At 34.1% G+C, this 144,179-nt stretch overlaps 1 long non-coding RNA gene across 1 annotated transcript; it reads right to left on the reverse strand.

Annotated features, from left to right (window-relative positions):
* Nucleotides 1-8,241: 8,241 nt before the first annotated feature.
* LOC129526122 (uncharacterized) lies at nt 8,242-112,969 on the reverse strand. The gene is made up of 3 exons (XR_008670729.2): nt 112,824-112,969; nt 84,639-84,731; nt 8,242-8,323 (listed from the first exon to the last, which is right to left on the reverse strand). It is a non-coding gene; the product is annotated as an uncharacterized lncRNA (long non-coding RNA).
* Between the last annotated feature and the right edge of the window lie 31,210 nt (nt 112,970-144,179).

Consider the following 144,179-nt stretch of genomic DNA (forward strand, 5'->3'; position numbering starts at 1 on the left):
GACTAATAAAGAAAAAAAGAGAGAAGAATCAAATAGACACAATAAAAAATGATAAAGGGGATATCACCACCGATCCCACAGAAATACAAACAGAAATTCCCACAGAAATTCCCATCAGAGAATACTACAAACACCTCTACGCAAATAAACTAGAAAATCTAGAAGAAATGGATAAATTCCTCGACACATACACTCTCCCAAGACTAAACCAGGAAGAAGTTGAATCTCTGAATAGACCAATAACAGGCTCTGAACTTGTGGCAAGAATCAATAGTTTATCAACCAAAAAGAGTCCAGGACCAGATGGATTCACAGCCGAATTCTACCAGAGGTACAAGGAGGAACTGGTACCATTCCTTCTGAAACTATTCCAGTCAATAGAAAAAGAGGGAATCCTCCCTAACTCATTTTATGAGGCCAGCATCATTCTGATACCAAAGCCGGGCAGAGACACAACCAAAAAAGAGAATTTTAGACCAATATCCTTGATGAACATTGATGCAAAAATCCTCAATAAAATACTGGCAAACCGAATCCAGCAGCACATCAAAAAGCTTATCCACCATGATCAAGTGGGCTTCATCCCTGGGATGCAAGGCTGGTTCAATATACGCAAATCAATAAATGTAATCCAGCATATAAACAGAGCCAAAGACAAAAACCACATGATTATCTCAATAGATGCAGAAAAAGCCTTTGACAAAATTCAACAACGCTTCATGCTAAAAACTCTCAATAAATTAGGTATTGATGGGACGTATTTCAAAATAATAAGAGCTATCTGTGACAAACCCACAGCCAATATCATACTGAATGGGCAAAAACTGGAAGCATTCCCTTTGAAAACTGGCACAAGACAGGGATGCCGTCTCTCACCACTCCTATTCAACATAGTGTTGGAAGTTCTTTTTCTTTTTTTCTATATTTCTTTATATTAGTTTTTAACTCTCCTCTATTGAAAATAAGACAATTTTAAAGAACAACAATCTGGCTCATTCAATTCTGCTATTTTTTTAAAGCTTCAACTCAGCGGTGTTTCTTTTAGTGACTCTATGGAAACCCATTTCCCAAAATATAGATATTTATTTTACATGACAAATATTCATATTTTTCTCCTTTTCAAGAATGACATGCTAATTGTTAGGAGTTTAACTTAACTCAAGTTTTCTCAATATACTTTCTCATGCCTGGTCCATTTTATAGTCTGTCCCTTTAAAATTTGGTGTAAATACAATATGTCATTTATTATGGAGTTTCTTATTTATTTTTATTTAATAGATCTAAGAATTACCAAGATTTCTGGGTCCCTTCTTAATAAACAAAATTGAAAATTATGCACTTAAATAATCATATGCGTATATGTAGGCAGCATGAATTAAAAATAAAGTTATCAATAATTTATAAAAATTAAGAAATTAAATTGATAAATATAAATTAGATCATTTTATAGCATTTATTAATTTCTATAATGTATTTCCTAAATGGCATGACATCCTGGTAATGACTACTCTTCTTGATTATGCAGAAAGTGTTTGTTGTAACAGAATTCTTCTACATAATGCAAACATTTTATGAATACTGTGGTTTGGAACTATTATTTTGTTATTTTTATAGAATGTAAAAGAAAGTTTAGATATTCCCTTATGTGATGGCCTGAATAAGATGGGTTAAAGACCTATATTTTAATGGAAATATTCCAAAAATGATAATGGGGACTAATTGAAAAATATCACACGATGTGGCATGTCCAAAACTGAGTGTTGTCACAGTGTCAAGATTTATAAGGTTTTACTAGGTTAACTTACTAAATAAGTAGGAGTTTTTGTTTTTTATGATATAACCATATTTCATATTATGTATATGTGTGTATGTGTGAATATGTGTGTGTATATATGTGAATATATGTTTAGTGTGTGTGTATATGTACATATATTCTCCGCTGAATGCCTTATTTTTTATGAAAAACATTCAACAGAGACATTTCACAATGAACACAAAATTGTTATTTAATATTTCATTAAGCTTACTTTGAACTTTGTAAGAAACCCAACATTCTATGATTCTAACTGACATCAGTCAGGAATGAGAGACTCATATAACACAATTTTTGATTTAGGTTTGCCGATGTTGATTATTAACTATGCCATCTTAATTGAAACTAATCAAAAATCCATTTTTATGATGCATTTATTAGCAGCAACATTTCTGAAATGCGATACTCTAAATCTTAAAATGAATTTACAACAGATAGGCTTACAACAAATAATATTCATAATTATCTGATGATTGCATACCTTGTAATAATTTGGTCTGTTATTTTAAACTCAGTGTTTACTATACTGCACTTTAGTGTTGAACAATAATGTGAAATTGTCAGAAACGCTAAAGGATCCAGAATATACTCTGGGAATTTGCATTGCTTATGTTCTTTAAAATTATAATTGTGAATGTATTTCATTCTAGTATCTTTCATAAAATTTTATCAATACTGGAAACCTAAAAAGTAATTAGTACTTGCTGGCAAAACTTTATGTATGAAAATGGTGAACAATAAAATTTATTTACTACTTAATGCTAGTGAGAGCTAAGTATAATCCTCTATCAGTATGCCAAATTCATTTTAAAGTAAAACTGAAGTAACGTTTCTCCGTTTGCACAGATGATAGCATATCAGAAAGATTCTACCAACTCTTGGACCTTTTTTGTTGCATCTGTCTGCCATTGTTATCTGGAAGGCCTAAGCTGTGAGCCATAAGTTTTAGTAAACTAATACATTTATAAAATATAAAGCATCCCATCATTCACTTTGAATATATACAATATTTATTAATTAAATATACTTGTAACATTATGTCATATAAAACGTGTATACTCTTCAGATATCATGATTTGCTACTTTTTATTTAGACAAGATCTTTCAAAAATCTTGCATAACAATATTCTTGGAAGATATCTATTATTATACCTGCAAAATTGCAAATATCCAAAATCATGAGTGGTCCCTAATACACCTGTGTTTCTATATATAAGAATATAGTATTAGATTATATAAGCTATATTATAATATATAATATATATTCTAACATCTTTTCAAATTCACTAATCTTTACTAGCATGATATCAAAATTATCAGTTCCATACTGTGTATTTTTATCTCTGTCCTTGTATTTTGGTTTTTAGAATACTTATGTCTTATATCTTTCATGACTCTGCCTAACATGGTCAAGCTTTCCTTAAGCCTCTTGACTATAAAGAATGTAGTTCTAATTGGTTTAATGCAGTTGTTCACTTATTCTATCATGTGTTTCATTCCTGGTTCAGTTTCCACTGATTGATACTTTTCCTGCCTCAATCCAAGTCCAGTAATTTTTGATAGTATTCCATACATTGCAAATTTTGCCTTGTTGGCGATTAGCTATCTTAATGTTCCTATAAATATACATATGCTTTGTTCTGGGATGCAGTTGAGTTCTTTGGAGATGGTTTAATCTTTTGGGGTTTTGCATTTAAGATTATATTTTAGCAAAATCCTAGAGGCACTGACTAAGGCAAATGTTGAATCACTGTTGTGGCAAAATCCTGATTTCTCTACCTGATGGCCCATAAATTATGAGATTTTTCTAGACTGGCTAATGAAAATACCAATAATTCCATCCCTGGTGGGATCTGGGAAGTATTCCCCCTAGTCCTTTTAGATCGTTCTTTCCCTATCCTTGGTAGAATCCTTATATTCACATACTGACTGAAACCCAGTTTAAAAGTCCAGAAACCAGACACAGGAATGTAGAGGTCTCTGCAGCTACGTTCTGCCTGTACTCTGTTCTGTGAACTCTAGTGCCTTTGCCTCACCTGTTTCTTCTTATTTTCAAGAAGCTAGAAATTATTCAATGTGACTCTCAATTTTTTCGTTTTTTTAAAAAAAACTGCAAATATAATACTACCCATAATAATTTCAATATATTTATTTAATATTTATTTATCTACTGTTCAGTTCTTACAACAGCTTTTCCTGAGGATTAAGGCTTTGTCATCTCTGACTGATGAAAACATCCTAAAATTATCAGGATTTGCCTTTTGGAATATGCAAAGAGAAATTAAATTGTATAAATTATTTCATGAAAAATCAAATAATTGTCTACAAATGCTCTTAGTGTTTAATATAATCAATCCTGAGAAAATAAAGGCAAAAATAACAACTAATATAAATGAGAATTTAAAAAAAATGTGTGCATACTCATCCTGCTATGAGCAAAAAGTCATTTTACTGAAGAGCCTAGAGGTAAAATTTTTAAACATCATAATCCCCAAATAACCCTTGATATCTTGACTCCTCATTTAGACAATAGTGTCATTTCCAAAATTTATGAAACAGCTTTCATGTTTCATGTAATCACAATTGTTTTATGATTATGATTATTGTTATTTAATTCTTCCCCATAGGTATGTATGCATATCATACATGGTAAGCAAATTGTGAAGACTTTGGTGATAAAATATACATCTCACATTTTTTTTAATTAGAGAAGAAAATGAGAAAGCTAATGAGTTACCCTGAAATTTGCAAATCTAAAATATTTATTTGGCAGATATATTTTAAATACATACATTATTTTATATTTTGCATACACATTTTCTTTGAACTCTAAGTTAAGAAACACAATTTAGGAGTTCTGATCATGCCAGAGATGCTTGTATTGAATATGTATTGAGCTGATAACAATAACCAACTCTAGATACAACATAAAAAGTAACTATTTAAGGAGACCCTAGAGGAAGGAACTATAGGGATACCAACACTGAAAAAAGATAAGCAAACTCTGATGTGTCATACATAACTAGTCTCTCCTGAGAATACTTTCCAGGTTATAGGGCTTTATATTGCGGTATAAAGAAAAATAGAAAATAATACTTTTATTAAGATGTAGGAATAATATTAGGCCAATTTTTAAGGTTGTCAGAAGTGATGTAAATTGAGAGAAGATTCCCAATTCTCCATCTCTTTCTTCTCTCAAGACAGAAGAGAGTCACAAAGGATACATAAAAGTTTCTCGACTCTATTTTGTACTGTTTTACTATTCATGCAAGTGTCAAAAATCCAAGGAATCCAGGAATAGCAGCTGAGATATAACTTTTTAGACATAACCTGTGCAGAGAAAAAATAATTTGAGAAGTTCAAATCCCAGCCAAAGGAAGGGTTTGTTACAAAATCTCTGGCTTCCCAGTTAAAAGCAAGGATTACATATTCTAGGAGTGATCTCTGAACCAAAGGTTTTTCTGTAGGACAAAAGACCAGTCTCCACAAGCTTTCTTTATAAAACCAAAAGCCAAGCCTCCACCAGATCAAGGTAATCCTCTAGTAATTTATCTGTCAGGACAAAATTCAACATTCTTTCATGTAAGAACAGGCAAAATTAATTAATGTGTGGTAGAATTAAAATAAGAACAGCACTTGCTATTGGTTGGGAAAGGATCATGTTTGACTGTAAAAAACAGAAGATAAATTTCTGTGGTAGTAGAATTTTTTATATCTTACTCTACACTGTATATGTTTGTCAAAATTCATCAAGCTGAATTTAAGATCTCAGCATACACAAGTTAAACCTCAAAAAATATTTTATTAAATGTGAAACAAATTCAAGAGCAAATTTAAGACTTCATATTTATGTAGACTGGATATAGAATTCAAAACTATATAAATGTGTTTGCTTGTGTTTATGTATGTTGAGTTAAAACCAGTTAAAAGACTAGTTTGCCAAATCAAATCCACACAAAGGAACAATTTTACCAAAGTAAAATTTGATTATTAATTTCAAGGTTTCAAAAAACAAATAGACACATGTAAAGATGAGAGGTCTGGCACGTCTCAGATGTCTCCTTCCTTCTGTACTGGACATGTGTTCTCTGGGAAGGAATAGTAAGCAAAGTTTTTAATGAGATCCTGAATCAACTCAGACAGCAGGAAAATTTATGTAATAAGACCTCTCCATTTCAATCCAGAAAATTGACTAGTTACATAACATTTGCTCTAGAAATGTGCATAGATCACAGGTCTATTTGTGAGAAACAGGAAAACTGGCCCAAGACAAGAATGCCCTCTCTCACCACTCGTATTCAACATAGTATTGGAGTCCTGGCCTGCACAATAAGGCAAGAGAAAGAAACAAAGAGCATCCAGATAAGAAGAGAAGAAGTTAAACTATCCCAGTTTCTGGAAGACATGATTCTATATCTAGAAAATCCCATAGTCTCAGCTCAAAATCTCCTTAGGCTGATGAACAACTACAGCAAAGTCTTGGGATACAAAATCAATGTGCAAAAGCCACTAACATTTTTATACACCAACAAAAGTCAAGCCAAGAGCCAAATCAGAAGCATACTACCATGTACAATGGCCACAAAAAGAATAAAGTACCTAGGAATACAGCTAACTTGAGAGGTAAAAGACCTCTGCAAGGAGTACTACAAACTACTGCTCAACAAAATCAGGGATGACACAAACAAATGGAAAAACATTCCATGCTCATGGATAGGAAGAATCAATGTTATTAAAATGGCCATACTGCCCAAATATTATTAACGTTTGTAGATTTAATGCTATTCCTATTAAACCACCATTGGTGTTCTTCACTGAACTAGAGAAAACTATTTTAAAATTTTTATGGAACCAAAAATGAGCCCAAATAGCCAAGCCAATCCTAAGCTAAAAGAACAAAGCTGGAGGCATCGTGCTACCTGACTTTAAACTATACTACAGGGCTACAGTAACCTAAACAGCATGGTACTGCTGTTTAAAGAATAGACACATATACTAATGGAACAGAATAGAAAACCCAGAAATACAACTGCATACCTACAACTATCTGATCTTTAACAAACCTGACAAAATCAAGCAATGAGGAAGGGTTTCTCTATTCAATAAATGGTGCTGGGATAACTGGCTAGCCATATGCAGAGGTTTGAAACTGGACACCTTTGTTACACCATATACAAAAATTAACTCAAGATGGATTAAAGATTTAAATGTAAAACCCAAAACTAAAAAAACACTCTGGAAAACAACCTAGGCAATACCATACCACTCTGGAAATAGAAATGGGAAAGAAATCATGACAAGGATGCCAGAAGCAATTGCAACAAAAGCAAAAACTGACAAATGAGATCTAATTAAACTAAAGAGCTTCTGCACAGCAAAGCAAACTATCAACAGAATGAGCAGACATCCTACAGAATGGTAGAAAATATTTCTACATTTGCATACAATGCACTTGACAAAGGTCTAATATACAGCATCTATAAGGAACTTAAATTTGAAGCCCAAAACAGAAACCCCCATTTAAAAGTGGGCAAAGGACATAAATAGACATTTCTTAAAAGAAGACAACATGTGGCCAACAATCATATAAATAAAAGCTCAACATCACTGATCATTTGAGAAATGCAAATCAAAACAACAATGAGATATCTCACACCAGTGAGAATAACTATTATTAAAAAGTCAAAATAACAGATGTAGGCTGTGGGGAAAAAGGAATGCTTATCCACTATTGGTCAGAGAGTAAATTAGTTCAACCATTGTGGAAGACAGTGTGGTGGTTCTTCTGAAACTTAAAGACAGAAATACCATTCATCTCAGCAATCCCATTACTAGGTATATACACAAAGGAATATAAATCATTCTGTTATAAAGATACATGCACACATATGTTCATTGCAGCACTATTCACTACAGCAAAGATATGGAATCAGCCTAAATGCTGGTCAATGATAGACTGGATAAAGAAAATGTATCACAATACATCTACACCATGGAATACTATGCAGCCATAAAAAAGAATGAGATCATGTCCTTTGCAGGGACATGGATGGAGCTGGAGGCCATTATCCTTAGCAAAGTAATACAGGAACAGAAAACCATGTACTGCATGGTTTCACTTATAAGTGGAACTAAGTGATGAGAACACATGGACACATAGAGGGGAAAAACACACAATGAGGCCCATCAGAGGGTGGACAGTGGGAGCAGGGAGAGGATCAGGAAAAATAACTAATGAGTACTAGGCTTAATACCCGAGTGATGAAATAATCTGTATTAACAAACCCCCATGACACGAGTTTACTTATATAACAAACCTGCACATGTACCTCTTAACTTAAATTAAAAAGATAAACAATCATAAACCATGAACATATTAGTTGGAATATTTCATAGATATAGACTATCTCCTAGAAAATATTGTTTACCTTGAAGTCCAGTTATCAGGCTACAGCGGCATTGGACTAGACCACTGTATTTTCTTTCCCCTGAGAGTGCCTCTTCACCTAACTGGGAATAAATGAACCACAGGTCAGCTGCTTAATCCCCTTCCTTCCCAGTTTTTATACTAAAATAAATCGCTTAATAATAAATACCCCCATTTTATTGCCTTTTTTTATTTAGCTAGGATCAACTTGTAAATCATTTTTTATTTTTACCCAATTTTAATGCCAAACTAAACCTGAATAATACATATAAAGAAATCCATTATTTAAGAGCTCACATGCAGCATAAGTAGTCCTGAAATATGTATGCAATAAAGTTTTTAAAAATTTTTATGACTTGGCCGAGCTTAGTGGCTTATGCCTGTAATCCCAGCCCTTTGGGAGGCTGAGGCGGGCGGATCATCTGAGGTCGGGAATTCGAGACCAGCCTGACCGACATGGAGAAACTCCGTCTCTACTAAAAATACAAAACTAGCCGGGCATGGTGGCTCATGCCTGTAATCTCAGCTACTCAGGAAGGCTGAGGCAGGAGAATTGCCTTGAACCGGGAGGCGGAGGTTGCGGTGAGTCGGCATCGCTCCACTGCACTCCAGCCTGGGCAATAAGAGCGAAGCTCCGTCTCAAAAAAAAAAAAAAAAAAAAGACTTATTTTTAAAGCAGTTTTTAAATTCTCACCAAAATTAAGAAGAAGATACAGAAATTTCCCATATACCCACTCTGCTTCCGCAAATACATAACTTTTCCATCATCAACATCTGTCATCAAACTGGTACATTTTTTATAGTTGACGAAGCTACATTGACATATCATAATCAACCAAAGCCCATAGTTTACATTATGGTTCACTCTTGGTGTTGTACATTTTAGGGTTTGGACAAATGTATAATGACAAGCATCCTTTTTAGTAGTATCATATAGAGTATAATCATGGCCCTAAAAATTCTCCGTGCTCCACCGATTCATCCCTCCCCACACCCAACCCTTTACAACTGTAATCTTTTAAATGTCTGCATAGTTTTGACTATTCCAGAACATCATGTAGTTGGCATCATACAGTATGCAGCCTTTGCAGATTGGCTTCTTTCACTTAGTAATGCAGTTAAGATTCCTCCATGTCTTTTCATGGTTTGATAGCTCATTTACTTTTAGTACTTAATAATATTTCATTGTCTGAATGCACCGCAGTTTACTAATGAATTTACCTAGAAAATGACATTGTAGTTGCTTGCATGTTTTGGCAGTTATGAATAAAGCTACTATAAACATCCATGTTCTGGTTTTTGTGTGGACATGTTTTCAACCCCTTTAGGTAAATATCAAGAAATGCAATTGCTGGATCATGTATGAGTATGAGTATGTTTACTTTTATAAGAAACTGCCAGATTTCCAAAGTGAACATATTTCTATCAGCAATGAATAAGAGTTCCTCTCTTCTATATCCTTTCAAGCATGTGTTGTCATTGTTTTGGATTTTGGCCATTCTAATGGGTGTATAGAGGTAGCTCACTGTTTTTGTAATTTGCATTTTCCTGTTGACACGTGAGGTGGACCATCTTTTTATATGCTTATTTGCCATCTATATATCTTCTTTGGTGAGGTGTCTGTTAAGGTCTTTGGCCAATGTTTAATCATGTTGTTTTCTATTGTTGGGTTTTAAAAGTTCTTTGTAAATTATGGATAACAGTCCTTTATATGTGTTTTACAAAAATATTCTCCCAGTCTCTGGATTGTCCTTTCATTCTATTGACATTGTCTTTCAAAAAGCAGAATTTTAAAATTTTTATAAGATCCAGTTTATCGATTATTTACCTTATGGATTGTGACTTTGTTTTACCTAAAGTTTTGCCATATCCACGGTCATCTAAGTTTTCCCCTATGCTATCTTTCAGGAGTTTTAGGGTTTTTAGTTTACATTTGGGTCCATGACCCATTTTGAGTTAATTTTTTGTAAAAAATGTAAGGTCTTTGTCCAGATTTATTTATTTATTTTTTGCATGTGTATGTCCAGTTGCCTCACCAACAGCTTTTTTTCAGCAATAATCTTTTGCTGAAAAGATTATTTTTGCTCTATTGTATTGTCTTTTTTCCCTTGTGAAAGAGCAGTTGACTACATTTATGGGCCTTGTATTCAATTATATTATCCCTTTATCTATTATTTCTTCATTACCTCACTGTCCTGATTACTGCCATTTTACAGTAAGTCTTAAAGTCAGGTAGTTAGTCCTATAACCTTGTTCTCCTTTAACATTCTGTTGGCTATTCTCGGTATTTTGTTTTTCCCTATTAACTTTAGGATAAGTTTGCTGATATCCACAAAATAACTTGATGAGATTTTGAGATTGTATTGAATCTATACATCAAATTGGGGAAAACTGACATCTTAACAATATTGAGTGATCCAATCCATAAATATGGACTAGCTCTTTGATTATAAATCTTGTATACACATTGTTAAATACATACTGAAATATTTCTTTTTTAGGGTGTTAATAAAAATATTTTCTGTTTTCAAGTAAAAATTGTATTTTCTCACCACTGGTACTTTTCACCTCTGGTATATAGGAAAGTAATCAGCTTTGGTATATTAACCTTGTATCCAGCAACTTTGTTATATGCTTTTTAGTTGCAGAAGGGTTTTGTTTGTGGTTGTTCTTTCAAGCTTTTTCTTTCAAGTTTTCTACATAGATTATTAGACATCTTCAAACAAAGGAAGTTGTTTCTCCATAGATTATTAGACATATTGAAACAAAGGCGGTTTTATTAATTTCCCTCCAATTTGTACACCTTTTCATTTTATTTTTTGGTCTTATTGCATTAGTTGATGCTACCAGTATGATGTTAGAAAGGAGTAGGGAGAAGTGGTATCTTTTCCTTGTTTTTGATATTAGAAAATATCTCACCATTATAAATAATGCTAGCTGTAGGTATTTTGTGGATGTTCTTTATCAAGTTGAGGAGGTTTCCCTCTATTTCTCAATACAGAGAGTTTTTATTATGAACATGTGTTGAGTTTTGTCAAATAAACTACATCTATTGATGTGATCATGTGATTTTCATTTTTTAGTCTGTTGATGTGCTGTATTACATTAATTGATTTTGGAAAGTTCAATGAATTCTGCATACCTGGGATAAATCCCACTTGGCTATATTGTATAATTATTTTTACTCATTGTTGGATTCTATTTTCTAATATCTTCCTGAGGATAGTTGTATCTATGTTCATGAGAGATATTAGTTTGTAGTTTTTTTCTTGTAATGTTTTTGGTTAATTATGACATTTGGGATGCTAGCCTCCTAGAGTAAGTTAGGAAGTATTTCCTATGCTTCTGTTCTCTGAAGAGATTTTAGATAATTGGTATAATATTTTTCTTGAGTTTTTGTTAGAATTCACCAGTGAAACTATTTGTTTCTGAAGCTTTCTATTTTGGAGTTTTAAATTATTGATTCAATTTCTGTAACATGTATAATCCCATTCGATTGTTTATTTTTTATTGCATGAGTTTTAGCAAATAGTACCTTTCAAGCAATTGTTTCATTTCATACTGAGTATCAAATTTGTGAGCGTAGTTATTCCTAGTATTTCTTTATTATCCCTTTAATGTCCATAGGCTCCATGGTGATGCTCCCTCCTTTATTTCTAATATAAATAAGTTGAGTCCTCATTCTGTTTTACTTAGTCTGGCTAGAGCCTTACTAATTTATTGATCTTTATTTAAAAAAACAGTTTTGGTTTCATTGATTATCTTTTTGGTTTTCTTTGCTCAACTTAATTGATTTCTGGTCTAATTATGATGAATCTTCTCCTTACTTTTGTTAAACTGAATAAACTGGAGGTCATTAGCCTGAGGCTGTCTTTATACTCTGAGTTTCTGTAAAATAAACCTCAATATAACTTAGTACATACACAAACCAAAACCTAAAGTTAGAAAATATAACAGCTGAATTTCAGTCAATCACAAAGGGTCAATTCATCACACTATGTCCAAGTAAGGCAAATGGCTTATCTCACCATGCCCAAATAAGGCAGATAGCTTGCTGTAGTGAGATAATATTTCTACTTTGCTTCGTGCTCCAGTTATAAAAAAAACTCTCTGGTCTAAGGCCTGTGTGGAGCTCTTTAAATCTCTTCTGGCTTTGAATTCTGCCTAATTTCTAATTGTTCTTTGCTTAAATAAATCCTGCTAAATTTAATTTGTCTAAAATTTTTCTTTTAGGACTTTGGATTTAATTTGCTCCTCTTTTTCAAATATCCTAAGGTGAAAACAAATTATTGATTTTAGATCTTTCTTCTTTTCTGATATATGCATTTGATGTTATAAATTTCCCCCTAAGCATTATTTTGGCTGTGATAGAGTTTGGATATATTTGTCTCCTCCAAGTCTCATGTTAATATTTTATCCCAGTGTTGGAGGTGGAACTAGTGGGAGCTGTTTTGGTCATGGAAGTGGATCTCTTATGGATGACTTAGTTCCATTCTTGTGGTCATGAGTGAGTTCTTGATCTAATAGTTCCCATGCTAAATTATTAAAAGGAGCCTGGCACTTTGTCACCACTCTCTCTTGCTTCCTTCCTCTCACCATGTGGTGCTTACTCCCCTTTCCCTTCTGCCATGAGTGGAAGCTTCCTGCATTCCTTACCAGAAGCAGATGCTGGTGCCATGAATTTTGTACAGCATGCAGAATAGTGAATTGAATAAACCTCTTTTCTTTATAAATTACCCAATCTCAGGTATTTCTTCATAGTAACACAGAATGGACTAAAACTGGCTGCATCCTACAAAATTGATGTTTCATTTCCACTTTCATTCAGTTAAAAATATTTTTAAATTTATTTTGAGATTTCATCTTTGACCCATAGGCTATTTAGAAGCATGTTGTTTAATCTCTATGTATTTTGATTTCTAGTTTAATCTCATTGTGGTTTTATAACAGATGTTGTATTTCTGTTCCTTTAATTTTGTTGGGGTGTGTTTTATAGCCTATCTTGGTAAATGTTGTTTGTGAATTCCAAAAAAAATGTGTACCTTCTTGTTATTGGACAGAGTAGTCTATATAGATTTAAATTATATCCAGCTAATTAATGGTGTTAGTGAGTTCAACTATGTCCTTACTGATTTTTCTGCCTAATGGATATTTCCATTTCTGAGAGAAGGCTATTAAAGTCTCCAACTATGTAAGTGGATTCATCTACTTTTGCTTGCACTTCTATTAGTTTTTGACTCACAAAGTTTGACACTCTGTTGTTAGCTGTATGTATTTTAAAGATTGTTATGTCTTCTTGTAGAATTGACCCCATTATCTTTATATAATTTTGCTCTATGTTCCTGGTGACTCTCCTTGCTTGAAAATCTGTTCTGCTTGAAATTGAATTAACTACCTGTGCTTTGCCTTTACTGGTGTTAGCATGGTATATTTTCTCCATCTACTTGCTTTTACTCTGTATGTCTTTATATTTAGCTGTTTCTTTGTAGACAACATTTAGGAGGTTTGTTTTTTGAATCACCCTGACAATCTCTGTCTTTTAACTTGTGCGTTTAGACCACTAATATTCAATGTGATTATTGATATAGTTGGATTAATATTAAATATATTTGTTACTGTTTTCTATTTTTTGCCCTAATTTTTTCCTATTTTGTCTCCCACTCTTTTTCTGTACTTTGTGATTTCAACTGAGTATTTTAAGTGATTCTATTTTTTTCTCCTTTCTTAGCATATCAGCGATGTAATTTTTCTACTTATTTTATTGGTTGCCCTGCAATAAATCTTTTAAGTTCTTGAAATTGCATATAATACCTGCTTGAACCACAATATGATACTTGATTCATCCATTATTAGATTTAAATGGGTATTAGAGACAATATACATCAATACTGTCAATTTTGGTACTGAGAAATTAGACAGTACATATATATAAATAATATCAGAAAAATGGCTAAATGTAATTTCATGTGCTGTTTTCTAAATATGCTCAGTATAAATGTTACTTGCTTACTTCTACAATGCTTTCTATATTACACTCTATGTTTAGAAACTTTTGCTTTCACTCTTTTGGCTAAAAATTTCAATTTAATATCTGCCTGAGACCAAAGATAGTTAATGCACCAGTATAAAATCATTTTGATTACAATGATATTGATAAAATATCCTATTCCATAAAGTAAAAAATGCTAATATGGTGCTTTCTAATTGATTTTCAGATTATTTATTAAATCATGGAATTATTAACTCAAATCCCGCTACTCTTTTTTTTTTTTTTTTTTTTTTTTTTTGAGACGTAATCTCACTCTGTTGCCCAGGCTGGAGTGCAATGGCGCGATCTTGGCTCACGGCAACCTCCTGGGTTCAAGTGATTCTCCTGCCTCAGCCTCCTGAGTAGCTCGGATTACAAGCACGTACCACCACACCTGGCTAAATTTTGTATTTTTAGTAGAGACCGGGTTTCACCATGTTGATCAGGTTGGTTTCGAACTCCTGACCTCATGATCCTTCCGCCTCAGGCTCCCAAAGTGCTGGGATTACAGGCGTGAGCCACTGCACCCGGCCAATCCCACTATTCTTAGCTGTAGCTGTTCTTTATTCAGTTCCTTAGCCCTTCTAGGTTATACATTTTGAAAATGGCATTTATTCATATTTATCCTTCAGATTACAATTTTAATGTTATTTCTCTAGGAAAAATTGCCTTAGTACCTAAACTGGTCAGAGTTTATACTTAGGCATTTTACCTTCATTTTTCTCATTAGCATTTGCCACTGTTTTAATATTAATAATATGTTTTATTTTTGTAATTGTAAAATACATGTCATGGCATGCACATCATGAAGTGTAAGCACACTGCAGGCTGTGGATGTATATAATTTGCTCACAGTTTTATCTCTAGAATCTAAAACAGTCTTGGTTCACTGAAGTTTTTTTTTTTTGTCCGTATTTACAGAGATAGAAAGAAAAAAATTGGGAAGGTAAATGTGTCAATGTTGTCATCACATAAGGAGTTAAGCGAGCCAGTGCACCCTGTGGGCTTAGGTATTCAATAGAAGTAAATTTTTAAATAAGAGAAAAAAAAATTTCTTCAGTATTCTTTGCTTTACAAATTATTTCATACAATTGATTATTTTCTGTTGTATCACTATAGGTCAAATTGCATTCTCCCCAAATTCACATATTTAGATTCTAACCCTCAGTAACTTGAAATGTGACTGTATTTGGACACAAGTTACTTAAAGAGGTAATTAAGTTAAAATGAAGGATTTAAGGTGGACTCTAATCCAATATGACAGGTGTCCATCTAAGAGAAGGAAATTTGGATGCATGGAGAGGCTACACCAACATGAGCTTGTATAAAGGAAAAAGCTATGAGAGGATAACCTAAGAAGATGGCCATCTATCCGCAAGCCAAGAAGAAAAGTCTTAGAAGTAACCAAACCTGGAAGCACCTTGATTCTGGACTTCTAACTTCTAAAACTGTAAAAAAATAAATTTTTGTTGTTTAGGCCACACAGTCTATGGTACTTTGTTGTGGCAGCCCAAGCAGAAAAAGACACTGACCCAATGCACTTTATTTCTCAGTACAATAGCTGTTCTAATTATAATTTTTTTATGGGCCACATAAACAGAATCTAATGCAGAAAAAAAAATCAGATTTGAATGGGACCTCAAAGAATAATTACCGAAAAAAATCTATCTTTTATACTTAAAATATTTTACTTTATTTTCTGTTTTATTTTGTGTTTTAGAGTAACTGTGTGTGTATATATCCGTTATTTGAGGAAGGAGATAAATCGTTTTGGAAAAGGAGTATTTTAATGCCAAATAAAATATATTATCATGTGTGTTTGTAGCTAAAATACTTAAATTTTAATACACCTTGGGTCAGGCGTAGTGGCCCACACCTGTAATTGCAGCAATGTGGGAGGCCAAGGCAGGTAGATTGCTTGAACCCAGGAGTTCCAGATATGTCATGGCAACATGGCAAAATCTCATCTCTACAAAAAATACAAAAATTAGCCGAGTGTATTGGCACATGCTTGTAGTACCAGCTACTCTGGAGGCTGGGGTGGCAGGATCACTTGGGAAGTTGAGGCCGCAGTGAGCAGTGATTGAGTTGCTGCACTCCAGCCTGGGCAACAGAACAAGACCTTACATGTAAATAAATAAATAAATCATTTCATTCTCAGTGGGCACCATTGGTTAACTGTCAAAATCAATCTAAATTTCATAAGCAAAGAAAAAATACAAATGAAATAAGTAATTAATATTTTGTATGTCTTCCACCTCTAATTCTATAATTGATCAGATTATTATTTTATTAGATTTCATATTAGTGGAACTTTCAGAACTTTGTTTTGAAATATACATATGTTTACCAATAAAAAATAAAAAGTCAATTTTGACATCCCAGTTTTCTTGCAAAACCAATTAATATTAGCATGACTCTTACTAATGGCTTAAAATAATGTAGAAATCCTATGATGCTAATAATTCATTTTTAAATAACTCTTTTTATAAAATAAATGTTAAGGTAACAATCTCAATTCTTTAACTTTGATTTATAAGGCCTGTATTAACTTTTAAAATAACATTACATATCTCTATCACGCAAAGTTGTCAGAGGAATATAGTAAAAAAAATCAAATAGCAGTTCAGAAGACTTATTAGACTTTTCTGGGACACAGAAATGTTAAAGAAATCAGATATGCCAAAGGGACACATCACACTTTAAAACAAATTCTATTTATGGAAAGTAACCTATATACCATTTGTTTTTTGCTAATTTCTAACAAAACTCTAGCATGTCAGTGTACTCTCAGAAAATGTATATTAACACAGGATTTTAGTTACATATTTAAATCTCAAAATTCTATTTCATAGTATACTAGCAGCTAGTCATTAACATAATGTGAAGTATCTTATATATAATTTAAACCGTAGTTGTCTAAATAAGTAAAAAAAAATTTGTCTCATTTTCCTTAATTTTTTATTATGTGTGTATTTGCTTGCTTACTAATCTACATAATCCAGTATATCAGAGTCCCTGTCACTTTAGTGAATTAATCTGCATTATTTCAACTTGACTGATTAAACTAAAAGAATATCATCAAGAATTTTAGGCTGTCATTTAAATATCATTTAAAAATGCACGTAGAAAATACTCAAAACATATACATTCAAAAACCTCAGGAAGTACTAAAGAAAAAAATAGAGACAATATTAAAATTGATTTTCTATCACTAAGATAATTCTACAGCAATGAATTTAGGTTAACAGCTGGAAAAGAGAACATCAAATTTGACTAAAAATATATTAATGGGAAAAACAGTAAATTCACCTATTCTTTCTGTAGAATAACTGCAAAATGCAGAAGTAGTCTAGATTCAAAAATACAAATAGGTTTTTTTATAAAAAGATTTTAGCCTCTTACTTAAAATAGAGAACCAAAAAAGAGGTCTGGAATTTATTTCCAGTTCTGCAACTTACTCAATGTGTGACCTTAAGTTGATACTTTTAGCCTATTCTTTTTTTCTTCATTATTATACTTTAAGTTCTGGGATACAGGTGCAAAACTTTCAGGTTTGTTACACAGGTATACACGTGCCATGGTGGTTTGCTGCACCCATCAACCCGTCATCTACATTAGCTATTACTCCTAATGCTATCCCTCCCCTAGACCCCACCCCCCAACAGGCCCCAGTGTGTGATGTTCCCCTCCCTGTGTCCATGTGTTCTCATTGTTCAACTCCCACTTATGAGTGAGAACATGCGCTGTTTGGTTTTCTGTTCCTGTGTTAGTTTGCTGAGAATGATGGTTTCCAGCTTCATCCATGTCCTTGCAAAGGACATGAACTAATTCTTTTTTATGACTGCACAGTATTCCATGGTGTATATGTGCCAAATTTTCTTTATCCAGTCTGTCATTGATGGGCATTTGGGTTAGTTTCAAGTCTTTGCTATTGTGAATAGTGCTGAATAGTGAATAGTGCTGCAATAAATACACATGTGCATGTGTCTTTATAGTACAGTGACTTATAATCATTTGGGCTAATGGGATTGCTGGGTCAAATGGTATTTCTGGTTCTAGAGCCTTGAGGAATTGCCACACTGACTTCCACAATGGTTGAACTGGTTTACACTCCCACCAACAGTGTAAAAGCATTCCTATTCTCCACATCCTCTCCAGCATCTGTTGTTTCCTGACTTTTTAATGATCACCATTCTAACTGGTGTGAGATGGTATCTCATTGTGGTTTTGATTTGCTTTTCTCTAATGACCGTTGACGATGAGCTTTTTATCATATGTTTGTTGGCTGCATAAATGTTTTATTTGAGAAGTGTCTGTTCATATCCTTTGCCCACTTTTTGATGTTTTTTTTTCTTGTAAATTTTTTTAAGTTCCTCATAGATTCTGGGTATCAGAACTTTGTCAGATGGATAGATTGCAAAATTTTTCTCCCATTCTGTAGGTTGCCTGTTCACTCTGATGATAGTTTCTTTTGCTGTACAGAAGCTCTTTCATTTAATTAGATCCCATTTGTCAATTTTGACTTTTGATGCCATTGCTTTTGGTGTTTTAGTCATGAAGTCTTTGGCCATGCCTATGTCCTGAATGGTATTGCCTAGGTTTTCTTCTAGAGTTTTTATGCTTTTAGGTCTCACATTTAAGTCTGTAATCCATCTTGACTTAATTTTTGTATAAGGTGTAAGGAAGGGGTCCAGTTTCAGTTTTCTGGTTATGGCTAACCAGTTTTCCCAACAGCATTTATTAAATAGGGAATCCTTTCCCCATTGCTTGTTTTCATCAAGTTTGTCAAAGATCAAATTGTTGTAGATGTGTGGCATTATTTCTGAGGCCTCGGTTCTGTTCCATTCGTCTGTATATTTGTTTTGGTACCAGTACCATGCTGTTTTGGTTACTGTAGCCTTGTATTATAGTTTGAAGTCAGGTAGTGTGATGCCTCCAGCTTTGTTCTTTTTGCTTAGGATTGTCTTGGCTCTACGGGCTCTTTTTTTGGTTCAATATAAAATTTAAAGTAGTTTTTTTTCTAATTCTGTGAAGAAAGTCAATGGTAGCTTGATGGGCATAGCATAGAATCTATAAATTACTTTGGGCAGTATGGCCATTTTCACAATATTGATTCTTCCTATCCATGAACACGGAATGTTTTTCCATTTGTTTGTGTCCTTTCTTATTTCCTTGAGCAGTGGTTTGTAGTTCTCTTTGTAGATGTCCTTCACATCTCTGGTAAGTTGTATTCCTAGGTATTTTATTCTTTTTGTAGCAATTATGAATGGCAGTTCACTCATGATTTAGCTCTCTGCTTGTCTATTATTGGTGTATAGGAATGCTTGTGATTTTTGCACATTGATTTTGTATCCTGAGACTTTCCTGAAGTTGCTTATCAGCTTAAGGAGATTTTAGGCTGAGATAATGGGGTTTTCTAAATATACAATCATGTAATCTGCAAACAGAAATAATTTGACTTCCTCTCTTCCTACTTGAATACCCTTTATTTCTTTCTCTTGCCTGATTGCCCTGGCCAGAATTTCCAATACTGTGTTGAATAGGAGTGGTGAGAAAGGGCATCCTTGTCTTGTGCTGGTTTTCAGAGGGAATGGTTCCAGCTTTTGCCCATTCAGTATAATATTGGCTCTGGGTTTGTCATAAATAGCTCTTATTATTTTGAGATAAATTTCATCAATACCTAGTTTATTTTTAGCAAGAAAGGCTGTTGAATTTTTTTGAAGGCTTTTCCTGCATCTATTGAGATAATCATGTGGTTTTTGTCATTGGTTCTGTTTATGTGATGGATTACATTTATTGATTTGCATTATGTGGAACCAGCCTTCCATCCCAGGGATGAAGCCCACTTGATCGTGGTAGGTAAGCTTTTTGATGTGCTGCTGGATTTGGTTTGCCAGTATTTTATTGAGGATTTTTGCATCAATGTTCTTCAGGGATATTGGCCTGAAATTTTCTTTTTTTGTTGTGTCTCTGCCAGGTTTTGGTATCAGGATGATGCTGGACTCATAAAATGAATTAGGGAGGAGTCCCTCTTTTTCTATTGTTTGGAATAGTTTCAGAAGGAATGGTACCAGCTCCTGTTTGTACCACTGGTAGAATTTGGCTGTGAATCTGTCTGGTCTCGGGTTTTTTTGGTTGGTAGGGTATTACTACCTCAATTTCACAACTTGTTATTGGTCTATTCAGGGATTCGACTTTTTACTGGTTTAGTGTTGGGAGGGTGTTATGTGTCCAGTAATTTTTCCTTTTCTTCCGGATTTTCTAGTTTATTTGCGTAGAGGTGTTTATAGTATTCTCTGATGGTAGTTTGTTAATCTTTTCAAAAAACCAGCTCCTGGATTCATTGATTTTTTGAAGTTTTTTTTTCATGTCTCTATCTCCTTCAGTTCTGCTCTGATCTTAGTTATTTCTTGCCTTCTGCTTGCTTTTGAATTTGTTTGCTCTTGCTTCTCTAGTTATTTTAATTGCGATGTTAGGATGTTGATTTTAGATCTTTCCCACTTTCTCTTGTGGGCATTTAGTGCTGTAAATTTCCCTCTAAACACTGCTTTAGCTGTGTCCAAGTGATTCTGGTACACTGTGTCTTTGTTCTCATTGGTTTCAAGGAACTTATTTATTTCTGCCTTAATTTTGTTATTTACCCAGTAGTCATTCAGAGCAGGTTGTTCAGTTTCTACTTAATTGTGTAGTTTTCAATGAGTTTCTTAATCCTGAGTTCTAATTTGATTGCACTGGGGTCTGGGAGTGTTTGCTATGATTTCCATTCTTTTTCATTTGCTGAGGAGTGTTTTACTTCCAATTATGTGGTCAATTTCAGAATAAGTGCAATGTGATGCTGAGAAAAACATATATTCTGTTGATTCGGGGTGGAGAGTTCTTTAGATGTCTATTAGGTCCACCTGGTCCAGAGCTGAGTTCAAGTCTTGGATATGCTTATTAATTTTCTGTCTTGTTAATCTGTCTAATATTGACAGTGGGGTATTAAAATTTCCTACTATTCTTATGTGGGGTTCTAAGTCTATTTGTATGTCTCTAAGAACTTGCTTTATGAATCTGGGTGCTCCTGTATTGGGTGCATGTATATTTAGGATAGTTAGCTCTTCTTGTTGCATTGATCACTTTACCATTATGTAACGCCGTTCTTTGTCTTTTTTGATCTCTGTTGTTTTAAAGTCTGTTTTATCAGAGACTAGGATTGCAACCACTGCTTTTTTTTTTTTTTTTTTTTTTTTTTTTTGCTTTCCATTTGCTTGGTAAATCCTCCTCCATCCCTTTATTTTTAGCCTATGTGTGTCTTTGCACATGAGATGGATCTCCAGAATACAGCACACCAATGGGTCTTGACTCTTTATCCAATTTGCCAGTCTGTATCTTTTAATTGGGGCATTTAGCCTATTTACATTTAAGGTTAGTATTGTTTTGTGTGAATTTGATCCTGTCATTATGATGCTAGCTGGTTATTTTGTCCATTAGTTGATTCAGTTTCTTCATAGTGTCGATGGTGTTTACAATTTGGTATGTTTTTGCAGTGGCTGGTACTAGTTTTTCCTTTCCATATTTAGTGCTTCCTTTATGAGCTCTTGTAAAGCAGGCCTGGTGGTGACAAAATCTCTCAGAATTTGCTTATCTGTAAAGGATTTTATTTCTCATTCACTTATGAAGCTTAGTTTGACTGGATAAGAAATTCTGGGTTGGAAATTATTTTGTTTAAGAATGCTGAATATTGGCCCCCACTCTCTTCTGGCTTGTAGGATTTCTGTAGAACGATCCACTGTTAGTCTGATGGTCTTCCCTTTATGGGAACCTTTCTCTGTGGCTGCCCTTAACATTTTTGCCTTAATTTCAACATTGGTGAACCTGACTATTATGTGTCTTGGGGTTGCTCTTCTTGAGGAGTATCTTTGTGGTGTTCTCTGTATTTCCTGAATTTGAATGTTGGCCTGTCTTGCTAGGTTGGGTAAGTTCCCCTGGATAATATCCTGAAGAGTGTTTTCCAAATTGGTTCCATTCTCCCCGTCACTTTCAGGTACATCAATCAAATGTAGTGTTTGGTCTTTTCACATAGTCCCATATTTCTTGGAGGCTTTGTTTGTTCCTTTTCATTCTTTTTTTCTCTAATATTATTTTCATTCTTTATTTCATTAAGTTGATCTTCAATCTCTGATATCCTTTCTTCTGCTTGATTGATTCAGCTATTGATACTTGTGTATTCTTCAAGAAGTTCTCATACTAGGTTTTTCAGCTCCATGAGGTCATTTATGTTCGTCTCTAAACTGGTTATTCTAGTTAGCCTTTCCTCTAACTTTTTTCAAGCTCCTTAGCTTCCTTGCATTGGGTTAGAACATCCTCCTTTAGCTTGGAGGAGTTTCTTATTACCCAGCTTCTGAAGCATACTTCTGTCAATTCATCAAACTCATTCTCCATCCAATTTTGTTCCCTTCCTGGAGAGGAGTTGTGATCCTTTGGAGGAGAAGAGGCTTTCTGGTTTTTGGAATTTTCAGCCTTTTTGTGCTGGATTTTCCTCATCTTCATGGATTTATCTACCTTTGATCTTTGATGTTGGTGACTTTTGGATGGGGTTTTTCTGTGGATGACCTATTTGTTGATGCTATTCCTTTCTGTTTATTAGTTTGCCATCTAACAGTCAGGACCCTCTGCTGCAGGTCTGCTGGAGTTTGCTGGGGGTCCACTCCAGACCCTCTTTGCCCGTGTATCACCAGCAGAGGCTGCAAAACAGCAAAGATTGCTGCCTGGTCCTTCATCTGGAAGCTTTGTCCCAGAGGGGCACCTGCCAGATGCCAGCCAGAGCTCTCCTGTATGAGGTGTCTATTGATCCCTGCTTGTAGGTGTCTTCCAGTCAGGAGACATGGGCACCAGTGACCCACTTGAGGAGGCAGTCTGTCCCTTAGCAGAGGTCCAGTGCTGTGCTGGGAGATCCACTGTTCTCTTCAGAGCTGACAGGCTGGAATGTTTAAGTCTGCTGAAGCTGCGCCCACAGCTGCCCCTTCCCTCAGGTGCTCTTTCCTAGGGAGATGGGAGTGTTATTTATAATGCCCTGACTGGGGCTGCTGCCTTTCTTTCAGAGATGCCATGCCCAGAGAGGATGAATCTACAGAGGCAGTCTGGCTACATCAGCTTTACTGAGCTGCAGTGTGCTCTGCCCAGTTTGAACTTCCCAGAGGCTTTGTTTACACTGTGAGGGGAAAACCACCTACTCAAGCCTCAATAATGGTGGACACCCCTCACCACACAAAGCTTGAGCATCCCAAGTCGACTTCAGACTGCTGTGCTGGCAGCAAGAATTTCAAGCCAGTAGATCTTAGCTTGCTGGGTTCTGTGGGGGTGGGATCCACTGAGCCAGACCACTTGGCTCCCTGGCTTTGGCCTCCTTTCCAGGGGAGTGTATGGTTCTCTCTCGCTGGCATTCCAGGCACCACTGATGTATGAAAAAAAACTCCTGCAGCTAGCTCAGTGTCTGCCCAAACAGGAGCCCAGTTTTGTGCTTGAAACCCAGGGCCCTGGTGGCGTAGGCACCCAAGGGAATCTCCTGTTCTGCGGGTTCTGAAGACCATGGGAAAAGCATAGTATCTGGGCCGGAATGCACTGTTCCTCATGGCACAGTCCCTCACGGCTTCCTTTGGCTAGGGGAAGGAGTTCCCCGACCCCTTTCACTTCCTGGGTGAGGTGCCACAGCACCCTGCTTCAGCTTGGCCTCTGTGAGCTGCACCCACTGTCTAACCAGTCCCAGTGAGATGAACCGGGTACCTCAGTTGGAAATGCAGAAATTAGATGCCTTCTGGGTTGATTTTGCTGGGAGCTACAGACTGTGCAGTTCCTATTCAGACAGCTTGCCAGCCACCCAACTTATTCTTTAAAGAAAAGCATGCCTTATCTTTTACTTCTCAACATGATCTTTTGTCACATGAGATTCTTTGATGTTATATTTAACTTTAGCATCTATTGTAGGATCAGTCTCAATGCTTTCAGTCAACTTGAATCTTATCTGCATATAACTTATTGAATAAAAGACTTAGTTTAAGCATTCTCTACCATGAAGTTTGTTCCTAGAAGTTGTGAATGAGTCATTTTTATGATGGCTTTAAGGCAAGCAGTCTATGACTGAACACATTTCAGCCTATTATATTCTATATGAAAGATATTAATCTCATGAGTAAGAGATTGTTTAGACTGTATAGGTCTCCATATGAATTTAACACTCTTATTCAGTATGGTAATCGTCCATTTCCTTTTTTGTTTAAATATAGATTAATAAAGTAAAATTTTCAGACTATGACATTTATCTCAGGGCTAGAAATGGTTTGAACCACTGAAAAATGACAATTTTCTATTTCATAAATACCCTACCTTGGCATAATCTAAAATTCAAGTCAATAACTCTAATACATTTAAGTTGTTAATACACTGTGCTGAGGAAGGGATTCTAGTAGAAAGCATATTAAAGATTTAAAAAATTAACTGGAATATAAGTGATGAATATGATAAACGAGGAAAGTAATTATAAAAATATTTTCAAGATTTGGGCCCTTAAACTTCCCCAAACCTGGACAACCAGAGTATAATACAAGGTATAAGGTTTCTTTCTTTATATTACAGAAGTTATAAAAATATGATAATAAATTTAAATATTGTTTGGTGTTCAGATCAAAATCAAAACTGAGTTTACTAATGGAATTTCAAACCCCTGCATATTTGGAACTTAATCTAAAATTGATAGAATACTTTTTGTAGGGATGATTTACAATATCTGTGTTTTAAGTCACTATTTTTTTAAGTAGACATGAACATTTGGGGTTTCTAGAAAACTAAGTCAAAAGTCTGTTCTGATTTTAGAAATATCATTAAGAGACTTAGCTTACACAAGAACAACTGGATGAGAAAACCATTTTTTTTCATAATCAAGTGAATACAATTATTGCAAGAATGGCCTTTCCTCTGCTTCTTATAGAGGCCTTTTCTCTACTTCCCCTTTTTAAAGGGAAGAGTCTTAATTTGTCTTCTGAATTCCACCACCTTTCACTTACGTCAGTTTGTAGTATCTACAAGATTCCTCCTTTTTCCCTTGCAACTTTATCTTCAGTCTATTATATTATTTTCATGACCTTATGAATATGCTCTTGGCCATTTTATCAAATCAAGTGAAACACAGCCCAAACCAACGAAATCAAACCAACACAAATCCAAAGCACAAATACACAAATAAAATCTTTCTCATCCCATAAACTATGTTCCTGTAAAATTCTGATAAAAGTTATAGGTATCTAGTGTCTTTACTTAGTTATCATTGATTATTACTTTGCAAACTCAAACTAGATTTATGTCTTCAGTCCTTCACTGAAAGTGTTTTTAATCATGTCCTTCCTGATTCCTCTTCTACCAAGTCCTACTCGTTGAAATTACCTATAAATCGTAGATTCAAATGGTCAATTTTTACCTTAAAAACAATGTTACTAGGATTACTATGGGATGGCACTGCATCTACAGGTCAATTTGGAAATAATTTAAAAATCTTTAAATATTTTGGATTTTCCAATAGATAAACATGACAGAACTTTTCATTTATTTATTTCAAATTAGCTTATGTTTAGTATCACTATTATATTTAGTATCACTATAAAAGGTAAATATTTTTACCTTTTACTTTCCAATTGTTTGCTGGTTTTATATAAAATTAACAACTTTTTAATAATAAATTTGATTCCTCTGATCGTTTACACATTACTTTTAGTAGTTTTTGTGTGGTACCTATGGTTTCTATATAAACAACTATGCCATATGTGACTATATATGTAATACATTCTTTCCTTCACCAGCTTTATGCTTTCATTCATTTTTCTAAGATATTCAGGCATTGATGTACCCTTGCTTTCTTATTACTATTAAGGTAAATATATTTCAAAGTTTATTATTAAGTTTCATGCTTAATGGGTTCTCTGTCAGTTGTGGTTTCTTTTGAATCTTAGTTTGCTACAAATTTTAATCATGAAGGGTTATTTGAACTTGTAAACTATTTCTGGATCTATTTAAATGATCCTAATGATTCGCTGCTTTATTCCATTATACTGAATAATTTTGGATGTAAAATCAACTTTGCATTTGTAAAATAAATAACAATTGCTTATATTTATATATTCCTGAATTAGATTTGCCAACAAATTATTGTATGTTCTTGAGAGATTGTCAAAACTTGTGCTGGTTCTGAGATTTTACACCACAGGTACTTGCAGGCTAACAAGTAGCTGATCTTAGCTTCATCAATACTAGCAGAAGGCAAAGACTCCTAGGCCCATCATAATGTACTTTTAATCATAGCCAGAGTTTTATGTTCATTGGTATCAGCTCTCCATGCCCTCTGCATAGAGGTCAGCATCAATGTTTGCACATACAGTGGGTTGTGTTCATTATAGGTAAATGGAGTTTGGAGTATTCACTGTTTTATATCAAATGAAAGCTAGTCTGCTATCTGATCTGGGTGTTGTATAACTCATCTCTCAGGTTATTCCCTGCAAACAACAAGAGATGGTCTTGGTAAAGAGTGTTCAGAGCTTTACATTTTGGGCATGAGCAGTAAAAACATGTATGAATGCTCAGGGCCAATAGAAGATTGCCTGTTGCAACAGGGACATTGTCTATAATAGTATGTATCATTATTATTATTGTAATGTTATTGCTTGGTTTTGATATCAAGATCACTGTGGCCTCATAAAATAAGTTGGGTAGCATTTTCTACTTCTGTATTTTTAAAATAGTCAGTGAAATATTGCATTTTCACTTCTTTAAATGTCTGATAAATGTAATCAAGTAATTATGGGAGTATCAGATTATGTAATTCATATTGTTAGTGTTTGTATATTTTACCTTTAAGAAATAAGATTTAAACTTCTTACTTTGGTTTCTACATTGTTTATTAATTTCCAAACATATTGAATTTCCAAGGTGTCATTGTACTTTAATTCCAATTGTTGTAAAAAATGTACTTTATTATTCAATATTTTAAAAAACTTGAGAGTATTTTATGGCCTAAAATTGTGTCCACCTTATTGACTCTATCTCATATCTTCAAAATACTGTAGGTTTTTTTCCTATATTTGCTAGATATTATGTCTACAAATATGAATTACACAAACTGGTTTATAATATTTTTCATTTGTTAATGCAATTAGAATCATCTATGTCATTTTTTTAAATTGCCAGTCAATTGCTAAGATAGAGATGTTATTTCTACAATATGATTGAAAATGTGTTTATATCCTTTGGTTATAATAGTTTTACTTTAGATATTTTGAAGGTCTGTTACATTTATACACATTTATGATTCTCATTTCATACTGATGAATTTTCACTTCTATCTTTCTGCCATATTTCTCATTATCTCTGAAATAGTCTTCTAACTGCTGTACACTATACCAACTAGAGCCTACACTTATTCTTTTTTATGTAATATTAATATAGCAACTTTAGCCTTCCTATATTCATGAATGGCTAAGTATGTCATATTACAGGAATTTGCTTTCAAACTACTTTCTGTAATATTTAAAATATGTCTCTTGAAGATTGCCTATATTTATTTTACCTTTCAGACTATTGTAATAATTTCTATTTTTTAGTTATATTTTGTCTGCTAACAGTTAATCATCAATGTAGTTGGGTTTATTATTTTATTTTTCATTTTCTATTTGTGCCTCATTTTTATTTCTGTGCTACTCATTTCCTATGTTTTTAGAGACATACTAGTTGCATTTCTTTTGTAAATATAGTTATATATAATTATATATAAATATAAACATATATTTATATATAATTTATATATTTTATATATACATATATATTTATTTATTTTTCTTTTTTTGAGACAGAGTCTTGCTCTGTCATCCAGCCTGGAGAGCAGTGGTGCCATCTTGGCTCACTGCAACCTCTGCCTCCCAGGTTCAAGCAATTCTTCTGCCTCAGCCTCTCCAGTAGCTGGGATTACAGGCGTACACCACCACACCTGGCTAATTTTTGTATTTTTAGTAGAGGTGGGGTTTTGCCATGTTGGCCAGGCTGGTCTCAAACTCCTGACATCAGGTGATCCACCCGCCTCAGCCTCCCAAAGTGCTGGGATTACAGGTGTGAGCCACTGCACCTGGCCTATAAGTTTTCTGCTAACTCTTTGAATTATTTTCATTGTATATATTTAAGGATATATATATAGACCTACTTATACATCGTGAAATAATAACTATAGTCAAGAAAATTAACGTATTCAATTGTTATCTTATTTGTTATAAATCTGCACCTAAAATCTACTCTTTTAGCAAAAGTCCCAAATACAGTACAATATTATTAGGCATAGTCTTCAGGTGGTATATAAGATTTCTAGACTTATTCATCCTGCTTATCTGCAACCTTGTATTATTTGACATATATCTCTCCCTGCCCCACCACACCACCAGTAACCACCATTTTATCCTCAATCTCTTTTTAGATAAACTGTTTTGAATGTTACTAGAGTTTGCCTTAGCGATTATTATACACATAATTCATTTTTCACAGTCTACAATAGACAGTATTTTACTACTTTCTGTAAAAATATAGAAACTTTGTATAGGTCTTATTACTCTCCACCTTTTGTGTTGTAGATATGTATTACGTATATATGCATAATAATCCACGTGAGACAATGTTATAAATTTTTATTTTTAAATTAAGTATTTTGGGAATTCAAAGTGTCTCAAAATAATAATTTTTATCTAAAAATATATTTTGAATTTTTCCATTCTGCATTCTTCCCTGATGATCTGAATTTCCTTGTAGAGTCCTTTTTTTTAGATTTTTTTGTAGCGTAGGCTAACACAACACAATATTGTTAGACTTTGATTATTTTTTTATTTGCTTAATTTTATTTTTTCTTCTGTTTTAATCGCTATCCACTTACAAGATTTCCCTCAGCATCTACTCACATGCGATCAGTCTCCAGGCCCTTCACGTAGTAGCCTTTTTTTTTTTTGTCTGTATTTTATAGTTTTATGTTTGTTTTATCTGCGTAGTTCAGTTGAAGAGGAGACTACCCAGACACTCATAACTACTGTCTCAACTTTATTTCTAAGGATATATATTTTTTTTTACTGAAGATAAAGTTGATATTTGAAGTGTTTCATTTGTTTTATTTTGCCTTACACATTAAATATATTGTTCCATTTTCTTCTGGATTTATATATTTCTCAAGAAAAGTTATCATTTACTTAATGCGTTGTTCTGTTCCACTGTGCATAATACGTATTTTTATGTTGAATATTTCAAGATTTTCTCTAAGCTTTGGTTTTAAGATTTTTTTTATTATAGTGTGCATAGGTGTGATTTTCTTCACATTTTAAAAATCATGATATTTAAACAATTTGTTGTGTAAACTAATCCTTACTCTTGAAGCCTCAATTGTAGATCTAAATAATTGAAGAAGGTGATCTCTATGAACTCACATAAGATAAAATCAACTAAGAAAGAGAAAAATGAACAGAGATTGTACATTATTCTCTGACTTGGCTGAATATCTAAAATTTGGAAAACAAATAGGAGTCTCAGTGACACAGTTTGGATGTTTGTCCCTTCCCAAATCTCATATTGAATTATAATCCCCAATGCTGGAGGTGGGTCCTGGTAGGAGGTGTTTGAGGCATGGGGGCAGATCCTTCATGGCTTGGTGCTGTCTTCAAAACAGTAAGTTCTCATGAGATGTTAGTTATTCAAATGTGTGCGGCACCCTCCCACTCTCTCTCTCCCTCGCCCCCGTTTTCAGCATGTGAAGTGCCTGCTCCTGCTTTGATTTCTGCCATGACTGAAAGCTCCCCAAGACTTCACTAGAAGCTGAGCATATGCCAGCAGCATGCTTCCTGTAAAGCCTGCAGAACTCTGAGCCAACTAAACCTCTTCTTAAAAAATAAAATTCCCAGTCTCAGGTATTTCTTTATAGCAAGGCAAGAACAGCCTAATACAAGAGAAAGACATTTTTTAACCTGGTTGTAAAATATAATAATTCCTCTGGAGCTATTAATTCTGTGTATTTCTCAACTAACATTTCAGCTTTCATAGCTGAAACTTATTTTGCTTCCTGGACCACAATGTCTAAATGTTAAGACTTATACTCATCAACTAGCATTATCTTCTACATTTACTGTTTCTAATGATTATATATACTTTGTCACACATGTAATTTTACCACCCCTTCCCACTAAACATGTTCTTGGTTGATTACCAGATACGTGAATATCCTAAAATAATAAAAAGCTAGACCAGTGATTTGACATCAATGATGTGACAGAAAAAAATTCCAAAATATTTTAATATTGGTTATTAAAGTTTTTATTTAAAATGTTTTATTGTATTTTTGAATAGATTTCTCTAGGCTACAATTAATAAATTATGTATAGAGGGTAAATATTAAATATTTATATTCATGAATCTTATTAGTATATATTTAGCTTAGCTCTAAATTTCCTTTACCAAATAATTGGAAGATTATCAAAAGATATAAAATGTAAGTGTGCAAAAGAAGAATTTAAGAGAGGCCAATATATATAAAAGCAAATCCAAGCTCACTGATAGCAGAGAAGTACACATAGAGCGAAAAAAAAACAATATGCTTGTTTCGACCTTAAGTATTCTCACCGCAAAAAATGGTAAGTATGAGAGGTAAGTTAAATACCTCAATTTTGCTATTCCACAATGTATACATATTTCAAAACATCATGTTGTGCAGGATAAATATATAGATTATTTCAATTAAAAATAAATGAATAAAAATGTAAGTAAATTAAGAAGATTTTCATTATAATGAAAAGAACGTGGCTGGGCGCAGTGGCTCATGCCTGTAATCCCAGCACTTTGGGAGGCTGAGGCGGGTGGAGCACCTGAGGTCAGGAGTTCAAGACCAGCCTGACCAACAGGCAGAAAATTAGCCAAGCATGGTGGCGCATTCCTGTAATCCCAGCTACTCGGGAGGCTGAGCCAGGAGAATCGCTTGAACCTGGGAGGCAGAGGCTGTGGTGAGCCGAGATTGTGCCATTGCAATCCAGCCTGGACAACAAGAGTGAAACTCCATCCCCCCCACAAAAAAATATATATATTTAATATATTTTGATGAATTATGGTACAATTAAATGATATGTTACAATTAAGAAGATAGCTATATTTGATTGTAGAAAATAAAACATTATCAGGCAGACCAGGCAACTGTATACAGAAAAGTAATTTGTGGCCAATCAATTAAGCAATAATATGTTATAATATATATGATATGAATGTTTTTGACACATCATTGCGTTATAAATGGATATATGTAAAAATTATATACATATGCAATAAATATATACATATTAAATACATATATATCTTTTTGAAGGTATACAAAAACTTTGAATAAATGCATATGTAATATATATACATAGTTTTTCAGAATATATCCCCATATAACTGTATAGTCAAATTAGTGTTAAAACCAAAACTATAATGAAAAGAGCATATATTTTGATTAATTACTGTACAATTAAATGATAGATTATACTGAGCTTTCAAAAATAACAGTTTTAAAGAATCCATTCTATCACAAATCTGTATTCATAATATATAGATAAGTAACTTAAAAACTGGTTGTAATATGTAATAAAATAGTAGTAGTTATGGATGTGTAGTGAATATTTAAAATTTATTTCTGAGTTTTGGATAATTAACATGCTTTATTTATTATCAAAGTAAATAAGGAAATATTTAAAATTAGACATTGGGCAGGTGCAATTACATAGGTAATTTAATCTCAGCTAATAATAAAATAAGTAATTAGAAAGACTAGCCTAGATATAAAAAGTGAAATATTGTAAAACATATATATCAACGTATTATTTCCCCAAGTTATCTTATACCATCTGTATTTATTTTTGCATTATGAATGTATTAGGGGAAAATGCAAGCATTAAATTATTTTATGTATAATTTAATGTTAATTCAAAAATATTTATTGACCATCATAATTAGTAACTTCTGAATTAGCCCCAGAAAACAATAAAACTTATAGAACTCACTTTATTTAATGCCCAGAAAATCATCTCCCAGGTGCATGTGGAAAAGATGCAGAATTTGTATAACAATATCTACAATTCATTTAATTAATCGGTACTTACTATATCTCATATGCTAGTTATTGATTATACAGTAGTAGAAAAAGATCTAGAGTCTCAGCTTTTTAGAAGCTTAATTTGTAAATGGAGATTCAGATCAGAAAACCCCAGTAAATATACTTAAAATATTTCATATTTTAAAAGATGCTATAAAATAATTAATTAATACAAGGACATAAAAATAATATACATAGATGGAATGAAGTGAGGACATGGTATATGACAGGATAGCGAAGAATAGCTCCTTTGAGGATTTGATAGTTGTTGAAAATAAGATGCAAATACTTGTTTTACTTTTCTAACTAAAAACAACAAAAAACTATATCACAGAGACAGTAAAACAAAGTAAAGTTGTCTGGCAGAGTTGTATACCACATTAATAAATAATTTATAAGTATTATGAGAATGTGTCACCTTAAGTACTGCCAATTGGTAAGAAAAGTCAAATTCAACAATTTTTTTAAAATAAGGTTTTAAGATTGTTAGATTAGAACAGCTCATAGATGATTTGTCTCAAGCAGTTGATATATTATTTTACATATGTAGAGGTAAGATTATAAAGTCCAACTGGAAATGAGTGTTTTAGATGACTTAACAATTAATTTAAATTTTTCATCCAAAAAGTGTCAGATCCACCCAATCTCAGATCTCAATGTGAAGATGTATTCTGATTCTGAACAGAAAAAATTAATCGTCAGGTTTGGTGTTGAATTTTCCTCACTTTCTCGGTAATTGTTATGTGAATTTGGAGGATATATTTATCATACTTTCTCATAAAATGTGATTACATAGGAAAGACAGTGTGTTGACAATTTAAACCAAGAATAATAAGAAATATTAATAAAAATAATAAAATTTGAAACAGTGGAAATGAGCAGCACTAGATTTGATGGGAATATTAAAGGATCAGACATTTTGAAGCTGAGGGTAATTACTTTATTTGAGTATAGGTTAACCCCCATATGCCAATTGCTTTTGCCCAACATACCTGTAACATTAGTTACTAAAGAGAAGACAGGGAGATACTGTAGATATGTGATGAATTAAGTAAATGATAACTGCTTTAATAGATACTTGAAATCTCAATAGTTTAACATAAAAATATTTCAGGTGTAGGTCAGATTTCAGTGGGGTGTTCCTGGTCATCCTGTTTCTCAGTGTGATTACTCAAGGGCCCAGGCTCTTCATACTTCTGGTTCCACCTTGTACAAGTTATCTCTGTTCAGCCCACTGTAGGAAGACTCGGAGAGTGTTTGTACCTAGTATACATGATTTCCACATACATTTCATTGGCTCAAATGCTTAATTACTCCAGCTGCAAAGGGGGTCATGACATATGTACTGTAGATGTGTGCTAAATAGGAAAAATATATTGAAACACTTGACATGTTCTGCCATATTTCTGTTTATATATCATTTAGTACTCAAAAGAATGTATTACAAGGAATAATATTGACTATGCCATTTATTATAAGGATTTGACTTAAATTATTATTATAACTATTAAAAAACAGGTCATTTCTTCTGTGTCTTTTGCTGTCCTGAAGTCAACCAATCAGTAAATTGAGAAGTAAAGATGAATATTAAGTCGGGGAGAGGAATGGGAAACTGAAACAAGTCAGAACAAGGTAGAATGCACGTTGTTTTCAAGCCATCACCAAGACTACAACTTTCAAGATGCTAGTTACTTGAAAGAGAAACTGGCCTCCAGCTGATACCTGGCTCTGAAAGGACTGAATCAGAAAGATCTAGAGGGGCTGTGGGCCCAGCTGCTCCCTCACATCAAAAACCAGAGTTGATAAATTAACTGATTTTTAAAATAAATAAAATTAGTCACACAGATAATTGAAGAAATATCCCTTATGTCTTTGGAGTTAAGATTCCATTAGATTTTGCATCCAACTTAAAACTCAGAATCTCCAGTAGGTGCACAGTCTTACTCTAGTTTCTTGTTCAAGGCCTGTAAACAAAATTTTATGTTATTTACTCACAATGGACTCTGTTAAATTACCAGGAAGACAATGACAAGGATGGCTAATCAAAGACAAAATAACACACAATAAACACTTTTGTTTGGACATGGAGAGAAAAGCCATCATACCACTGTCCCCAGTCCAAAGCAATTTTAAATTTGAGAAGTCATATGTTTAAGGAAGTTGATGCAAATTTCTTCAATCTTGTCTCTGAGAGAAATCTTGGATCCTTTCCTCGGTGTTCCTTACCCCCATACTGAAGTCTGTTCTTCCCTATATATTATTCTCCGTGGCTTCACCTGAAGTGGAAGTTGGGGGATATGCTTTCTTTTGAGCCATATTTAGACTTTATGCTCTATTTTCTGTTAGAGAATTACTGTTATGAAGGTTTTATCAATTCTCAACTTTCTGAGCAAAGAGCTAGGATTTTAAATTGCTTAGCTATATAATTCCTTGGTGCACAAGTTCTGTGCACCAAGTAACCGCACATAGATGTTGTATCTGACCATAAAGCCAGGTATCTTATATATCTTTGTTTCTTCTCTCTCATGTCATTTTCATCAATTTAATGACATTTTTTGAAACCATCTGAAAGGGAGCTTTGTTAATCTGAAGTTGGATACAAAGTTGATTTACTTTATCTAACTCTAAGAAGTTTCACAAAGTTTTTGTTTCCCAAAGCCTTTTTAAAGTGTTGTTATAGTCATTTGATTATTTCACTTTTTGGATTTAAGGCCAGTCAGACTTTTCAAGCTAAAATGCCTTTGACTTTAAAATATCTCTATTCCTTGCTCTCCACTTAAAAAACATAATTATCTTTCCTAAGTTGGTTTAATTATTATGATAGATTAAATAGTAGCTAAAACATTTCAGATTACTTTCAACAATTTCTGCTAGTGATACAGCCTCAGTGAACACATTGTTTGCCTTGAAAATCATTATGGGAGAGAGTTTTGCCAATCTTTGATAAGGTATAAGACAAATCTCTATCTGTGCATCCAGAAATATTTGCTCTGTTGCCTGCTCCCTCCAGAATACTAAACCAATGGTTCTAACCTGCCAAGAAGGCACCTCAATATTAGCATCAATTTCTGTGTTAATTACACAAATTTTTTACCAATAAATTTTAAAATCTTAGTGAATTAACCCTTCAAAAGTCATATTTGCATCTCATAACAGTGCAATGGAAGAGTTATTGGTAGGGTGGCTTTTTCTTTTCCCCCCCCTTTTTTTATTATACTTTAAGTTTTAGGGTACATGTGCACAATGTGCAGGTTTGTTACATATGTATACATGTGCCATGTTGGTGTGCTGCACCCATTAGCGTAGCACTAAGACCTTCTGCTCAACAGCGTTTAAGAAAGGTATCAACAGTTTCTTTGGCTAGGCATCTGCTCAATGGATGTGATTATTTTTGTTGTTCTGCCATTTGCTAACACCCTATGGTCTTCTGATAGATCCTCTCCATTTTATTGGTAGATATAGAGAAAAAGACTCTGAAAGGCACAAACTGTAAATTTTAATGGGCCAGGTGTGAAGGAGGGAACAGCTTCTGCTCCAATTCAATTGATGTAAACTCATTTACATGGCCACACCGAACTACAAGGGAACCCTAGAAATCGATTGGAATAAAATGCCCAGGTTGAAAATAAACAGGTTTTAGCAAGCACATGGTAGTCTCTAACACAGAATACAGAATGAATTGTTTGATGACCATCTAGGTCTTAATAAAAGAAGAGAGTCATACAGTATAAATGTTATTATAGTATGTTGATAGTTATGTTAGACTCACAGATGAAAACCCTTTTCTTGGAGACAATTAGTTCAATAAGCGTGTTAAGAAGGTGCTTTGAATCATTAATTCAGCGTTTAAGGCAGGGAGATCTGTGTGCAGTAACCGAGTCAAGTGTTGCCCACAACTGCAAGCTATTACCCTTATGGCAACCATGAAACAGATGGTCTCACAGGGCTGATTGGATCCTTCCAAAAATGCTTCAGAGGGATAGTTTTATGTGTCACTAATCAACCTCAAAAATGACTGGTAAGATTTTCCTACAGGGTTATTCCCTCTTGTGTGATATCATTACAGGAGCCTTACTCTTAGAATTGCTTGATGATGTGTCATTCTGTAATTTCTTTTCTTCTTATATATGATATGGTTGCACTTGGGCCAGAGAAAGGCATTGCTTTGTGGTTTTGGGTGCTAATCAATTCCAAAACAGATGTTAGGCAAAAGACAAACTCAGTGAGAAAAAGTTGATAATACTTCATTGCCCAGATTTTATATCCTCCCCCAATTCTATTTACAGGTAATACGTAAGCTATGATCAGATATCTATAAATGGAATTATAAGATAATAAAACAGACTAGCTTTGTTCATGCATCACTCTTGAAATAAAATATGAATAGAATTCTCTAAGCTGATCAGATGAATAGATTTGTGTTCTAATAAGAGTACAACTCTGTGGGTTGGGCACGGTGGCTCACGCCTGTAATCCCAGCACTCTGGGAGGCCGAGGCGGGCGGATCACGAGGTCAGGAGATCGAGACCATCCTGGCTAACACAGTGAAACCCCGTCTCTACTAAAAAATACAAAAAATTAGCCGGGCGTAGTGGCAGGCGCCTGTAGTCCCAGCTACTCTGGAGGCTGAGGTAGGAGAATGGCGTGAACCTGGGAGGCGGAGCTTGCAGTGAGCCGAGATCGCGCCACTGCACTCCAGCCTGGGCGACAAAGCGAGACTCCGTCTCAAAAAAAAAAAAAAAAGAGTATAACTGTGAATATCTTACAACTCTTATGTTGATCAGATCAATTTCGTTATCACTTGAATAAATATTGTGTCCAGATAGACTCTGCACTATTAACAAGTTATCTATGAATATTTCATTAATTCCAGCATGACTCATAGTATATAAACAATATCATTTGATATCAGTCAAAGTAGCCACCTTTAATCCCCAGAACACTAGTGGATAAGACTGGCATACATAAACAGATCCTCCTCTCCAATTTTAGAGATAAGTTAATTGAATTGTAATGTATTCTATGTATTTTTCATAAAGGGATAGACCAAGTATAAGTAACCAGATAAATCTGTAAATTGTTCTGTCTTCTATCTTAAGCTTATGCCATAGTTCAACATAGAAACACCATGCTGTATTTAACAAGCACCTTATTAAAATGAATTATAGTTGTTTCCTTGTTACCTATGTAAAGACTGCAATATTAATACTACAAATTTTAGTTTATAATAACACCACTGAAGTTTTCGTATCACCTTATGCATTAGTTAATGTAACACTAATTATTAGGAATTTACCATGGTTCTTATTAACTTCAACATTTTTTGCCTTTGAAAATCTAAGTATAATTAATTTGTATAATTAATATTTTAAAACTACAGGTAGTTGGTATACTGCATTGATTATAGTAATAGTGTATTAATATTGGGTACTTTAAGAGTCAGAATGTCAAAAGGCACAAAGTAAGGTTTTCAGTTAATTGCCATACAATGTCTCTCATGGAATTCAATAAACTTGGAGGTTTTGCCAACCAATTATATAAGAACTTCAGCTCCAATATTTATAAGTTAGAATTATTTAGAAGCTAAATATTGTGTAAAGGTAAAGTAATGCTGACAAATAATGACAACTAGTTGATTATGAATCTTTTTGGTGGGTTCATGGTAAAGATACAGTATGATGGTTTAATGAATAGTGTATGATGGATTTTTTTAAATCCATAATGACCATCTTGCCAATTATAATCACTTTGGGAACTGGGATCCAAAAGAGAAAGTTGATCAAAATATGAAAGTGTGTGCCATTTTATTGCAAAAATAAATAAAAATATATTATTTTCAATTTTCAGTGGTGGGATACAGGACAAGAGGAAACATACATGAAGTCTGCAACCCACTTCTGGGTGGTCACAGTAAAACCGTCACCTGCCCACTTATCTCTCTTTTACACATTTCTAGTAGATGCTAATGATGCAACATATAGATATGCAAATTTAACTTACCTTACAAAAACAATTTTGTGCTTGTCTGTTTTAAAAAAGCAATAAACAATAATACATAAATGCTATAATAAATTCTGATTCTCAGTCCCAATATCTTGTCAGAATAGTTCCTTCCTTGATTGAAGGGGCTGAGGTACTCAGTTGAATAAATGAGCTAACTAGTATAGGAAGGGCTATGCTTTCTGGGACCTCCAGAGGTCAGTCTGTTTCTTTGTCTTTTCCAGCTTCTAACTGCTGCCTGTATTCCTGGGTTCTTTATTCTTTCTTTCATCTTTAAAGCAAACAATGGTGAGATGAATCCTTTTATATCACACCATTCCAACTTCTTCCATTTGTAGGAGTTTGGGATTACACTGCGCACACCTAAATATTTCAGAGTGATCTTTCTAATTTGAAGTCCGTTGCTTAGCAAACTTAATTACATATGCGATCTAAATTTTTTTGTAACCTAACGTATTTACAGGTTCTGAGAATTAGGATATAGGCATCTTTGAGAAGCCCTTATCTCATTCCCTGCCTACCATAGGTACCTTTTGCTATACATTTTCCAACATGAATAGACTTTGAAACTTTCAAATAAAATCACCTTTTACATTTATGATTCATTTTATGGGTTATGAAAACTGTGCCTGACTAACCTGTGACATGGACTGCAATTACAAGCCACTGTGAAGTCAGTGAAACCAAAGTTTAGCAATAAAATATTTTAACTTTTAACTGAATGTATAGTTAATTTAACTCACATACATACATGTATATACACATACACACACACTCACACACATGTAATCTGAAAACAGGAGAGACCTGTCTTACTTGTATGTTTTATTTGAATATAGAAGTAACAAAACAAAAAAAAATGTGTGCTGGCTACTAAAATAGTCTTGCAAAATTTGTTCTAGTTTTAAATTGCTTTATTTTACAAGGTTATGATTCTCCTGCACTCTGAACAACTCAATATAGTGTTTAGGTCTATTATCTATTTGCAGTCATAATACTGCAGGTGCAACTGCCAACCTTCCAGATCAGAGTCACCTTGGTTATAAGGGCGAACCAATTAAACTTAGGAAAAGTAAGCCAGCAAAGTGGTATTATTAGCTTTGAGATAATGATGAAAAGTTATAAAAATTAGTTGAGACTTTTGAAAATAATGATACTTGAGTTTAAAATTTGGTCAAAGTAAAAATAAACTATTCCTTTACAAATAATAGACTATAGTATTGTTGTCAGATGATTTTCAACCAAAAATGTATCTCACCATAAAAAAGAACCTTCTTTTAAATAATTTTTTTCTGTCTAAGAGCACATCCATAACCTGATAAACCACAAAACCTGGGAGAGCTATACATTAATTTAATAAGTATTTAGCAACTTTAAATTAGAAACTAAGATAATTCCTGAGGTAGAAATAGTCTTTTTTTTTTTAACTGAAACTAAGCATGCAAGGTATTCATGCATATTACTAGAAACTATTTAGACTTATTTTGTAGTTCGTATTATTGTTTTATAGAGAAAAATGTTGTATTAATCCTATTGATTAAGACATATGGGAAATTATATTGTGCGGTACCCACAAATTTGTTACGTCTCTGATTTCTATTCTGTCTTATTTAAATTGAAAAATAAATAGAAATGAGAGTTTTTATCACAAATAAGACTTAGTTTCTGTGCCTGTAGTATGTACATGTGTCTCCTGAAGAAACACTGTTTTCCAGAAATTTACCTAAAATAATTATTTGGCTGGGTTGTTTACTGTTATTTGCTTTTCATTGACAGATATCATTTCTTCTAATATCTGTTGTATGGCATTGACATATTTTACTACTAACACTATCCAATCTCTTATTTTTAGATCTAACTATAATGACTGCATTAGATACATTTACATTAATTTCCTCTTGTATAAAAATAATATGGCAAGATAATTACAGTGTTTTAAATAAACAATAAAATGCATTTAAATACATAAAATACAATGTGGGAAATATTTAAAAATCAATTTAATTAAACTTTAAAGAGTATATATCTCTCTTTCTATTTTTGAACTAGAATTTTTTTTCGTAATTCCAAATTATACCTTTAAAAATCTCTAAATTTCTGGGAAACTAAAACTGAAAGAATGACAGAGAGACAAAGCACAAAATAGAAAAAAGAGAAAATTACTTGCAATGACTATAATTTCGAACTTCTTGAAAATTAGCACTTCAATATTAGTTCAGTAAAATCTGTATTATATTTTGCAAGTGCTAGGTACTTTCAATTTTAATTTTATGTGTGGTCAACTAACATGTGAAAAAACATGGCTGTGCTTTGGTCAAGGATAGGCTGAGGTAGGATGTTTACATCCTGCGTGACTCAATGAGTCTAGAGCGCAAGAATATAACTCCACTTGTTAACATAACCATGTAGACATAACATAGAGAAGTTCACCACCATAGCCACAACATGGGGAACACCATCACTTGTCTCTAAGCCACTATTGTCTGTAAAAGGTATAATTGTCTTGTTGACACTGTACAGGGGTACTGGCCCCCAGAGAAAGAGACAGTCAGAGTTGTCTGTCTTTGCATACGGACAGAGGGGAGCCAGGACACAGCTCAGCTTGATCGTGCCCAGAGAGAGAAAGAGTTAAGCTTCTGACCCTGAAGGCAAGGGAGAGCCGGCCATGCAGCTGTGTGTGGGGGCCACCTGACTAAGCAGCTGAGACAGGGCAGATAGTGTGAGAGAAAGCTGTTGATGACAGCTGCTGCTGAATGAAATCATTTTTCACCTGCCTACGCCCCGCCCCGAGTGTTCTTTCTGCTCATCTACCCGCTCCCTCAGGACCTCAACATGACCTTTGGTGTAGTTGTGAACCCGACAACATGATAGAAAAATTCACAGGACAAAACTGATGAATTTGCATTATTTCATAAAGAGTTCTGTGTAGATAACTCTTAAAATTTATCAACAACCAACAATACACACATACAACTTGCTAATAAGTATGATCAAAGATCGAAGTGTGTTCTTTTTATGAATCTAAAAGTAAACAAAAATGTGAAACTAAAGGTTTTAGAGTTAAAGTAACTCAGATATGCTCATCACCTGTGAACAGGATATAAAACTTCAGAAAGTCTCATAACTTTTCACTTTCAGGATTATGTTCCAGATGGCTCTTCTGTCCTCCCATTAATCAGGGAGATTGCAGAATGCAGGCTGTCAACTACACAAAGTATTTGTTGTTGTTGTTATTTGTCCACTGATATATGTTTGGATAGAGTGCGCTTGTTTTATGTACAATTGGGGAGCAGATGTAGGTTATAGTAGCTCCTTGACCCAAACCCCTAGTAACTTGCTAATGCATGTTTGGTTATTTGGGTATGGTATGGGCATCAGCATCATATATTTGTGCAGAGTATATAAGGACATGATTTCTATTCTGGGTATAGTGTATAACAAATATATACTTTCTAGTCTTCTGAGTCATTCATCTTCTAATCAAGATCCATTCACCAAAGTATTTTCAGGCATTCCTACACAGTCTTGCCTGGGGAATGCTGCTGGGTCTGGGGTTTGAGTTCTATTTATAAAGCACGTGGTGAAACCACCTAAAACGACAACAAGTGGGGTTTCACTAAGTTTACAGATTATATCTTATAAAATGTTTTGTGACTGCTTGTCAATTTGTATATAATAAATATCTCTATGAGGTGCAGAATTTGGCGTCAGACTTAGTTTCATGTAATCTGCTATTGAGGTTGTGGAATAGAGTAGCTAATATTTTCCACATCATGTTTTTGACAGCTAATGCAACCAATCACTACAAAATATAGCCTCATTTTTGCATAATTAAGTTGATTTAAATCAATTCACAAGAAAAATTGAATAGTTTATTCGTGGGAATAAATTATTGAAAGGAACCCAAACACCCTAACAATAAATACAAAAGTCAGTGAACCCATGAAAGCATGACAGACAAAATAATGAATAATCATCTTTTTCTGAGCAAGGATCTAAGAACTTTAAAAATATAAAAATTCAAGCAAAGTCAGTCAAATGTTCTCTTTACCCCCAAATATTCTACATTGCACTCTCCAATTTTGTGTAATACTAGGAAAGAAGTATTTCTTCAATACAATTCATTTACATGGTTTTCTTTTTTTAAAAAAGAGGGAGTCTCACTTTGCTGCCCAGGCTGGAGGGCAGTAGCAGGATCACAGTTCACTGCAGGTATGAACTCCTGGGCTTGAGGAATCCCCCAGCTTCAACCTCCCGAGTAGCTGGAAGTAAAGGTGTGAGTCACTGTGCTACACAGATTATTTTTTTAAAATTCTTCCTTGCTCACTTATATCTTCATGGTATTTTAGCTAATGTTAAGAATAATAATAACATGATAGTGCATACTGATTTATATGTATACAAATATGTTGTATACAAACATAAGCATTTTTTTATTTCAAAGCATTTTTATTTGTTGTGTTTTATTTTTGTTTCTCTTAAGGTCCTGTACCTCTTTTGATTTGGGGGCCAGTTTTACTTCTAGCTTTCCTTGAGGTATTTATCTGGGAAAGAGTTTTAGGTTGGTCTTACTACATCTAATATGACATTGAGAGATACAGAAAGTCCTCTCTAAACTCAAAATTGTTCTTAAACTTCCCCTTTTCTGATTCTTAAATTTATCACATTTCCTATCCCTAACATCACATGTCCTTATTTACATAGAAATTGGTTTTACAAATTTAAAATATAATCTTATAACTTAATTCATTTTCATACATTTCCTAATGTATCTAATCATCCTCTGCATAATTAAGTAAAACAGTCAGCTTACAACATTCAAGTAGACCAAAGAATACTCAAAAATAAATAAATAAAAGAAACAAAGGTAGTTTTGGATTAGTTACTTTACCTCAACTTTTTCATCTCCTTACAACTTTGAAATAGAGTCAGAATAAACAAGGGCCAAGGTAACGACTTTCACTTGCTTAATTTTGTCAAAATTGTCTCTAAATAAAAGAAATTTCCCCTCTGTTTTTCAGCTTTCCACTACTTTAAATAAGAGCAAAACTGAAAGCCATTCTTCTCTAAAGGTATGTGCCATGTGTTTGAATTCAAAAGCTTTAATTCGAACCTATTACTTCAAATTAAATATACATGAAGATCATCTGAAGTAAAAAATAAATCATTATAAACCATATTAATGTAAAAAAGTTCATATTTTAAATTTTACAGAAAATATTTGATTTGTCCCACTTTCTTTAAATACGTAAAAACTCTATTCTTTCTGACTTTGGTTAAACTTTTAAATTGGTATAAACATATAAACACATACAATTCTCATGTGAATAAATGTTATCTCACATAGAACATGAAACCACTGCTTCCCAATTTCTGCAAAATGGTTGGAAATAAGCAGAATAATAACATATAAAGACGAGGATATTAGCCAAGTCTATTCATTATATGCAAATATTTACACACACATACACTATATATATACATGTATATGTTATATATAGAGAGGTATATTTACTGTTCTAAAATAAAACATTAAAATTGCATCATTGGGCTTTTCAACAAGAATGGTTTTGCTGTCTGTGGAATTATATTTCACTCTAATTTGGGATTATTAAAGTGAATGCATTAGCTTTCTATTTGCTGCTGTAACAGATTTCCACACACGTAGCCCATTAAGGCAACACAAATTTACTATCTCATGGTTCTAAAGGTGAGAAGTTCATGTGGGCTGGACCGGCTCATTTGCTCTTGGTTTCTGAAGACCAAAATCAATATAGCTTGTGTTCCTGTGCTATTACCTTCAAGCTTTCAGGGAGAATCTGTTTCTAGGCTCATTCAGGCTCTCGGTAGAATTCAGTTGCTTCCAGCAGTCCCCGACCTTTTTGGCACCAAAGACTGGTTTTGTGGAAGACAATTTTTCCATGGACTGGGGGCAAGGAGATGGTTTCAGGGTGATTCAAATGCACTACATTTATTGTGCACTTCATTTCTATTATTATTACATTGTAAAATACAATGAAATAATTATACAACTCATCATAATGTGGAATCAGTGGGTGCCCTGAGCTTGTGGTCCTGCAACCACATGGTCCCATCTTGGGGTGATGGGAGACAGTGACAATGATCAGGCATTAGATTCTCATAAGGAGTGCGCAACCTAGATCCCTTGTATGTGCAGATCACAATAGGGTTCTCGCTGCTATGAGAATCTAATGCTTCTGCTGATCTGACGGGAGGTGGAGCTCGGGCGGTGACATTTGCTTGCCCTCCGCTCACTTCCTTCTCAGCCAGTTGGTTCCTAACTGGTCATGGACTGGTACTGGTCCGTGAACTGGGGGTTGGGGAACCCTGAGTTATAGGGTTGAAAACCCAGTTTTTGTTTGTTTTCTGGCTATCACGTAAGTATCTCCACGTTGCCCCCTTTGTCTTCAAATCAGCAGTATTGCTTTAAATCATCATGACTTGATTCTATCTGACTTTCCTCACTGCTGAATCTCTTCTGCTACAGGTAAGAGAAAGTTCTCTGTTTTAAGGGTTGATGTACTTAGATTGGGCTCACCTGGAGTATCCAGGCTAATCTCCCTATTATAAGGTTCCTGTTATCTGGGAAACTTTTTTTTCCTGTAATGCAATGTATTCACAGGTTTAGGTGAATAAGGCATGAAAAACTCTGGGGAGGAAGTGGCATAATTCTGTCTATCATAGTGTACTTTGCTCCAATCCTTTAAAAAAATGCTTAAAAAAATACAAGTGTTAACCCTTTTCCCATTTGCCTCAAGAATACTCGCCGGTGGCAGTTGCAGCTGTAGCAATTATCCTGAGATAACTTTGCCACGAAATATCTGGATTTTATTTATTTATTTTTTCGCATCACTCTAGTATATTGACTTTGGAAACAAAAGACATCATTCTATTTGTAGCATTCTGTTTTTAGGAGTAGTATTTCCATTTCCAAAATATAGTAATTTTTGATCGCTGAAAATGTCAAATCCTGGAAAACGTGGCATTCTTACGCATGATGTTAACATCCTTCTGGAGCAGTCATTGGCCAAAGATTTATTTGATGAATGCAATTTTTTCAAAATAGATGATTCTGATGATTTAGACAATTCTGATGTTCTGCTTAGAAATAACTCCAATAATAGCTTATTTATATATATATATATATAATGTATATATATTTACATTGAAAATCAGTCAGTTTTGCTTCAGCCTCTAAGAGCATGTTGATGTAAAATTAAATGAGTGCTGGCAGCAAGCTGCACTTTTCTTCTAAATGGGAAAGTTAAATAGCATTCTTTGGGTTAGATTTTTATTTTAAAGATCCAACAATCTTGTGTGTGTGCGTGTGTGTGTGTGTGTGTGTGTGTGCTTTTTGATCCTATGTTGATTTGGTGTAACCTGAGATTTCATCTGGAATGAATTCACTATGAAAAGGTTATGTTTACTGTGTTTTTGCCATAATTAGTATTCTGAGCATTCCTTTGGAAAAAAAAAAAAGCCTACTTTTAAAAATCTGCCCTTAGGTAAATAATTAATTTTAAAATGATTGTAGAAACTCTTTCAAAATCAGATTTTGAAGAAATCCTTGGACTACATTAAAGGTAAAATTATTTTACAATGAGTATCCCATTTATGTTTTCCCCCATATCATTTTAGAACAGCATTTACATTGGTTTTGTATAAGGACTCTCAGTTTTGGCTTCATAGAAGTAGAAATGCAACTCCCCATCACTCTATCCCATTGTATTAGAATATCTATTCCGGCTTCATTTTTTCTGTAGGATTTATGAGTTAGATTTAACTCCTAGCCAAAGCTCAAGATTACCTACTCTTCCTCTACCCTGAAAATAAAACGTATTTGGGCCATGACCATGAAGAAAAGGGGGACATGTAAACATTTACAGTATTATCTCCTGATTAAATGCTGTTCTTTATGTTATTTTTATCTTTTTCAACAAATGCCTGGAGCATGAGGACTGGAGCACTGTCCTGATGGAAAACCAGCAGAAGTCCAATGTGCTAATTCTCATTAAGGAACTCAAAGAACTCAACAACAACAACAAATAGCCTCATTAAAAGATGGGCAAAACACATGAATAGATATTTTTCAAAAGACAGCATAGAAATGGCCAACAAGAATATGAAAAAAAATGTTCAGCATCATGAATGTCATCTTACGCTAGTCAGAATGGCTATTATTAAAAAGTCAAAAACAACTAATGTTGGCAAGGATGCAGAGAAAAGAGAACATTTACACACTGTTGGTGGGAGTGTAAATTAGTACAGCCTCTGTGGAAAATAGTATGGAGCTTTCTCCAAAAATGAAAAATAGAACTACCATTTGATCCAGCAGTACAATTACTGGGTGTCTAACCAAAGCAAAATAAATAATTATATCAACAAGATATCTACACTTATACGTTTATCACAGCACTACTCACAACAGCAAAACTATGAAATCAGCCTTAAGTGTCCATCAATGGATAATTGGATAAAGAAAATATGGTATATATTGAAATACTATTCAGCCACATAAAAGGATGAATTCATGTCTTTTGCACCAACATGAACTGGAGGTCATTATCTTAAGTGAAACAGCTCAGAAAGTCAAATGCTGAATGTTCTCATTTACAAGTGGAAGGTAAAGCTAAGGTATGCACATGGACATACAGCATAGAATGACAGATCCTGGAGACTCCAAAAGGAAGGGGGCAGAAGAGTGATGGGTGGTGGTAAATTACTTAGTGGGTACAACGTACATCATTCTGGTGACAGATGTACAAAAAGCCAAGATTTCACCACTACACAATATATTCATGTAAAAAAAAATTGCTCTTATACACTTTAAATATATACCCCCCAAAACATCAGAAAGTCTCAGAGGAATGGAACATAATCCCAGGAAAAGGCAATGTAAAGTTGGAAATGGTTTAGATCATCCTGTCCTGGGCCATGTGGGGTATTTCTGGTTTCTGAGTATACTGTTTTCCTGAACTTTCTCTTCCAGGTGCATATGTAGGATTAAAAATCTGTCTTCAGCACAGAAGTTGAAGAAAGCGGTTGTACTGACATGAAGTCTAACAGGTTATATGTATTTGAGGCTAAATTATGAAAACAAAATAAAACATTACCCATTCCCACGGGATGGTTTATGTACATTCACATTTAGGGAAAGTGTGCCATATTTTTTGGAAAAAAAGGAACTAATTATATAATACATTTTCCAAAACTGTCATAAGACCATAAGCATTCCACTTTTTCAAGCCACAGTTTATTCCCTTTAAGATATATAGATGTAAAATATTTTTTAAAGTATGCTTTATTCAATGATTCCTATATTTTCTAGTCTGAGATTATTAACAATATTAAAATTTTCCAAAGTACAATGTTGTGTTATTACCAAAATGATAATTTGTTTTGAGTTAGCAAGAATTATAAAGTTTAATATAGGGTTGGTAAGCTAGACTTCAATTTAAAGATTCATTAAAACATTACTAGGAAAGATAAACTAAAAGCAGAACGTTAATTAGAAAGATATCTCTTAGAATTTGGTGAATAATTTCATTTTATATAGATATATGAATAAAATGAATATTACCAAGGGATATCAAACTGGTATCTAAGAAGGAAAAGGCCTGCTTAACTCCAGAACCTTTCTTTTGCTAAGTGACATTCATAACTCTTTTTCATAAATCATAACTTTTCTTGAATCTATCGGAGAGCTCAGGTTGCTACACAAACAAGCAGCTTGATATCTAAAATAGTATATGTTAACTCAAGAGGAGAGAGGATATAAGCACTGGCACACCTGTGGCAGTGCAGAGAAGGAAGAGACATGGACACCACGCAAGTAGGTAATAAACTCTGAGAATCTGGCTAAATTTTATATAACAAATTGCTAAAAGGTGAGTATATCTAGCATGTATATATAGAAACCCTGAGAGTTGCAGACACAAATGGAATTTGCACTCATTCACAGCTTTTCATGAGAATGTTCAGCATCAGGGAGATGATAAACAAAAACTAAGCTACTGGAGGAGAAACAGAAAAACTTTCCATCCATGAGACAGGTCAAAATCTGTCCGGGAGTAAAGGAAACAATAATAAAATTTCTGCCATACAGGGAAAGGGAGAACAATATTCTAAATCCAAGATTCTAAACTGCAATTACTTTTGCACCAACCTAATTTTCTAGATACTATCAGAAAAGATCTACCACTAAGTAAGACTAAAAGAACTCTATCCCCTAACTAAGATGCTGAGATTCTTAGCTATAACTGGGGATAATGGAAAAGGTACTTAAAAGGGCACACCTTAGAGAACCAAGCAAACAAGACCCACTTAAGCCTAATATTGAAGCAGAAGAATACAAAACAATTATTGATCCTCAAACATCTTGGATAAAATTAAGCAAAAGCAATAACAGAAGAGCACTGGGGATGGGCTGAGTGTAGAGAGAGAATATGTCTTTGTCAAGATCAGAGGGTTAATGCCAGTAATGAAGAATGAATCTAGAACATTGAGAAAAAAACCCCTCTGGTGCCTCAGCCACTACCTGATATACACCATAGGAAAATGCAAGCTGTTATGCACTGGAGGTAAACATAGCAACAAGACCCAAACCCAGCTCAGCTCCTGATGAAAAAGAATCAAACATTCATGTTAACAGCAAAATAAGCAAACAAAAAACAGCAACAAATTGAGCAGGTGCATTTCTAGGGGTAAATATAATTTACTTCAGTCTCTGGTATTCTAAATATGATGTGTTATGTTAAGTGAAAGTACAAGACAAATTTAAAAAGCAGGAAAGAACCATTAAAAACAGAGTTGATAAAAACAGAGTCAGTAATGACCCAGATGTTGAAAAAGACAAAAAATTCAAAGCAACTACACATAAGTAAAGATCTAGTGTAAAAAGGTGAACAATAGTCACGAACATATGAGAAATACAAAGAAAGAAAAACCTATGGAACTAGAATATAGGTAAAAAAATTCAATTGGATAGATATTAATTAAAATAATTGATCATTTCAAAGAACATATTTAGTCTCTTGGTTTTAATTTAATTTCTGCTCTAATTTTTATGTATTTTCTTCTTTTTAGGCTTAAATAGCTTTTTTCTCTAGTTTCCTAAGGTAGAAACTTAGGTTATTTTTGTAAATTTCTCTCTAATCACTTCTTTCACTGCATCCCAGACACTTAAATAAGTTGTATTTTTATTTTCACTTAGTTCAAAACATTTCAGTTTCTCTTGAGAATTCTCTTACCCATGTACTATTCAGAAGTATGCCATTTTAATTTCCACATATTTAAGAATATTTCTGATATATTTATGCATTTTGTTTCTAGTTTGATTTTACTGTAGCCTAAAAACGTATTTTGTATTATTTATATACTATTAAGTTTAAGATGTGTTTTATGGTACAAAATGTGTTCTTTCTTGATGAATTCTCCATGTAAGTTTGACTCTTGTTGGATGAGTATTCTACAAATATCAATAAAATCAGTTAGACTGAGAGTGTTGTTCAGGTCAACATTACTTTTTTCACCACTCCATTGCTTTTTTCTCTCTCTCTCTCTGTCTCTTTTTGAGAGAGAGCGATAGAGGTAGCTTTTTATCATACAGTTTCTCTTATTTTGGTTATTTTGATGCTGAATATTGTATTAAACATGTTAGAGTCAGGAGGTGATGTTAATTTATCAAGACACGGATTAATTTCCTTTTCCATAGTTTCCTTTTCAAATGAAGTTTGATAAATTATTTCACAGGTCTAAATAAGAATCAAGATGATTTGAAGCACATTTCAGGTATTTTAAAGGTCATTTTACTCCGTCTCCTTATCATGTGTCTTGTATGTAGACTTTTAGAAATCTCAAAGAAAAGAAGCCTGGGAGATTTTTAATTTTTTTAAAATTAAGTTTCTTTCTTCTTTGTGGAAATTTAACTATAATTATTCGTTTATTTGTTTCCCTAGCTCCATGTCACTGATATAATATTTTGTTAACTTTGTCTTTGGCCTATTAGTAGCTGTTTTCTTTTTGGTTTTTGGTTTCTATGTCTCCTAAACAGGTTAAAATTTTTAGAATCTTCAACAGCAAAAATCTAAGGCAACTTTTCACTGTTTCTTTTATTTAATACAGGATGTTGTCACCTTAAGTACTGTCTGTCCTACTGAAGTGCACTTTTTTATCTTCCTGACAGCACCACACTGAGAGAAGCTCTAGTTCAATGCTTTCTGCTTGGCCTTCATACTGTGAGTCATTTTATGGAAAATGACACTAAATTAAAAGTGGAGGAATCAGACATACCGTATCACAAAATGTTTTGTTTCCTCCTAGGTCCTTGGTTCCTCATGCTTCCAAATAGATATTTTAAAATCTTGTCTTTTGATTGTTGTTTTGGTTTTATTGTAGTAAATGATACATAACATAATATTTATCATTGGAATCATTCATAAATATACAATACAGTGGCATTAAGCACAATCACAAAGTGGTGTAACAATCACCACTATCTATACATAAAAATGTAATCAACCCCAAAAAAAACTCTGTGCCCATTAAACAACAACTTTCCCTTTTGCATCTCCTGCAGCCACTGGTAACCTCTGGTCTACTTTCTGTCTCTAGGAATTTGGATGTTCAAGATAAGTTATATGAGTGAAATTACACAATATTGGTTCATCTGTCACTGGATTATTTCACTAAGGATAACGTTTAAAAGATTCATGGTGTTGCATATATCAGAATTTTATTCCTTCTCATGGATAGTCTTACATTTTATGTGTATCATACCTTTTGATTATCAATTCATCTGTTCATGGACACTTGAATTGTTTCCACCTTTCCATGATTGCAAATAATGCTGCTATAAACATTCATGTACGAATATCTGTTCAAGTCCCTGCTCTCAAGTCTTCTGGAAATACACTTAAGAGTAGAATTACTGAGTTACAAGATAGTTATGTGTTTAACTTTTTGAGAAACCACCAATTTGTTTCCCTTACGGAATGCTCCATTTAACATTCCCACAAACAAAGTACAAAAATTCCAATTTCTTCACATCCTTGGAAGCACTTGTTATTTTGTTTTTCCTTTTTTTTTTTGCTTTTTTTTGTTTTAATTATAGACGTCCTAGAAGGTGTGAAGTTGTATCTTGCAGTTTTGATTTGCATTTCTCTAAAGACTAATAACTTCAAGCATCCTTTTGTGTTCTTATTGGCCGTTTGTATATCTTCTTTGGAGAAATGTCTATGTTAGTCCCTTGCTCATATTTTAATTGAATTGTTTGGTTTTTTGTTGTTGAGATTTAGATGTGGTTTATATAGCTTGAATGTTAATCCATTATCAAATGTATAATTTATATGTGTTACTTTTATAGGTCATTTTATGTTTTCTTAGTAGAATCCTTTGATGCACAAATATTTTTAATTTTAACAAAGTATAATTTTTCTATTTTTTCTTTTGCTATCTGTGATTTTGATGTCATATTCTCCCAAAAAATCATTGCCACATATAATGTCCTGAAGATTTTCCCTTATATTTCTTCTAATATTTTTATACTTTTTACTTTTAAGTTTAGGATTTGAATCCATTTTGAATTAAGTTTTATATAACCTGTAAAACAAGACTTTAATTCCATTACATTGCATATGGATATTACGTTTTCCCAGCATCATTTGTTAAAAAGACTTTTTTCTCCATTTAGTATTCTTGGCACCTTTGTCGATAATCAGTTGACCGTATACATGAGAGCTTATTTCTGAGTTATCTCTTCCATTTTATTGGTCCATATATCTGTCTTTATATCAGTACCATTATGTGTTGATTACTGTAGCTTTGTAGTAAGTTTTGAATTCAGGAAATGCGAGTCCTCCATTGTTGTTATTCTTTTTCAATATTCTTTGACTGTTCAGTCTCTTGTAATTTCATAAAAATTTGAGAGTCAACATTTCTATTTCTGTGAAAATGCTGTTAGAATTTTGCTAAGAATTGTGTTAAATTGGTAGATTGCTTTGGGTAATACTGACATCTTAAAAATGTATTTTTAATCTATAAACACCAATGTCTTTCCATTTATTCAGAACTTTTATTTCTTGAAGCAAAATTTTGTAGTTTTCAACATACATGACTTTCACCCCATTTTTCTTAAGTAGATTATTTTAGTTGCTATTGTAGATGGAATTGCTTTCCTAATTTTCTTCTCCAATGTTTCACTACTGATATATAGAAGCACAAATAATTTCTTGTTAGTCTTGTATGCTGTAAATTTTTTGAATGTGTTTTTTTATAGATACTTTGGGATTTCAATATATATGATCATAGCATTTGTGAATAGACATAGTTTTACCTCTTCCTTCACAATTTGAATGTATTTTCTTTTCTTGTCTAATATCTCTGGCTAGAATTTATGGTTCAATGTTGAATAACAATTGTGAAAGTAGGAATCATTTTCTTATTCCTCATCTTTGGAAAGCTCTCAGTTTTTCCCCCGAGAGTATGATATTAGTGATTATGTAAAGACTTCTCATTATAATGTTTCCTCTGAAAAATTTATAGGTGTTGTCAATGTCTCAATGACTTGGCAGAAACAGAGTAAAATACAGTTGCCTTCAGGATTATTGCTGTCACTTTATTTGTAACAAGTGAAAATACTTTCTTTTTTATATTGAATAAGATTTTAAAACTACCTAACTTTTAAATTATTTTAATCAGCAAGGTCATTCCTAGAATCCATTTTGACATAGATCTAGAAACAGAATCAAATTTATTTATTTTTCCATAGTAAAAAAGTAATATATTTCTACTTTTTAAATACATTGTCCAATTACTATATCCAATGGCAAAAAATTAGGCTTTTTCTAACCTTCCAGGTTCTCAAGAAGCCCGTTAGGATTTGTTTTTTGTAAAATTAAATAAAATCTTTGTTTTCGTAAAATTAAATAAAATCTTGGATAAAAACTTTGATGACATCTTATGTTAGTTGTACTCATAATATTTTATTTGAGAAACTATACTACACTTCACAACATAAAAGTTAGCGACATTAATTGTATATTCATTGAGAAATTTAGATATGCATGTTAAAATGAAAAACATATATCAGCAGATTTCACAAATGACCCAACGTATGCTTTTGGTGTTTTAGGAAACATTTCCAATTCAAATGGGTTAGATTAGCTATTTCAGAATGGCGGCTTTGTAAATACTATTGCAAATCCACAAGGCTTGTAAGTAGCTATTTATATAAAGTCTAAACACAAAAAAATGAAATACTTTAGTGTCATTTAATGGTATAGTACTGAATGGGCAAAAGCTGAAATCATTCCCTTTAAAACCAACACAAGACAAGGATGCCCACTCTCACCACTCATATTCAACATAGTATTGGAAGTTCTGGCCAGAGAAATCAGGGAAAAGAAAGAAATAAAGTGTATTCACATAAGTAGAGAAGAAGTCAAACTATCTTTGCTTGCTTATGCCATAATCCTATACCTAGAAAACCCCATAGTCTCAGCCCAAAAGCTTCCTAAGCTGATAAACAGCTGCATCAAAGCATCAAGATATAAAATCAATGTGCAAAAATCATTAGCATTCCTATACACCAATAACAGTCAAGCCGAGAGCCAAATCAGGAACATACTTCCATTCACAATAGCCACAAAAAGAATAAAGTGCCTAGGAATACAACTTACTGGGTAGGTAAAAGATCTCTACAAGAAGAGCTACAAAGCACTGCTCAAAGAAATCAGAGATGACACAAACAAATGGAAAAACATTCCATGCTCATGGGTAAGAAGAATCAATATCATTAAAACGGCCATACTGCGCAAATCAATTTATAGATTCAATGCTATTCTAATTAAACTACCTTTGACATTCTTCACTAAACTACAGAAAACTATTTTAAAATTCGCATGAAATAAAAAAAAAGAGCCTGAATAGCCAAGGGAATCCTAAGCAAAAGAACAAAGCTGGATGCATCAGTCTACCCAACTTCAAACTATGCTACAGGGCTACAGTAACCAAAATAGCACAGTACCAGGACAAAAACAGACACATAGACCAGTGGAACAGAATAGAGAACCCAGAAATAAAACCGCACATCTGCAACTATCTGATCTTCGACAAACCTGACAAAATCAAACAATAGGAAAAGGATTCCCTATTCAATAAATGGTGCTGAGATAACTGACTAGATATATGCAGAAGGTTAAAACTGGACCCCTTTCTTAAATCATATGCAAAAATTAACTCAAGATGGATTATAATCTTAAATGTAAAGCCCAAAACTGTATAAACTCTGGAAGACAACCTAGGCAATACCATTCAGAACATCGGTACAGGAAAAGAATTCAGGGCGAAGACACCAAAGGCAATTGCAACAAAAGCAAAATTGTCAAATAGGATCTAAGTAAGGTAAAGAGATTCTGCACAGCAAAAGAAACTATGAATGAAATAAACAGACAACTTAAAGAATAGGAGAAAAGTTTTGCCAACTACGCATCTGATAAAGGTCTAATATCCAACATCTATAAGAAATTTAAACAAATTTACTAAAAAAAATGACAACCCCATAAGAAACTGGGCAAAGAACATAAACACAGACTTTTTTTCTCATTTATTTATTTATTCATTTATTTATATTTTAATTATTTAGAAATAATTCAGTGGTCGTCTGAAAGGCTTATTGTTTTTTTTTTTTTATTTTTGTTTTTCTTTATTTCTTCTAAAAAATACAGGATACATGTGCAGAACGTGCAGGTTTGCTACGTAGGTATACATGTGCCATGTGGTTTCCTGCACCTATTGACCTGTCCTCTAAGTTCCCTCCCCTTGTCCCCTACCCCTCAACAGGCCCTAGTGTGTGTTGTTCCCCTCTCTGTGTCCATGTGATCTCAATATTCAGCTGACACTTATGAGTGAGAACATTTGATGTTTGATTTTCTGTTCCTGTGTTTGTTTGCTGAGTATGATGGATTCCAGCTTCATCATACTCAGCAAACTAAAACATCATCACACTCAGATGATGCAAAAGACATCATCTCATTCCTTTTTATGGCTGCGTAGTATTCCATGGTGTATATGTACCACATTTTCTTTATCCAGTCTATCATTGACGGGCATTTGGGTTTGGTTACATGTAAACAGATACTTTTCAAAAGAAGACATACATGTGGTCAACAATCATATGAAAAAAAGCTCAATATCATTGATCATTAGAGAAATGCAAATCAAGGCCACAGTGAGATACCATCTCACATCAGTCAAAATGGCTTGTATTAAAAAGTCAAAAAGTAATAGATGCTGGCAACTTGTGGAGAAAAAGGAATTCTTATGTATTATTGGTGGGAATGTAAATTAGTTCAGCTACTTTGGAAGACAGTGTGGTGTTTCCTCAAAGATCTAAAGACAGAACCACACTCAACCCAGCAATCCCATTACTGGGTATATGCCCAAAGGAATAAAAATCATTCTATTATAGTGATATATGCACACGTGTGTTATTGCAGCATTATCTACAGTAGCAAAGACATGGGATCCACATAAATCACCATCAAAGATAGACTGCATGAAGAAAACGTGGTACATATACGCCATGGAGTACTGTGTACCCATAATAAAAGAATGAGATCATGTCCTTTGTAGGGACATGGATGGAGCTGTAGGCCATTATTCTTAGCAAACTAATGCAGGGACAGAAAACCAAATACTGCATGTTCTCACTTATAAGTGGGAGTTAAATAATGAGAACAAGTGAACACATATAGAAAACAACCCACACTGGGGCCTTTGAAACAGTGGAGGGTGGGAGGACCGAGAGCATCGGGAAAAGTAACTAATGAGTATTAGGCTTAATATTTGGGTAATGAAATAAACTGTACAACAAACTCCCATGACACAAGTTTACCTATGTAACAAACCTGCACTTACAGTGCTGAAGTTAAAATAAAAGTTTTAAAAAATGGAAAACAAGAGTTCCCTGAAAATTTTTACATCTTTCTTTTTCTTCATTTTCTCTGTTCTTTTTCTTTTCTTTTTTTTTGCAATGTAGTATTTCTCTGTGTTATCTCATTTTTTAATTTATGCAATGGTTGATGATACATGTTTAACAGCCAGTTCTCTGGAAAAATAATGTAAGTATATGTGTATATACATAAGTTGATTATAAATTTTACTGATGTAAAGGAAGTATAGCACACATTTACAGATAACAATAAATCATATAAACCTCTTTATGATAAATCTCTAATGTTGAATCGATTATCACATAAAAAATTGGCAAAACCTCAATGAATGAGGCAATACTAGATACAGCAAAGCATTCAATTAATTCCCTCCACACCTGCCATATCAATCTAGATTCAATAAAATCTCAATCAAAATCCCAGCAGGAGCTGGGCACGGTGGCTCGCGATTGTACTGCCAGCATGTTGGGAGGCTGAGGAGGGTGGATAGCAGGAGGCCAGAAGTTCCAGACCAGCCTGGGCAACATGGGGAAACCCCATCTCTAAAAAACATACACAAATTAGCCAGTCTTATAACCTGGTCTCAAAAACATAAAGAAATCAAACTAAAATAAAAAACCCCAGCAGGCTTTTTATATACATTGATAAGGTGATTATAACACATATATGAAATTCAGAAAGGACCTAAAATAGCCAAAACAATCTTCAAAACAACAATCTTCAAAACAAAGAACAATATTGGAAGACTCATATAACCCAATTTCAAAACATTTTTTTGCATTTTATTATATTATTTTTGTGTTTGTTTTGTAGGAAAACTTATATCATGGGGATTTGTTGTTGAGATTATTTCATCATGCATGAACTAAGCTTAGTACCCAATAGTTATTTTTTCTGACCCTCTCCCTCTTCCACCCCTCAACCCTCAAGTAGGCTCCAGTGTCTATTGTTCGGCTCTTTATGTCCATGTGTTCTCATTATCTAGCTCCTACTTACAAGTGAGAACATGTGGCATCTGGTTTTCTATTCTCATGTAGTTTGCTAAAGACAATGACCTCCAGCTATATACATGTTCTTGCAAAAGACATGATACCTTTTGATACTGTTTGGCTGTCTCCTCATCAAAATCTCATCTGGAATTGTAACTCGCATAATCTCCATGTGTTGTAGGAGGGAGCTGGTCAGAGGTAATTGAATAATGGGGGTGGATTTTCCTGTGCTGTTCTCATGATAGTGCATAAGTCTCATGAGATCTGATGGTTTTATAAAGGACAGTTCTCCTGCACATGCTCTCTTGCCTGCTGCTAAGTAAGATATGCCTTTGCTCCTCCTTTGCCTTCTGCCGTGCTTGTAAGGCCTCCCCGGCCATGTGGAACTGTGAGTTCATTAAAGCTCTTTTTCTTTATAAATTACCCATTCTCATATTTCTTCATAGCAGTATGAAAATGAACTAATACAGTAAATTAGTATAGGTAGAGTTGGGCAGTGCTATTATGATCCCCCAAAATGTGGAAGTGACTTTGGAACTGGGTAAGAGGCAGAGGTTGGAACAGTTTGGAAGGCTCAGAAGAAGACAGGAAGGTGTGGGAAAGTTTGGAGCTTTCTAGAGACTTGTTGAATGGTTTTGACCAAAAAGTTCTGGCTAAGATGGTCTCAGATGAAGATAAGGCCTATTGCTCATCTATTGCTAAAGCATAGAGACTAGTAGCATTTTGCCCCTGTTCTAGAGATCTGTGGAACTTTGAACTTGAGAGAGATGATTGAGGGTATCTGTTGGAGGAAATTTCCAAGCAACAAAGCGTTCAACAGGTGACTTGAGTGCTCTTAAAATAATTCCTTTTTATTCATTAACAAAGATACAGTTTGGAATTGGAACTTATGTTTAAAAGGTAAGCAGAGCAAAATAGTTTGGAAAATTTGCAGCCCGATGATGCCATAAAAAAGAAAAACCCATTTTCTGAGGAGAAATTCAAGCTGGCTGCAGAAATTTGCGTAAGTAATGAGGAGCCAAATATTAATCACCAAGACGATGGGGAAAATGTCTCCAGGGCATGTCAGAAGTCTTCATGGCAGCCCCTCCCATCATAAGCTGGGAGGCCTAGGAGGAAAAAATTGTTTCCTAGGCTGGGCCCCGGACCTTGCTGTTTTGTGCAGTCTTGGTACCTGGTTCCCTGCAAGCCAGCCATGGCAAAAATGGGCTAATGTACGGATCAGGCCATTGCTTCAGAGGCTGCAAGCCCCAAGCCTTGGTGGCTTGCATGTGGTTTTGGGCCTGCAGGTGCACAGAAGTCAGTAATTGAAGTTTGGGAACTTCCACCTACATTTCAGAGGATGTATTGAAATGCCTGGATGTTCAGGCAGAGGTGTGCTGCAGGGACAGAGACCTCATAGAGAGAACCTCTGCTATGAAAATGTGGGATGGGAGCCCCCAGACAGAGGCCCTACTGGGGCACTGGTTACTGAAGCTGTGAGAAGAGGGTCATCATCCTCCAGACCCCAGAATGGTAGATGCACTGACAGCTTGCACCGTGCACCTGGGAAAGCCACAGACACTCAACACCAGCCTGTGAAAGCAGCCAGGAGTGGGGCTGTACTCTAAAAAGCCACAGGGGCAAAGCTGCCCAAGGCCATGGGAACCCATCTCTTGCATCAGTGTTACCTGGATGAGAGACATGGAGTTAAAGGAGATCATTCTGGAGCATTAGTTTGACTGCCCCACTGGATTTTGGATTTACATGCGGCCTGTAGCCCCATTGTTTTGGCCAATTTCTCCCATTCGGAACGGGCATATTTACATAGTGCCTGTACCCCCATTGTATCTAGGAACTAACTAACTTGGCTTCTGATTTTACAGGCTCAGGTGGAAGGCACTTCCTTGTCTCAGATGAGACTTTGGATTGTGGACTTCTGAATTAAAGCTGACATGAGTTAAGACTTTGTGGGACTATTGGGAAGGCATGATTGGTTTTAAAATGTGAGAACATGAGATTTGGGAGGGGCCAGGGGCAAAATGATATGGTTTGGCTGTGTCCTCACCCTATTCCCATCTTGAATTGTAGCTTCCATAATTCCCAAGTCATGGGAGGGACCTAGAGGTAGGTAACAGAATCATGAAGGCAGGTCTTTCCTGTGCTGTTCTCATGATTGTGAACAAGTCTTAAGAGAGCTGATGGTTTTATAAAGCAGTTCCCCTGAACATGCTGTCCTGCCTACCGCCATGTAAGATGTGCCTTTGCTCCTACCTCACCTTCTGCCAAGATTGTCAGGCCTCCCCAGCCATGTGGAACTGTGAGTCCATTAAATCTCTTTTTATTTATAAATTATTCAGTCTTGGATATTTCTTCATAGAAGTGTTTTTAAATGGACCAATACATCATTCTGTGTAGTATTCCTTAGGGTATATGTATCACATTGTCTTAATTCAATCAGTCATTGATGGATATTTAAGTTGATTTAATTTTTTTTTTGCTATTGTGAATAGTGCTGGAAAGAACATATATGTGTCTTTATAGTAGAATGATTTCTCTTCTTATGGTAGAATAATTTATATCCATTTGTGTATATACCCAGAAATTGAATTGCTGGGTTAAATGGTAGTTTTGCTTTTAGCTCTTTGAGGTATTGCACCATTGCTTTCCACAATGATTGAACTAATTTACATTCCCATCAACAGGGGATAAACATTCCCTTTTCTCCACAACCTTGACAGGACCAGTGATTTTTTGACTTTTTAATAATAGCCATTTTGACTGATGTGAGATGGTATCTGATTGTAGTTTTGATTTGCATTTCTCTAATAATCAATGATATTGAACTTTTTTATTTATATATTTCTTGGCCACATGTATATCTTCTTTTGAAAAGTATCTGTTCATGTCCTTTGCCCATTTTTTAGTAGGGTTGTTTGTTTCTTGTAAATTTATTTAAGTTCCTTATAGGTGCTGAATATTACATCTTTGTCAGATACATAGTTGGAAAATTTTCTCCCATTCTTTACATTGTCTGTTTACTCCGTTAATAGTTTATTTCACTGTGCAGAGCTCTTAAGTTTAATTAGATCCCATTTGTCAGCTTTTGCTTTTGATGCTTTTGCTTTTGGCATCTTCATCATGAAATCTTTGCCTAGTTCTACATCCAGAATGCATACATTGTTTTTCAGGGCTTTGTAGTTTTTCATTTTACATTTAAGTCTTTAATTCATTTTTGTATATTGTGTAAAAAAAGAAGTATCCAGTTTTAATCTTCTGCATATGGCTAGCCCCTTATCCCAGCACCATTTATTGAATACGGAGTCCTTACCCCATGGCTTGTTTTTGTCAGGTTTGTTAAAAATCTGATGGTTGCAGGTGTGTGGCCTTATTTCTAGGTTTTCTATGTTTCTATGGTCTATGTGTCTGTTTTTGTAGTACAGCTAACATCACACTTCATGAGAAACTCAAAGCTTTTCTGCTAAGATCAGGACTGAGGCAAAGACATCCTCTCTCACCACTCCTTTTCAACATCACACTGGAAGTTCTAACTGATGCAATAAGGCAGGATAAAAATAAAAGATGCACTAATGGGCAAGAAACAAAAATAAAACTGTCCTTTTCAATTGAAAAAAAAGGAAAATTAACAAAATCATACATTTTACCCTGATTTGTACAACTTGTCCATTTTCATAGTGCAAATACTTTTATATGAACCTATTTCAAGCTACTAACTTCACATTGCTTGGAGTTAGAAGAGATGTGTGGTACCACTAAGTAAGTGGTATTTTCACTGCAAAGCTAGAACAGACATAAATAACCTTGAAACCAGAGATAATATTAAAATTTAGCAGAAGAACTAGGAAGTAATGAATATAAAGTAGTATTATCTTTGTTTTTAACCTAAACAATATAGAATAAATTTATTCATAGCTGTGTTAAACAACTGGCTTTAGCCAGCTGATATGAGCTGGTTTCTTCATAGCACAATTTGCTAATATGTAATATCACTGCCTGCCTGATCTCTATTATCAAACAGATGACTTTATGACATAGAATCAAAGATATATCTGGGTTCACAAATTTTTTTTTTGTTTTCATTCTGTTTTATTGCTGTTTTTTTTTTTGGAGCTAGATTTTCCTAAAATCTAGTACATATAAGAAAATTCATAGTCTTTCTTCCATTCTTCTTGGTCAATGAGGAAAGAACTTTGGAAATTTAAGTAATTTTTCTGGAACCATTTATTTTGAAAACAAAATATTGGTTAATTTAAATAATGTTGATTATATTAGTTATATATTCACATGTTAAGAAAAGAAAAGATAATATATTAGGAAAATATAGATGATACCCATACACAGAAGAAATCTTGGCAGTACTATCAAGTAACTATTCTTGAAAAAAATACATTAATATATTTAGTCACAGATATTATTCTGGAATTTAGGTATGAAAAAGAAAACACCTAATTTAGACTGTCAATATGAACTGTAGGTATGAAATAAAGAAAATAAATGATACTAAGAAACCATAAGACATCTGGTAAGTTGAAGGAAAAAAAGTCTTTTTATATTTTATACCATTCTCTATCAAGTTTTATTATAAATCACTACTTTTCACAGTTAAAAATATCTTTAGAAGCTTTCCACATCACCTTTTTGTGTTGTTTTATTCCCAGGAAATATTTGCATATAAAAACATAGAATTATTTTTTTCATAAGAATTATGATAATAGCAGAGATGGTACATTATATTTTATAATAATGTGTCATCTCAATGCTGCAGGGAGTCCTTGAACACATGCTGCCCATATGCCCAATGGATTTATTCTGTGCACTTCTTCTCAATGACTAACTGACTAAATAAATTCTCTCAGGACACATCTCATCATAATGCTGATCAGCTATGGTTCATTTATTGTTATATAATTGCAAAGGATGTTTATCCTTTTTTGCCCTTTTATGCTGCACAAGCTGTTGTAATGTTCTGGGTGACAGATAGGATGAAACTGTGACTAAGCTCTTTTGTGAGTGCTCTATAATTTGGTAGTTTGCAAGAATACAAGCAGATAAAATAATGTGTTTCCTAACTTGTAAATCTTAATGCTGAAATATAAGTATAATATATTAACTTTATAAAGAGTAATTTGAGCTTGTCAAAATGTCTTACAAATGATTTGCTCCTTTTTCTTCTTTATAAAATTATACATACAATTTTAATGAATTAAAGAGATGAAAGTAATTTAGAATTTTCCAATATATTATTCTTGTTTTAAAATTGTACAAGCTGAGGATTTGGAGAATAAGAATAGATTGTATAATGCTGCACAGATTATAAACACATTGCAACTGAATGCTAAATCCTCAATTGAAAAATCTGGAGATGCTTTATCTCCAGATACAGGAGAAAAAAAAAAAGGCATTCTAGTAAAATTTGAAGTGAAGCACGTATTTCTGACTGATTAAAATTTTAGAGACAAAGACTTTGCAAATCATGGTTGTTAAAGTTTTAGCCATTTGTTTTCCATATTTATTGATACAGCTGTGTTTAACCCAAAGACAATTCAGTTTTTAATTGGGGGAGATTGTGATCAGCTATATTGATATCTTTTGATATCTTAAAGGGATATCTTGGAGGAGAGCAAGATTTTAGCCCCTATCCCAAATGCACAACAACGACCTCTCCTGTCACTGCTTTCTCATAAGATTGGAGGAGATACACCCCTGAGGCTTCGTACTCCAGAACTGTCTTCATTATATTTATCAATAGGCAGTGCCAGTGCAAGTTTAGATTCAGCTCAAGAGTGCAACTAGGATAGGATTCTTTTTCTCTAATTAATGCTAAATTTATACTATATAAAATCTCATATAGTTCCCTACAATTTTTGGCAAATTTTGTAACTTTTAGTTTTCTATTTTAAAATTAAAAGTTCATCTTTTTCATTATATTAATGTCTTTTTTCTCGTTCCCTATGCAAAGGAAATATATGATCTCTAGGAATTTGCAGTGAAAAGGGGTATGATTTCCATTTTTACTCCTCCTCTTACTTATATCAGGCCTCTGGAGCAAAGATAAGTGATATATTTTGATTCGGAAATTTCTCCTGATTTCTTTTTCTAGATTTTACTATTCTCATGACATGTTTGGAGGAGAAAAAGATTAAACAAAAACAAGGCAAACATTGATTTAATAAACTTTCCGTGGTGTAGACATTCTTGGTTGGTTATTCCTATATTCTGATTTATTTTGACATCTATTCACTATGGGTACTGAATACTGGTAGTTTTGGCTCTTTTGTGGGCACCTGCATTTTTAATTAAGAAAGACTGTGGGGCTTGAAAGTAACACAGTCGAAATTGAGCATCTGTCACCAATCGAACCTCTTCCTCCACCTCAGATTCTGCCATAAGGAGTTTTAGAATCTCCTGCTAGTGTCTTCTGTCCTAGTGAATTCCTCTCTGACTTACCAAGATGGCTCAAGAGGAGGCACTTTGCAAAAGGAAAGACACGTCTTTGATATTCCCAGGTGGTAAGATCGGAGGACATTTACTGCTGGGAAAAAACCTTTCCCACCCTCACCTCAACCTTAAGACTGCTCTAATTTTCTTCCACCCATGTGGCTGTAACCAGGGCTACGTCCTGCAGCTCATTAAATTCCCTCCTTTGTCAGAAATTAGTAGGTGAACGAGGTATCAGCCTCCTTTTAAAAATATATCCCATGTAATTATCTTAAAAGTACTTATGTCAGTTGTTAATTTCAGAGTGTGGGAGTATCCTTTACTACAAATATTGCTCCCAAACTCCTTGATGAATCTCTTCCTTACCTTTTATCTGTTTGTGTGTGTGTGTGTGTTAGAAATCAACTTCAACAATACTCTATGTATTGATACATATACATTATATACCTATCCACATTTTGTTTACTATTATATCACTTTTTATTTTGTGATATTATATGCTAAACACAATTATTATTATTATTGTTTTATTTGATTTTTAATGTGAGTCATAGTAATATATTCCCTCTCAGTAAAAGACTTCCATTAAATCTAAACGTAGAATGTTTGCCCTGAAACAGTTGATTACATTTTCTCTTATCACTTTATTAGAAAGTAATTTACTAGCTCATATATTTTGATGTGTAAATATCAGGGGCAAATTAATGTATATATTAATATACATATTAAATATATGTACATGCATATATTTAAGAGATGGGATCTTTCTATGTTGCCCAAGCTGGAGGGCAGTGGCTATTAACAGGCTTAATCATAGGGCATTACAGCCTTGAATTCCTGGGCTCAGGCAAGCCTCCTGACTCAGCCTTCCAAGTAGCTGAGACTACAAGCATGCTCCACAGTGCCTGGAGAATATCCTTTATCGTACTTCTTAACAATAGAAATTGTGTTTCTAAATTTTTGAACTCCTGTTTAATCGTTTGAACCAACTGCAGTCATTACCACAATATTTTTGTTTGAACAATAGTTTTCAAATTTCTGTAACTAAGATCCCTTCTGCTACTCTCCATCCAAACACAGGGATCATGTTTCTAAACCATTTGTAATATTATTTTCATGCTATTACTAAGAATTTCTTTGTGCTGTTCTTTTTATTAAGTATACTTTGTTAACAGATATTCGATATGTAATCATTACTATCAGTCCTTTTAATTGCACATGCATTTTCTTAGTTCATAGTTTATTATGTTTCTTATGCTACTTATTTTTTCTTTTTGGGGGAGTATTTTGCCTAAGTTTATTTTATATAGAGTATGTCCTTGTAAAATTTCAACACATGCCATAAATAGTTAATGCAATTGCTGAATCTTGGTACAACCAATAATGTCTTTTTAAAAAAAACTAATGTATTTTTGAAATATATAATATAGTGTACATTGTATATATTCTCTAACATGAGTATATATTATATATACATATTATATGCATGTATCTATATTTGTTGAGTGTAGAAATTTTGGCTTATAGACCTATTAGCACATTTTTTAAAGCCATTTAAGTATGTTTCCCCTGAGACAGTTGAAAAATATATCTGTTTTTGTTTATTTTGTAAATTTTCTTTGATAAAAATGCGCTAAAAATCCCTCCCTTCTAAGTTCAAATTATATATACATATATATTTATGTTTATTTTGTGTCTTATTCATTACCCCTAGTCATTGTACAATTTCAATATGCAGCTCCAAGTGGCTATTCAGCCAAGAAATGTGAACGCCTATTATCTGTTAATTGCATCTCCTCCATCTTTTCTGGTACCTCAGTGAGGTACTATACCGTGAACATAATAGAAACCCAAAATATGTAACTCCTACACTCATTTTTTTCATTTATTTGTTATAATATTTATGTATTGGAAGATAATATTTTTATTTGATTCAGGTTCTGGAAGATACAGTTTCCAGCACTGATGATTCAATTTGTTAACTTATTTTTTAAAAATAATTTGATTATGTAGGCCTTAATGCCTTATAATAAAACTTATCTTCCTGATTATTGTATGTTCACTATGCTCAAGCTTAAAATTATGGAAAAAAGAAGTATGCCATTAAGTTATCTTCATCCCAAACATCCACACACCTGTTACCAATGTTATTATTTTTAAAAAATGTTTTATAGTAGTAAATATAAATATGTATTATAATTTCTTAACCTTTCTGATTGAATTTCTGCAGTTCGAACTTTTCACTTAGTATCTTGATACAGAAATTATTCCATACCTATTTTACTATAGAGTGTTGTCAACATTTTGAATATTTACTAGTTTGAAAGTAAGAAATGGCATGTCATTATACTTTTAATTTGCATTTATCTTATCTTAGGTGGAGTTGAACATATTTTTATATATTTTAGGGCTTTTTTCCCTCAAAACTCAATTCATTAATTTTGCTAATTATTTTTCTTTGGTTTCATAATTCTAAACTCGGCCAGGCATGATGGCTCATGCCTGTAATCCCAGCACTTTGGGAGGCCGAGGCGGGCAGATCACTTGAGGTCAGGAGTTTGAGACCAGCCTGGCCAACATGGTGAAAAAAAAAAAAATTAGCCAGATGTGGTGGCGTGTGTCTGTAATCCCAGCTACTAGGGAGGCTGAGACAGGAGAATCACCTGAACCTGGGAGACGGAGGTTGCATTGAGCTGAGATTGCACCACTGCACTCCAGCCTTGGTGATGGAGTGAGACTCTGTCTCAAAATAAATAAATAAATAAATAATTTTAAAAAATTCTAAATTCATTTTCTATGAGATCATTACACAATAGGTAGATTAATCCTTATTATTTGAGTCACTAATAAATATATTTACTAGCTTCTATATATTCTTTTGACTTTTCAAATGTTTATTAGCAGGAAATGTTTTTAGAAATATAATCTAATTAACAGTATTCTAATTATATATTCTATATTTTATGTCACAGTTAAAAAAAGCACCTTCTTATTCCAAGACTTTAAAGATTTACTTCCTTTAAAGTAAATTTTGTGGTTTAATATCATAATTGTATGCAAGGTAAATAGAATTGATATATCTCTAATTATGAGTTTTCTGAGTATAACTTTTTTAATGTCTTCAAGTTTATTTTTTATCCATCGAGATATTTTTGATACTCATATTTTTCTACATTTTTTAGTTTACTTCAAAAAATGTTATGTGTTGATGCTATTTTCTTATTACAGATTCAAAGGTTATAAGTGCAGTTTTGTTACATGGATATATTATAGTGGTAAAGTCTGAAATTTCAGTGTAGCCATTTCCCAAATAGTGTACATTGTATTCATTGAATAATTTCTCATTTCTCATCTCTCTCCTGTGTTCCACCCTTCTAAGTCTCCAGTGTCTATTATTTGACTCTCATTGTAAATGATTATAAATGACTTCCCACTTATAAAAGAGAACATGTTTTGACATTCTGTTTTTGAGTTGTTGCTCTTAAAATAATGGCCTCTAGTTCCATCATGTTGCTGCAGAAAATGTTTCCTTTATGGCTAAGTAGTATTCCATATTTTATATATATATACCACATTTTCTGGTCAATCATCCACTGATAGACATTTACATTGAGTCCACATCTTTGCTATTGTGAACAGTGCTGCAATAAACACATGAGTGCAGGTTACATTTTTGGTATGTTTCTTTCTTTCCCATTGGGTAGATACTCAGTAGTGGGTTTGCTGGATCAAATGTTGCTTCCATTTTTAGTTCTTGGAGAAAGCTCTATACTGTTTCCTGTAGCGATTTTAGTAATTTACTGGGAATGGAAATTAGTAAAATCTCTACAGGAAGCAGTATTGCTTTTTTCCTGCATCCTTACCAACATCTGTTATTTTTTTTAATTTTTCATATTAGTCATTTTTAGTGATTTTAATTTGCATTTCTGTGATAAGTAGTGATGTTGAGAATTTTTGAAATATACTTGTGGTGATTTGTATGTCTTCTTTGGAAAAATGTCTGTTCATGGTATTTGCCCACTTTTTTAAATTAGTTATTTGTGTTTTGCTAGCTCAGTGGCTGAATTCCTTGTAGAGTCTGGATATTAGTCTTTTGTCAGATGCGCTATTTGCATATACGTGCTTTCATTCTTCAGGTTGTCTGATCACTTTGTTGATTATTTCCTTGCCATGCAAAAAAAATTTTTAGTTTATTTAAGTCTCATTTGTCTATTTGTCTTTATTGCATTTGCTTTTGAAACCTTATTCATGGCTTCTTTGCCAAGGCCAATGTCCGGAAGAGTTTTTGATTTTAGGTTTCCTTCTAGTATTTCTATAGCTTCAGGTTTTACATTTAATCTTTAATTCATCTTGAGTTAATTTTTGTATATGGTGAGAGACAGAGGTCTGGTGACATGTGTTTCTGCATATGGCAATCCAATTTTCCAAGCACAATTTATTGAATGTGATCTCCTTTCCCCAGTGTATGTTTTTGTCAATTTTTCAAAGATCAGTTGGCTGACCTTTCAAAGATCTTATGGCTTCTCGATTCTGTTCTTTTGATCTATGTGTCTACTTTTATGTCAGTCCCATGCTATTTTGACAACTATAGCCCTGAAATATAATTTGATGTTAAAAATAGACAGAAATACAATAGTAGTAGGGGATTTCCACATTCTATTTACAGCACTACACTGATTTGAGATAGAGAATCAACAAAGAAACACTAGACTAAAATTACACCTTAGAACAAATGGACCTAACAGACATTTACAGAATATTCTACTCAGCAACCAGAAAACATACATTCTCCAAAATAGACTACAGGCAACAAAACAACTCTGAAGAATTTTCAACATAAAAATTATACCAAGTATATTCTTGGACCACAGTGGAATAAAATTAGAAGTCAATTCCAAGAGTAATTCTCAAAGCTATACAAATACATGGATATTAAACAATTTTAATTAATTTTAATTAATTAACAATTTAATTAAATTGACACAAAGAGTGATCTTTGTGTCAATAATGAAATTAAGATAGAAATAAAAACATTTTGAAATGAATCAAAATGAAGACACAACATACCACAACTTCTGGGATACGGCAAAAGCAGTACTAAGAGGGAAGTGTATAGCATTAAATGCCTACATAAAAAAGATAGAAAGATCATAAAATAACAACTTAGTGTTGTACCTTAAGGAACTACAAGACAAGAACAAAGAAAACTCAAAGTTAGCAGAAAAAAAGAAATAGCAAAGATCAGAACAGAAGTAAATGAAATTAAGACCAAAAACTAAAATACAAAGGACCAACTAAATGAGAGCTGGCTTTTTGGAAAGATAAAGAAACTTGATATACTGCTAGCTAGACTATCCAAGAACAGAAGAGAGAAGATTCAAATAAGCACAATTAGAAATGAAAAGGAGACATTACCAGTGATTCCACACAAATACAAAAGAACCTCTGAGACAACTATGAACATTTCCACCTTGAGACTTCTACGAACATTTTCTAGTTTCCACATTGCGACCTAGAAAATCCAGAGGAAATGGATGAATTCCTGGAAACATACAAACTTCCAAAGGTTGAACAAGGGAGAAACAGAAATCCCGAAAATGCTGACAATGAGCAGTAAAACTGAAACAGTAATAAAAAAATAAAAACTCCCAAAAAGAAGAAAAAAAAGCCAACACCAGATGGACTAACAGTAAAAATCTACCGGAGAAACAATAACTGGTTCCAATACTACTGAAAATGTTCCAAGATATCTAGGAGAAGGGACTCTTCCCTAACTCATTCTACAAAACCAATATCCAATAAAATTATACCAAAGCCAAACAAAAATGCAACGTAAAAAGAAAACTACAGACCAATGTCACTAATGAAGATAGATGCAAAAATTCTCAACAAAATGCTAGCAAATCAAATATAACAACAAATCAAATATAATATGCAACAGTCACATGAGTTTTATTCCAGGGGTGCAATGATGGTTTGACATACCTAAACCAATAAATGTGATTCACCATATAAACAGAATTAAAAACAAAAACTGTATGATAATATTAAATGTAGAAAAAGCATTTGATAAAATTCAGCATCCTTGATGGTAGCAAACTAGGGATGGGAGGAACAGATCTCAAAATAATAAGGACCATGTATGACAAACCCGCAGCTGACATCATCTTGAATGGGGAAACGTTTGAAAGCACTGCCCCTAAGAATGGATGCTATTTTAAATGAAGTCTTCTCTTATATTACATTTTAACTTATTTATATTTAAACGAATGCTGTTAATTCATTTAATTCTATTCACTATCATCTTAAAAATCCTCTAATTGACTTTAGTAATCATTACTTAATTATTATATTTTCCTAGGCATAAAATTGCAAAATCTACAATCTGAAAATAATGATATTATGAATTTCAGATTGTTTTAGCTATGATTTCCTTCTACTAAAATATTGTTACCTTTTTCTGACTATAGATGAACTGCTTCTATTATATTCCTGTTAGGTCAGATGATGCTATTAGAACATTATGGAGTTATAAAGTTTATTTGGTTAAAGTTATTATTAATTTTTATTTTTTCCCAAATTGAGTGCTGACTTTTTGATGTTCTTTTTAGCATCAACATAATTGTATTACTTAAGTCTACAAGAATTAAGACATTAATTAATGCCTTAATGTACAGAATACATATTATAATAATAAACTAGAATTCCATTTTTGGGGAGCAAGGGGTAGGTAATTTTATCTACCATGTGTAGATAATGCATGGTGGATTCTGAATTTTGTTATGACCTTTGCATCAATCTTAATTAAAATTGTTCTTTCTTTTTTAAAAAATCTTTTTCAGGTGTGAGATTAATATAATCTCACTTCACTAAAAGTTTCCAAAAATTGGGGATTTTGTTTTCTGGTTTCAGTATGTAAAATATTACCTGTTGTTCAAAAAGTAGATTAATCATTTATTAACTTATGGCTTCAAAGACAGACAATTCCTTTAAAACTCACATTTTTCCCCCTACTATGGATGTAATTTTATCTGGATGACCTATTTTGGGGTCAGTTTTCATAATTTAAATTTTTCTACTTATTTTCATTTTTTAATGTGTTTTATTTACTTAAATAGGGTTGAGAGCAAAATAGTACAAAAAGGTACAAGGTTGCTCAGATGCTTTTTGAAAATAAATTGGCTATTTGTCTGTTGTTAGTTACCCTAAAATATCTTGTTTTGTGTATTTGTGACTTTTCCTTATTTTCCCTATTATGTTAGATAAAACTTTGAAAACATTCTCAAACTTTTAAAAAGTGATCTTATGTATTGATTTATTTCTTTTTATTTTTATTCTAATATACAAATGTCTAATACATTTCTGTTGTTTTCTTTATTATTTCATCTTACTGCATTGCTATTAGTCTCATGTGCTTAATACTTTTATTTCTATTAATATTAAAAATTCTGATTATGATTTTTCTGTACTTTGAGTTCAATTTCAGCTCTATTACATTGGTGCTTTATTAACATTATTTGAATGTTTTCATCTTTTGGCGGTAGAAGTTAGTTTCAAAATTTTGATATCAGTTTTTGGTGTTTTATATTCATTCATCTCTTCAAGGATGCCTTAGTTACTCTCAGATTTTGACAGTTATTAATGAAGCTGATAAAAACATTCATGTGAATATCTATTTTTGACTTTTACAAACTGGATGTTATATTTTATTTAACCCAAAATACCATATATATACATATATATGTGTGTGTGTGTGTGTGTATGTATATATATATTTATATGTATATATGTATACGTGTATGTATATGTATATGTATAGAGTATGGCATTATCTCATAGAAAATCTCATTAACTTTTCAAAGTAATTTATATTTATACCATTTATTTCCTTTAATAGAGGCCATATGGTAGACTCGCTTAAGGTAGTTTTTGATATGGTTTGGCCAAGCGTCATCTCATAGCTCCCGTAATTCCCACATGTTGTGGGAGGACTCAGTGGGAGATGATTAAATCATGGGAGTGGGTCTTTCCTGTGCTGTTCTCATGATAGTGAATGGGTACCATGAGATCTGATGGGTTTAAAAATGGGAGTTGCCCTGCACAAGCTCCTTTTTTGCCTGCTGTCATCCACTGAATATGTAACTTGCTCCTCCTTGCCTTCTGCCATGATCATGAGGCCTCCCCAGCCATGTGGAACTGTAAGTCCAAAAAACCTCTTTCTTTTGGAAATTGTCCAGTCTCAGGTATGTCTTTATCAGCAATGGACTAATACAGTTTTCCCTCTTCAATTTACACATTTAATCTAATCAAATTATGGTCTCTTTGACATTAATGATGAGAGGTAGTGTTGATTAAAATTATAGCTATGTTGCTTTGCAGAAAATTAAAGGCCACAAATAAAATGATCTCATTAAGTTGTCCTTAATCAATAGTTGTATTCCCTCACTGCAATAAAGAGCTAGCAGGAAGAAACAGATTTTTTCTATTTAAGTCCAAAAAGCCATTTTACTCAGCTGGGAGGGTCACTGATATGGTTTGGCTTTGTGTCCTCACCCAAATCTCATTTTTAGTTGTAATTCTGAGTGTTGGGGAAGGGTCCTGGTAGGAGGTGATTGGATCATATGGGCAGATTTCCCCCTTGCCTTTCTTGTAAAAGTGAGTGAGTTCTCATGAGATCTCATTGTTTAAAAATGTATATAGCACTTCACCCTTTGCTCTCTCCTGCTCCACCATGGTTGTATGTGCTGGCTTCCTCTTTGCCTTCTGCTATGGTTATATGTTTGCTGAGTCCTCTCTGCCATGCTTCCTGTACAGCCTGCAGAGCTGTGAGTCAATTAAACTTATTTTCTTCATAAATGACATAGTATTAGGTAGTTATTTATAGCAGTGTGAGAATGGACTGATACAGAAAATTGGTACCAGAGAAGTGAGCATTAATATAAAGATGCTTGAAAATGTGGAAGCAACTTTGGAACTGGGTAATGGGCAGAGGTTGGAACAGTATGGAGGGATCAGAAGAAGATATGAAGACGAAGTAAGTTTGGAGCTTCCTAGAGACTTGTTGGATGGTTGTGACCAAAATTCTGATAGTGATATGGACAGCGAAGTCCAGGTTGAGGTGGTCTCAGTTGAAGACGAGCAACTTACTGGGAACTGGAGTAAAGGTCACTCTTGCTATGCTTTAGCAAAGAGACTGGTGGCATTATGCCCCTATTCTAGAGATCTGTGAAACTTTGAACTTGAGAGAGTTAATTTAGAAAGAGTCAATTAAGAAATTTCTAAGCAGCAAAGCATTCAAAATGTGGCCTGGCTGATTCTAAAAGCCTAAACTCATTTGCATAAACAAAGAAATGACTTGAAATTGGAACTTATATCTAAAAGGGAAGTGGAGCATAAAAAGTTTGGAAAATTTGCAGCCTGACTGTACAGTACAAAAGAAAAACCAGTTTTCTAGAGAGGACCTCAAGGCTGCAGAAATTTGCTTAAGTAAAGAGAAGACAAATGCTAATAGCCAAGACAATGGAGGAAATGCTTCCAGGGCATTTCAGAGACTTCACAGCAGCCCCTCTAATTATAGGCCTGTAGGTCTAGGAGGAAAAATGGTTTCGTGAACCAGGCCCAGGGTCCTGCTGCTCTGTGCAGCCTTAGGACATGATGCCCTGTGTCCCAGGTACTCATAGCTCTAGCCATGGCTAAAAGGGGCCAAGGTACAGTATGAGCCATCAGAGGGTGAAAGCCCCAAGACTTAGTGGCTTCCATGTGGTGTGCAGGTGAACAAAAGGCAAGAATTGAGGCTTGAGAGCCTCTGCCTAGATTTTGGAGATGTATAAAAATGCCTGGATGACCAGGCAGAAGTCTGCTGCAGGGGCAGAGCCCTCATGGAGAGCCTCTGCTAGAGCATTGCATGGGAGAAATGTGGGGTTGGAGACCTCACACAGTGTCCCCACTGGGACACTGTCTAGTGGAGCTGTGAGAAGATGGCCACCATCCTCCAGACCCTAGAATGGTACATCCACTGACAACTTGCACCATCCCCCTGGAAGAGCCACGGTCACTCACCAGCCTGTGAAAGCAGCTGCAGGGGCTGAACTGTGCAGAGTCACAGGAGGGGGACTGCCCAAGGCCTTGGGAGCCCAACCCTTGCATCAGCATGCCTGGATGTGAGACATGGAGTCAAGAATATTTTGTAGATTTAAGATATAATGATTTCCCTCTTGAGTTTTAGACTTCCATGGGGCATGTAGCCCCTTTGTTTTGCCCAATTTCTCCCTTTGGGAATGGAATAATTTACTCAATGCCTGTACCCACATTGTATTTTGGAATTAACAAACTGTTTTTTTTATTTTACAGGTTCATAGGTGAAGGAACTTGCCTTGTCTTAGTTGAGGCTTTGGACTTGGACTTTTGAGTTAATGCTGGAATGACTTAAGAGTGTGGAGGACAGTTGGGAAAGCATGATTGTGTTTTGAAATGTGAGAAGAACATGAGATTTGGGAGGAGACAGGAATTGAGTGATATTATTTGGCTCTATGTTGCTACTCAAATCTCATGTAGAATTGTAAGTCACAATGGTGGGGGAGGAACCTGGTGGGCAGTGATTGACTCATGGGGGGGATTTTCCCCTTGCTATTCTCATGATAATAAGTGAGTTCTCATGAGATCTTGTTGTGTAAAAGTGTGTAGCACTTCCCCTTTGCTTTTTCTCTCTCTCCTGCTCCAACTTGGTGAGATGTGCTTACCTCCCTTTTGCCTTTCACCATGATTGTATCTTTCCTGGGGCCTTTCAGCCATTCTTTCTGTACAGCCTGCAGAACTGCGAGGCAATTAAACCTCTTTTCTTCATAAATTACTCAGTCTCAGGTAGTTCTTCACAGCAGTGTGAAAATGGACTAATGCAGTCTCTCAAGGTCCTCACTTCAGGATCTGACCCTGAGATAGGCCAGTCTTTTGTTAGAATGTTAGAACAGGGAGATAGCTTGACATGAGCAAGAGGAGAAGCCTCTGAAAAAATGAAGTATGAAATATTTCACACCCCAGAGACCACCCAAAATATGCAGGCTATATATAATCAGGGAGGAGGGGAAACACCTGTGCAGAAAGAAATGCCCTTTAAGATGACCAGTAATTGCTCATTCTGCAGTTAACCTAGCTAGCTACAGGCTGTCAAAAAGGAAAGGAGTGCCAAGGAGAAACTCCTAAGAGATATGCAGGCACAATAAGTACAGATTCAACTGCAATACAACCTTCCTGGTGGTGGTAATGAGCAAACCTGTCATTTGGTAGAATTTATATTCGACACTGTGTTTGCTCATGCATGTCACCTGACAGTAGGAGAGAATCCCGCAAACCTGGGGTGGGAACTAGGCATGGAAAAGACAGAGACTTAAGGCAGAATGGGGAAACTAGACAAAGGTGGAGACTTGAGACAGAGGCCAGAACTTAAAGAGTCCAACATAAAAAGCTGCAAGGTAGAATGCTCTGAGTTGCTGCTGGCTCATTACATTCTCTTTTTAGCAGCCTGCTCTGCCTTGTCTTTCTGAGTGTACTGTCTGTGCTACTGCTTAACCCTTGCTCCTACTACTGCTGTTTTCCAGCCAAACCAGCCAAGAGCTATTTTCTAGCCAGGTCAACCCCCTCCTCTCTTGGAGTATACTCTTATGTCTTTAATAAACCGTTTGCTTACATTACTAATTGGTCTCTTGCCTGAATTTTTCAGCGCAAGAAGACCAAGGACAGAGGATTCCTGTACTTCCCCATAACAAGACCTGTGGTTTATGTCCTTTCAGCTCCATAAGCAATGCTTCATTGTAGCCAAAAACCAGCCCGAATAACTGCAAAGCCTCCTTGGAGTCCTAGAACCTCAAAGATGTATGGACTGTCCCCAAGCCTCTGAATGAGATTGTACAATCCCACCTCACTCATATGCTCAAACACAAACTGATTCTAACGCGCACACACGCACACACACACACACACACAAGTTCATGTATCAATTTAAATCACTTAGCCAGGACTTGAAAAGGAAGACTAAGGAGGACTAAATTTAAATATATCTTTAGATAAATAGGGATTGTTAGGAATTTAGTTTGCTTTAATGCATAATGAAGAGTTAATACATTTACATTTCCTAAAAATGTTTCCTGACTTTCACAAAATAATTTTTCCTTTATTGAGGTAGTTTCCTGTCTTTGGTACGCTTTAAGGTGTCATATCTTATTATAGAACTGGTTATAATGTATGGTTAAATACTATCTATTCTCTAATATTAATTTCAAATTATTTTATCTTTAAACAAGTAATTCATTTTAACATTCAAATAATGTCCCATAAATTATTTTCATGTGTGAGGAACTGTTATATTTTACTATCATTATAAATTTCCTATCATTTCAATGCTATTTCAAGATACTTGACATTTGCATTAATTTCTTTTTCTGGATAATATTCAGAATACTTCTACCATGTGAAAAAACATGATAAGTTTGATTAAAATATGACATCAATACTTATAGGTTATTTTAAAAAAATTGACAATCACAGTGTCTAAAATGTGACAATTTTCTCATTATATTTTTATTATCACAAACTTCAAAATTGTAATGCATTTTCTTCAGAAATTTCAATTATTAATAGGCTGAATTATATTTCTCTACTCTCTAAATATATCCAAAGGCTATCCTTTTATGTTTTATTTTTTTTCTTTAGCCTTTGCATTCCAGGAGAGCAATTCCAATGAGCAATTTTTCCATTGCAGCAATTTTTGCCATTTAATGTCTATAGGATAAATTTTTATTTTTTGCTATTCAGTTTATGATTTTTAATGATTACTAGTTTTATTCTTCTATCTTTTCTGTTTGCATATTTTTAAACTTCCATTACACATGTTATAAAATGTTCATAAACTTTATGGATTGTGCATGTTATCAGTTTTATTTGGATGTTCTAAGTATTGTTCCAATTTGTCTTTATTATAAATCTTTCCTATGCCTTATGTTGAAGTTGCACTCAAAATTCACTACACATATACGAATAATAACATAACTTCTTCACTTGGGACAAATAATGAGCTTTCAAGTTTTATTTAATTTCTGCAATAGCCAAAATAATTTGTAGCCAGGTTTTGACTAATACAATAATAGTTATTCTAAAAATGTGGACTAAAATCTATTTACCAACCACCACATATTTATAACAATTTGAAAACACATTCACAGATTTTGAAGACTTAAAATCTCCACATAGCAGTTTATTGATTGTATTCATCTTTTTATAATTGGTTTGTATCTTCTCAAAGAAAAGAATTTGTCTTATTCATCCATCAAAATCCAGTGCCTTTCCATCAATAATACCATGTAAAAATTAAAGAGAATCTATGAATGTAAACACTTGTTTTCTGGATGTGAAAATGCAGTGTGTAATTATGTAATTACATAGTTAATTGAAGTTTATTTGTAAGACTAGGTGCATTATTATGCAGAGGGACAATCAATCAAGTTTATTCAATTATTTTTATATTAATAACATTTTACTACATCCTATGTTGGATTCGTCTCCCATGATGAGCATCTCTATGTGTGCAGTTTATCATTAATCTCCTCTGGTAAAGTAATGTGTCCAGGTGTCATATTTTCTTTTCCTGGCACTTCTGGAACTCTTAAGTGTGAAATTTGCACCAGTTAAATATCAGAAAATAACACATTTTAAATATAAATATTTTAAATTTAAAAAAGGATAGATTTATATAAATACCTAACTCTCAGGGATTTTCATTAAGAAAAAATACATTTATAGGTCTCAAACCTATTTTCATTTTCCTAAGTGGGCATGTGCAAATATAGTGTTTGGTTATTTCCTTATTTTATCTCCTTTGTTTTGATAGGGCTCCACTGTTTTTTTTAGTTTTGAAAATGGCCAGAACTCTCTTATCTGGAAGACTGGCTCTTATCTGTACAACAGGCTATTTTTTTTTCTTGTTTATAAATGCATCCTTGAGTCCTAACATTATGAGACTTCAAACTCTTAAATTTCAAATCTGCTTAAAATCTAACAGACCTGAGGTTGCACATGCTGCCAAGTTTCCACTCTACCTCAGCCACATATTTATTCATATCTCAATGAGATCACAACATTCCTTTCATTTTCTTGATTGTTTCCAAGTTACCGCTACTTTTCAGATTCCACTTTATTACTTGGAGTCATTTCTATTTATCAGCGTGTGTCATGGAAATATCTTATCTACTGAATCTTTCTCTAATATGCTTCATATGTTGAAAGAGCTGTAATACGGAAAAAGTAAGTGTTGCATATATGCATGTAATATATGTGGAGTTCACTCTCCTTTACAACCACTTTATCTACTTCTAGACAGTGAACAGATGCCAAATATACATGCTAGTATGTTTTGTCACTGTTTGTTCTCTTGACTCTTAGCTCAGTCTCCATGGACATGATATACCATGACCAGCAATCACCTGCAGTGATTCTTTTGGTGAAGTCTTACTGAGCATTTATTTGTATTATACCTTCTACTGTATATTAGATACAGAATATTTTTTAAGTCTTGCTTTGATAGTTATACTCAAATAGAAAACAAAAATTATAGACCTATATAACTCTGACAGAAAGCTGACTTTCAACTGAAAGTACAGGGAATGAGTATATGAAACCCCTCATACATTTACGTAAAACCTGGAAATTGGCATCAAGCTATCATTGTTACATTCACTTGCATCTGTTCTCACTCAACCTTCTTCTCTCTCATTTTAGTCATTTCATTCCTTTCTAAAATAAACAAAAAACCTACACTTGAGTTCATGATTAAAATCCCTCAAGAGATTTTCTTTATAATTATCAACTACACCCATGTTTAATATTTTCCTCTCAACAGCCTTCCTTTATCAAATATAAATAAGCATTAAGAAACAGCTGTCTATGTTTTGCTGTCAATGACAGCAAAACAGCTGTCATTGTTTTGCTCTATCAGGTTACTCACTCAGCATCCCACCTTGGGCAGACATGAGACAGAATTCTACGTAACCACTTCCTTTTTTCATCTTCAGTTTTGAATGTCTTATTTATTCTGCAAACATTGTAATCTGATTTCTATCACCAAGAGCACACATGATGAAATGCTTATTACCAACTGACTTACCTCGTGGTAATTACAGTCCTTGTTCATCATGTATCACCATAGGCAATTCATTTCTTCTTGATTGAAATACTAAATTCACTCAGAATTTGGGAATACTAACACTTCTGATTTGCTTCCTAACTCTCTTGATATCTAATTTTATTATCAAATATAGCCCATTCTTTTTCTGCTTTATCTTAAATATTAAATATGACTTGAATACAGCTGTATTCATATCAAAAAATCAAGCCTTCGAATTACACATATATGAGAGGCTTGTCATGTTCATACTAAGAAATTTGAGCAAACTGCAAATAAAAATACTTTGTCAGATGATTTTTTTCTATGAGTTGGCTTTCCATATCATAGCAAGTTTCTGAAGATGTGATGGTTCTAATGAGGTAATAGGAAGGTTGATGCTTGAGCTATGTTCTTTGTTGCAGAAAGACACAGTACTTTTTTTTGGAGTAGATTTGTTTTATTTATTTATTTATTTATTTATTATTATACTTTAAGTTTTAGGGTACATGTACACAATGTGCAGGTTAGTTACACATGTATACATGTTTTGATGAAGTCTTTCCATAATACTTCAGCCACTGTATATTATCAACATATCTAAGTATTATGAATCTATTATCAGACTCTGTCGTCTATCTATCTATCTATCTATCTATCTATCTATCTATCCATCTATCATCTATCTCTGTCTGTCTACCTTTTTTTAGTGTCCTAGAATGCTACTTTGTGAGTTCACAAAACACTCATATTAACTTTTGGAATATTGTACATTTCTTTTTGTCCAATTCTTAGTCCAAATACTCTTTATTTATGAAACTTTTAGGGATTTTATTTTTTCCTGGACTTGTTAAATAGAAGATGCTTAACATTTTGAAGATTTTTGTTTAATAAGTCCATACATATCTGTAAATACTGAATGATGATTTTACCACTTCACCATCAATTATGGCTAAAAAATTAAACTCAAGATGTACAACACTGTTTTTCTGAGTAAGACTAGAAAGAACTCCATAGGCGGTCCTTTCTTCTAAATTAATTTTGTTATCATTGATGACTACTGAAGCATTATGAAAAAGTGTATTTTCATAAATCTATGTGCATCAAGTGATGCTTATCTTATTAAAGTAAAAATATTAATTCTATTTCCATAATTGAGGATAAATTTAAATTTAAAAATAAAAGTAAGCTGAATAAAATCAAAATAATTTTGAAAGTAACTTATATGAGTAATATTATTTTCTCAGATTTTCAATCATCTTTGATGTAACTGTGACAAACCCAAATATCCTAAATAATAAACCAAAATACCATGCATATTTGTGGGGTCTTACTGTGATACCACGACTTTGATAACACCTGAAGTGACCAATATCCTCTTCAATGACTCAAATCCACTGACTATGTTATTTGATATTGTAGTAAATTCAAATTGTGGTAAATGTATCTCACCCTCTACTCTCAAATTTCTATACTTACAATGTACTAACAAATATTATCTAAGCTGGCATCTGCTGGAAGTTGACACTTTGGGTCATGCTAACCTGGGTTAATTTGCCTTTTTTTAGCTTTTTTTTTTTTTTTTTTTTTTGACAGCATCTCCCTCTGTCATCCAGGCTGGAGTGCAGTGGTACAATATTGGCTCACTGTAACCTTTACCTCCTGGGTTCAAGTAATTCTGCTGCCTGAGCCTCCCAAGTAGCTGAGACAACAGGAACGCACCATCACTCCCAGCTAATTTTTGTATTTTTAGTATAGATGGTGTTTCACCATGTTGGAGAGGCTTGTCTTGAACTCCTGACCTCAGGTGATCCACCCACCTTGGCCTCCCAAAGTGCTGGGATTGCAGGCATGAGCCACCGCGCCCAGCCTCATTAGTCTTTTGATCGCCAAATAACAAGATATATGGGAGTGAAGTATTTGATTTTGGTTTTTGTTTAATATTCTGTATCCAACTCCAGTTAATACATAGGTAAATTAACTAGAGATTTAGGTTCCAGTTTTATTTGTCAATCTAAAAATTACTTATGATCATTTCTCTGCTTCTTTCTCTCGTTATAGATTAAAACCTTCCAATAGGCTACCACTGAGCTTTGTTCTTTTCACATGTTATAAACTTCTCTACATTTGACTCACTCCTAGTTGTCTTTTAGGATCCAACTTTCTCTGGTAAAACTCCCATAGCTATGTAATATGTGGTTAATCAAACTTCTTGTGTGCTTCTAAAACACTATATACTTCATATTATGACAAAACTTAGTAAGTCCTACTGTAATTGACTATTGCTTATGAATAGCTCTTGCAAGACGAAGAATTCTTTGTAGCATTTCTGTATGTTTAGTTTCTATCACACCATTGGGCACATAAAACTGGTTGAAAAATCATGCCTTTTTCATTAAATGAAAGATTTCATATAGGAGGTTTTACAGAAATAAGCAGGGACGTGAGCAATATAGTGTAGAAAAAGTAGGCCTAGCTCAACAGGAAAAATAGAACCAATGAGAAATGTTATTATTCTCCAATATCTGCATTAACAGGAGAATGCCATGCTTTTTCCTACCATTTAGAAAATGGAATCCAGAGAATTGTAATTTTTCATACACTAAGAAATTTAATGTGCGAAGGTATTCAAAAAGCTTAACCTCCAAATCAAATTTGACCCCACAAGACTCTCTGCTTTATTATTCTAGGCTATTCTTTATAGAAATTATTACAATTTGTTATAAGGACTCGCAGGGCTCAGAAGCCATTATGCTCATACAGTTTATTACGGTAAATAAATGCAAAGCAAAATTAGCAAAAGGAAAGGTAGGTAGAGTAATGTCTGGAGAAAACCAAACACAGGGTTTTACATGTCCTCTCCCAGTTGTTTCACACAGAGTACTTAATTCTCTGAAAAAAATATGTGACAACGTCTGCAAAGTGTTGGCTAGTAGGTTAGCTAAACGCGATCTTAGGGTCCAAGGTTTTTATTTGAGCCCACTCACATAGGTGCCCTCTGCCTAGCACATCGAAGAAAGAAGAAAAGCATGTTCAGCACAAAACACACCACGTATGCAAACAGTTTAGGGACAGTCAGACACACTTGTTTAATCAGCATTTTATATCAGTGTAGGGAATGGATTATCAGCCAAGTTCCCAGAGACCAAACAAGTACCAAACTTGTAGTTTTTTCTAAGGATGGTCAATCTCAGGCTTGCTATGTTCACTTTTTGACACAACTCTATACACTACATTAACACAAATCGTAGCTCTAAAAAGGGAAATTAAGTATTTTTAGATTGAATAAATGAATGTGTTTCAGGAATTTTCAACTTAGGTATATAATTAATTTTTCAAATGTTTTTGCATTTGAATGTATTCTTATTCTGAAATGTCAAAAGAGTAGCTAGTGGCAAGAATGCATTATACAACATAGTCTTAGTATATCAATAGAACCAAGTTTAAAAAATAATTTTCAACTATGGGAAATGAAAGAAGTTGCCCTTCTACTTTGAAACAGAATTGAACATGTATTTTATCTGACTTCTCAAATTCCTGGAAAAGCAGCCAAAGGTATACCTGCATTGACTTATCATCTAAAAAAGGACAAAGTTATACCTACTTTCAAAATAATTATCCTACAAAATATTCTGAAAATTATCATTTTATCATGCTCTTGATTTTTAAACTGTGCATAAAGTTCAGCTGCATGTGTCTTCAGAACCCATGTGAAATATTTCACAGGGTTCCAAACTGGAAGATGAGGAGCTCAAATGGCCACAATGCCAGTGAATCAGTAGGAAAAAAAAAGATATTGCTCCACATTTTTGAGTGATTTATTCTGATTTTCAAAGTGACATTGGATTCCTACTACGTAATAAGAATAAGTAGGAGTATGTCTGAAATGGAGGGGATCTCCTGGATGTCTTATTGTATTTCAATTCCTGGTTATGAAGCCAAACGAAAATAATAGCAACACAATACAGGCAAACCTATTGATAGTCTTAAACTTTTGGAATAAAAATGTGTACCACCCAACATGCAAGGAACCATACTTAGCTGAGTTGCTTGCTTAGTGCAAGAAAACATAAATGGGTAGTCAGGGAAGGCAGATTTAATTACTGGTTATAACCACATGACCACCTGAAGATACCAGAACTATAATAATTATGAATATCCCTTATTTTGAATTTTATATGGTTATATTATCATATGTATTAATAATTTTATCCTCTTCCATAACCCTATCACATAACATGAATACTATTATTAGTAGATAACCTTGAATTTCAGTATTTAAGTTAATGTACATCAAAGAGGGATAGCACATAATTAACCTAGAAAAAAACACAAAGCCCATGGATATAGAGACCTTGGGAGAGAGATTTAAGGCATCTTTCAATGAACACATTTTTTTATTTTTTATTATTATAGTAGCCCCTTATTATCCTTGGTTTTGCTTTTCGTAATTTCAGTAAACTGCAGTCAACTGTGGTCTGAAAATATTAAATGAAAAATTACAGAAATAACAGTTTATAAGTTTTACCTTGTCACTGTTCTGAGTGGGAAAATCTTATGTCTTCCCACTCCACCCTGTCCAGGACGAGAATCATCTTTGTTTTTTTGTTTGTTTGTTTGTTTGTTTGTTTGAGGTAGACTTTCACTGTTGATGCCCAGGCTGGAGTGCAATGGTGCAATCTCGGCTCACTGCAACCTTGGCCTCCTGGGTTCAAGTGATTCTCCTGCCTCAGCCTCCCAAGTAGCTGGGATTACAGGCACCTACCACTGTGCCCAGCTAATTTTTGTATTTTTTTTTTTTAGTAGAGACAGGGTTTCGCCATGTTTGCCAGGCTGCTCTTCAACTCCTGACCTCAGGTGATCCTCTCGCCTCAGCCTCCCAAAGTACTGGGATTACAGGCATGAGCCACCGTGCCCAGCTTTTTTTGTCCAGCACCTGCACACTCTATAGGTTCCCCAGTTAGTCACTTGGTAGTCCTCTCGGTTATCAGATCAACTACCCCAGTATTGCAATGCTAGTGTTCAAGTTGCCCTTATTTTACATAGTAATGGCCCCAAAACACAAGATGCTGGCAGTCTGAATAGGCCAAAGAGAAGACATAAAGTTCTTCATTTAAGTAAAAGGTGAAAGTTCTTGACTTAACAAAGAAATAAAAAAATTGTATGCTGAAGTTGCTAAAATCTACACTAAGAATAAATCTTCTATCCATGAAATTGTGAAGAAGAAAAAAGTAATGTATGCATAGCATATACAGAGTTCAGTACTATCCAGTTTCAGTCATGCACTGAGGATCTTGGAACGTATCTCCCGCAGATAAGGAGGAACTACTGGTTATAAGGAAAAGATGCATTTTCTTTGGTAGAGGTATGATTGTACCCATGTCTTTATTTGGAAGTTAAACATTGCTATACGTGGGATATATACAAGCCCACAGACTTGTATATACGTGGACTGTAGTAGGTTTACAGTGTGTCAGCATAGCTAAGTTGGGTGTGTATTTTTCCGATATTCCTTGCCCTGTGTATGTCTAAATTTCACGTAGTTACAAGGGACATTTTCTGTGAGATTTGGTAGGTGCAAATGAAATAGCCAAACTCTTGCACTTCCAATATGGGGCAGGGCAAAAATGTTTTAGCTGACGCCGATTGCCACTTACCCTCTGGATTCCCATTTTATCCCCCTTATTAGACCCAGAAGATCTGTTGGAAGTCCAGCTCCTGCTGAATCTCCTCCTTCAGCTTCTTTGACTCTGCAATTATATGAATTATCAGACCCACAATGAAAGTTTCAACTTTCACTCATAATCCCCTCATAATCAAAGCTGAAAACCTCAAAGTGGAAGAAAACAATTTGGATTCCAATCTACCTTCAGTGATTCCACAAATGATCACCATTTTATTTTCCCCCCTTTCTCTATTTTCCTATTTCCCAATTTCCTGATCACCTATTGATTTTGATTTTGATTAGACTCTGACACAACTAATATACAAAAATTATATGTGCATAAAACACACTTGGGTATCATAAACTTTCAACTCTAATTATTAACGAGCTATCTATTTGGTAAAGTTGTTCAAAACTCTTAACACTTCAATTTCCTTTCCTGAAAAATGAGACTAATAATATCTAGCTCAAAGAATTGTTTTGACAAATAAATGAGATAAAATATGCAAAATGCTCGTTATTAAATAAACTATTCAGAGAGCACTCAGACAATGTCAAATACAATGTATTATGCTAAAAACAATGAAAAGAATTTTTTTGAATTAAAGTGAAAATAAAAACTCTTCTAGTGGTATTTTTCCTCAACAGTGCCCTGTATGTATGTGGTTCAAATATATACGCTTTCAGGAACCCTTGAATAAGAAATAATACTGTTTTATACAAAAATCAATTTCCGAGCATTTTTTCAAAAGGTAGATTTGGCACAAGAGAATATTAGAAATATGAAGCATCTTTCAAAACAAGCAAATATTTGTGGTTAAAATGCAGGACTTATCTCCTTTAAATTCATTAGAACATTAAAATATAAATATTATTTCATTTGGAGAATAAGTAGGGTCAGGAAGTCCTGATAATTTCACATGAAAACATCAAACTCTTTTAAGAGAATCTACAATAAAGATACAGAGAATGCATTTTAAAATACTACTTATACTCAAGGAATGATCAGAAAAATTCACTAAAATGTTAAATATTAAATAAAATCATCAAGGTACTTATTGTATTTTCAATTTAGAGAGTAATTTTTCTCCTGTACTTTATTTTTTCAAACAGTAGCCATATTATGAGATAGATACTACTATTCCTATAAAGAAGCATTGAAATTTTGAATCAATAGGCATTTTGGTATTTTTAGAGACCTAACCATTTATTCGTGTGAAAGTTATGACTTATCCACCCAGATTCATTATTATGTAACTGTATCTTAGTATCTCTGTGGCTAGCTTAAAATGCATTATGGAAATTATAATATGTCAAGTAAGAATTTATTGTCAAAATGTTCAAATACTATAAGTAGGAAAATGTTTTCAATATGTCAAAAAACAAAGAGAGTGGCCTTTAAATTGAAACACATTCACAGCAATTTTTACATAAATAAGGGGAAAAAATCAATAGGCACTTTTTGAATGACTCTGAAAGCTATGCTATCCAGGGATGTGTTATCTGATTTACAAGTAGACTGATACATATTTTACAGGTTGGGTGAGTTTGTGTTAATGTCACATAAAGATGTTGTATTAATATGTTTCTGAATTATCCCTATAATTACATTATTACAAAATACAAAGTGTAACTAACTTAATTTAGGTGTGTGGAGAATCACTCTCTGTCTTCTACCTATTGGTGTTTCTCCTAGGAATCAGTCTCATTCTTCTCCATGTACTTAAATCTACTGCAACTCCAGCTGTTTTACCTATTCTTGTCATCATCTCACTTAATCAAATAACATCAAAAAGAAAAAAGAAACAAGAAAAAATGTCCAATTAAACAATATACTAAGACTATTACACCAAAACAATAACTTGAGATTTAACACAGTAATAAAATGCCAAAGTTCAGAAAAACTAAAGAAAAAATAATATTGCAATCACATACTAGAAATAATTGCTGGTGAGAGAGAGGCAGATGCAGTAATTAAGAAGGGGGTGGACGGAAAAGTGGCAGTGAGCTAAAGGTGATTTAAAAAGGCATAAAAACCTAGTGCACACCCATGATTTGAGAACTGCTCTGTGGAAGTAATATATTTTTATAAACATTTTATAAGTACTTTTCATGTGCATTCTTTTATTTTGAAAGAGATAATCTCTATTTTGTTTTAAAGATAGACATCTTAGCAACTGTTTCAAAGTTTACTATGCATCTCATTCTCTATAAAAGTGAAGAAATTCATCCAATAATCCTATAATATACACTAAAATAAGTCTGAGGTAGAACTTTTCCATCATAACTTTCTGAGATAATTAGACATTTAGAATCAACAGAAACCATATACACTTTTATCATCTTTATATTTGGCTTGGTAAAAGATCATTGCACTCTCATTTCTAGTATAATTTGACTGCATGATAAAATGCTGTATTTTATTGTTTTACTTGATACTACAAGAACATATTAAATTTTGACAAACAATAAAAACACGGCCATATACAACTTATTTTTGAACACAACATCTCAAAGAATGCTTTAGTTCTGATATGTATTTTTCTAATAAAGTTTGTTAGTGAACATAGCAAAATAACTTTAGGCAAGAATATAGAAAAATTATAAAATATTGATCATAAAAATATAGTTATATATTGATTGTCCCTGTTGTTTTTCAACCTATCTCTTTTCCCCGTGGGGAGTAAATAGGAATAATCCATTTGAGAAGACAACTCAAGGAAAGTGATACTAAATTGTGTGTGTGTCTGTGTGTGCATGTGCACACACATAACTGTGTGTGCATGTGCACACACATACCTGTGTGTATTAATAATGCTTCACTATACAGCGGAGAGTGTAGAAATATTTTCTATCTGCTTTCAGCTTTTTTAAGCCTCATGGACCATTCAGAGCATATTGACATTGTGTTAACACACCAAAACCTGAGAATCAGAGAAGTTATTTTGCCTTTTTAAGATCATACAGCTAGTAAGGAAGTGGGGAACTGAACATTTAAAACATAATTTTTATGATACTCAAGCTACTTATTATTATCCCACTAAATTGTGCTCCATGACCTATGTATTTTATGACTATTTCAGGAGGAAATAATTGAAGTAGTCATACTTGAAAATATTATTTTTCTTTTATTGATAGATAATATTTTGCATATTTATGGAGTAATGTGAATGCTTTTAAAAGCAAAGGATATGTAATGATCAAGAAAGCTTATTGAGGGTATTCATCATATTGAGTATTTATCTCTTCTATGTGTTTGTAACATGTCTTCAATTCCAGCTACTTTGAAATATATATTGTTGCAAATGACAGTCACTCTATTATTCTATTAAACACTAGGACTTATTTTATTGCTTCTATATAGCTATAAATTTGACTCACTCACTGATATGGCTTGGCTCTGTTTCCCCATCCAAATCTCATCTTGAACTGTAATCCCCACATGTCAGGGGAAGGACAAGTACACGTACCTCTTTGAGATACCTGTATAAGAAAGCTTGTTTTGTGAATAGATAATTGGGAGTGGGATTGCTAGATTGTGTGGTAGTTCTTTCATTTGTTTTTCATAGAAATTTTCATACTGTTTCCCACAGTGCTTGTATTAACATACATTCCCACTAAGAGTGTATAAGAGTTACCTTTTCACCACTTCGTTGCCACCATCTGCTATTTTTTTTTGTTTTTTTTTAATAACAGCCATTCTAACTACGGTAAGGTGATATCTCATTGGGGTTTTGATTCGCATTTTACGAATGATAAGTGATGTTGAGCATTTTTGTATATACCTGTGGGCCATTTGCATGTTTTTTTTTAAAGAAATGACTATGCGTGTTCTTATTTTACGTTTTAATTGGATTATTCTTTCTATTGTTAAGTTGTGTGAATTCCTTATATATTCTATATATTAGTTGCCAGCCAGATGAGTAGTTTGCAACTTTTTCTCCTATGAAAAACGTTTTCTCATCACTCTGTTGATTATTTTCTTTGCTGTAAAGAAATCTTTTGGTTTAACATCGTTCCAATTGTATATTTTTGTTTATGCTTTTGAGGTATTAGCCATAAAATCTTTGCCTAAGTCAATGTCCTAAAGTGTTTATTCTATGTTTTCTTTTATTAGTTTTATAGTTTTGCATCTTACATTTAATTATTTATTTTATCTGAAGTTAATTTTTGTGTATAGTGAGAGATAAGAGTCCAGGTAATTCTTCCGTATATGGATAGCTGATTTTCCCAACACAATTTATTGAAGAGGGTATCATTTCCTTAATGTATGTTCTTGGTTCCTTTGTTAAAAATCTTAAATATTTGGATTTATTTCTGGGTGCTTTATTCTGTTCCATTGTGTCTATTTCTACACCAATGCCATGCTGTTTTGATTATTATAGCCTTATAATCTGAAGTCAGTTTGTGTGAGGTTTTGAACTTCGTTCTTTTTGCTTAGGATTGCTTTGGCTATTCCGACTACATCTTGGTTCCATAAAAATTTTAGGATTGCTTTTCTATTTCTGTGAAAAATGACAATGGTATTTTGATAGGGAGGGCATTGAATGTGTATTTTATTTGGGGTAGTATGGTCATTTCAATGATATTAATTCTTCTTATCCATGACTATAAGATGTCTTTTCATTTGTTTGTTCAATTTTTTCATCAATGTCTTATAGTTTTCCTTGAAGATATCTTTTACCTCTTTAGTTAAATTTATTCCTAGGTATTTTGTTTTTATTGTAGCTACTGGAAATAGGATTACCAACTTGATTTATTTTTCAACTATTTAATTATTGTATAGAAATGTTACTAACTTGTATATGTTAATTTTGTCTTCTGCAACTGTACTGAATTTAGTTTTAAGCACTAAGAGTTATTTTGGTGTAGTCTTTAGGTTTTTGTAAATATACATTATTTCATCTGCAGATAGGAACTGTTTAACATTGTCTTTTCCAATTTGGATATCTTTTATTTTTTGTTTTGCATGATTGGACTGGCTAGGACTTTCTAATACTAAGTTGAAAAAGAGTGATAAAAGTGAACATTCTTGTTTTATTCTAGTGCTTAGAGGAAAGACTCTCAACCTTTCCCATTCAGAATGACATTAGCTGTGGATTTCTCATATGTAGCCTTTATTATTCTGAGGTATGTTTCTCATATGTCTAGTTTGTTGAGTTTTTATCATGAAGAGATATTGAATTTTATCAAATGCTTTTTCTACATCTATTGTGAGTATATGTTTCTGTCTTCATTTTCATGATGTGATATATCCCTTTAATAGATTTGCATATGTTAAACCATCCTTGAATCCTTAAGAAAAATCCCAATAGATCATGATGTATTATCTTTTTGATGTCCTGCTGAATTTTATTTGCTATTATGTTGTTGAAAATTTTTGCATCTATCTTCATGAGGGATATTGACCTGTAAGTATTTTTGTTGTTGTTAGGCCTCTGGTTAGTTTGGTATCAGGGGAATGCTGGCCTCTTACAATGAGTTAGAAAGAATTCTCTCCTCTTCAGTTTTTTGAAATACTTTGAGAAGGATTGGTACTATTTCCTTTTTCTATGTTTGGTAGAATTCCATAGTGAATCCATTCAGCCATGAGCTTTTATTTGTTGAAAGATTTTTTATCAGTGATTTAATATCACTACTCATTATTGATCTGTTCATATTTTCTAATTCTTTCTCATATAATCTTGATAGGTTGTATGTTTACAGAAATATACCCATTTTCTCTATGTTTTCCCCTATTTTAATACGTAGTTGTTCATAATCTCTGATGATATTTTGTATTTCTGTAGTACTAGTTGCAATGTTGCTTTTTTCATTTCTGATTGTGTTTATTTGGGTCTTTTCCTGGTTAGTCTAGCTAACATTTAATCATTTCTTTTTTATCCTTTCAAAGAATCAACTTTTCATTGAACTTGTGTGTTTTTTAATGTCTATTTCATTTAGTTCTGCTTTGATCTTTATTATTTATTTCCTTTTGCTAATTTCGGCTTTGTCTGGTTCATGCTACTCTAATTCCTTGAGGTGCATTGTTATACTATTTGAAAATTTTCTACTCTTTTGATATACATGTTTATTGCTACAAATTCCCCTCTTAGTACTGCTTTTGTTGAATCCCATAGGTTTTGGTATGTTGTGTTTCCATTTTCATTTGTGATAATTTTTTTATTTTTATATTAATTTATTCATTGACCCAATGGCTGTTCAGGAGCGTGTTATTTCACATCCATGTATTTGTACAGTTTCAAAAGTTCCTCGTCGTGTTGATATCTAGTTATATTCCATTGTGTTCTTAGAAGATACTTAATATAATTTTTTAAAATGTGTTGAAACTGCTTTGAAGAATAACATATGGCCTATCCTGGAGAATGTTCCATGTAGTGATGAGAAGAATGTGTAGTATATTTTGCAGTTATTGGATAAAATGTTCTGTAAATGTCTGTTAGGTCCCTTTGGTCCAAGATCCAGTTTACATTCAATGTTTCTTTTTTGTTTTTCCGTCTAGATGATCTGTTTAATGCTGCTAGTGCATTGTTAACGTCCTCCACTATTATTGTATTGCAGTCTGTCTCTCTCTTTAGATCTAGGAATATATGCTTTATTAATCTGGGTGCTCCAGTGTTGGGTGCATACATATTTAGAATTGTTATATCCTTTTGCCAGATTTTTCCTTTTATCATTATATGATGCCCTTCATTGTCCTCTTTTTCTTTTTTTTTTTTTTAACTGCTTTTAACTTGGAGTCTGTTTTATCTACTCTAACTAGAGCTAGTCCTGCTAGCTTGCATTTACGTGAAATATCTTTTGTCATTCCTTTATTTTCAGACTTTATATGTCTTTACAGGTGAAGTGCAGTTATTGGGGAGCCTTGCTTGCTGCTCAGTCTCAGGTGTGGTCAACCATGGTTGCTTGCACCTAAGGCCTGGTGGCAGCAGCTGTCACGTCTCTTGTGCCTCAGCCCCAGTGATGTTGGACTCTAGCACAGTGAGCAGTCTGTTGAGGACGGGGCTCTAAAATGGTGCTTTGCTGTAGCTGCTGTGGTCTCAGAGAATGTGTGGGACTCAGTGCTACCTTCCTCATTGGTGCAGTGCCTTCACACAATTTCCTTCTAGCTCTTTATGTTAGTTTCAGGGTCCTCAAGGGTTAAGGGTCTTTCCTATGGCTAGGATTGCCAGAGTACATGATGCAAACGTAAACCTCCGAGGGTATTTCGCTTACTCTTTCTCCATACTGGGGAGTATCTCTCAGCTCTCAGCCACTGCTGGCCTTGCAAGCTGCCTTGCTTCCTTCTCCTTTGCTTTAATTATTGTCTGTCACTTTTCCATTGAATTTCCATGTTCTCTTGTTTCATCGATTTGAGCTGTGATAATCTATTCATAATTTTGGTGCTTCTAGTGGAGGAGTTGAGTACAAAATGCTTCTTGTCAGCTATCATAAAGCCCCTTGAAAATTTTTGAAGAAAAATATGTTTTAAGCTTTAACATTTTTTACCATTTCAAGTTTTATTCAAACATTTTAATCTGCATTACATAGATTCTATGTGTATTAGAAATTGTCAGTTTTAAGATATTGAATATTTATCTAAAAGCACACAAAAGTAAACATAATTTCGAGGTAGCAGTTAATTTTAGTGCTTGATATTTGGCTGGTGCCTTTTATGAATTTATGCAAAATTACTTATAACAAAAATTATATTTTGTCAAGATGACTTACTAGAGATGTTGGATATTAGTTTTTCTCAAAAAGTAGAACCAAAGTTACAGGTGAATAATTATATCTCAAATAGAATGCCAAGGGAAGGGTGGAGCCTAGTAAAGAGATAATGGGAATAAACAAGGGTACAGAGAAAGAGGGAAGCGTGAAGCTGGCAGAAGTCACATAGGAACCATGAGAGACTTGGTAATTTGTTGAAAGGTTGAGTGGGAATGTTTTTATCTCCTCATCCCTGAGGCAGACTGCCAGTATCTGAACTGACAGAGAGCTCCTCTGCTCTCATAAACCAATCACCACTGGTGTGGGCAGCAACTTGGGTTCTTCTTGAGGGCATTACACCAAACTACCAACATATATCACTCTGGACCTAAGCCGTGCTGGGGGACATTATACTGGGAAGTACAGCCATCAGGGGACTGTGTCCTAATTAGAGAATCTCTGCCCTTGTGTCTCCACATCACCAAAGCCCCCATAGACCATCTCCACCACCCGCTCAGCTTGCAACAACCACACAAGGCTCCCCGAATACAGAGGATTGCAAGGTTCCCAGTGTTCTAGCCCTTAGGCAGTGTTGCTTCTAAGGGAAGGTGGAGAGCAGCACATCAAGGGAGCAGCTTTTGGGACAAAAGAAATCAGAGCATATAATTTACTGTGCCTGAGAGCTCCCTGCTTAAGGGCTGAGAATGACTGTGACACTTCCAATGGAGATATGGGTGCTTTAGTTGGCTCTGCAAGGGAGAAGTGAAATTCTCTCCCTGTGGCCAACTGACCTCAGTATTTGAGAACAGCCTTGGGGATAGGCATTTCTCCTCCCACCTCCACCCACTGCTGCAGAAACACCTGTGGCTGCTCCAACAGGGGATTGGCACAAGCATGCCAGAGGAGGATCATTCTAGGGCTCTTAGGGGCAACAGCATCCCAACTGGGCTAAGGCTTGCATGAAAGGTTTGGCCCTTCCCCTCTCTACACAAAGTAGCAGAATGTCTGTAGCAGAGGGGACCTACTAGCCTGAAGGTTGAACTTCATGACCCAATACAAAATCTGCTGACATGAGTACATAGCACTAGAAAACAAGCTTTCTGACACCTCCTCCATCCCAGCGCAGCAGGAATTTGTGAGCCTGTTCACAAGCCCAGTACATAGCTAGCTACTACAACCAACTTGAGAAAACCATCATAGTAAGGCTATCAATAACCAAGGAACACATATACAGAGAGTCTTTGCCACTGAAAGCACTTAGAACCAAAGGCGAACAACCCTAGACAGCATACATTGTAGCCATGTTCCAAAAAGGAAATTTAAAAATCCCATCCAAATGAAAGTAAATTCAAATTCAAAAGTAAAAAGAGATCATTTATCCACATGCACACATATGTTTATTGTGGCACTGTTCACAATAGCAAAGACATGGAACCAACTAAATGCCCATCAATGATAATCTGTATAAAGAAAATGTGGCACATATACACCATTGAATACTATGAAGCCACAAAAAAGGATGAGTTCATGTCCTTTGCAGGGACATGAATGAATCTGGAAACCATCATTCTCAGCAAACCAAGACGGGAACAGAAAACCAAACACCACATGTTCTCACTCATAAATGGGAGTTGAACAATGAGAATACATGGACATGGGGAGGGGAACATCACACACTGCGGCCCGTCAGGGGGTGGGGGGCTAGAGGAGGGATAGCATTAGGAGAAATACCTAATGTAGATGACAGGTTGATGGGTGCAGCAAACCTCCATGGCACGTGTATACCTATGTAACAAACCTGCACGTTCTGCACATGTATCCCAGAACTTAAAGTATAATAAATAAAAAATATATATAAATTGGCAGAATGGAGAAAAAGTACAAAATCAAACCATATGCAGCTTAAAGACACCACACTGAATTATACATTCAAGGTAAAAGGGAAAATATTCTATGCAAACAGAAACCGACTGCCAACAGGAGTAACTATGCTTACATCAGATAAACGTACTTTAAATCAACAGCAGTATTAAAAAAAACAAAGAAGGTCACTATATAATGATAATGGGATCAATTTAGTAAGAATGCATAACAATCCTAAAGATATATTGAACCAATACTAAAACATCCAGATTCATAAAAACAAAATACTACTAGACCAAAAAAAAGAAATTTACAGCAACACAATAATAGTAGGAGTCTTTAATCCCTTACTCATAGCACTAGTCAGATTATTGAGCTATAAAATTAACAAAACAATTGGATTTTAATTGGACTTAGACCAAATGAACATAATAGATATTTGCATAATGTTCTATTCAGCAACAGCAGAAAATACATTCTTCTCATCAGCAGGTGGAATTTTTTTTTTTTTGAGATGGAGTCTAGCTATACCAGGCTAGACTATACTATATACTATATACTAGTCTATATACTAGACTATACTATATAGTCTAGCTGTACTAGCTGACCAGTCATAGCACTAGTCAGATTATTGAGCTATAAAATTAACAAAACAATTGGATTTTAATTGGACTTAGACCAAATGAACATAATAGATATTTGCGTAACGTTCTACTCAGCAACAGCAGAAAATACATTCTTCTCATGAGCAGGTGGAATTTTTTTTTTTTTTTTTTGAGATGGAGTCTAGCATACCAGGCTGGTATGCTGTAGTGTGATCTTAGCTCACTGCAACCTCTGCCTACCAGGTTCAAGGGATTCTCCTGCCTCAGCCTCCTGAGTAAACTGGAGGTGTGCCACCACGCCTGGCTAATTTTTGTATTTTTAGTATAGATGGGGTTTCACCATATTGGCCAGGCTGGTCTCAAACTCTTGACCTCAAGTGATCTGCTCACATCTGCTTCACAATCTGCTGGGATTACTGGCTGAAACATTCTTTAGACTTGTTCCATGTGCTGACAATAGATCATATGTTGGGCCACAAACATATGGTCTATCTTATTGATAGATATTATGTCATATTTGATCGACCATATGTTACGCCGTGAAACAGTCTCAAATTTTTTAAAATAAAAATTATGTCAAGTATCTTCTCAGGTCACAGAGGAATAAAACTATAAATCAATTCACAAAGAAATTCTCAAAACTATACAAATGCATGGAAATTAAACAATTTGCTCTTGAATGATCTTTGAGTTAGTAACAAAATTAAGCTAAAAATTAAAAATAATAAACCAAATGTAAATAGAGATGTAACATGACAAAATCTCTGGGATGCAACAAATGCAGTGCTAAGAGGAAAATTTATAGCTTTAACTGCTGACATCAAAGGAAAGACAAATCATAAATTCACAACCCAATGTCACATCTGAAGTAACTAGAAAAGGAAAAACAAGCCAAACCCAAAGAGAAGAAGAAGAGAAACAACAAAGATAAGAGCAGAACTAAATGAAGTTGAGGGGACAAAAATCAATACAAAATATTAACAAAATTAAAATTTGGTTGTTTGAAAAGATAAACAAAATTGATAGCCTGCATGCTAGATTAACCAAAAATGAAGAATAAAGATTAAAGTAAGCATCACCAGAAGTGAAAAAAGAGACATTAAAATCAATACTACAAAAAATACAGAAGACCATCAGAGACATCTATGAACATCTCTATACTCACAAACTACGCATCCTGGAAGAAATGAATAAAGAAACAAAAAGAAATAGAAATTCTAAACAGATGGTCGTCTAACAAGTAGTGATATTGAATCAATGATAAAAATTATTTTGTCCCCAGAAGCCCAAGATAACATTCCACCAGACATACAGAGAAGAACTGGTACAAATGTATATGTATGTATGTGTAAATGTACATGTATGTATAGACATACATATATACACACACATATGTATGTCTATACATACATATACATTTACACATACATACATGTGTATGTAAAGTAAGGACTTAAATGACCTTTATAAATTGTTATGTAATATTTTGTTACATTTTTATATTGTTTGTATTTTATAGAGGTTAAAATTACATTTATTTTTATTTTCTTTTGAATATTTTATTAATTCTGACTTCTCAAACATGGATAAATTATTTTGCATTCACAAATTTTAAAGTGGAATGAAGAAAATTCTTGCAATATAATACTTTGAATCATGCTGAAGCTGTACTCCACTTTTCAGAACAGTAATATTACAGATTAACAGTTTGTTACTGAAGGATTCATGAGTATGAAAGAAAATCAGATAAAATACACTTTTCCTAAATAGAATGAGGTGGAAGCTAAACCATAAGTAGATACCAGGATATGATAATGGGGACTTAAAATGAGGACAACTCCACATAGTACTCTGAAAGCTTAACTAGAAGAATACAGGTAAGAAACTCACCTTCAGAAATATTTCTAGAACCCCAATTCCCATATGTCCTAAAAAGATTTGTAAAGTTATGTTGGCAGAATCCAAAGCAAAGAAGCAAGGGGATATAGACAGATAAGAACTTAAGGGAAATAGAAAATGAGAAAGAAAATAAAAGTCTAACACCTGAGACTAGGATAAGGAAACTTAAGAAAGCTAAATCTTTTTATCAACACAACCTACTAGGGAAAAATCAATGAACCCAAGAGAATTATACGTATGTTTTCCTATGTGCCTCTCCTTCTAATTCCTACGCTGTTTATTATAGGGGACTTGTAAATTAACTGTCATATTTTTAGCAAAATGTAGTCACCCATTCTGCATCAACAAAATATAATGTACAACTAATCATATAAACACATATGTGTACATTGTATTTGTAAAATAAATGTGTAGAAAACAACAGCGAAATAAATATTTTTAGCTATTCAGGAGAATGAGAGAATAAGGAACCTTCCCAAAAGGGAATATTTTACTATTGCAAATGCCTTTGAACATTATCATCTTAATTATTGAATGTGTTAATATAGCAATTCAAGTGGGCACATAACAATTTTGCATCAGAGCATACTCAATATCTTTATTCCTTCAATATGATCATAATCTAATTCGATAAATTAAAAGAAACATTTTAGACTCTATGTGTTAAACTACTAAATCTAAATATAATTGTACTCAGACAAAAGAGGAATGGTTTCTAACGGTTGTGAGCAATTAGAATATAACTTCAAAATATACATATGGGAGATGCATAGCACCTTTAAAAATAATATATTTTTGTGCCCACACTTTACAACATGTTCAAATGAAATATGGTACATACAATATAGCACATTCTAATTCCTAGCTACCGTTATTAATAGATCCAAGTTAATAAGCCTGCATATTTTAATAATTAGAATTACTACAAATATTTTGGATCTCCTCTTTGTGGGCACACAATAAAACTGCACTTTCCTGCACACCGTAATGTTACATGTGGCCATATGACTTGCCCGGACATTGGAGTCTGAGTAGAAGAAACCCATGGCACTTTTGCTTATAAGCTTTCGAAGCTTAGTGCATGATTCTCTATATACACTTTCTCCCTGCTACTGTTTCTGAAAGGACTTGTCAAGATGGATACTCTGTCTGAATCTCTGCCAACCTGAGGTGGATATTTAGCAAGAGCAAAATTAAATGTGTTGGGAAACATAGAGTAGGCTTAAGGAGCCGGTTAGCACTTCAGCATAACAAGTTTATTCTTAATCATACTAATCTAATATGATATATTATCACTGATGATATAAACCAGCTTTAGCATCATATATCCCAAATGCCGCCCCTTGGACTACTATTGTCTGCAAGTCTCTCAGAAACCTCTTTTTGTTCTGAATCACATAATATTCATATTTATTTCTGGGAACGATATTTGCAGTCACTAATCAGATACCCATTGGAAGAAAATGTGTCAATAAAAATACAAAATCTCATATAACATTATAGAACTTTATAGTCAGAAAAATTCAGTAAAGCCAGTATATATTTCATATTTTTATTTACTATCTCTTGAGGTCCATGCCGAGAATATCCCTAATGATTTAAAAAATTGGCCTGAGTCCTAAGTTTTATATGGTTTAATGAACCGTTGCTTATATATCCTATTGGTACAGCATATAGGCTATACCAATTAGTTATATATTACATTTCCTAAAATTTCTTGACTATCTTTTCTGAAAACAATTCTATAATATAATCAATGTAAAGAATCCAATTACTTTTGATGGTCATCAGATCTAAACCTCATCTCATCAGATTCTAAAGGAACGCTGGGAAATTTAGGCGCCCTAGGGGACGAATAGTTGTATTCTGCTATTCTTCAGTTGTTTCTACGGGAGGTGGGATAAACAAAGAAAAGAGAAACAAGGAAATGGGTCAGGCGCAGTTGCTCATGCCTGTAATTCCAGCACTTTGGGAGGCAGAAGCGGGTGGATCACCTGTGCTCAGGAGTTCCAGACCAGCATGGGCAACATGGGAAAACTCCACCTCTACAAAAACAACAACAACAACAACAACAAAAAAGTGTTCAGCCTTCTTCAAAATTAAGATAGAAAATGAAAGAAAACCTTAGCTACCTGTATGACAGCATAACAATCAACTTTATACTTTAGTGTATTCATACCTAGAAACAGAGAGGCCATTGGTGGAATTAATTTAAGCCATAAAGTGAACATTTGCTTTTCAGGAACTATATACTTTTTTCAATTTGTTAACTGATACATAATAATTTTTATATTTATTGGGTACATGTGACATTTTTATATTTACATACAAATGTGTAATGATCAAATCAGAGTAATTGGGATAATCAATCCTTCACCTCAAACGTTCATCATTTCTTTCTGTCGGGAACATTCCAAATCTTCTAGCTATTTTGGCATATATAATAAATTATTTTTAACCATAGTCACTCGACTGTGCTAACTTTCCTTGGAATCTCACAGGATTCTTGTAATTGGAGGTATTTTGAGTGTAAGTATGCCTACTTGTACCATTCTTTTATTAAATACTGTATTTCTAGTTTCAGCTGTTCTAAAATTTTCCTATTTGAAAGTTTCCTATTATTTATAATAATATAACAAATTTCAGAATTGCCCAATATTCAACTATAGGCCATCAATGGTAGTTATTCCAATTTATACTCTCCTTCTTCCCAATTAGGCATGCTATTGCAGGTAATGTTACCATACCATGGTACAGGTTAATCTATAGTTATGCTATAACCCTGGTGACTGCTGCCATAGTATGAATGTGGCCTCCATGTTTCAGTTTAAGTCATCTAATTGTGTCTTCTTGTCTTCAGTATAGTTTGCATTAAACTCTATTCCTCTCAAAATATATTGTTTTCTACCGCAGACTATTTAACTTTAACCATAGCATGCAGTCTTAGAGTCTTAGATAGAGGTTTGGTGAGGTAACACTAAGCCTCAAATCATTCATCCTTTACCACTACCACATTAAAAGATTCAGTTTAATCTCATCTTTTATATAGCTTTGGTTTTTGATATTGTTTTCCATCCATTTTTGCATTATTGGATTTAAATTTTTTCAAGATAGAATAAAGGGAACATATTTAACAGGCTGTTTAAGCTGGTGTGTTACCTGACCCAGGGATTGGTTTTCCTCCACCCAGATAGCAACAATGCACCACTAGGGTTTTTTTTCGCTTTTTCTTTTTCTTTTATGGCAACCATATTAATTTTATCCATTTAAATTATCCCATTATTTATTAAATATTATGGTACTACTCAGTTTAATTTAGTTCTTTCTTATTATCATTATTTTCTGTCAGCCATTCTCCTTCTTTTGAATGACTCTAACATTGCTAATACCAATGAAGAGCACATTTGCACGGTAGCGAATTGGCCCAGATTCCAAAATAGTCTCTTTCCCTCTTAAAAGGAGGGTTGAATAAAGTCCATACAGAGAATGAGTACTATCTGTATCATAGCATCTACCATTGTTTAGATGAGAGGTATATCATTTGTCTTACCTCATTACTCATCATTGCATATTCGAAACTTATGTTGCTGGTACCTAAACATTTTGTTGCTGTTGTAACAAATTATCCCAGATATAGTGACTTAAAACAATATAGTGTTATCATACTACAGTTCTGGAAGTCGGAAGTCCAATGGTGTTATGGGGCTAATATCAAGGTGTTAGCAAACCTGTATTCCTTCCCGAGACTCTAAGGAAGAAAACATTTCCTTTTCTTTTCCAGTTTCTGAAAAGTGCCTGTGTTCCTTGGTTCTTGGCTGCTTTACTCCAAAGATCTATTCTGTTGTCATATTCCTATCTCTTTTTTATATGGACCCTCTTTGACTCTGAATTTCCTGACTCTGACCTTCCTGACTCTCTTTTATATGGACCCTGTGATTACATTGTGTCCTCTTAGATAACTAAGGAAAATTTCTCCAACTCGATATCCTTATTGTAATTATGTCTTCAAAAGTTACTTTTGCTTTTTAAATTAACATATACATAGATTTAGGCAATTAGGGTGCGGCAACTTTTGGGGGAGGCATTATTTTTCCCGTCATAGTTTCAAATATGCCTCAAATTTCTCTTTGCTCAATTTTGTTTACTTTGCCTTCTCATATCAATGGACGTATTATTGCTAAGGGTTGGCAACACTCAGAAAATGGTATTTCATAGCCATTACCAACTTTTTACACCCCCTTTTTGCAATCTATTTTATCAATTTTTTGAGATAAAGGTATTTCATTTATATTCCACTGATAAGATTCACCACTGAATATCTGCTGCTTTCAGTTCTTCAAACCAAGGACAGGAGGATCACCATGCCATCATCAAAAATTTTTAACTCTTTTCTATACATATATATTTTTAACTTAAAATTTCTTTAACTAATAGATTTTGGAGACTAACAGTCAACCCCACTTCTGATACTACCCTGCAATGCTCATGCTTTCAAACAACAATGGTTATAGGTTTGGATTGACAATCTGCTTCATTAGGAAAACCAAAAACAACAACAAAAAACACAAAACAGGTTTCATTCCATATCAGATTGATTTACCTTATGAAAGAGGACATTCCATTTTTCTGAAGGTGAGAGAATCAATACGTAGCTAATGTTTTAAGACTTCTAGTTACCATTTCCAAAGGTTCAGATATACTAAAGTCAAGGATATGACTTGATGCCACTCATGATGTGTGTAAACATGAGAGGTGAGCCTGTTTGAGAAAGTGGTCATTTCAAAAAAGCCATAGAGAATACCCTTCAAAGAATACCCTTAGCTGGTCACATTATTCCCTCAAGGATATAGGACTGGCTAATTACGAAATTCTCAAAGGATTCATAAATAGCCCCCTTTTCTGTTTCAGTTACATCTCATGAAATCCAGCCATTCATTACTTGTTAAACAATGTTTAACAATGAGATACAAGGGTTTTGTTCAGTACATAACCTAGGCTGAATTCTTATTCATCATTGATCCCATACAGATTCCTAATTGTTCCTTGAGTTAATGTTGTAAGGTGGATTTAATGACAGATCAAATTCTCTGGTGTGTCTGATGCTAGAAGAAAAGACTACAAAACTAGTCATTAACATTGTCTTCTAATGACACTCATCAGGTTTTGAAAATTTGTATCCATTATCTTTTCAAATATTACTTTTCTTTATTATCTGTCACTTTACGTTATTGGATTCCAGTTACCAGTATTTTGGACTTTTCACTGATTTCCACAATTTATTCTCCTCTCTCAGTCTCTTCTCTTGCATGTCCTGCTTATAATGTTATGGACACTCCTCTCACTGAAAAGTGACACATAGCTTCATCTTGGATTGAATGTTAGTTAATTTGTAATTTCTTAGTCCCCTAGAATATGGCAAAAGGGATATATGTGCCATACAAAGGATATTGCTTCTTTCCTGCTCACTCTAAGAATACAAACCCTTGGAATCCAAGCACCATCCTGTTAGGAAGGGGGCATGGTGAGTTCACAGGTAGGGGCCCAGGTAGAAAGTAAATGAGGCCCTTCATTCCCACTGCAAGCCAGCATTCTTTTGAAGAAATGAGAACCAAATAATTTTAGCCTCCAGGCTTGGAGTCATCCCTCTTAGGCCCCAGGTATCATGGAGCAGGGAAAAACCATCCTCATTATGACCTATTTGAATTCTTAACCTGTGTAATCCAGCACCATAATAACTGTTTGATGATGAGTTCATTTACTCACAATTTTGAAGTATGTTTTGAAGTAATTCGCTATATAGCCAAAGAAACTACCATAGGGCAAGGTAAAGAAATTAAGGGCTGGCTGCCTCAACTGAGTGAATCTGTCTTTCATTTGAATATGAGAAGTAGTGAATGAGGAATATTTTTGGGAAAGTTTTATATGATTCAGTGGGAATTGGGGCATGTGTTGGGTAAATCATGAGATCACAAAATTCTGTCTCTTCTAAGTCACAAATATTTGCCATTACCTTGCCAGATGCAATCAAACCAGCTCTGGACAGTATTTGTTTTTCTGGCAGAAGGAGATGTTTTGCTCAAATATTTCAACACTAATATTGTATTATACTCAGTAGAAATCTTGGTGAAGGTATAAACCTTCATTAAAGAAAGATTTTTAACATATTAATTCCAATATGCTCTGGTATGTTTAAAGGACATGACTGGGAATGTTGAAGGGTCAGAAGAGTGAGGTCAGTTTTTGAGACTTCTATGGTCTGTGTATATAATGCAAACTCATCACTGTCAATTGTGGGGCTTACCTCTGCTTCCTGTTAGCCACTGTGCCAGTGAAGGAAAAGAAACCCATATTTCCTCTGGTACAATTGGTTGGAAGAGTCAGATGAATATAAATGCCATGTTGAATGAATGCAAGATGAATGAATGATTTTCCCTAGTGATACTTGGAAACTTGAGCCAAAGAACATGTGTTCTTTGTGACTTGCCCCAAGTCATAAAGTTATGCCCCAAGATAGGAAGGACCATAGATTTTGCTGAGTAGTGATCCCTAAGGATTCTAAGTCATAAAATGTAGAGTATATAAGAAAAGAGCACTTTCTCTCCAAGAATATATAAATGATAACATTAATTTTAAGTAATTCAAAAAGGAACATTTGTGGCTTTTTTTCCCCAAATAAGGTATAAAACAATTACATTAGTATTAACAATTACATTACTATTAACTAATGGTTGGTGTGTTAATCTCTACATGAATACTTTTTCAATAGCTATGTGTATAATACAAATTATTTTGGTTTATATGTATAGTTAAATGAAAATTAAAGTCTACAGAAAACAATCCCTAAGAGAAAAATATTTTGAATAGTTGATGTAAAATTCAAACTAATATAATATACATGGAGACTAATAGAAAGAAAGAAATTTAGCTTTGAGAAAGTTACACACACAGTTAAATGCTTCTATTAACATCTGTAGAAATTTTCAAGTAATGGTAGGTAAAATTGTGTGACAAATAGTCCAGGTAGTAAAGGACTATGAGTAAGCATTGGGGTTATGGTTATGTTTAATGTGTTCAAGGAGGGAATTCCTAATAGTCTTAACGTATCAAATATTGAAGATGTCTCCCCAAAGTATTATTTTTTAAAATGTCTGTGTAAACTGTAGCAAGCATTCCAGAGACTAAGATGGAGGTAAATCCAAAGAAAAGGGTTAGAAGATTTTAAGATTTTTATTATAACCTTAGAGATACCTAAAGATTTTTGCATTTTTGGATACTCCATATAACTTTTACTCATAGGGTTACTCAAGATTGACTAAACATGTTTTATTTAAGACAAATGAGAATCTGAACAGAGTGTGAAACCAAGCACCTGTAATTGCTTGTTGAGACTGAGTAATAAATAACCGGGACTGATGAGATGCAGCTTACCTGGAGAATGGAAGCTAATCTCATTGTCCTGAGTAATTATTTTCCTGAGTTGGAAATGTAATTAAGCCAAAGCAATCCCATAATTGATACCTTTCTGGAGCTGAGGTTGTCAACAAACGCATAGTGAACACACATGACTGGGACATCAGATGCTATGCATGAAAATCAGGAGATCATTGCTACGCTGTTAGTGAATATTCTTTGCTGTTTCCTTTCTTCAAACTCAGTAAATGTGGTTTTTTCTTTTTCTTTTTCTTTTTTTTTTTTTGAGAGGGAGTCTCCCTCTGTCCCCCAGGCTGGAGTGCAGTGGCGTGATCTCGGCTAACTGCAAGCTCTACCGCCAGGGTTCAAGCGATTCTCCCTGCGTCAGCCTCCCGAGCATCTGGGACTACACGCGCCCGCCACCACACCCAGCTAATTTTTTGTATTTAGTGGAGGCAGGGTTTCACCCTATTAGCCAGGATGGTCTCGATCTCCTGACCTCGTGATCTGCCCCCCTCGGCCTCCCAAAGTGCTGGGATTACAGGTGTGAGCCACCGCGCCCGGCCCATAAATGTGGTTTCAGGTGAAGCTATTGTTTTTACAAACTGCATAGTCAAGCTGAATTCAAGACCACTGCCGCTAATAGAAAAGAATGGGTGAGGGCTGGGCACGGTGATCACGAGGTCAGCAGATCGAGACCATCCTGGCTAACACGTTGAAACGCCGTCTCTACTAAAAATACAAAAAATTAGCCGGGCATGGTGGTGGGCGCCTGTAGTCCCAGCTACTCAGGAGGCTGAGGCAGGAGAATGGCGTGAACCTGGGAGGCAGAGCTTGCAGAGAGCCAAGATCGTGTCACTGCACTCCAGCCTGGGTGACAGAGCAAGACTTCGTCACAAAAAAAAAAAAGAAGAGAAAAGAATGGGTGATACGGAGATCAACCCATAGAATCGAAATTATCTACTAGCCATAAATAACATAGTTACAAAAGTATCAAGGCATATCATAGTAGGACAACTATAAATAAAACAGATAATCTTAAAACTACCTAGAGAAAAATACACACATTAGTGTCATAGTAGCTGTGAGATGATTAACAACTGAGTTTTCAACATAAATAAGCTAGAATAGGTGGGATAGAATTTTTAGAGGGCTGAAAGAAAATAACTTCCAAACTAAACTTTTAAATTCTGTTAATATGCCATTCAAAATTAAGAGTTCATAAACATTTTATCTGACAAAAGTTGAAACGTCCATTTCAATCAGACTTCTAAGAGAAATACATTAAAAATTTGTTAAGATAGAATATAATCACAGATGGAAAGATGGAATGACATGAAAAAGGAAGAGCAATAGAATGTTTAGATATAGGGATAAATGAAAATAAATGTTGACTACATATTTACTATACAGTATAAAAATGATAACATATGAAATTTAAAATGTATGTAGTGCTAATGTGATATCAGCAATGTTAAAGGTGAAAGACAAAAGTAGTCAAATTGTCTTAAGCTATCCCAAAAGTGGTAAAGGATATAATTTAAATTACATTGTAAGAAATCAATCATAAATTTAGATACTTCTATGGTAATTACTATCAGAATGGTAAAAGATTATATAAATAATACACTAACAGAGGCGAAATTAGAATAATCAATTAAAACTAAAACAAAAAGATAAAAAGGACATAAAATAGACATATTACACTAAATAAGTAAGATTGTAGATATAAACAAAAATAAGTCTAAAATTAAAATGAATGAGAGGCTATTACTCCAACAACGTTATTATTCTTGATGTAAAATAGTGTAGTAGTGCTTTCACTAAATCAAAATCCAGGCAATAATTAATTACAAATAAGTTTTGGCAGTTAGCATACATGAATAATTCTGTCTTTATCTTCTTCTTTCCAGTTACCTTTGCCCATGAAGCCATAAAAATCTATAAATCCCAAGAATGACATTTCTTAAAGAATTATCAACATTCACAACATTTCTATGAGGTCAGTTTCAATACTCTGCTAATAGAATCACATTTTTATGAGTTTATTTTTAATGCATAACTTTTTACAGTGAAATCATCCTGAGAGGCAAATTATCTGGGTGATCATTTTTGCATTAGAGTAATCTTATATTCCTTTAAATACTGAACACCACCTGTGTATTCCAGGAAGTCTTTTGGGCACTGTGTACACAGTGGTACACAAAGCATTTATGTTTTCTTTTGCCAATCTGAAGTTTACAGAGTATTAGAGAAGATAAATAAATATCAAATATGATATTTGAGGATGTGAAAAATGGACAGATTGTTATAAAAGAGAAAAAGAGTAATCAAATTATTAACGGTTGTTCAAAAAGTCCTTTCTGTAGAAATCTCATGTAAGCTAAGACCTAAAGGATGAATTGCATTAGTAAGATAAGATATTAGGTGTGTTTAATGAGACATAGGATGTGGCATGTTTAAAATGCATCGACACAAATGATCCTGATGTTTTAGAGAACGTAACAACTGAGCAGTCTGGGCAAACTGTGCATTATATATAAACAAATGCCTATAAAAGTAGAGTTTGAAAGAGTAGGAGATGTCTATATCGCATAAATGGTATAAGTAGGGAGACCACAAATATCATACAAAGCCGAGACAATCTTCAGAATATAATAAATCACCCTGAATAAACATGCTAGGTTCATAAATGTAAACCAAGACTGACAAGATCAAATCACAACCCTATGTAAAATCTATTATTTAAATTTCAATTTTATTAAAGCCGAGTATTTCCCTTTACACTTCATATGTAAGGTTTTGGGGTTGACTACAAATATCTAAAGTAATGTGAAGAAAATTGACACTATACCAGAAACAAAAGGATAAAAACCAAAAACAATGAATTGGTAGCAGGAATGTTTAAAAAGCAGACAATCACACTCATTTAATGTGGGTAAGGCATGCCAGTGGCTTAAAAATTACTACGATGAGCAGTTGCAAAACTCAAATGCGAAATAAAGAAATTATGATTACTTATAATTCTATATTCCCTGAATTACCTTTCTTACTCAGCCCCCTTATGTCTTTGATTTTTATTTTTTCTTGATATTTTTTAAAAAATAAATCCATGCATTAGATTGAGAATGAGGAAGACTGAGCAAATGTGAAAATCTGTTAATCTATGAATATAAATACCCCCCAAAAATATGGTGACCGTATTGTTGAATGTCTTGAAAATATTAAATCTGGTTATATTGAAAAGAGAAATAACTAAATTCCTACAAAATTTTAACATTTCTGGAAATTCCCACAAAATGCTTCATATAATTATGGAGTATAAGCTCTGCAATGTGTCAGATATACAGAAAATAATCAGAAAATTAGTAAAACAAAATTCCAATTTAAGTGTTCAAAGTTTATACTAAATGGTTGGTGTTACTTTTAAGCAAGTACATAGTATTTGACATTCAAATATTAATAGTATGAGTCTGTCAGAGAGAATTTGCCTCAGGAAACAGAAACCACCCTATGTAATTTAAGAAGGAAATTGCTACAGATAACGAAATGCTTAGAAAACTGTTGGAAAGGCTGACAAGTAGGTTCTCACTAATCCTAATAGAATGATTATAAGAACAATATAGAACAGACCTACCAGGGAAGCCACTACCTCTGAAGTCACTAATGAAACGAGTTCAAGAATACTTGACTTCTTGTTCTCCTCTTCCTGGTGACAGAAAGCTGTGATGTAGGAATCAGAAAACTGAGATGATGAAACTTCACTGCTGAAGTCAACAGGCCTTCACCTTCACATCTTATGGGCTAAAGAATAAACAATGAATTCATGTTCCGAAAATATCTGGGTCTGGGCTTCCCTTCTGAAAAGATGTTTGTGTACTTATTAAATTGATTTATTTATTATATGGCTATTCAGACAAATTCCACTTGGTCATGGACATTATAAAACTTTTTATATATTGCTGGATTTCATTTACCAATATTTGTTATGCCTTTTTGGGTTGATGTTCCTGAAGGATATTTGTGTGGTGTGTTCTTCTTATCTTGTAATGTCAATATCATATTTTTGTATTTGGGTAATTCTGCCTTCCTATAGCAAGTTGTTGAGGCTCTCATTCTCTTCTATTTTCTGAAAGTATGTATGTATATTAAGGTGATGTTATTTATGAAGGAAAAGTGTGATAGAATTCTTCCAGGAACATCATCTGTGCCTGAAGATTTATTTGTGGGAACTTTTTTTAGTAGAAATTTATTTTTTATTATAAAGAATGTTATTTATATTTTCCATCTTTCTTCTGTATTAGTAAGAGAAGTTATTTTAGAATTTTTTCCGTTTAATCTAAGTTGTCATTTTTTACATATAGTTCATGTTGTAAGAACTATACTATTGTTGATTTGCTTTTTCTCTTTTATTTTCCTAATTGACATTGCTTTGGATTGATCTATCAGTTGTATTAATCTTTCTGAATAACAAAATTCTGGCTTTTTTAACGTTCTGAAATGTTCGTCTATATATGATTGTTATTTTGTTTTTATTGTTTACTTTCTTTTACTTTCTAAATAATTTTATACAGTTTGTATTTCTAATATAGGTATTTAAGGCCATACATTTTCATCAAAACACTGCATTATTTTCATCTCACATATTTTGATATATTGTAGCTTTATTAATATTGTTTGAAATATTCTACAACTTTTTATTTTAATTTATTTTTTGACATGAGTTATTTAGAAATGTTATACTTCATTCTCAAACATTTGGTAATTTTGTAGGTACATACTTTTTGATTTCTAATTTAATGCAATTTTAGTGAGAAAACTCATTTAGTATATTTTTAATCCTTGACATTTATCATGAGTGTTTATTAGACAAGAATTTGTGTTTTAACTTGAACATTTAACTTGGTAAATGTTCCTGCTGCACTCAGAATAACATATATTCTTGAGTTGTTTATTTAATAGATATCAAATATTAAATTTTGTTAAGCATATTGTCCAAATATTTAACATCCTTAGTGATTTTCTGTTTATCATTCTATCAATTACTAAGAAAGGAGTGTTCAAACATTGGCAGGGTTTATATGGGATTTATATGCTATTCTTTCAATGTTTATGTATGTTAACAATTTTTGTAATAAAATGTTTGAGTAAAAAGGAACGTTTCATTTCCTAAAATATCTAAATATGTTAATTTATAAGTTCATTGATTTCCACACTTCTTAAAATAGCAAAACTTTGAAAAATAAAGAAACAAAAATCACCAGTACATAACAAGTAAAGATAGAGCTGAAAAAAACAAGATAAAGAAATGTCATGGTGGTGCCTGGGAGATTTTCAATTCATTAGTGGTAGATCAATAAATGATTGACTTGTGGGGCAATTTCCCAGAGCCTTTCTTGTAACACTATATGATTAAAAAAAACCTATATAATGATGAAATCTGTCCATATGCTACCAAATATGGTAGTCATCAGCAACATGTGGCTGTTGTAATGTGGCTAGTTTGACATCAGAACTAAATTTTTAATTTAATTTGATTTAATTAACTGATGTTTAAACTGAAATAGCTATTTGTATCTAATGGCTATCATATGTGTCTACTAGCTATCATATTTGACATTAGAGCTTATAGAGCTTTTATAGCATACTCTTTGCAATCACTGCACAAAATTATAGAGGTAATTTGAGTATTTTATTAGCCAGTTGTTATTTTATTGTATTTAATTAATGAATATTGTGATTACAAACTGTGATCCAAATCATTATTATTTCTAAATTTTAGTTATTCTACATAGAATAGCTGAAGTTAAAACTTACATTATTTTTACTAAAAAAATATTATTATTACCTAATGTAACAATGAGAAACTGTTTATTCTAAATATCTGAAGTTCTCATACAGGCTTTCATATTATTTTATGATGATCATCAGATAAAACCTGTGTATTTCATTTACATAATTTAATTTGTGATTTTCAAAAGGAAGTGTGTAGGTGGAAGATCCTATGAGCTTCTGTTACTAATACATCCCTTGAATATCATTGAGATTTATTTTCCGTTAATGTCTTCAGAGTTTGGAAGGAACTAGGTATGGTGTTGCAATAGATTTTCATCTAAAATGTAATAAATACTTTTATCCTATATGTAATACAATGCAAAGAGTAAAAATGGCAAAATCACATAATGTACTTTAACCTATTTTGCCTAACTTCCTGAGTGTCATAAATGCTTATATTTAAAACATTTTTATAATCAAAATTTATTGGAGTATAGCATTATAGTATTTTTAAATGGTCAATTAATTTTTTTCTGCATATATTCTTTCTTATATTTAACCTTGTTTTGTGTCTCTTACACATTGTTATTTCAAAATGCTATTCTTTCTTTGAAAAGGGAGTATTTATTAATATGAACAAGGGCTTTGTCAATTATTATATATAAAAAAGAATGGATTTCTTAGAAATAAACTGTAGACTTCAGGACTCTTCATTGCATGAACCATTTCTATGCTTTATTTATATTATATTCTCTGTATACAGAATTTTGTATTTGAAATTTTACATTCTTTCACTTAAACAGTTTACACAGATTTTATAGTCTCCAGTCTCATAAAACCCTAGTATATAAACTAAGGAATAATTAATAGCTCATCTTTTTAATTATTAAGAATATATTTCTGAAATATCCACTATCTATTTTTATCATCAGGTTCAAAGACATGAAATGAGTACATTTAATTTAAAGAAAAGTCACACCCTTTTTGTTTAATTATAGAGAATGATTTCTAGAGATAAAAGTCTAAGTGTGTAAGTAAGTTTGTTACTTTCCTAAACTCTTTCTTTTCCTCATTCTGTTGTTTTTCTTCTGGTGAAAATTGCAGGCTAACATAAAAACAATTTGACACCTGTTAGCGAGAACGAGAACACTGTCAAGGTGAAAATAATTTTGTCATTTTTTTCTTAGAAGATAATCAAAGCTTAGGAGAATCATATATTCATAGTTCTATAGAAAGAAATAAATTTCAGATATAAATCACTAAACACTAAAAATAAAAATATTACCTTCCCCAAATGAGGCACAATTATTATCAAATTTAAAATAAAAAAATTAAATAATATTAAACACCCCAGTGATTTTGTAAATATGGTATTCTTTTGGTGTTGAAAATCATATGGCTATATATTTTTTCGTATGTGATTATGTTTTCACACACACATTAATAAATGTAAGTATACATATGCATTTAGTTTATACAGAAAATTAAATCAATATTCTCTATTTATATTATTAGCAATGATAAAAAAAAGAAAGTAGACTAGATGGGAAAGTAGACTAGTAAGTAAGAAAATAAAAAAGGAAAATAGATTCTGCCAAATAATTTTTATAGAGTCATGAATAAAATTCACATAATTATGAAAATGTATCTGCAGTTTATTCAAATCAAATCAGCTAAATGGGAGAAGCTCTTCTTATTTTGTAAATGTACTGAGGCAACAGGAGTTCACCGTTATGTATTTTCAGTTGTTGGAAGTAGATGTACACTGGTCATTATGACTTTTATCTCAGAAACGTTTTAGTCTAATGTTACTGAAACCCAGGGAATGTTGTACCTTTTGGGCCTTTCAACTATTGTACTGATGAAAGCAGCTCACTCACATTAGCATTTTTAATTTGACAGGGGATTACAAAAACACTGGGTGCTCTTTAACTTTTGTCACAGCCATCTATTACATTAAGAACAAGTTGATTTTAATATTTGTCAAATTAAAGAGCATTGTATCAAGCTAACCTTGGGTGTTCATTTACATAATTGGCTCTCTGCTTGCTGTGTATTATGTGACACCCTCATTTGATTACTGTTCATTTTTCTGAAATTCCAAAGCGGCATCTAACATAACCTGCATATTAATATTTCATTTTCATCAGGCCTTACTTTACGCAGTCAAGTTACAGCAAATGCTACCTTTTCATTAGTAAGCTTGTTATAAGTCTCTTGTTTCAGAGCTTTTAAAAAATAAAGTTCGATTCACATGTTTAACCTGTTCCATAATAGAAAAACATAACTGGACTCTAACGGTTTGTTTAAGTAAATAAAGGATCCTCCTGCTGGGTTGGCCTTGAGAAAAATCTCTGAAACTTGAGCAAGAAAAATGTAGTGCTTATTGGCCCCTATATCAGTCAACATTTTGTAATATAAATAAAATAAAAATAAAATAAAATCTTAGTAACTTACAATAACAACCTTTTTTTTTTTTTTTTTTTTTTTTTTGAGACAGTGTCTTACACTGTCACCCAGGCTGGAGTGCAGTGGTGCGATCTCGGCTCACTGCAACCTCTGCCTCCCAGGTTCAAGCGATTCTCCTGTCTCAGCCTCTTGAGTAGCTGGGATTACAGGCGACCACCACCACGCCCAGCTAATTTTTTGTATTTTTAGTAAAGATGGGGTTTCACCATGTTGGCCAGACTGGTCTCGAATTCCTGACCTCGTGATCTGCCCACCTCGGCCTCCAAAACTGCTGGAAATATAGGCGTGAGCCACCCCACCCGGCTGAATAACAAACTCTTAATTCTTTTTCTTAAATCTGCAGGTTGGCTGTGGCTTTCCGCTGGGCTACGGATTTACAGTGAATACTTATAATATTATGTTGCCTGGGCATCTATTTTGAGTATCAGATTGTCTTGTATCAGGAGTAGAACACAGACATCACTCACCAAATTTCCAGTTCTCAGCTCCCTCCCAGTTACTGAATGTGGTGAGTCCAGATATCTGCTCTCAATAAGGACTTCTTTGTGACCTCCCTATGGGACATACAGACAGAGTCTTCTGGACTAGGCCCATTGATCACCACCGCACTCCCCCCACCCCACCCCCTGCATGGACTGAAGACCATTGCTCAGTCACAGCAGTGTGACACTGGCAGACAGCCTATTGTCCACGTATCCAGCATGATACCCACACTGCTGTGACTGAACAATGGTCTCCAGTCCATGCAGGGAGCGGGAGAAGGGGCGGTGATCAATAGGCCTAGTGAGTCCCATGTTGGACACTTGAGGAATAGGCTTTCTGCCAGGGTAAAGGAGTATACTGTGAAAGGCACACTGTAACATCCACAACCAAATCCTCTGAAGTCCTGTCAGGGCAGGCCGAGCGTTCATACCCACTGTCAAGAGAGAGACCTCAAGCACAAATTACAGAGAAAGAAAACAATCTGGCTTAAATCTGCTCCATCTGTCTCTCTTTTTAGGCTCCAGACTATAAAGCGGTGAGTGAGTATTTCGGCACTGTGATGATTAATTTTATATGTCAATTTCCATGCGCCATGGGGTGTCCCCCAAATAAAACTTGTATAGGTGTGCCTGTGAAGGTGGTTCCTGATGAAATTAGCATTTGAATTCGTGGACTCAAGGAACTTCACTCTCCCCAGGGGAGGGGTGGGGATCATCCAGCCCATTGAGAGCCTCAATAGAACAAAAAGCTGAAGGAAGGATAAATTTGCTATTTTTGTCTTCTGCCTGTTTGCCTCATAAGGACATAGGTTTTCACCTGCTTTTAGTCTGGAATTTACACTTTTGCTTACCATGGTTCTCAGGCCTTCCTGCTTGTACTAAATTGAACCACACTGGCTTTCCTGGGAGTCCCAATTGCAGACGACAGATTGTGGGACTTAGCCTCCATAACTGCATGATTAAATTATTCAAAATAAATATTTTTTGGTTCTCTTTCTCTGGAGAACCTCAACTAATATAGATATGTTCCTTTTGTGGTGAAGGACAGGGTACTGAAAGCGTAATCCAAAACATCTTAAGCACATTTGAAGCCTCTACTCAGACATTAAGTCAAAGCAGCTAACATCCATTGCCAAAGTACTCATGGTCAAGGATGAAATGCAGACTTTTCATTGACAAGAAAAGGGAGACTGAATATTTATTGAAAAATAATATAACCTGTCCCAATCCTTCAAGGAAATGTTTCAATTTGCTAGGCAATTCACACCTGCAAACTCACTTGATCCTCATAGCAACACTGATAGACAGATTTTTGTTTGTTCATTTATTTTTCTTATACAGGTTATGAAAGTAAGTAAAGCACACCAACAAGAGTGAACATTTATAAGACTGAATTCTTTACTGAGCAAAGGTTGGAATGTAGACCTATTTAATCCAAAAGCCTTTTAGGATTATAGCCTAGAATGGCTTTCTTCCATCTACCCCACTCATTACATTACTATCTCTCATTATATAAGCTCAATTTTTAAAAATTGAAACACTGCTATAGACAAAGTATTATTTTTTTGTGTTTCTGCCTTTCTTCCTGCAATTCAAGCCACAATTTTCTCTGCAATGCATATTTACTTGTTCTGAATGAAGTATTTCTAAGAAAATATCTAGTTACTTTAGTTCTAGGAGAATTCATAGTAATAACATTTTTGCTCTCAAATAATGTCTCTACAAAGCCAAAGCGGGATGGAGATGTGAGAAAAGAAGATAACCTTATAGCAAGTCTATATGAAAAATGTGGAATAAAATGACTCCCTACAACATTCAAATGTCAAGATTGTCTATAAATTTCTATGTCTTGTTAATTACCATATCCCAAGATCAGCACCAAAGCATTGTGATGCTTTGTAAATATCTGAAATTAACACATACCAGGGAAAACTCTTTCCTCTGAGAGAACAGCTGAGGAAATCAGGTTGACAAGACGCTGAAGGCAAGAGAATACCTAATTCTACAAAGCTGCTAAAAAATAAATACTTCAGTTTTGTATATGTATTGAATTTTCAGTGTCCAATCTAAACTCTTATTTTTAAAAAACATTGATTATAGTGACAAATAATATTCTGTAGACATTTGAAAAATAAAAACATATCCATCTGAACTCGGGTATACATACCACCACCACTTTAGTATGCATTCACACACATTATTTCCATGAACATTTTCCCTTTTTCTTCACATTATCTTTCCCCAGTAATCTCAGGATAGAAGGCTGATGTAGCAAACAGTACTAGATATGCCCATATAAATTTAATAAAGAAGATCTATAAATTTATGTCTCATTGATTTGAATTATAGGCTTGTTTTTAATAGATTACTACATTCATAAATATAAACACTTGGTAATTTTCTTCATAGTGTTTTTTGTGCTTTAGATGATACATTGTGGTTCGTCACAAAATGCAACTGTTTTAAATGGGATAAATTATTTGTTGTATGTAAAAGAAGCTGATTCCGCCAGATAAAGCAGAAAAGGAGCCAAGAGTTCAGAATAGCAAGAAATGCTAGGTTTGAGCCTAGGCTTCCCCAACTGCTCTAAAAAAAATAGCTCTGGTTTGGATAGAAAAGAGCTGCTGCTTCTAAGAAACTCTAGATGACACTCTCTGCCACTCAAAAGTCTGTAGTCAACTCCAACCTACAGGTCATTACTACTGTCCCTGAAACAATTATCTTCTTTTTTTGATTAGTAACTCTTAATTCAATAAAAGAAGCTGTGCATATATTTCTGGTACAAGGGAGGCAGAGTTAGTGATCACCACCATTTCTAGCTCTTCTGGCAGGGGGCAGGGGGTGTCAGCCAAGCAGCACTCGTAAAGATGGTAGTTCCACAACATAATGGTTAAATAAATGACAAATTTTTGTTACATCATAGTAGTTCTAGCCAGTCATCATTGATCAGTAATTTTTAAAGATTTTTTTCACCTGTATGAGTTAAAAAATAAAAAGGTTCATTCAGTTTGATTAAGCACAAATATTTTGTCTGCAATGTGTATAGATGTTACCCATTAAAGTAATTTGTTAGCATTCGAGCTATTTAAAAAATGAATAAAACCCATGGAAAATTATTCCATTGGTTGTAATTAAACATGGTGCATATAGGTAGACTAAAATAAGTTTTCTACATATGTGTAGAAAGGTTTTTTGTGTTCTTGGAAAAGATATAGCACACACGTGGCTACAGTGAAAGTTTAACTTACAAGTGCTGAATTTACATACTGAAGGCCCAAATATCTACATGGAAGCAGCAAATAAAATACTATATTACTTGAAATAAAACTCAAGCTATTGGCAAAATAATGTAATGGTAGAATCTGAAATTTAGTGACAAAATCAATTGTAATAAAATTCAAAATTGTCAGCATTTGCAGAACTATAGTGGTAAACATAATTGTATTTTTCCGTATATAAAGTTTCGGTGCTGCAAAAGAAATAGCACTTGAATATAAAATTTTCTTTTTAATTCTCAGGAAGGCAAGGTACTTCTATGGAAGGGTGTGCTCTCACAGATGGAGCAATGGTGAGTGCACACTTGGACAAGGGAGGGGGAGGGGGAGGGGGAGGGGTTCTTATCTGAGACACAAGTGGCCCCTGCTGCTGTGTCATTCCCCTATTGGCTAGGGTAAAACCCCACAGGCTAAACTCTAATTCTGTTTGGCTAATTTAAAGAGAGTGACTGGGGTGAGTGCTTTGGTGGGGAAAAAATAATTGGTTATGCAGGGTGGAGAATGAGTCAGGGTGGAGCAGGTAGCAGGTAATCTGAATGAGTCAGGGTGGAGCAGGTGATCAGAATGAGTCAGGGTGGAGCAGGTGATCAGAAAGATTCAGGGTGGAGTAGGTAATCAGAATGAGTCAGGGTGGTGTAGGTAATTGAAAAAGGTTGCTTTGCGAGGGAGTTAAGTTTAAAAGTAGACGGCAAAGAATTGAACACACTGACATATTGATTCTTTGAAGAGAAATTTAGAACTTATATCTAACAATCCCTCCTCTTGCATTTTCCTACAGATTTTTCTCTTCAAACTTTTTAAACATGTCTTGGCTTAGTTCTTCTGCTTGATTTTCCAAAAGAACAAGCTTCTTTGGATAAGGTGAAGGATAGTTAAGGGAGGTTTTAGTAAGTGCCATTCCTATGAGCCTCTGTACCAACCCATGGATGCATGGTGTGACATAGCACCTGACAAGAATAAGTACACCCATTACGACTGCAAGGGAAGTAAGAATTGAGGCTATTATTCTTTTCCGTTTACCGAACTACTTTTCTAGCCATTCTGTAAAAGGGATCATTTACCCCTGAGTTGTTGGCTAACTCATTGGACAGAGCAGTTAGACCTTGCAATGCCTTTGTTATACTTCCATTAGGGGCGGTGTTGTTTGGGATGAGGGTGCAACATTGAGTTTTAATCATGATGCAAACCCCTCCTCTTTCTGCTAATATCATGTTTAAGGCTGTCCTATTTTCCCAAGCCCTCTGCCTAGTAGCCCCTAATTGTTCAGCTATTCCTTTAACAGCATCTCTAGTGTAGTTAATAAATCACTGTTGGTTGTAGTAGATGTAGTTTATTCCATCTATATTTTTATTAATTTTCACCTACCAAAATATTGACTCAAATCCTGCAGCTATTTGATTTTGGGCTTTAAATTGATATGGTATTCCCCGTGGGACTCCAATTGCGTCTAAATAGAGATGAGAGTCGAAAGACCCATAAGGGGCTTCTCTCACTTTATGATGTCTTATTTTTCCTTCCTCTGGTTGATGAAATGCCAGGGTGAGAGGCAAGGGATAGCCAATTGGACTAAAGCACAAGTGCCACGCCAGTTATTTGGCAGAGTGTCCAGTAAAGGTCCACCACAATACCACCACACATCCACTCAGGGATGAACAAGGGCTGACTAATTGATAAGCTCTTGAAAATTCTTAAGCTCACTGCATCCCTTCAGGTCTCCAAGGAATGCTAAGTTTCCTCCCTGTCATGAGAGAGACACGAAGTGAACTTAGTGTTGGGAGACAGAAGCTGGATGGCCCTCAGGGGCTGACCCGCAGGGTGCCGGACTTCAGGATATAGCAGACAGAGAGTGTGGCACGACTTGTTACCCCAGGCTGTAGAATCCTGGAAAACAGTTACCATGCAATCCATGCCCAATCGACTGGAGGCCAACCCTAGTGGAAAGGGGACTATCTGGGCCTCTGGCCTGCCATGCGCACAAGCTAACAATTGCTTTTGTTTAACATGCAGATGGAATATTTGATCCATTCCAGCCAGGCATTTGCATCTTGGTGTCCTGTCTTAATTGCCAAAGTTTGTTTTAAGTCTTTAACTAAGATATTTATCTTGGTCTTTTCGTTAGATGGAGGAGGAGCAATTGTTTCATTGTGAGAGGTTTTGGAAGAAGGCATAGAGGAAGTTGCAGCTGGTAGGGGAATCAAAGAAATGCATTTCAAAGCATCTAATAGGGTTTGTCCCTGAAACCTCAGCCCCTACACCATAAAGCTGGCTTAAAGAAGGGAACCGCCTTAGAAAAGGGGAAGAACTTTGAGGGTTTGAGATAATAACCTGTGTAGAATTACACTGGTTTAGCTGACAGTTAGTGGGGATGGCTGTCCCTTTAGTAAAATGAATGAATGGTTTTAGGAAATTACGAAAACTGGTTGGGGAAGTCCATTCTTGCCCTTTAGTGGTCCACAGAACTTTGGACCAATTACAGCATAAAAGCTCTACTTCCGGGGGGCCAAGACTCCTGGCTGACACTGGGGTCTTTATCGAAATCTCCCTGGTTAAATGGTCCCAATTCACTAATGCCCAGTCTGAGGAGAGTCAGGAGGGACAGAGGTGCTTTTCTGAAGTAGAGAGCTGTCTTTGACTTGGCAAGTCCCTACAGGGTGTAACAAGGCAAGCATTAAATGCAATAGTTTGAGGCAAAATTGACTTGGTTATGTTAATAACTAGGTGGTCAGCAATAGAGCAAGGAAAGAAGAAAGTAATAGAATCGGTGAAAGAGTTAAATTTTTCTTAGCTTTAGTTTGGTAGGGTTTTCCCCTGGGACTATGACCCACGACTCTGGAGGGGGTGGCACTTTCTTGACTTGGGTGTGATGAGTCCATCCCCTTCCCCTGTATAAACAGCAGTCTCAGTTGTTAGCAGCGCAAGGTAGGGTCCTTCTCAGGCTGGCTCGAGTTTTCCTTCTTTTCACCCTTTGATGAGAACATGATCCTTAGGCTGGTGCTGGTTTACCAGAAAATCAAGTGGTGGTACCTGTGCTAAAAGACTTTTAGTTCTGAGGGAAAGGAAAGTGGAGGATAAACCAAGTATATGATTTCTAAGAAATTGACCTTTTGTTTTAAATATGGGGACATCAGCAGTGAAATTTATAGTCTTTGGTGCCTTCTTACTGAGAAATTTCCTTTAGAATCTATTATTATTAGTTTTTAGACCAAAGAAAGCCAAACTCCATTTTATATTTGACAATGCTTCTTGTATGATTTTTATACCAAATAAGCTAAATTTCACCTTTATATTAGTGGGTCATTAATGTTAAACTTAATTTTAATAAAACCTTGTAGATATATTTATCCAATTTTTAATGTCTGACCATAAGGTAAGATTTTTATAGACTTTTTTAACCTTTTATAATTTTTGTTAAAGAGAAGGTTAGTGCTTTAAGAAAAATCTGTTGTGCTTTTATTTTAATGTTCAGTTCACAGAAAAACTGGATGATACCCCTTTAAATGTAGCCAATATGTATGTCCTTCACAATTAACGTTTTAAAACTTGCTTAAAACTTTAAAACAAAATATATATTTTAACCTTTTAATATATGTAAAAATCCACATATGCCTCCTTATAATCCTTTTACCAAAACTATATTTTACTTTCCTTACACATCTTGCACATAAAATGTTTCTTCAATAGTTTTACATTCAGGATGCCTAATTACTTTTAAATTATACAACATTTCTTGCATAAATTTCCTTTTATAACTTTTTTTTTCACGACTTTCACAGACAATTCTTCGACATGCCTCAACTTTCTGACTTGTTGCAAACGTCCCTTTTTTAAAACAACGAGTTAATTTATTTTAGGACAAGAATTTACCATGTAACATTCCTTTTTATCTAAATTCTGCCCCCCCCTTTTTTTTCAAAGATAATTACCATTCTTTTCCAAACTGAACTTCCTTCATGTCTGTGGACTAGACTGTGTAAGGCCATGAGATTAGAAGTTAGGATAATACATGTTACACTGTTAACTTTTAGCAAACTTTAGTTTTGTTGAAAACCTTGTAAGTTTTGGATTTCAATTTTTCTTTACTACTAATAAGACCTTGTTTAGTCCAAATTAACTTAGAATTGGTATAGATGGTTTCTTCCTGGTTCTGTAAGTACTTTAAAGCTTGGCTGAGTGAACATAGCTCGCACGTTTGAGCAGACCAGTTATCAGGCAATTTTCCTAACTCTGCTTCTACAAGAGTTTCCTTATCATTTACTGAATACCCATTGTGTCTTTTTCCCCTCAATCATCTGGGAGGAACCATCTATTGTCCTATCCTGAAGGGAGTTCCTCCTAGGTCTGGTCCAATCTTTGTATAGTAATTAAGATTTAGATCCCGTGTTAGGATACCTGCTGGGTTAAGGGAATTTTTATTGGTTAATGTTGAATAATTTTTTTTTTTTTTAACAGAATAGCCTCATACTTTCTTCTGTTAGCAAAGCAGTTGTTGCTACAGATTGAATGTAATTGGGTCATCTGCAGGTTACTGTGTTAAGGATTTTTGATAGGAAGGGTACAGGTCGTCAGTGGCCTCAGGACTTTGGGGCTACACCCTTGTTTACACTGACAACAAGGTGGTATTGGAGTGTTATAGGGTCACGGAGAAGACCTTCAATTATCAATTATAGGTTTAAAATTTACCCTGGCTTTTAAAGGAATAGGGTACACTTTTTTTTTTTCTTTACTACTTCTCTTTCTTTCTCTGACTTCATGTCTCTCTGTCTTGTTGACTTCCTCTTTTCTCTCTGTCTCTTCCTCTCTCTCTCTTTCCTTTCTCCCTTTACCCTCTCTCTTTTTCCTTTCTCTCTCTCTCTTCCCTCTGTCTCTCTCTTTTTCCTTTCTGCTTGTCTTTCCCTGCCTCTGTCAGCCTCATTACACTGTTCTCCCCTCTCCTTCCCCTTTTACCCTGGAAACTAAAAATTCCTCTGAGGAGGAGAAACATTAGATGAGGGGAAACAAACATAGGAGTGAGCAGCCCCTGAATTGACTAAAAAGGTGATAAGCTCACGTTTTCTTTTTTTAAGGCTGACTGTTGGGGTGATCAGACCCAACACCAGGTCATGGGGGCAATGAAATCTGGTGGAGTCAAAGAATTGAGAAAAGACAGAGACAGAGAAGTGGGACCAGGAGACCATCATGATTGTGGAGGTTGCAAAGGCCCTGAGCTCTAGGAGCCCACGCTATTTATTGGCAATCCAACAAAGAAACAGGTGGTGAGAATGTGGAGGTCAAAAGGGTGCGTTGCATTAAGCACATGATTTACAGCTGTGATGGTTTAGCATTTGCTCTTCTACTTGAGAAAATGGAAAGCAGGTTCTTTTAACTCAAGATACAATTGATCCTGGAGAGCAAGGAGCAAGGAGCCAGCAAGTCTAGTCACATTCCAGAACCATGAGCCCTGGATTCTATCCAAGCCATGAGGGATTTTATGCCTTGGGCTTAGATTATGGTGTGTCAGGGTAGCCTTCCACCCTTTAGCACAGAACTTGGTGTTCCAAAGACCACAAGGGGTTTTAGACCTGGGACCCCGGACATATTCCAAGACTCTTTTACGTTATGTCAGACATGCAAGTCCTGCCTCAGCTTCTTCCAACACTCAGCTTTTTCCCAACAGCTGACTAGTATTCAATTGTGTAAATATACTACATTTTAAAAAATTTATTTATCTGTTGATGGAGGCATAGTTTGCTTCCAAATTTTGGCTATTGTGAGTAATGCTGCATTGAACATGAGATTATAGATGTCTCTTTGACATATTTATTTCAGTTTTTTTGGATAAATACTCAGAAGTCAAATTTCTGGATCACATGGTAGTTCTATTTTTAATTTTTTGAGAAATCTTCATTTTTTTAAAAATAATGGTTGCACTAATTTACATTCCCATCAACAGTGTATAAGTGTTCTGTTTTCTCCCCATCCTCACCAACACTTGTTATTTTTTGTCTTTCAGATGATAGTCATTCTATTAGGTATGAGTTGATATCTTCTTATGGTTTACATTTGCATTTCCCAATGATTAGTGATGTTGAGCATTATTTTATCTATCTTTTGGCCACATGCATATATTCTTTTGATAAATTTCTATTCAGGTCCTTTTCCCATATTTGAATTATTTTTTTTTCTATTGAGTTGTTTGAGTTTTTATCTATTTTGGATATCAACCCCTTATCAGAAGATTAAAGTCACATTTAAAGATAATTGACAGCAAATAGGAGGGCAAGTTGCTATTATATCTTCCTCAAATCTCTCTCAAACACAGAAATAAATCCCTACTTTGTTTATATTTGTATTTACAGAGAAGGTTGCTAGCAGCTATAACATTTCCAACTCATGATGTATACCCATACAGGATCATCATTGATTCACTAATCTTTATTGTGATATTAAAAATATATATGTATAATATAATGTTAAAGTTCTAAAGTATCATCTATGCCATTTTTATAAAAGTAATTTTTAGCAATTAGATTTTTGAAATTTCGTATTCTTAGTTCTTATCACATATTCACTAAATAAGACATCTGATATAAGTCTTTGCATCTTGATATGTAAAAGCCTCTAAGGAGATTCTAATGTATACTAAGACCTCAGAACCATTATCTTAGAAGTCATCTCTCACAAACTCATGGGAATGAGCTACTTCATCAGAGAGATTGCATAGGATTTAATAGATTTGTACAAGATCCATTCGCTGGATCCAATCATCCAATTCTGTGTTTTCTCATTTCTTGATAAATCAGTTAATGATGACTTTCAAACTACTTTTGCAAAATTGTAACAGTGAGAGAAATCTAACATGGCTGACTCCATCTTGCTTCTAACCTCACAGGCCAACTGCCTTTGTTCATCCTGCATATAAGACAAGCTAACTATCAGAGAAATTTTGTTTGTAGTTTAACTTTAAAGCAAGAACTATAATGATCTCTTCCCAAAACTATCCCCGTCTTTGTTATGGGACCAAACTTACCTTTGTAAAACTAATGAAAGACCATAAGGTTCGAATTTTAGCAGGCACCTGAATTCTGGTAAGGCCTAGGCATACATAAATAATAACTAGTCATTGTTCCTAACTTGCTTCCTGCTTAGGAGTCATGTAGCCAGAGGTCATAAAATTTATAACTTTCCTAATTGTCCGTATTTATAATATCGCTATTGTAAAACCTAAGACTGGGGTTTGAGATATTTTTCAGACTTTTTATTCTGGTGGACCAACTGATGCCACCTTAACAGGTAACCCATTCCAAGAAACTGACTCAACTCATTCTGTGACCCCCAACTCAGGAACTGACTCAATGCAAGAAGACAGTTTCAACACCCCTGTGATTTCATCCCCAACCCAACCAGTCAGGATTTCCTATTCCCTTGCCCCCCTGCCAACCAATCCGTCTTTGAAAAAACCTAGCCACTGAATTCTTGGGGTTTGAAAACTCTCTTTCATCTCACTTGGCTGGCCCTATGATTATTAATCTCTTTCTCTACTGCAATATCTGCTGTCTTTATATATAGTCCCATTCTGTACAGTAGGCAAGAAGAACCCATCAGGTTGTAACAAGTTTCAGGGATTCTGAATAAAGACAGAAGTGTGACTTCATGTTTATGATTACCAGGATAAAAATTCTTATGGAGTGATGTCTACAATAAAAAGTAGGTCAAATGATTGCCTTGCCTTTTAAATGTATTATATAAACATATGATTTCTAAATTTAAAGCATGTTAGATACCTATAAAGTGAAAAGAACTTTACTGTTATAAATTACACTAGGATAGGACATTAGAACCTATGATAATGATAGATATACTGCAATGTATACATTACACAAATCATAGTAATACTATATATAATAGTGAAATATGCTGAGAAAGTGCTGTCAAATAGGAAATCTGACATTTTATTCAATCAATTTGAATTTTAATTAACAAGAAATTTATATGTTGCTAATATGCTTATGTTTTTTCAAGAGAAACCACTTAATGGAATATATATTGGAATATATCTGGAAATTTCCTAGAGAATTCAAAATTTCAACTAAATATTGCCTCAATACCCATAGATCATTTTCTACTGTGCAGATAAGAATAATATGCAGTTTTCTTGAATGTTCCCCTAAAGTTAATATCAGTATTATGGAAAATGCCAATTGTTTATCCTCTAACAAGATAATACTTACTTTAAGTGATTTGTCTGGTCCTTTTTAACTAAAACGTAAAGACAAGTTTCATTGATTTAAAATTTAAAAATCAAAAGGTTTTCTTAGAGTGACTCAAATTAATGGGAATTTTCAAAATAAAAATGATGTTACCCTAATAAAACTTTAAGATGTGTCTGTAAAATATACTGCCTGATATTAAGTCACTCAAGCTTTTCTTTTATTTATATATGCCTTATATTTATCATCTATCTTACACCATCAATTTCATCTGTTTTTACTTTGAATCTATTTGAAATTAATTTCTTGTAGACAGCATATAGTGGGTCATGTTTTTCTTACATTAGGAAAATCTCTTTTCTTTTTATATTTAATGTAATTATTTATATTTTTATATTTAATGTAATTATTGCTATAAGCTTTATATATGCCATTTTATCAATTTCTTTGTTTTCAGAGATTTTCTATTTTCCCTTTCATTTCCTCTTGTGGGCTACTTAAATATTATTATTTCTCTCATGTTTTTATGGAAGTGTTTTGAGTATAAGAGTATAATTTATTTGTTCATTATGCACACCCATCCTAATTTGTTGACAATGCTCAAGTTTAAATCTGTGTGTGAAGTCCTAGTCAACTTCTCATGTGGCCCAGGCATTAAAATGACCAGAAACTACATAGAAACATCTCTGAGAACTGAATGACAGTGTGGATCACTTCTCAGGTGTTCTATTAACACCTGAGTAGCACACTGCTGGGAAGACTAGAATAGCAATGCAAAGAATTTCAAAACTAAATTTAAAGTTTCTTTCCTCTGTCCTTTCTGTAATCTTATTCCCACTCTGTTTGAAAGAGGCTAGGGTGTGGTCCCTGTTTGAAGTTGTTTACTTCAGGTGGTTGTTGGAGCTTCATCTCAGAATACGTGCAACGCTATCTGGTAATGGGGGAGCACTACTTTTATTCATTAGTGCAGGGCAGGAATTGGCAGCAGGATTCTGTCTTACAGTAACCATGACAGCAGTGCCCTGTGGAAAATGGGAAGCATATAGAGCAAATATTGTCAAAAGTGTTTTGTTCTCCTGGGCCTCCCAATCCCTGTACTTTGGTTAGAGAATGAAGTAATTTCTTGTTTGTATTGTTGGTTGTTTTTTCTGAATCTGTTGCTGTTTCTAGGAAGTCATTTGTAACTGTTGTAGTGCCCAGGCTGGGATATATAAGAAGTAAAAATGTACCAACATACAAATGTAAAAGAATGTCAAGAAAGCCCTCAAGTACTGAAGTCACTAGTCAAGCTGTATTCTTTCCCTCCTTTCACAGTCTTTCTAGTCTTTTGTACATTTTGTTCAGGGTTTACTATTTGTAATTATTAGTAGGGGAGAGGTCTGTGGACTCACTCTGTGTTCTCTGAAGCTGGAAGCTTCTTAATTTTATTCTAAATGTCTTTACATGAGAGTTTAAATTTTTAAAAAGCAGATTACTTTTACCCACATATTTATCATTTTTGTTGCTGTTGATTAATTTGTATAGATATAAATCTGGACCCTATTTTCTATTTATCTAATAATTTGGTGTTTCTTTTAGTACTGGTATGTTGACAATTGGATACGGTGAGTTCTAGATTTCTCTTCAAAGAATCAGTATGTCAGTATGTTCAGTTCTTTGTCCTCCATTTTAAAGTTTAACTTCCTCGTAGTTTCAGTAAACAACTTTTTCAACCAGTTTTAATCAGTAGTTCACATCTGTTCCCCTGGTCACCTACTCTGCCCTGACTCATCCCAGTCACCTGCTTTGACCTGAGTCACCCCCGGTCACCTGCTCTGACCTAAGTCACCTTTAGTTCCCTGTTCCTAACCGTCCTTCCTGCCAGACTACTCACCCCGCCTCTCTGGCTCTCATACCCCTGCTCTCTTTAAAATAGCCATTCAGAATTAGCTTAGACTGTGCGATCCAACCCTAGCCAATAGGGGAATGACACAGCAGTAGGGACTACCTGCATCAGGAATAAGAACCCCTCCCCCTCCCTTGTTCAGGTGTGCTCTTGCCATTACTCCATTAGTAAGTCGCACCGTTCTATAGAAGTGAAAATTGCCTTGCTGAGAAAATTATATTTATATTCTTTGCTATTTCTTTGTGGCACCAAGGAACAAGCATTTTGTTTCTAACATTGACCATGAATTGTTTGTTTTTGTATATCTGGAGTTATTTCATCATTATTTTTGTATGATATTTTGTTGTGCATAGAATTCCATATAAATGATACACAGGTAAGTAAATAATTATTTCAATATATTCTGAATTTCACTGTATAATAAAAGGCTGTTGTCATTCTTAAAATTGTTCCTGTAGTAATATGTCTTTTCATTATGTGGCTGCTTTATACTGGTTTAAATAATTTGTTTATTATGTACCTATGTGGTTTTATTTATGATGCTTTATTTACATGGGCTTTTTGGATTTATACTTTTCACAACATTTTAAAAGTTGTCAGTCATTACTCTACTAAATATATTTCTAGCCCTCTCTACCACAGATGGTTTCTCTCCTTTTGAGGCTCAAATTAGGTAAATAGTAAGCAACTTGGTGTCTTTCTAGAGCTTATTAATGCTGTGCTTAATTTTTTTAGTCTTTTATTTATATATGTTTCATTTAGAATAATTTAATTTCTGTGTTTTCAAATTTATGTATTTGTCTACAATGTCTAATATTCTGTTAATATGTCTATTGTATTTTTTAATCTCAGATATTATATGTTTCAATTATAGTTTATTATGTGTGTGTTTTTAACCTTCTCTTTCTCTGCTTTTCATGGTTTTCTCTATAGTCTCGAACATGAGTATATTGATAAGACCATTTGTTAATGCCCTTGACCACACATTCTATCATCTTTGTCATTTCCAGGTCTAATTCTATTACCTATTTTTTCTCTTATACTAAGCAATATTTCTAGAATTCTTTTCATGTCTCTTTTTTTTTTTTTTTTGGACCATAGTCATGGTAATATATATTGTTTTTAGGTTCTACACTTTGGATTTTAGACTGAGGTCAATCATTGGAAATAATTTTTTTGTTTGTTTTTTCCTTCAGGGCTTTATTTTAAGCTTTGTTAGATCCAAAAGAGATTTTTGGTGTTAATTTTATTCTTTTATTTTTTAAATACTATTCTGAGAACTCTATGTGATGCCTATTTGTTAGGAGTTTTTCCATCTTGTCTGTTAAATAATGTGACGCCTATTTGTTAGGAGTTTTTCCATCTTGTCTGTTAAATAATAAAATAAAATATTCTCAACTCTATGTGAGTCTTAGTATTGTTCTGAGTATTACTTGTTACAATTGTTTTTCCAGTCTCTGTTATTTTTTAGTAGGCATTCAGTTGAAGAATTAATGGGGATTATATTCACATTTTTGGAGCTTGCTCTTGGTTCTGGGCATAACAAAATAGGAATCAAATAATTAACCACAAATAACAGTGTTAGTCTTCCTTAAATTTAATATGGTGAAAAAAAGAAAATGAAACTTTCACATATAACCCTCTTTTTGAAAGGATAGAATTTTAAATCCAGGGTAGAAAATAATTTTTATTCCATTTACAGGACATATGCTCATTGTTGCTCTGAATAAAATTTATTGTCAAAAGTAAATGAAGTGTTAATGGTTCATTCATTTACTGTTTAGATTTATCATTCATTGCAGGATTTTTAATAACTTGCAGACTTTGTGTATAGGCTAAAGATAAATAATTGGCTTAAGTTTCCATAATAAATTAGTTTGTGGTGAAAGTAATTCAGACAATGTATCCATAAATAATTAAATAACATCTAGATTTATTTTTACTTCATTAAATTAATTTTAGCATGTGCATTGGATAATAAAATATTAATTCTTTATTGCCATAAATAAATTTAACATTTTTATGTGCATCTTTCTTTATTTGTTTTCTTGAATTATTCAATAATACTTGTTTGCTAACAGGTGCTCAAATTTTATAAACAAACACATGCACATACACACTTACCCCTTTACTGTTTTACTTATAGGCTATAGAATATGCTTATCTAAAATGCCTTCAATTTGTAATCAGCTTTATTAATGTTTACTATATATTACAACAATATAATCATTTTACATATCATATTGTTTCAAATACTGAAACAATTATAAATTAGCATAAAAAATATAAAAAATTGTCATCATGCCAAAAGCTCCTTTGTATCCATCCAACTTAAGGGCCTGACTCAAACCACAAACACTCCCTAATCTGCCTTAACTCACTATAGTTTACATCTATCTTTTGTAGAGTTTCATATAAATAAAAATCTATATTACGCTAGTTTCTCGTTTCTTTGGTTCATCAAAATACATTTGAGATTCACCTATAATATCAGATAAATCAATATTGCATAGGTTTCTGTTAATCACTGAGTATGACTAGATGATCAGTGACACTCATGCATAGTCATGCAAAACATAAAGACATTTTAGTCAACAACTCATCATATACATGATGGTAGTCTCAAAAGATTTATAATATATTCTTACTGTACTTTTTCTATGCTTAGATATGTTTAGATATGCAAATACTTAAACACTGTGTTAAAATTGCCTACAGTATTTAATGCAGTAACATGCTGTACAAATTTGTAGCATAGGAGCAATAGGCCACACTGTACAGCCTAGATGTGTAGTAGTCTATAACATGAATTAATAGGTTTGTGCAAGTACACTCTATATTGTTTGCACGAAAACTAAACTGCTTAATGATGCATTTTTCAGAATATATCCCCATCATTAAGAGATGCATGGCTGTATTTTTTTCTATTTGATTATCCAGTCGTCCCAGCAAGATTGTATTTAAAATGTACTATTTTCCTATTTAATTTTCTCAGAATCTTTGCTATAAATAAATTAACCATATATTTATGGATTTTATTTATGGATTCTATGAAGTTACACTGATTTATATGTCTAATTTACACGAATACCACACAATCTAAATATTTTATATTTTGATGCTATTGCAAAAGAGATATTTTTAAATTTCACTTCCCAAATGTTTATTGGTAGCATATAGACATACAAATATGCAGTTTTGTGTAATGCTGACCTTGTTTTCCACAAACTTACTAAGCTCACTTATTATCTCAAGTATCTTTTCATAGTTACCTTAGGATATTTTACATGGATGACTGTGGTACTTATAAATAGGTACTTTCAGATTTTTTTCTGTATCCTTTTCTTACTTTATTGCAATGACTAGGACAGCCATTACATTATTCAATAGAAGTTGGATTATTTTAGTTTCAAATACAAGGTTACTGGTATTAGATAGATTTAAATTTTATTTTCATATTACCTTGTAACCCATGACTTTTATAAGATAAATTATTACTTTTAGTAGATTTCTTTTGTAGTTTACTTAAGACTTTTTTTGGATATATGAGTCAGAAAATTTAGGGTAAATATAATTGTAATTTTTATCTTTTAATCTACATGTCATTTATTTCTGCCTTTATGGTTTTTTAAATTTTTAGTTATTATGGGTACAAAATATTAATAGTTGTATATATTTGTGGGGTACATGTGATGCTTTGATGCAGGTATACAATGTGTAATAATTACATCAGGGTAATTAGAGTATTTTGCAACTCAAGCATTTAGTATTTCTTTGTGTTAGTAACACAATTTCATTCTTTAACCAATATTAAAATATACAATAAACAATTATTGACTATATTAACCCTGTTGTGCTATAAATTACTAGATGTTATTCATTCTATCTAACTATATTTTGCACCTATTAGTCATCTGCCCAACTACCCTTCCCAGCCTCTGGTAATCATTATTCTACTACCTCCATGAGTTTAATTGTTTCACATTTTAGCTCCCATATAAGAGGGAAAACATAAAAAATTATATGTGCCTGGCTTATTTTACTTAACATAATGTTCTCCAGTTTTATTTGTGTTTTTAGAAATGACAGAATTTCATTTATTTATGGCTGAATAATATTCCATTATGTATATATGCCATGCTATCTTTATTCATTCATCTACTGATGAACACTGAAGTTTTTTCCAAATCTTGGCTATTGTGAAAAATGTTACAATAAACATGGAAGTGCAGATATTTCTTTAATATACTGATTCCCTTTATTTGCATTTATACTTGGTAGTGGGATTGCTGGGTAAAATGGTAGTTCTACTTTTAGTTTATAAGGAATCTCCATGCCATTCTCTTTTTTTGTTTCCTTTTTTGTCTTTTTTATTTCCGTACCTAAAGTGTATGTACTGATTTACATTCCCGCCAACAATGTACAAGGGTTTCCTTTGTCTACAACCTCACTAGCACTTGTTATCGCCTGTCTTTTGGATAAAGTCAATTTTAATTGGTTTGAGATGATAGCTCATTATAGTTTTGATGTCCATTTCTCTGATAATTAATGATGTTGAGCATTTTTTACATACCTATTGGGCCATTTGTATGTCTTCTTTTAAGAAATGTCTATTCAGATCACTTGCCAATTTTTAAATCAGATTATTTGATTTTTTTCTATTGAGTTGTTTGGACTTCTCATATATTCTGATTAAAAATCCCTTGTCAGATGGGTAGTAGGCAAATATTTTCTCATTCTGTGAGTTGCCTATCCATTAGTTGTTTCCTTTGCTCTGAAGAAGATTTTTAGCTTGATGTGATTCTACTTGTCTGTTTGTGCTTTTGTTGCCTATGCTTTTGAGGTATTACTCAAAAGATCTTTACACAGACCAATGTCCTGCAGAGTTTCTCCAGAGTTTTCTTTCAGTAGTTTTATAGTTTCAGGTCTTAGATTTAAGAGTTTAATTCATTTGGATTTGATTTTTTTTTATATGACGAGAAATAAGGTTCTAGTTTTATTTTTCTGCACATGTGTTTGTGTGTGTATACAGGTAAAATTAATACATCTCTCTCTCTCTCTATCTATCGATCTATCCGTCCATCTATCTATCTACCTACCTAATCTATCTATCCTGTCTATCTCCAGTTTTCAAAGCACCATTTATTTAAGAGACTATTCTTTCTTCAAATGTATGTTCTTGGTGCCTTTGTCAAAAATGGGTTCATTGTAGACATGTGGATTTATTTATGGATTCTCTATGCAGTTCCCTTGGTCTATGTGTCTGTTTTTATTTCACTACCATGCTGTTTTTGTTTCTGCAGCCCTGTAGTATGTTTGAAGTCAGGTAACGTGATTCCTTCAGTGTTTCTTTTTGCTCAGAATGGTTTTGGCTATTCTGAGTCTATTGTGGTTCCACAAAAATTTTATAATTATTTTTTCTATTTCTGTGAAGAAAATCACTGGCATTTCGATAGGAACTGCAATAAACCTGTAAATTGTTTTGGATAGTATGCACATTTTAACAATATTGATTCATCCAATCAAAGAACATGGAATATATTTTATTTTTTTCTGTCCTCTTCAATTACTTTTAATAGTGTTTTCTAGTTTTTATTGTAGAAATTGTTTACTGCTTTGGTAAAGTTGATTCCTAGGTATTGAATTTTATTTGTAGCTGTTGTAAATAGGATTACTTTCTTGATTTTTTTTAAGATTGCTCACTACTGAAATACAGAATTCTACTGATTTTTGTATGTCGATTTTTGTATTCTGCAACTTTACTAAAACTGTTTTTCAGGTCTAATTGTGTTTTTGCTTTCTGTTTTGCTGAAGTTCTTATGTTTTGTATTGATATAAGATCACATTGTCTAAAACAAAATAATTTGACTTCTATTCCAGTTTAGATGTCAGTTATTTCTTTCTTTTGTCTAATGCTCTAACTAGAACATCCAGTACTGGTATGGTTTGGATCTGTGTCACCCACCCAAATCTTATGTCAAATTGTAGTCACCAGTGTTGGAGCTGGGACCTGGCAGATGGTGATTGCATCATGGGCGTGGATTCCTCATAAATTATTCAGCACCATCCACTTGGTGATATTCTCCTAATAGAGTTCTCATGAGATCTGATTATTTAAGCATACAGCACCTTCCTTGCCCATCTCTCTCTCTTGCTTCTGCTCCCACCATGTCAGACAGCTCACTCTCATTTTGCTTTTTGCCATGATTGGAAGCTTCCTGATGCCTGCCCAGAGATGTAAGCCACTATGCTTCCTGTACAGCCTGCAGAACAATGACATCATTAAACCTCTTTTTAAATAAACTACCCAGTCTCAGATATTTCTTTATAGCAATGTGAGAATGAACTAATCCAGAAAATTGGTACCAAGGAGTGAGGCATTTCTTCTCACTTGGTCCTTGGTGGCTTCCACAAACTATTAAGCATGCAGGTACACAGAGTCCAAGAGTTGAGGCTTGGGAGCCTCTGCCTAGGTTACAAAGAATGAGATTTCAGAGACACCTGCTCCTCAGGTATCTTTAGATTTCAGGTAAAGATACTTGAAAATGTGGAAGCAGCTTTGGAACTGGGTAATGGCAGAGATTGGAAGAGTTGGGAGGGCTCAGAAGAAGACAGGCTGATAAGAGAAAGTTTGGAACTTTCTAGAGACTGGTTAAACAGCTGTGACCCAAATGCTGATAGTGAAATGGACAAAGAAAAACAGGCTGATGAGGTTTCAGATGGAGATGGGGAACTTTTTGGGAACTGGAGCTAAGGTCACTTCTGTTATGCATTAGCAAAGAACCTGGCAGCATTGTGCCCCTGCTTTAGGGATTTGTGAAACTTTGAACTTGAGAGTGATGATTTAGGGTATCTGGTGAAGAAATTTCTAAGCAGCAAGGCAAGTAGCCATTCTACTTTTAACCACCTATATTTATATGTGTGAGCAAAGAAATCACCGAAAATTGGAACTTACATTTAAAGGTGAAGCAGAGTGTAAAGTTTGGGAAATCTGTGGCCTGGTCATGTGGTAAAAAAAGAAAAGCCCATTTACAGTGGAGAAATTCGAGCCGGCTGCAGAAAGTTGCATAAATTAAAAGGAGCCAAATGCTAACAGGCAAGACTATGGGGAACAAGCCTTGAAGGCATTTCAGAGACCTTGTGGCAGCCCATTCCATCACAGTCCTGGAGGTCTAGGAGGACTGAATGTTTCCTGGGCCATGCCAATGGCCTTGATGTGCTGAGCAGCCTCAGGACACTCTCGCTGCATCCCAGCCACTCCAGGTCCAGCTGTGACTCCAAAAGGCTCAGATATAGCTCAGGCCACTGTGTCAAAAGGTGAAAGCCATATTCCTTGGTGGCTTCCACACAGTGTTAAGCATGTGAATACACAGAGTCCAAGAGTTGAGGCTTGGGAGCCTCTGCCTAGATTTCAGCAAATCTATAGAAAAGCCTGGATGTCCAGGGAGAAGCCTGCTGCTGGAGTGGAGCCCTCATGGAGAATCTCTACTAGAGCAGTGTGGAGGGGAAATGTGGGGTTGGAGGCCCCACACAGAGTCCCCACTGGGGTACTTCTTAGTGGAGCTATGGGAAAAGGGCCACCATCTTCCAGACCCCAGAATGGTAGAACTACTGGCAGCTTTCAATCTCAACCTAAAATAGCCACAGACAATGCCAGCCCATGAGAGCAGCCACATGAACTGGACCCCATAAAGCCACAGGGGCTGAGCTGCCCAAGGCCTTGGGAACCCACCCCTTGTACCAGTGAGCCCTGTATGTGGAAAATAAAGTCAAAGGAGATTATTTTGGAGCTTTAAGATTTAATTACTGCCTTGTTGGGTTTCAGACTTGTGTAAGGACTGTCACCCCCCCTTTTTTTTTGGCCTATTTCTCCCTTTTGGAATGAGAGTATTTACCCATTGCCTATACCCCTTTGTATCAGTCTGAGTATGGGCACCAACCTCACATGTCAACAGAACTCTGGAGGATAAGGTACAAATCCACATGCCATTCGGTTCATTATTTTCTGCCCAGGGCGTCACTGCTCCTTGTCAGCTGCTATCTCCTCCATGTCCTCCTTTCCTCCCCTGGGCCACTCTAGTAAAGGTCTCAAACTCCAGAAATCTGAGTTCCTTAAAAAACTCCTTACTAAGAACTAAGGGTGACAAAAACTAACAGGAAGAAGTAGCTCTCCTATGACTTGCTCCTCTTTATACAACTTCATCAAAAAAGGAATCAAATTTACCTACAAATGCTACAATGAGAAGAATTGGAAACCCTGTTAAAAACACTCCATATGACCATGCAGGCTCCTGAGAGTAAATTCCACAAATTTCCGTCTGTCTCCTTGTTTTTTGTTTCCATTGTGTGCATGGGTTTTTTTGTGGACATGTGTTGAGAGAAGTGTATATGTATGTATGTATATATGGATGGATATATTTGTTTATGTGACTGTGTGTGTATAGTTTTATGCACACTTATGCATACATGTGTCTTTATTTACTTATTTATAACACCTCTCATTGATACATGTCTCCTGAGTTGCTCCTGTTAATTCACTTCGGTGTGGACTAGAAGATTGTAAAATAATACAGTCAGATAGGAGATGTAATTCTAAATTTACTTTTTTGAAAAAACTAGCTTCCATTACTCTAGAAATAAACTGTTTTTTAACTATTTGTGTATATCACTGTTTGAATCTGGAATATCACTGTTTTTATTAGAAATGCGGATTTATATAATGGCGACTAATATCTTAGGCTGGGGAAAATAGTAATGCTTCCTGATTTAAGTAAACCTCTTTATTATGACCTTAGTCCCAATGTGTGACAGCCTTTGTAGTGGCAGTAATTTAAAATTCAGCTTCAGCGTGTAGGTAGTCATCCCTCTTATTCCATTTAATGTTCTGTTTTGAAGGCCCTCCATTACCTCCTTATTTTCACCCAGCATGGTGGTGTGTCTCTCCTGACCCACAAATAGGGTCAAGTAACTAGAGATCTGACACAAGGGTGCAATCCAATATGATGGTGATTTGAGGTTTGGAGCACTACCCTCCATGATGGGAGAGTTCTATAAGATGGAGAACACCTCCAAAGCTCTTAGATCTGTTCCTTTCTGCAGAGGGCTTCACAGTTTCCTGACTACTCCTACCTCCTCCTTGTGCCAAGTAGGATTCTCTCCTCCCCTGGCCCACTCTAGTGTGTATCATAGACAGAAAATCTGAGTTTCCTAGGCATTTGTCTGCTACTAACTAAGGGTGGCAAGATACTAACAAGAGGATGCCTCCCTCTATAGTCTGTTTCTCTTTTTTCTGAAACAATTATAAAAGTGTGGAAATTTATCTATATGTGCTACAGCAAGAAGATTAAGAAACTGTGTCAAAAAAACCACTCTGTATTGGCATGAACACTCCTGAGAGTAAATCCCACTAATCTCCATCTCTTTCTCTGCCACTTTTTTGTTTCTGTGTGTGTTTGTGTGTCCATCTTTTATAACTCACATGTCATCAGTGGCTCTATCAATGGTTACTCCTACCAGTTCGTTTGGATCAGGGCTAAAGGAAAAATATGGTCAGATATGTATCTTGAAAGTAACTAACTTGTTTTTGATTTTATAAGGTCATAGATGGAAGGAACTTGCTTTGTCTCAGATGAGATTTGGGAATTTGAAGTTATGAGTTAATACTTAACAAGAGTCAAGACTTTGCAAGACTATTGCGAAGCCATGATTGTATTTTGCAATGTGAGAAGGACATGATATATGGGTGGGGAGGGGAATAACAATATGGTTTGGATCTGTGTCCTCACTCGAATCTCTTGTCATATTATAATCCCAAATGTTGGAGGCACAGCCTGGTAGGAGGTGATTGGATCATGGGGGTGGATCCTTCATGACTGTTTTAGCACCATCTACTTGGTTCTGTTCTCATGATAGTGACATCTCCCAAGATCTGGTTGTTAAAAAGTGGGTAGCACCTCCTCTTTCCTTGCTGCTGCTCCCACCATGTGAGATAATTTATTCTCCCTTTGCCTTCCACCAAGATTGAAAGCTTGTTGAGGCCACTCCAGAAACAGAAGCTGCTATGCTTCCTGTACAGCCTGAAGAACCGTGAGCCAATTAAACTTTTCTTTATAAGTTACCCAGTCTCAGATATCTCTTTATAGCAATGTGAGAATAGACTAATACAAGTACTATGTTAAATAGGAGTTAAAGTGAGCATTCATGTCTTGTTCTAGATCTTGGAGGAAAAGCTTTCAGTTTTTCCCCATTCAGTGTGATACTGTTGGATATGGCTTTTATTGTGTTGAGGTTTATTCCCTCAGTGCCCACTTTTTATTGTTTTTATGATAAAAGAATGTTAAATTTTATCAAATGTTTTTTCAGCACTTTTGAAATGGTCATATGGTTTTTGTCCTTCATTCTGTTGATAAGATATATCACATTGATTGAATTGCATGTTGTATCAGGCCATTCTTGCATTGTCATGAAGAAATACCTGAGACTGGGTAATTTATAAAGAAAATAGGTTTGATTGGGTCACAGTTCTGTGGCTGTACAGGCAGTGTGGTGCTGGCATCTGCTTGGCTTCTGGGAGGCATCAGGAGCTGTTACTTATAGTGAAGCTTGAGCAAGCATATCATATAGTGAAAGCAATAGCAAAAGAGATAGAGTGGGGGGAGAGGTGCCACACACTTTTAAACTGCTAGATCTCATTTGAATGCAGAGCAAGCACTCACTTATTACCAAGGGGCTGGACCAAGCCATTCATGATGAATCCACTCCCATAATCCAAACACCTCCCAAGAGGCCCCACCTCAAACATCGGGGATTGCATTTCACATGAAATTTGGGTGGGGACAAATATCTAATCCATATCACATATGTTAAACCATCCTTGCATCCCTGGCATGAATTCCACTTGGTCATAATGAATAAACTTTATACCATGTTGTTGAATTAGGTTTGTTAATATTTTGTTGAAGATTTTTGTACCCACGTTTATCAGAGATATTGGCATATAGTTTTCTTTTTTTTGTTGTGCCTTTGGTTTTGGTATTAGGGAAATACTAGTCTCATAGAATGAGTTTGGAAGTACTCCCTCCTCCTCCATTTTTTGAAATAGTTTGACTAGGGTTGGTATTAGTGCTTCTATAAATGTTTGGTAGAATTCAACAATGAAATCATCAGGTTCTTGGCTTTTCTTTGATGGAATAATTTTATTATGGTTCCCATCTCATTAATTGTTATATGTCTATTCATACTTTGGGTTTCTTTGTGGTTTGATGTTAGTATGTTGTATGTGTCTAGGAGTTCATCTATTTCTTCAAGGTTTTTAAATTTATTGGCATATTATTGTTCACAGAATGAGTTTGGAAGTATTCCAAACAAAGTCTTTAATGATATCAAATTTCTGTGGTATCAATTGTATTGTCTTTTCTTTCCATGCCAGATTTTATATATTTGAGTCTTCTATTTTTATTAGTTAATCTGGCTAGAGATTTGTTAGTTTTATTTTCTTAGAAAAACAACTTTCCTTTCATTGATCTTTTGTATTGTTTCCTTGTTTCAATTTTCTTTCTACTCTGATCTTTGTTAACTTTTTTTTTCTACTAATTTTGAGTTTGGTTTGCTGTACATTTTTTTATTCTTTAAGATGCATTGTTGAGTTATTTGAAGTTTTTCTACTTTTTTGATGTAATTGTTTATTGCTATAAACTTTCCTCTTAGTGCTATTTTTGATATATCTTTACCTAGGCTAAAGTCTGGAAGAGTCTTCTGAGTTTAGTCCGTTTACATTCAATGTCATTATTGATAGGTTTAGGTATGTTGTGTTTTCATTTTCATTTATTTAAATAAATTTTTATGTTTAAAAAATTTCTTCATTGACCCATTGTTCTTTCTGGAGCATACTATTCAATTTATATGTGTTTGTATGGCTTCTAAAGTTCATCCTATTATTGATTTTTACTATTATTTCATTGTAGTCAGAGAAGATACTTAACATGATTTCAATTTTTTGAGTTATTAAAATTTGTTTTGTGGCTTAACATGGTCTATTCTTGAGAATAATTCATTTGCTGAGAAATAGAATGTCTAGGCTGCAGCTATTGGATGAAATGATCTGCAAATATCCAGTAAGCCCACTTGGTCTGTAGGGCCGATTATGTCCAATATTTCGGTTTTGATTTTCTCTCTAGATTATTGGTCTAATGCTAAAAGTGGGGGTTAATGTCCTCATTTATTGTATCTGGGTCTATCACTCTCTTTAGCCTAATAATACTTACTTTATATATCTTGATGCTCCAGTGTTGGGTGCATATTTGTATAAGCTCCCTTTGTTGTTATATAATGCCCATTTTTGTCTCTTTTTAGGCTTTTTGTCTTGAAACCTGCTTTTTCTAAATATCACTACTCCTACTTGTTTTTGGTTTCTATTTGCAAGAAATATCTTTTTCCATCTCTTAACTTTCAGTGCATGGGTCTTTGCAGATGAAGTCAGTTTCTTGTAGGCAGCATACAGTAGGGTCTTTTTTTAAAAAAATCCACTCAACCACTCTATGTCCTTTTCAAAAATAAATTCAAAATGGATGTGTACAGGTATGCTTCATAGACATGTTGCATAATGGTGTAGATTGGACTCTAATGTATCTATCATCTAACAGGGAACATTGTACCTAATAAGTTATTTTGTAACCCTCATCCTTCTCTTTTTTTTTCTTTTTTTTTTGACAGAGTCTTGCTCTGTCACCCAGGCTGGAGTGCAGTGGTGCAATCTCGGCTCACTGCAAGCTCTGCCTCCCAGGTTCATGCCATTCTCCTGCCTCAGCCTCCCAAGTAGTGGGACTACAGGCACCTGCCAACATGCCAGGCTAATTTTTTTTGTATTTTTAGTAGAGACAGGGTTTCACCATGTTATCCAGAATGGTCTCGATATCCTGACCTTGTGATCCACCCACCTTGGCCTCCCAAAGTGCTGGGATTACAAGTGTGAGCCACCACACCCGGCCAACCCTCATCCTTCTCTTATTTCCCCTTATAGAGTCCCCAGTGGCTATTATTTTCCTCTTTAAGCCCATGTGTACCTATTATATAGCTTCCACTTATAAGTGTGAACATTTATTGTTTCTGAGTCATTTCACTCAGGATAATGGCCATCAGCTTCATCCATGTTGCTACAAATGACATGACATGATTTCATTCTCTGGTATGACTGCATAGTATTCCACCACATATATATATATATATATATATGTATACATATATATACACGTATATATATGTATATATATATGTATACATATATATACATATATATGTATATATATATGTATACATATATATACATATATATGTATATATATATGTATACATATATATACATATATATGTATATATATGTATACATATATATATACATATATATGTATACATATATATATATACACACACATCATGGAATATATATATTTCACATTTTCTTTGTCCAGTCATTCACTGGTAGGCATTTCTATTGATTCCATGACTTTGATCAGTGCTGCAATAAACATACCAGTGCAGGTGTCACTTTGATATAATTATTTCTTTTCCTTTGGGTGTATACCCAATATTGGGTATACAATTGCTAGATTGAATAATAGATCTAATTTTAGTTCTTTGAGAAATCTCCATACTGTTTTCAATAGAGGTTGTACTAATTTACATTCCCACCAACAGTGTACAAGCATTCCCTATTTTCTATGTTGTTGCCAAAATCTGTTGCTTTTTGTCTTTTTAATAATAGCAGTTCTTACTCATGTGAGATGGTATCTCATTGTGATTGTAATTTGTGTGTCTCTGACAATGAGTGGTGTTAATGTGGAGCATTTTTTCATGTTTGTTGGCCACTTGTATATCTTCTTTTAAGAAATGTCTGTTCATGCTCTTTGTCAATTTGTTTATGCTTTTTGGTTTTTTTTTGCTGTTGTTGAGTTGTTTGAGTTTCTTGTAGAAAATGGATATCAGTCATTCGTCAGATGCATAGTTTGCAAATATTTTATCTGATTCTGTATGTTGTCTCAAGTTTAAAATGATGACTGTATATTTAAAAACCTGCAGTACCAAGGAATTAACCATGCAATAGGTTTGATAAAAGACTGCTAATATTTCTACCTAGCACATCTGCTTCATTAGGGTGCCTGCAATGCAGGCTATATGCTTCTGCAATTTGTGACTACTGGTCTAAATAATTGTTTCTTCTGTATTTCAAATTGCAGTTGCAAACACAGTAACACTTTATCCTCTGTGCTTCTACAGGACTTTGACTTATACATTTTACCATATGATACAGAAACCAGTTGCCATATTTCTTTATCTCCAGGAAAATTGTTAGCCCTGGGAAGTACAACATTCTTATTTATCTCTGAATTCAAAGCTCAGTTCTTGTGTCATAGTAAACACTAAACAAAATACTGACTTTTACTAATAATTATTTTGCATTCTTAATTCAATATAAAGGGGTTGTCCTATGAGAGGCTAAATACAGATCTAAGGACGAAGGGTTCCTAGGTAATTCTTGGATGTAAAAGTCTTAGATATTTCCCTTCTGTCATTATTGCATTCTCAGCTTTCTACATAGAATATGCTGTGCGACATATACACCATGGAATACTATGCAGCCATAAAAAATGATGAGTTCATGTCCTTTGTAGGGACATGGATGAAATTGGAAATCATCATTCTCAGTAAACTATCGCAAGAACTAAAAACCTAACACTGCATATTCTCACTCATAGGTGGGAATTGAACAATGAGAACACATGGACACAGGAAGGGGAACATCACACTCTGGGGACTGTTGTGGGGTGGGGGGAGGGGGGAGGGATAGCATTGGGAGATATACCTAATGCTAGATGACGAGTTAGTGGGTGCAGCGCACCAGCATGGCACATGTATACATATGTAACTAACCTGCACATTGTGCACATGTACCCTAAAACTTAAAGTATAATAATAATAAATTAATTAATTAAAAAAAAGAATATGCTGTGCGAAGCTGTAGTTTACTTACTTTTTTATGAAGATGAACACATTTTAATCTACATATGTTCCATATATTCTAAGAACAGTGCGCTGATTTATAGAATATTTGGTGTATAAATGTAGTCTTATTTATTTACATATCTTATTTCTTACTTTTAATATCATTATGATATTTTGAAATCACTTCAAGTGAGTTATTGAGCAAAAAAGACTCACCTCAGTCTCATTCCTCAGAGTAAACTTGATCTATACTGTAAAAACCTAATGTATGTTACACAAAGACATCCAGATATTGTGGAAGCCATAATGACTTTCAAAGTCATTTAATTCTAAATATTTAATCAAATTCACAGCAAAAAGTACTAACAATCATTTGGAAATGGAAAACTAAATGACATCTAATTTTACTGCAATATATTTTATTACATAAAATTCCATTTTAAAGGAGTTTCAAGGGTACTATGCATTTTATCTATTGGTAGAAATTTGTGTTAATGAATAAATATAAAAAGAATATATATATGTACAAATCACAATAATTCTTATGGAAAATTATTCGGTTTTGCATTATTTCAAATGTTCTTGAATCAAGATACCAGCAAACAGTCATCAAACAGCTAGATGGTCAGAAAGTAAAAAAAAAAAAAAAAAAAGAAACAATGCATTAAAGACAAATGGCATAATAATGGAACCCAAAAAGCATCTTATCAGCAACTCACATATGTGTGCCATCAGTAAACTGTTTCTTTTTACTTTTTACAACAATCTCATCAATCATGAATGCAAAACCCAATTCTTCCAGTAGACAATCTTCACTTGTCTGTGAGAGTTAGATTATGCTGTTAAAGGAGTGCTTTATTAACTCCCCTCCCACATCATGAGTCATAGCACCTGTGTACTCAAGCTAAGGAAATTCTGCCTTTTAACCATCGTTCTCCCAGCTAATATAGCACAAATGGTCTTATTTCTAAGCTCTGAGAATTTGAAATAAAGTACATTAAAGCATTGAATAAAATTATTTTCTACATCTAGTGTTTTCCAAATCAGCTGAATACTAAATAAATCATTGAAATTTTAAGAGATTAGGAAGCAAGATACTGCAATTTATTATACTCCAAGTCTTTTTTAGGTCATTTTTATAACATGGTATTGCTTGAAATGTAAAGGGGCTTTCTGTTCTTATGGTCAGAAATTGCTAAATGAATGCAATATTTAGTTAGACAAATTAACATTCTAGCATTTAGTTGAATCATTAATGGTTTTAAAATATTAAGAATGATATTTATTTCTTAAAAGGAGCTATGTTTATTAATGCATAAGACATATTTATCATAATGTAAAAGTACTGAGGAAACAATTCTATAATGGTAATATGAAGCCAGAGATTGATTTCTCATTTCATCTTTCTGTCTTTTTTGACTTACCATGAATATATTTACAATTTATTTTAATTATTTTCACAACTTCGAGCACCTACTATGTTCTGAAAGTTGTAGTATAACTCTGTGTTACAAAATACCATGCCATAACTCTTGTAATTCATAGAGATTACAATATATTCATTCTTACAATATACCTAAAGAAGTAGATATTATGTGTATATTTGAAGTTTATCTTTTAAATTCTGTATGGCCTAAGAGTTGGAAGAGATCAATGAGGAATAATAGAGATTGGTAGATGCTAAGATAAATGGTAGAAAAGAGAGAGGTTTCAAATAAACACAATTAGAAACGACAAGGGGGATATTGCCACTGATCTGACAGAAATACAAACAACCATTAGAGAATATTATGATCACCTCTATGCACATAAACTAGAAAACCTAGAAGAAATGGATGAATTCCTAGACACCTATGTCCTCCCAAGAGTAAACCAGAAAGAAACTGAATGCCTGAACAAACTAATAATGAGCACTGAAATTGAGTCAGTAATGAAGACTACAAACCAAAAAAAAAAAAAAAAAAAAAAAAAGAACCAGAAAAATTCACAGCTTAATTCTACAAGATGTACAAAGAAGACCTGGTTCCATTTGTGCTGAATCTATTCCAAAAAATTGAGGAGGAAGGACTCCTCCCTAACTCATTCTAAAGGGCCAGGTTTCTGATACCAAAACCTGGCAGAGATAAAACATACAAACAAATGAACAAACAAAACTTCAAGCCAATATCATTAATGAACATCAATGCAAAAATTTCCAATGAAATACTGGCAAAATGAATCCAGCAGCACATCCAAAAGGTTAACCACTATGATTATGTAAGCTTTATCTCTGGGAGAGAAAGTTGGTTCAACATAAGCAAATCAATAAATGTGATTCATCACATAACCATAACTAAAGAGAAAACCCATAGGACTATCTCTATAATTGCAGAAAAGGCTTTTGGTGAAATTAAACACCACTTTATGTTAAAAACTATCAATAAACTAGGTATTGAAGGAACATACCTCAAAATAATAAAAGCCATCTATCACAAACCCATAGCCAAGATCATATTGAATAGACAAAAAGCTGGAAGCATTCCCCTTGAAAACGGGCACAAGATGAGGATGCTCTCTGTCTGTCCTATTCAACATGGTATTGGAGTCCTGGCCAGGGCAATTAGGCAAAACCATCTAAATAGGAAAAGAGAAAGTCAAATGATCCCTGCATGCAAATGACATGATCCTATGTCTGAAAACCCCATTGTCTCAGCACCAAAACTCCTTAACCTGATAAACAACTTCAGCAAAGTCTCAGCATACAAAAATCAATATGCAAAAATCACTATATTCCTATACACGAACAACAGTCAAGCCAAGAGCCAAATCAGGAATAGGATCCCATTCACAATTGTTACAAAAAGAATAAAATACCTAGTATGCAGCTAAAGTGGATACAAGGATCCACCTACAAGGATAACTAAAATCCACTGTTCAGAAATTAGAGATGACACAAAAAAATGGAAAAATATTCCATGTTCATGGATAGGAAGAATCAATATCATTAAAATGGCCATAC

Source organism: Gorilla gorilla, chromosome 14 (assembly GCF_029281585.2).
Source record: "Gorilla gorilla gorilla isolate KB3781 chromosome 14, NHGRI_mGorGor1-v2.1_pri, whole genome shotgun sequence".
Taxonomy (NCBI): Eukaryota; Metazoa; Chordata; class Mammalia; order Primates; family Hominidae; genus Gorilla; species Gorilla gorilla.